At 32.3% G+C, this 123496-nt stretch overlaps 2 protein-coding genes across 2 annotated transcripts; one reads left to right on the plus strand and one right to left on the minus strand.

Moving 5' to 3' along the window:
- Positions 1-10916: 10916 nt before the first annotated feature.
- On the plus strand, positions 10917-74322 carry LOC129220490 (DIS3-like exonuclease 1). The gene is made up of 22 exons (XM_054854909.1): positions 10917-11140; positions 12796-12942; positions 13930-14081; positions 17481-17562; positions 18330-18471; positions 31253-31388; positions 34242-34396; positions 35456-35568; positions 36742-36854; positions 39875-40028; positions 41449-41594; positions 43258-43449; positions 46063-46165; positions 50480-50574; positions 52209-52371; positions 53995-54090; positions 55361-55513; positions 55602-55751; positions 56487-56591; positions 64725-65039; positions 71231-71338; positions 74162-74322. The coding sequence occupies exons 1-22, from the start codon at positions 11024-11026 to the stop codon at positions 74300-74302; spliced, it is 3078 nt and encodes a 1025-aa protein (XP_054710884.1). The 5' UTR covers positions 10917-11023; the 3' UTR covers positions 74303-74322.
- A 6294-nt stretch (positions 74323-80616) lies between these two features.
- On the minus strand, positions 80617-93135 carry LOC129219883 (cysteine/serine-rich nuclear protein 3-like). The gene is made up of 4 exons (XM_054854194.1): positions 93122-93135; positions 91450-91520; positions 85705-86045; positions 80617-82605 (listed from the first exon to the last, which is right to left on the minus strand). Exons 3-4 carry the CDS (start codon positions 86021-86023, stop codon positions 81068-81070), a joined length of 1857 nt encoding a protein of 618 aa, XP_054710169.1. The 5' UTR covers positions 86024-86045; positions 91450-91520; positions 93122-93135; the 3' UTR covers positions 80617-81067.
- Between the last annotated feature and the right edge of the window lie 30361 nt (positions 93136-123496).

The following is a 123496-nucleotide window of genomic DNA, read 5'->3' on the forward strand; positions in this document are numbered from 1 at the left end:
GGGTATTCTTCTAAAAGTGGAACTTTTCTGTCACACGCCTTTACAGAAAAAACTTTAAGAAACAATTCATTTAACAATGCTTTTTAATTTTTTCAAAAATATATCTATTTAAACCTGCCAACAATTTTTTAATAATAATTTTTATTATAGTATATTTTTGGTTCATAACATGTGAATTCTCACCTCCGTGGCATGTCACACCTTGTGTGGCTGTTTATGTTGCTTAATAACTTGTTTAATTAAATGTATATACTTATTTTTTTATTATTCCTTTCACAAGTGTCTCAATACTAATTGTTAAAGTATATTTAATTTTTCAATATTGTGTTTTAGTTTGTTTTAGTAGAATAAGGAGTCATGTCACACAATAAATTCTCACCTTCATTACCTAAACACAAAATGCCATTCCTCATTAACACGCGACAGTAATGACATCAAATTTTATTTTCCATGATACAAGGGAGCCAGCCCCTTTGTTTATTTTCAGCCATAAAGAAGTTGGGAGATTTTTGTCGGAAAACAAAAAGATGGATTTTGCTTTAAAAACTAAGTGTGGGTATTGTGACTTCTCACCTCCGAAAACTTGAATTTCAGGGATGTAAATTAATGTAAAAAAAGAAGTGAGCATGTTTTCATATGCTTAACAAGCGCAGATTGTAGCAACGAAGAAAAAAAAAATTCTCTGAAAAATTATCCGTTAGGCCTCTATTAATGGAAAATTCCTCACGTCCGTGACAGACCTTATCAATGTCATTATTCTGAGGTGAAAATAACTGATGAAGGGGAAATATATCAATCTTAAGCATTCTACCAAAAGTATAAATTGCTAGTATATTCTCAAATTTACTAAATACCGGGGCATGATTACTGAATAGGCCAACTAGGCCATGGCCTAGGGCCCCCGGTATTCGGGGCCTCCAAATGGCTGAAACTACTTCAGTTTATGACGAAAATTGCTTTATCTGATGGCTAAAGGGATAGATTTTTAATACAGGGAGCCCCAAAAAAGTATTTGGTCTAGGGCCCTTCGGTACCTTAATCGGGCCCTGCTAAATACTATTTTTTAAAACACTTGAACTAAAAGGATAACTACTAATTAAGCCGTACTTTATTTAAGAGAGCTTAATATTAGATTCCCACTCAATCATTAAAATGACTCACTGCGCAACTAACAAAATTACTACTTTGATATTAAATTGGCCTCGATTTTTAAACATTGAATTTTTTTTCTTTTTTTCTCCCCCGTGAACAAGACATTTTTTTGCTGAGTAAAATAATTGGAACTTAGCTGGGCCATTGTTTATGGTTATTTCTAGTGGGTAACACTTTCATGTAAGAATAAAAAAATAAAAAGAAAACAAAAGGTTTGGAAATTGAAAAATATTTGCGATAAAAAGTTACATTTCCTGGAAAATGACTCATAAACGTAGTTTCTAAAAAGTTCCCGTCCCAAACCCATAGTCTGGATCTGCCACTGATAACATCCACTTTCAGGTAATGATAATTATTTTTTTCCTCCTCATAAGTATTAAATACAAAGCCTATGGAACCAAAGTAAAAAAATTATTTTCAGTCAAAAGCTGATTTATTTATTGTACCGATCGGGCACATTGAATAATAACTTAAATGCACCGCTGTAAATTATCTCCGACTTTTTTTTAGCATGATGAAGTGTACTTTCATTCAGATTGATCAGAAAATAAAAGAAATTTAGTGCGAACATTAGCGGAACCAGGAAAAACGTGACAAATACCGCACGACAGGAGAGTTCTCACTATTTTTTGAGCCAGAATCCAATATCTGGAAATTCCGAAATTCGGAGAGGTCGCGGTGTTGATCATTCCGGATTGGGTCCTATACTGTGCAGACTGGAATAGGGAATAACCGAGAGGCAAGTGTCATCAGTGCGGTCATCTGGACATCTCTGCATTAGCCCTAGCTTAGAAGCGGTAACACTGCTTCATTTGAGTATGTCCAAACTCATTGCAGTAAAGCGGTGGCGTACCTAGCATGGCTGACACCTGGGGTGGTAATTTGTGGTCTCACACCTTCCCCCCTTTATAAACGCAAAAAAAAAAAAAAAAAAAAAGATGGTTTTAAAACAGGGGCGGACTGGCCCGCCGGCCCGCTGGTGGATGCACCCTTCCGCCTATGCGCCCTCAAGCCTAACCACTTTTTTATATATTTTTTATTTTTTAAACGACTTCAAAAAAGGAGGTTATGATTTCGTCATGCGGCTTTTTACGTGTGTTTTCGGATTATTCCAAAACTACTGGACCAATTTGAAAAATTCTTTTTTTGTTTGGAAGGGTATACTTCCCAGATGGTTCCATTGTAATTTGGTCTGAATCTGATAAGGGGTCTCGGAGAAACCCAAGAAACTTTGAATTTCACACGCTGTGGATACATCCAGCTTACGTCAGCGGGTGGATTACGTCACAAGTCACGTGGTATTTCCGTGACTAGTGTATTATCTCAGCAAAGGTTTTGCCTTGTCTTGAACGGGAATTCTCGCGGTATATGGATGATTAATTTTCGCCGCCCTGTTACTTTTTACTTATAGGTGTTACCAATGTTTTACTATGTAGCAAAGCAGTAAATTAAACATATTTTGCTACTTTAATAGCTTACCTTAATACTATTTTTAACTATAATAACTTAATTTATTCACTTTTTTTTTTTTGATAATTCAGTTTTTAAACATATTTAGTGTTCAATCCAAGGGGAATTGAATACAGAACACTCCCTCCCCCGATGATTTATCTTAAATTCTTTAATAATATTTTGTAACTGGTGTCTGATTTCTCAAGTTTGACCAGTATTCTAGATTTACTATTTCAATGCTGCCAGTTTAACTTGAAATTAGGGTTTTTCTAATCAGCAGGCTTCAAAAAAAGGAGGAGGTTCTGAACTCGTCAGATTAGTTAGACAATGTTCTGTAAATACTCGAAGACGCCTGTACCCAGGGGCGTGCACATTGGAGGGGTGAGACAGAACACCTGTTGACCTGGGCCTGAGAATGAAGGGGGCCCAATATTTTAAAAAATTGGGGTGAACTATAGGGGTAAAAACAATATGGAGAGGGGCCCGGAAATGTCATTTGTGACTGGCCCCAAAATTTCTGCGCACGCCCCTGCCTGTATCGATTAGGATTTTTTTTTAATGTTTGAAACGGAAGAAAGTATTAAACTTAAGAAAGCTTTTAATTACTTAAAGTATTAAAAAACATTATTATTAAGAGTAATCATAATGAACATTTTGAATCAAGGATTCTCTGCAGCAAACGTAAAATTCATTCCAATGGAATTTTTTACCTTCATCTATAATGGGGGCATTTGAAGAACCATGCGACTTTTATCACGAGTTACATGACACGTAAACTTGAACATTCTTGTGAAACATAAATTACAATTTTACAAATTACCATGTTACAATTTATAATTTACAATTTTACGACTTGCAATTTACAGTTTATTTGTAGCTTTGGACACCGTAAACATTTAAATGGTTCTAACTAAATACTGAATCCAGTCTATATTTTTCATTAGAAATGAGATCTATCAATTGTTGCATTTCTGCTAATGCTCGTTCACCGTGAGGTTTAGTTAAAAGTTTAAAGGGTTCTAAATCAGATCGAGCTATTACTTCAAGTCTTGACTATGCTGAGAGCTACATATACTCGTCCTTTTGCAAAGTTCTATTTTCCTAAATCTATGACAGCTTTATCGAGGGTTGTGTGATACGCATTATTGTGAAATATAATTTACAACTTTACAATTTTTAACTTAAGGCAATTTCTGCTGTTTTTTTAGTGACTCGTGCATTTGCTTTCGGAAAGCAAACTTTGATAAAGTCGAACTAATTATGAAGACAACATTTTTTGTGCATTAGTTGCGCGTTTGAAAAAGCCTTTCTTCACAGTCGTCGGAAGTCTCTGAGACGCTGTGGTCTATTTCTTTCTCTATTGTGCTCATCTTAGTTGTTTTCAGACTCATGTGTTCGACGTTTTCGTACTCGACTTGCGCGTAAGAAAGGCCTCAGCGTCATGCACCACATACTCTATCCTACGAACTTATTTTATATTTGCACCACTGAAAAGCAAAAAATAAATTACTTTTAAATTAAAAAAAAAACGCCTTCAAAAAACACAAAGGAACTAAAGAAACAAAAAATAACCGATTACACTTACATACTATTTCCTACTCACACCCAGAAATGAAATTTATTTTACAATTCCAGTACAAAAATCAATTAAACTAATCACCCAATTATAAAATAAATACTGATTTTAATTACTATACGATGAATTATTTTAAATACCTAACTAATTATATACGATCTCTTAATTTTTAATAACCTTTTGAAGTAAGGGCCTCCTATTAACAACTACCTAACGTATCTGAGTAGGTTTATTTTTAAAAACTTATTTCGTGTTCAGTTAAATTAAGTGTTTAATTCAGGATCAGTGGGTTGTCAGTTACGTTAGGTAGTAGTTTATAGGAGGCCCCGACTTCAAAAGGTTATTAAAAATTACGAGATCGTATGTAATTAGTTAGGTATTTAAAATAATTCATCGTATAGTAATTGAAATCAGTATTTATTTTATAATTGGATGATTAGTTTAATTGATTTTTGTACTGGAATTGCAAAATAAATTTCATTTCTGGGTGTGAGTAGGAAATAGTATGTGTAAGTGTAATCGGTTATTTTTTGTTTTTTAGTTCCTTTGTGTTTTTTGAAGGCGGTTTTTTTTTCATTTAAAAGTAATTTATTATTTATCTTTTTTTTTTTTTTTTTTTTTTTTTTTTTTGCGCCCTCTCTTGCGGGACTCAGTTCACCCCTGTGCCTCTGTTTTAATCTTCTAGTAAGCATGCATTCTAGTTAAGCTAATTATTCATTCAGTTTTCAGAAACAACTAACATTTGTGTTGTAGCGAAATTTTAAGTGCGCTAATGTGCAGAAGGCAAATCAAAACTATAGCTTACCCTAGACACATACATGCTGGCCGTCGAGGAATCAAAAAAGGGAGGAAGTGCATGAAATCGATGGTCCCTTAATTATTGTAAACGTATCTCAAACAGAGGGAAACATAATAGGGTTCAGTTTTTTGATACAAGAGAGGAAGTCACTATTCTAGGTCTAAGAATTGAAAATATGAATTTTCAAATTTGTAATGTCTTAAAAATGAATTTTTGCTTCATATTTTTCAAAAACTTGCACTTCCACTTTGGGTGTCCCTCCTCAGACGGGTGAAACCGGCGGCGGACCGCCCCCCCCCCCCCTCCGTAGCGACGTCATGCAATGATAAGGATGCTATACACGTCTTGAAACAGAATGTCCTTTAACTTTATAGTTCTAGGTATCATACAGTCCACTCTTGATAACTCGTAGTCTTATAATTCAAATATTTCTTTATCTCGGAAGTTTTCATTCAGTCCCAAAATAATTTAGTGTTTTCAATACAAAGTTGTCTCTATATCTCAAATGTGCTCTTTTTAAATCGAAGTTTTTACAAAAGTTTCGTTTTCATTTCATGCGTGAAAATGCAGTCAAAATAACAAAAAAATATGCTTATCAGTTTGTATGAATGAGATAATTTATTTACAATAGTGCTTCTTAATGCGCAGTGTTGAAATATTGCATGAAAAATAACCGATAGGGCTATTTTTTGCAGTGGTTGACGACCTAAAATTTCATCGCTGGCTAATCTTCGAGAAACTTATCATGTTTGATGTAGATTGCACGGGAATAAAGAACAGATCACTTGAATATTAAGGAAAATGTAACTGCGAGTGAATCTTTGCTCTACGGAGTGATTATGAAAGCTGTTCGTGGAGAGTTAGCCTGTGCAGATTCTGATGAAGATAATGATGAGGAATCTATACCGCCTAAAACTAATCAGCAAATATCAGATTTGTAATTATTCTATTGCAGTACCTGGAAAGCATAGGCGGCTCGTACGAGGGAAGGGGCGAATGCCCCATCACTTTCAAAACAAAAGGGGCATTGCCCCCTAGTCGGCACTCTGTTTAACGACGCTCTATTTAACGACTTTCTCTATTTAAAGACGGCTTTTCACGGTCCCAGATGGTCCACTGTAGTGTTAAAAGCATTCTATTTAAGGACGCTTTTTACTTATGGACGATTTTTTGTGGTCCCTTGAAAGTCGTTAAACAGAGAGCCAACTGTATATTTCACAAAAGAAAAAAAAAACTAAAAATTCCAAATTCAAAGGACACTTCTCATCTTATTTCATAAAAATAAAACTTTGAATTGTAAGAAAAAAAGTCTACGTTGGCCATCCGTTCCGATTTTTGAGGCCATATTCCACATTTTTTGGAGGTAGAATCTGTAATACAAATACAAATACAAATACAAATGTGACGACCAGCAACAGGAACTGGGCCCAGCTAGGCTGGTCCTAGTCAATTAATTAGTCCCCAATGAAGATCAATGGCCCTCTTAAAGCTATCCACTCCCTTGCTCATTACCGCCTCTTCCGGTAAGCTATTCCAAGTGCCCACGACCCTGCTAAAGTAGTAGTTTTTCCTGATTTCCAAGTTAGCCTGAGATTTAAATAGCTTAAAACAATGACCCCTTGTCCTGCTTTCCCCGCAAAAATTTAATCCATTTACATCTTTCATTTTGATAAATTTAAATAACTGAATCATGTCCCCTCTGACTCTCCTTTGCTCCAGGCTATACATGTTAAGCCTATTAAGTCTGGTATCATAATCTAAATCTGAGAGTCCCCTTACTAATTTAGTTACCCTTCTTTGAACCCTTTCCAATACAAAAATATCTTTCTTCAGATAAGGCGACCAAAACTGAACAGCATACTCCAAATGAGGTCTTACTAAACTCCTATATAAAGGCAGAAGAACTTTCTTAGATTTGTTTGAAATAGATCTATTGATGAACCCAAGCATTTTGTTGGCTTTGTTACTAGCAATACTGCACTGTTGACTAAACTTGAAGTCCTGATTTATAAAGACACCCAGATCCATAACATTTTCTGCCTGATTTATGACTGAACCCTGTAAACGATATCTCATACGCTTATTTCCATGACCTAAGTGTAGCACTTGACATTTCCCTACATTAACTGCCATACCCCATTTATCTGCCCACTTAGTAATATGATCTAAATTCTCTTGCAGCTGTTTTACTTGTTCTTCATTTTCGACAATCCCCATAACTTTTACATCGTCAGCAAAACAATTCATGCTTCCAGAAATATTTTCATTGATGTCATTCATAAATATAATAAACAAAAGAGGCCCTAAAACTGATCCCTGAGGAACCCCACTTAAAACATCACTCCAATTAGAATGATTTCCTCTCACAACTACTCTTTGCTTCCTACCAGTAAGCCAATTTCTAACCCAAAGTAAAGTTTTTCCTCCTATTCCAATGTCAGCTAACTTGCTGAGAAGAGCAACATGCGGTACCTTGTCAAAAGCTTTTTGAAAATCAATATAAACAACATCCACACATTTTTTGTTATCTAAAGCTGAGGTAACCTAGTCGTAGAAATGCAATAAATTAGTAGTACAGGATTTACCTTTCCTGAAACCATACTGCAAACTAGTCAACAGACTATTAGTCTCTAAGAACATCATGATCTTAATTTTGATCAAAGTTTCGAAAATCTTACAAATCACCGAAGTCAAACTTACAGGTCTATAATTCCCAGCAATACCTTTAGACCCCTTCTTGAAGAGTGGCGTTATGTTAGCCAGCTTCCAGTCCTCTGGCACCGTCCCCGAGATATAAGAAGCATTGAAAATATTCAAAATAACATCCACTAATTCCTCTGCACATTCAACTAAAATTTTTGGATAAATATTATCTGGTCCCGGAGCTTTAGTTGCTTTAATCTTTCTCAAATGAAATAAAACCTCCTCCCTGGAAAATACAAAATCCTCAAGCTGTATAATAGCTTGTGTCTTGTTAGTGTCAACTGTTGAGATACAGTTATCGTTAAACACACTGGAAAAAAAGTTATTTAGAACATTTGCAATATCCCTATCGTTTTGGATTAAATTTCCATGCTCATCAACCAAAGGCCCAATTTGACTGTTTCGAGCTTTCCCAGAATTAGCGTAAGCAAAAAACCTCTTAGGGTTCCCATCAATGTCATCTGCCAGCCTTTGCTCCAATTCCCTTTTCTGAATCCGTACCAAATACTTAAAATTTCGCCTTGCCTTACCATACTGGAGCCTCTCCGCACTCTGACCAGTTTCTTTAAACTTACGAAAAGTGGCTTGCTTATAATTAAGAGCTTCTTTAGTCTCCCTGGAGAACCACATGGGCCAAATTTTGGTACTAACACCTTTTCTCCTAAATGGAACATAGTCCCCAACGGTTTTAGCAAGTTTATCCTTAAATTCCGTCCACTGCTGATCTACGTCGCTATTTTCCAACCCTGACGAAAAAACCTCTTTCAAGCTCTGCCTAAGTGCAACAAAATCGGTGTTTCTGAAATTGGGCACAAACCTAAAATTATCATCTTTGCACACTTCAAATTTAACCCGGAACCTAATGCTGTTATGATCACTAACTCCAATATGCTCCCCTACACTCAACCCCTGAACAAAACTACCTATGTCACAAAAAACTAGATCCAAAATGGCCTCCTCTCGAGTTCCCTGAGTTAGAACTTGATCTAAGAAACAGTCACCAATAACTTTTAAAAATTCCTCTTCTTTGCCATTACCAGGATAAAAATTATTCCAATCAATACCCGGAAAATTGAAATCCCCCATTATGATAACGGATCCCTTACTGGACATGTCACTAATAATACGGTACATCTGTTCATCTTGTCCCTGGTTTGAATTAGGTGGCCTATAAATGTTTCCAAAGCGTAGCTTTATGCCCTTACTGCTCATCAACTCCAGCCAAACCATATCAATATCAGTAGGCTTATCATTTATGACCAATTCGTTGCAAATAAAATTGTCTCTAACATAAAATAAAACCCCACCACCTCTTTTACCTACTCTATCCTGTCTGAATAAATTATACCCAGCAATATGTAATAACTCTGCATCAGATTCGGTAGCCCATGTCTCTGTAATTCCGATAACATCCAACTTCTCATCCATAACTATGCTTTTCAATTCATCCATCTTGTTCCTAATACTGCGAGCATTGGTATAGAAAACTTTAAGCATGCCTAAGTTGCTTTTATTTAACACCCTGAAATTTCCTAAATTACAATTGTTAACATTACTACTCTTGTTTGTCACTTTATTTCCATTTCTAGCAATACCCAAAAACATTTCGTTCTCTCGATACCTGGTGCTTGAACCATGCCCCCCATTCCAACTTAGTTTTTTGACTCCGAAGCCCTTAAAATTAATCCACTAACCATTTTGACCCCTGTAGAGCTCAGATGCAGGCCATCCCTAGCAATCCAATCCCGTTTACAATGACTCCATACATCAATGAACCTGATACTGCGCTTTTCGCAAATTGACTTCAGTAGCAAGTTCATACACCTCGCACGTTGATTTAGCCAGCTCCTATGCACTCCATACCTGGGAAGCAAACCAACCACTTGGACATTCGTCGAAAAGCTGGTTGCTTTATCCAACAGGGATTCCCATTCCCTAGAAAACTCCTCATTTTTACTGTGGCCTACATCATTTGTTCCCACCCACAAAGTAACCATGTCCTCCTTATTCAATACTCCCTTCTTTTCAGCAACCATATTAACGTCTTTTACCCGAGCCCCTGGTAAACAACACCTAGCCACCTTACGCTTTACTCTCCCAACTGTGTTACCCACCTCCCTTACCATAGAGTCCCCCAAAATTACACCCTTAGTTTCCCAATCTAACTCCTCATTTGAAACTTCCCCCTGAATCTCTGAAACATTTATACCCTCTACAACTGGCTTACACCCTAATGCTAACTGGGCTTCCAAAACTAGCAGCTTAAGTCTTAAGTCTGAGAGTTCAGCACATTTAGTGCAAATATAATCCTCTTCAAAAACTGACTCAGACAGTAATGTTAACAGCCTTTAATCTAGCCCAATTTTGCAAAAAAAAAAAGAAAAAAACACTTTCAGGAACCACGCCCCCAACCTCACATACTTCTTTTGCCCCCCCCCCCCCTCCCCCTCCCACACACACACTTTTTTGGTGCACCAGCCGCCTATGAATTCCAGCCGCCCTCAGAAAATTCTGAAAACGTAGATAATTCATACGAACTTAATGACGTTTTCAGATACGATGAAAGAGGTGTAAGCAATCATAAATCTTCCTTTTTAAAGTACCTTAATGTACTCTCCGTGAAGATATTTTTCTCTAATACAAATATTTAATCTTATCCAAACAATAGGTGTAATAGTCTATCTAATATGCACTATTCCTGAAGGAAAAAAAATTATAAAAATTATTCTTGAGATGATGGGGCTTTCGTAGTCGAGTGGCTGAAAGCGCTTGCTCTCACAACTGTCAAAGTGCATTAAAGGAGGTAGTGGGTTCAATTCCCATCGTTGGTTGTTATTTTCTCCTTTTGTTCATGCTGTTTTGTATTTACTGTGTTTTTTTCCTGATGAGGCATGTCGGTTTGTTCGCAGTCCCTCTGTTGTATGCATAGAGTAAAGAAATTTAAATTTATGTACTCTATTGTTGCATACAAATATCCGTTTATAGTGCGTCCGAATATAGTGCGTCCGATTGGTATTGCAAATTTATGTTTCTTATTTTCGTGTTTTCGTGTCACATGTTGGTTTTCGATGTCTTGTGTAATTTTTGACACATCATTTCTCCCCTTTTATGAGTAACGAGGAAGAGAAGCCCAGTGCTTATACCTCTGATCCTTTTTCTTCGTCGGCTCTGTAACGCTGAGTATAGTGTAACGTAATGTTTTCAAATTTTAACAAAGTTCGTGGTTGTAAAAGTTCAATGTCTATATTGTGCATACATTTTATAACATGACAGATTTATTTGAGCTGAAATTGCTGTTCGTAAAATACTTTTCCACCCATTTTTAGTCCATTCTTTTAATTATGTTAACTAAAGTACTAAAGCGTGTGAAAATAAAAGGCAGAACTGAGACTATTATTCGTGAACAATATCTTCGAGATGATGTTTTCTGCCATAGCCCTTTGTGTGAATTATGTTTGGTGAATGAAGGTATGAAACTTTTATTACATTTCAATTTAAAAGCTAAAGCATAACGACACTATAAAACATTTCTTTTATTAGTTCGCAAAAATTTTGCAGCTAAAACATTATGCGAGTCTTTAAACTGCAACGAGATTATGTGTTGCAGTGAATAGCATCTAGTTTATTAAAAAAACTGTATGTGTTTTGGAATTAATGTTATTTAATGGCTTTTTTAATTTCCTTTGACTGATTTTTTTTTTTTTTTTTTCAAATTTTAATGAAGCTTTTGTTTTTTTGTGGTCTTTCTTTTTCTTTGGCTGCATTTTCACATTTCAAGGAACTTTTAGAATAGTTGCGAGACCAAGATTTTTAAAAACTGACTTCAAACCTTGTTGCCATAAACTCTGCCGAAACAGGTCAATAAAAAATTTAAAAATTCCTAGATTCTTGCACTGTATTCCATAAGATATATTAAAAATTAAAGGAAATCTAAGTAATTTTTAGAGGAGCATTAAAGAGTTAAATTCAGATCTAAGATGTAATATATAAACATGTTTTCAAACAAATTAGCACCATAGGCTATTGCTATTCCAAAAGCTCCATTTAAAATGTAAAAAACAGCGGGAATTGTCATAATGTAGAACACTTTGCACATATTCAAAAAATTTTGCCAATGTACTAACCCAAGTAAATCACTTCTGCTTGTCAATTGTTGCCAAAATTTAAAATTAAATATTGAATTTTCTAGCAAAACAAACAATTAAGTAGGACTAAAAGGTAACTTTAAAATGAAAAAAAATCGACCAACTGTTTAAAACATAAAATTGTCTGCTATTGGAAGAAATAATGTCATTAACTCTCTCTCTGAATCAATGAGTTTGAAATCTAGTCGTCTGTTTTAAAATTAATTTTACAGGAACAGGAAAAAATTTAATCATTCAATTTTTGTGATGAGTTCATTTCAGCTTTTATTTTTTCCTATTTTTTTGCCAATGATAATTAATAATGAAGGGGGAGAGAAACTTCTGTATTTTTGCCTATAAAAAGGAATTCCTGAATGAACAGGGTAAATGGTTATACAGTGACCGCCGCTTATTTCAATTAAGTTTGTTAACAGTTTTGATTCCATAAAGCGACTGATTCAATAAAGCAACTAATTCAATAAAGCTGGCTTTTGTTCTGTTTTTAACACTTTGATTAAATTAACCAGCACCCACTGTATGCAGAAAGTAATTGAGAAAGGCCCAAAATCTATGGTACCTATCACCATCGCTATAAGACAAGTCAAAAATTATTTTCCTGTCTTAAATACATGTTAATTTTATTTCTACGCTTAAAAAGTTAAAGTTTTTTTCTTTTTTTTTTTGAGTAATTATTTCTTAAGCAAGTTAAATATTCAACTTATTCTAAGCTGGTAAACAAATAAAATTAAAATAATAATTTTATCAAAGCTTGTTTAATATTTTTTTATTAATTTGCTGAAGAAAAATTGTAAAAAAGAAACCTGTGCATAAGTTGCCCTTACAAATTCTATTTTTGCCACTTTGACTAAAACCTATTTTTACCTAGCAGAAAAAAAAAACATGGTTCTTTCTATGGTTGTTTCATTCTGTAGCAAAAACTTACCAACCCTGTGCAGTGCATACGTATGTTGAGCTAATGGTTTATATAGTTATTTTTATCTTCCAAAGGTATTCAACTTGAAAAAGATGCATCCTATTATGTTATTCCTTGTGTTGATATTATTGAAAAATATTTGGAAATTTTGGAGCTACAAGAAATCAAAGGGATGATTTTTTTACAAAGCATAGTATCGAAAGTAAGTGGTTTTTTTTTTGTTTTTTTGGTTTCCTTTTGTGTATAATGTTAATTTTTATTTCCTTTCTTTTCAAACTTTTTTCTAGAAGTGAAAACTGGTTAGTAAAGTCAATATTTTCCAGTTTAATTTGTAGTAATGGATTTTTTTGAAGTTTAGTCAGTGTTTCTCATAGTAAGATGAAAATATAAAGCATCTGCGTACACAACTAACTCAAAACTATCTGCAAGTATTTAAAAAAATATACAGTGGGTATGCAAAATTTTCAGTAATACAATGCTAATTGTGCTTTCAATCATTTATCCATGAAAGCAAGAGGTTAGTTTCATTCATTTATCTAAAGATTTTCAAGATAACCATTGTTCAATATTGATATTAATTTAAAAGATATCGGTGATTTTGCGTGATGAAATTTTTGGAAAATTGAACAGAAGCGAAAATTGAAAAATCAGGAAATTAAAACTATTTACCGAGGCTTACATTTTCACAATTAATTGGGCTCAAGAAAATGAGTGCTTTTACAGTATATTCTATTTACCAGTAAAAGAGAGGGCTGCCAGAACAGGATTAATTTGTATGTCAGATTTTCCTGTTGATTTAAAGAAATACCATTTGTCTATTGTTTGGAAATTTTCTCCTAGTAAAAAAAAATAAGACTTATTACATGAAACAATTCATATGTCATCTATAGAAGTAGTAAAGTTGGAGACAAGAATAATTTTATGTTAGAATAAATCTGATTCTAAGCGGTAGCAGATCCTACTCAGTGTAGAATGAAAAGAACTGTTGTGAAATCAGTTCTAGTCTTGGTAGTATATTTGGTATATACTACCAAGGTATATTTGGTCTTGGTAGTATATTTTAGTGAAATATGCAAATCTTTCAACATTTTCCCGGGGATGTATTTTTAATCTTATGTTTTAGCTATAACCATCGTTATTATTTTTATTGTCTGTTCTTAATGTTCTATTGTTATTCAAATAATTTTAGGTTATGCAGAACTTTGGAAATAAGTTCTTTAATCGTATATTGAATATCTCCAAAGATGTACGTCGTGGCAGTGTTGTCTTTTTGAATGAGATATGCAGAACTACCGCAGTTCCAAGAACATCTTCAGACTCATCAGATGAATGGCTTATTAAGTATTCAGCTTTATTATTTTTTATGCATAGTTGAAAATCTGCAATCTTTCTTTGTTTTTATACATATGAATTCAGATGTTGATGTAAGTACAGTAAGCACTTGTTATATCACGCTTTGTTGTCATGCCCAGGCATTCAGATATGCAATACCAGCTGTGTTTCCGGACTTCGCACAGTCTATTTGGAAAATAAACATGTTAAGTGACATGCGTTCAACAATTAGTGTTAAATGAAAAAAAAAAAAAAAACACGGTAATATTTCCCAGTGAAAAAATAGCAAGGGTTCCTAAAAGTTTGGACCTTAGTCCTTAAAAATTATCATTTGAATGAGAAAACGTAAATTATGTTAACACTCCCCGAAAAATTAAAATACCTGAATGAATAATGTGAAATATAGATAAAAACCGGTAGCAACAGTCCCACAATAGCATATAGAGGAGAATTTTCGCCCCTTCTTCTTTGTCACATTTTCCATGAATCAAATTTTGGAGAGGAAGAGAATTGAAGAGACCATGTTCACAACACACACAAACTAATTTATTTTTCTGCTCACAATATACATGATGGGCAGCCAAGTTGCCCTTTTACCCGAATAGCGGTCAAGAGATATGCCATAAAGTTATCCCGCTATTTGGTCAGGAGGTTTTTTTTTGCAGTCATGCCTTCATGACTGTCTATAGCCATATAACCCAGGCGCTCTCATGCAGCTGCGCAGTAGGCAATTGCGGAAAGCCCCATTGCGCAATTATGGAGATCCCAAGTTGTGTTACGGGGGTTGTGTGTAATCTTGGGACCCCTGTCAAGTGTTACACAATGTAACCGCGTGGAGCATATAATTTCTTACATAGCATCAACAGACCCTTTGAACCTTCATTGGAGTTAAGGCAACAGCCCTTCAAAATCCCCAGTATAATCTCAACATTAATCCCTAAAAAAATTTTATTGAGTGAGGACAATCGGGTAAAGTTCATCTTGTTCACTTTTTTAAGGGCTATTACATGCTGCAAAATCAAACAAATATGACCTTTTTTTGAAGAGATACTTGCAAATTTATGATTTTTTTAAAAATTTGATTAAAAATCATGGAATACTTTTTTACCCGACTGCGCGTGAGCAACGCAAAGGAGGGCAATGTGTTTATGAGTCTATGTCTGTATGTCTGTTCCTGTGTGGCGTTGTACAGGCTAAACCCCTTGGCTGATTTTGATAAATCTTACATCAATCTATTTGTGTAAATATATTGTGCTAACCTTGGGAGTGTCACTAAACACATGACAATAATCAAAATTCATCATATCAACAAAGGCAGCAAAAATTACATCACCCCCCCATAATAAATGTTTTATTTGTTTTGCACTATAAAATTTTTCTAAACATTTTTTATTCTGGTGTAACGTTGAAAATTAAATTTTTATTGCTGGCTCTGTTTTAACAAGGTTTATGAATTCAGTGGAAAACTAACGCTCTCCTATGGAGTGAGAATACTATCTGTAGTGACATCTAGGAAAGACCACTCAGATGTCACTCCATGTTAGTAGGGAGCTAGCTCACTATTATTGCTTATGGCATTTATTTTGTTTGTTGATTTATAGTATTTACAGTTGTTTGAATGTTATTCATGTAAGTTTCGAATTATTACAAATTATAAGTGCATTACTGTGACATTATCAAAACATATAAAAATATTTACACCCTCAGTTTACTGCAGCCTATTGCCATGCAAATGTCAATAGGGTCAACCTAAAAAATAATCAATGATGCAGATTGCATCACTACTGTTTTTTTTTTTTTTTTTTTTTTTTTTTTGAGGGGAAGGTATCTTTTTTTTTTTTTTTTTTTTTTTTTAGATGGTATGCCATTTTTTGGGGGGATGAAAACTTCCCCCAAAAGATGTGTGATTGAGCACATTCTTTGGTTCTGCAAGTCAAGGGGGGCCCCACAGGTTTGTTGTGCTTACAGTCCCAAAATTTCTAAATCAGGCTCTGAATATTGTAAGGCCATTGTAAGGCTCTGAGAAGTTGAGCTCCGACTCTGACAATGTTTACCTCTGTATCGGTAAATAGGGAGGGGTAATTGGTGCTAAGTTGAGTTGAGAAACTTTCTTAGTAGTTTTTCAAATATATTTCAACTCAATTCTGAGCCAATACACGTCTATTTTTCACTAAACTCCTCTAAAACAGGTAAACATAGTCAAGGTCACAGCTCAACTAACCAGAGCTGCACTATATGAACATTAGTGTGTCTCTACCAGTTCAAAAGCATTTAAGGGTTGTCGGCAACTAATGTTTTGTGATACAGTTTTTCTTAAGGGGAGTGGAGTTTGAAAGTGGCAGTTAGTGACAAGAGACAGAGAGAGAGAGATTGACATCACACATGTGTGTGGCATAACATATTTTTATAACTGTATGTTAATGAAAAATAGTGTGTCATGTGATAAGAGGAGGGGTAAGGTGAAGTGTGACACTTTGAAAATTAGAGGGTCAAATATGTTTTTAAAAAAAAAAGTAGCATTTATGGACAGCCACTTTTCAGAAACAGCAATTTCTTTTGTGCATCATACTTCACCTGTAATTGATGTGCTTTTTACTTCCTTTTACAACAAAGGAAGTATTGTATTCGCGAATTTTCACTCAAAATTCGGCCTTAATTTCCATTTTGCTCACCCCCGAATTAATGTTGAGTTTTTTTTTTCAACCCGACCACATGCCGATAAGTGCCTAAGAACGTATAAAAACTCGAAGTATCCATTTTGACATTCCCCCAGTTAATTACAACAACTTTTCTTGTGAGGTCCGTATGTATGTATGTGCATATGTATGTTGCATAACTCAAGAACAGTATGTCCTAGAAAGTTGAAATTTGGTACGTAGACCCCTAGTGGGGTCTACTTGTACACCTTCCCTTTTGGTTGCTTTCCGGTGTTTCTAAAGGGGTCTTTTGCCCCTTTTTTTGGGGAAATCATTGTTAATTTCAATGTAAACTGAAGTGGTGATATAATTGGCAATATAGCGCCAGTCTTTTGGTTGCCAAGTTGGCATCAAATTTGGCAATTTTTTTTATTTATTTTATTTTTTTTAAATCTGGTTTCAATTTGGCTAGTGGTGGTAATATTTAGAGAGTTAACTATTGAATCACATTAAAATTGCCAATAACGGGAAAATGACATTAAAATTGAAGTGAAAGGAAGTCATGTGATGGACATCGTTCGTCAATAATTTCATTTTGAGTTTACATGATGCAGAGTTGTTAGTAAAACTACAAATAATCCATAAAATTTTTAAAAATCAGAATAACGATTTTCACAACTAAATTAGGAACTGAATGAAAACTGAGGAAGTTTAAACATGTTTTGTCACCAACAAAATATTTTTTCCAAAATATGCATTTAATTTATTGCAGATGTTGCATACAGACTGCCAAATATTACAGCAGCCACCTAAATGAAAGGATTCCAGTGGTGATCCTAACTGATGAAGTACAGGTAATTTTTGATTCTAATACTATTTTAAAATCTTTCTTACAGTTTTTGCAATTTTAATCTGATGTACGACCCAGTGGTACCCTGATAGGAGATCACAGGAGGGCACTGAAACCTCCCAAAAAGTTCCTTGTTTGGCATATTTTATTTGAATATTCGACAAATTAAAAAATGGTAGTGCAGAAAAGTGTTTTTCCCCCTCATGCCACTAATATATCTTCTAATTAACTGTAGGTATGTGTGCATGACCTTATTTTATTGTTCGGTAAAATTTCAGGTTTCATTCGGTAAATTGATTATTTTTCCCCTCCCAAAAATTTTCGTTTGGGTGCCCTTGTGCAACACGTAATTACCTGAATTACAGGATGATCGAAAAGTTATGTAACTTGCTATAAAATATTTTATTTTGAAAATACTTTTAATTCTAATTTTAAAATATTTGTTTATTCATCAACACTATATATTTTTTAATGACGTATCTATCTTATTTGCGCATCATTTTCATGTTCAGACACTTTCAGCAGCTGTCAGTTTGTAGTGTAGTCAAGACAGTTTTCTCCTAGAATCAGGAGTGATTGCCAAATGCAAAGGGAGGAAACTGGTGGCAAAAGGATGATAATCCTGTAGATTTTTGGTGGATAAAATTCTCATGTTTTGTATATTGAGCCATCCTCTGAGATAAACTAGAAATACTTCTAAAAGCATTCAACGTGACAAATTAGTTCATTAAAACTGTTTTACTTTTTACTGATTTTGCTTATCATTTTCAGCTTTATGAGTCACAGATTACAAGCAAATACATTCATATTTACTCCATGAAAGAATGTCTTCAACTGGTGTGGAAAGATTTGGATCCTGCTATTCAGCTCTATGAGTCTCTGAATCTTGCTCTCGGTGTTGGAAGTGTAAATGGTATGATAGCTCTTTTGATCAGTTTTCTCCGTGGTGTTATCACTCAGTCACACATATTTCATCATCAAACACATTACACTGTTTTCTAGATTAGTGACATTGTCTAAGAACTGTGTGTGTACGCCTAGTTCAACAGGGGTGCCCACCCCCCTAAGAGCAAATGCGCACCTGCCACAAAATATTGCGACTCCCCGCCAAAAAAAACTAGAGCCCCCCCCCCCCCCCCAAATGAGAAAAATAGTCCTCCAAACACACACCAGGCACCTAGCTAGAACTTTGTTAAGGGGGGGGGGGGTCTAAGGTTGCACGAACTTCAAAAGAGGAGGCGTGCTAAAGCAGAATTAGTAGCCGATAGTTACACAAGATAAGATAAATCCAATTAAAACTGATTATTAAAATATGATAATTAACTAAAATTAATTAAATAATTGAAATTAATGGAGCCATTAGTTAAAATTAGTTAATAAAAATTTTATATTAAGTGGTAAATTAATTATTGAAAGTTTGTAAATTAACATTAAACTGAAAGTTATCACATACAAAGTTTCCAAATATGGGAGATCCTCTGTCCTCCTGAAAATGAGTGATACATTTTCTATTAATAAAAAGGGCACAATAAAAGAAAAACCGAAAACAAAAAGTGTTCTAGAAATTACTCGGAAAATGCATGCGGTAATTTAATAAAATATTAAAGCTTTGTAATATATTTCAACAAAATATGTACATTTGTACTTATGCCATTTTATTTGAAAACTAGAAAGTCGCCCGTCAAGGTATGACGGGTGTAAATTGCTTCAACACCTCTACATTTGAACGAAGTAATTGCCTGTTTGGTGATATTTTGATAGTTGAAATTTTAACTCTAACACCAGTGGATTAAACCTAAACTCCAGTAGACAGCGTTCATTGTTTTAGTTTCTTCATTCCTCTGAGATGACACAGTCTTACCAATAAAACCGTTAAGTTACCGGATCGAGTTCAGCCTTGTCACAATAAAGCCTTTCCCTGCATGTTAAACATTACCAAAACATATTATCAAATTACATATTATGCCGTGGCGCGAATTAATTGTGGAAACACGCGGGTTACTCGATCATCGGCATTGTTTATATGAGGATAAATAAATCTATATCTATGGAGTCGAATGTATAACTATATGAATGTTATATAACGTAACCCTGTCCGATTTGAACAACATTTCAGGCAAAATCCCACAACTCTCTCAACGAAAATATTAACAAGGTTTCATTTAAAAAGCTTGAATTAGTTTCTATTTATTTACATTTATAATATTCTTTTGATAATACAAAATAGAATATTTCCAATCTTATCTGTTTTCTAATTATCATTCCTAATCATCAATTAAAAGCTTGAACAAACTATTAACTATATTCAGTAAATTACCGCCCATTAGCCAGGGCTAAAGCATAGGAAAGCCTATGCCGGGCTGATGAGTGCTAATAAGCACGAAACTGCAGTCCTCGACTGGTAATGACTGAGCTGGCGGTGTATTTCACAAACTATTAACTCTTTGAGGGACGGAGGCTTCCTTTGATGCAACCACTTTTTTATGTATATATTTTTTTTTCTTCAGCCAACTGACACAGTGATTTCAGTTAGCTGACAAAAAAAGAGAAGCAAGAAATAAATGGGGTTCTCAAGTGAAGTCACTATTCCTCAAAGGGTGAAAGCTGTTCGAAAAAAATTTAAATATTGGAAAAGGCGTTTTGCCGTTCTTTATCATTATTTTTTCTTTCTAATGGAGCTGTGTTAGAGGCTTTAGCCTTTAGCGGAACAAGTGCGAACCAACGATATGGCATCCAGTCATTCATGTGCCACCATTAAGGCACGGATGTAAATGTTAGAGGAAAATTTGGTGCTCAGTTTCCACCAGATGAAGACACTAGCTCTTTTCAATGCGGAACTGTAAAAGGAATTTAATTTTGTCAAGAGCATTCCCAGTCAAACGTCCTAAAGGATCTTTTACATGCCGATTAATGGAATGTATACCTAATGAATTAAATTTAGCATCTGTGTAATTTTATTTTAACAACATGTTGTTAATTTTAAAAATACATATCATATTTTACAACCCAGGCAATGATTTTTTTTTCTATAATACGATGTTAGCAAAACACTTTATTGCAAGAAATAGCAAATATCTTTAGCTTGAAAAAAATAAGAGTTAAAAAAAAAGCAATGTAGAAACGAAAAACTCAAAAATATTTACCTCGCATTCACCTTTTTTGTTTCTTTGCTTGTAACGCAGTAAATAGAGGTAATTTTCACCTAGTAATTTATAGTTAAATGCAGATGTCTGTTTTTTGTTATGTTTACTGCTACCTTCACAATTTACTGCTACCTTCACAATTTACTAAAGATGGATGCATAGATGCTTATTAAATAACTCCTCAGTACAAAGCCAGTGAATAACAATCAGAAAATGTATTCCAATGATGCAAATACAAATATGTTTTATGGAACAACATCGAATAAGATTTTTTTTTCGTCAATTAAAAACTAACTGTTGGGATCATAGAATCACAATTCAGTAAGATTTAAAAGTAATAATTTCTAATAAATTACTTATTACATACGTTAATATGGCCGAACTTGTAATTTCATAAACTGATCACAGTAAAATATTCAAGTAATTTTCAATTTTATTTTTCTATAAAATTTTGATACCGCAAAAAGTTTGTTACATCAACTTCAAGTTTTATTTATTCATTTATTTTACCTTCAAACACGAATTCTTTTTGGGCATTTAATATGGTCTATGATCATGCTTAAATATTGGGGGGAAAACATCAGTAAAAAATCTATGTAATTTGTTACTCAGAAAGGAGAGAGATGTTAAAAATAATCTAAAAGTTCAAATAAAATCTTTATCAAAATATAAAATAAATGAACCATGCCAAAAATATAAAGAGTTAGAATGAAAAAAAAAAAAAAAACAATTATTTTTTCTCATCCTCAAGCACATGAAATGTGTAGAATTTCTTTTTTCGCTGCTGGCTTAGAATCTAAAATTAGTTTTTAAATGGAAAAACACATTAACACGTAAAATTGCTCGCATTTTTAAGAAAACTTTAAAAGGGAGCACTGCAATTACCTAGTTTGGATAAACTTAATTTTCTTTTGCATATAATTTTGTTCAAGATATGTTTCCTATAAGTATGACATAGATAATAACTGCATGTTAAAACAGAAAAGAATCGGAATTCAATGGTTATCTTGAACAATGGTTATCTTGAAAATCTTTAGATAAATGAATGAAACTAACCTCTGGCTGTTTTTCGTGCTGCGTCTACGAAATCCACGAAAATCCAAAAAGAAAAGAGAAAGAAATAAAGAAAACTTCGCCAATGAGACTGGGGGACAATAAATGCTTGTTTTCACTTTGCCGATGGCAATCTAATGGACCAAAGGAGAGGGGCTGAATTTCAAGGTCACAGGACCCAGCTGGTTTGAAAGACAAAACGGACACTTCCCGGTTTTGGATCGAGTATGCGACACAGCAAAAGACAGATGAAAGTTGGGAACCTGCAGTTGCTGTACGAGGTTCTCGTGTTCTGAATTGACTCAAGGTCTGAGAAAATTGCCGATTAATGGGAATATTTAAGGGGAAAATGCTGGGCTTTATAAAAACATTCTCTTTCGGAAAACTTTTGTTGATGCGAGATGCAACAACTGAGAAAAAAGGACAGGAGTCTTTCAGGAGGGGGGGGGGGGTCCGGACCCCATGGGCCCCCCCCCTTGGCTACGTTCTTTCACACACACCCCTAAAAATTTCAATGGCACAGTCTGTACCAGATTACCTATTAGACCTATTAGGTGACTTATTTGATGTTATTTATAATAATATCTAATCGGGTCATGTTTTTTTTAATTTTGTGCAATATATTGAGTAATGTGAGTGTAACAGTGACTGAAAAATGTTAATTCTTGTCTAATATTTTTAAAAGCTCATTTTAAAAGATCAAAAATAAATTTTCTACACTTTAACTGGGAAAACATTTGTTTGATAAACAATAGATCCTATTTCACAAAAATTCACTTATTATGGTAGAGTCTGGAACAGGTTAAACGGATAAACGAGGGTTGACTGTTGTTTAAGAAATATTTTTTGTGAGTTTATGCATATAATCTATTATTTTAGTAAATTGAAAAAAAAAGAATATTTCAAAACAACTTGACGGAACAAACTTTTTTCTGAAACAGTTCATATAAACTGTATTATCAAAAGTAAACTGATGTATGATTTGGGATTACAGTGGAGTCTCAAAAATCCAAGGTAATTGGGGTTTACCTCACATCGGATTACTGAAAACTTGAATTGTCCAGTAAAATCTTCCAGATTTAAAATTTACACTACTTGGAGGACATGAGGAGCATCTTTTACTTCCTTGTGTAAAGAAAAGGATTTATTGTCTTCGCAAAAAATTTATGACTCAAATTTCAACGTAAATTTTCTTTTAATTGCAACTAAATGAATTTTGAATTATTTTTTTCTCAATATTTCTACGTATTTAAGTGTGCAATGCAACCAAAACACGCATTTTGACTGCGCACGAATTCATTTTGACGAGTTTTGTCGTGACGTCTGACAAAACTCTTCGAAATGAATATGTATCCTTTCGTATGTATGTATTTTGGATTACACAAAAATGGTTAGTTGTTGGAAGGTTTGTGCATTTCCCTACATCTGCACTTGAGTGGCATCAAGTTGTGCTCCCCTTTTTTTATAACAATTGGATGCTCCAAAAGGGATGTTAACATGTTCTTTGTGACAAATTAATCATCTTTACGTATCAAGTTAATATCTCCAAGGCATCTCTTAATCTAATTTCTTGTAGTCAATGAATATTTAGCATCACTTAGGGAGTGTTGTTGAAACAAACCTCTCAATGTATTTTAATTATTTACTATACATATTTAATACGTTTTACAATGGTAAAAAATTTATATCTTTAAATTTTGATGAATATAAAATTTTTAGCTACTAAAAATTATAATTTAAAACATAAATGAGGCACTTGGATTAAGCGGAACCTTTAACATTCAAGACTCGGATTTTTGAGACTCTACTGTAGTTCAAAAATTATTGGATTTTTGAACTACCTGTACCGTTCTTGGATAAGGGCTGATCAAGTTGCTCTTAAACACAATTTCTGCTCATGTTATAAAATGGTGGTAACCACCCTATGGCCCATGCGCCACATGAGACCCACAAAGCTCATCCATGTGACCTGTTATGTTCAATATTACTAATTGAAAACTATAACTTGATAAAACAAGCCTACAGTAATGATGACAATAACTCTTGGTATGCAATTTTCCGTCCTTTTTAATGCTTTCCCTTGTTATCTGGGTGAAAAATTCAAATATATTTAAATTTTATATGCATTTTGGCCTGCAAGATTCACCTTAATATGAGGTGTGGCCCTTGGGGGGAGGTTGGGCACCTCTGTTTAAAATATACAATAATGCATTACTCAACTTAAAAGATATTTTTTGTTTTAACTGCTTCATTGCTGTACTGCTTCAAATTAAGATATTTTGTTTAGACATTCATATTCTTAAAATATCATGAAAAAGTCCCCAAAAGGTCACAAAATTACGCTTCTGAAATTCTGTAAACCACTTATATATGAACGCAGAATTTGGAAAATTCTTTTTAAATGGTTTATTTACTGCTTGTACTTCAGTAGTACAAAAATATTTTTAAATATTATGATTTTAACCATTTGAGGCAGTGAAAAGCAAAAAGATGAAAGTGACCTTTTTAAAGTTTCAAAACGCGCTTCGAGTTCTGATCCTAGGTAAGCTTTCATTGATTTTTTTTTTCTAAATCATGCTGTATAGTAGCACCCACCAGAGCTACTACTACCATCTCTTCAGACAAAACAGAGGAGAGGTTCTCCTACCATTTTTACATTCTTCTATATCTATTATATGGAAAAAAGTATTGGTTTCATGCAAATTTTCAAATTTTGAACGTTTTGAGGTGTGCTGAGTCCATTTCGACCATTTTTGGAGAAAGTCTATATACCTGTCTGTGTGTCTGTATACGTGTGGTTGGGTTTTCGTGACCTGCTCTACAGCAAAAACTATTGCATGAAATAGAACGAAATTTGATTCACATATGTGTCCCCATGTGAACTTGCGCCCATTAGCTTTTGGCACAAATTCCTCCAAGAGGGTGGAGCAATGGAACTTTTTTCGAGTTATGAGTGCCTGCTTATTCCCCAGGAAGTAACTGGCAGAATCAAACAAAGTTTGGTCAATATGTTGCCCTTAACATGTACAGGTGCTTATTCAATAACTCAAACAGGGGCTGAGTTATAGAACAGATAGCTCAGAGATATAGATAGAAGATTTTTTGTCGTCACTTGTTTCTGCTATAACTGGAAGAAATAATGAACAGAATCAAGCAAAAATTTATCGGCAAGTAGCCCTTAGAGGGTACAAGAGCTGATTTTATTTTCTCCTCAAGAGCTGAAAAGAGGTTGGTGCAATCAAACATTCTTTCTTTTTCATTGCAAATGCCATATCTCAAAAAGTAATGCTACGTTCTGGATGAAATTTGGAATAAATATGAACCTATATGTAAACAAGCGTTGGTTCAACTTTGGGGCCAATCGCTCCAAGAGATGCTGAATTTTTTTTGCAAATAAAAATAGTTTTATTAATCCAATAATAAGAAAGGTGAATCATAATAGACTGTCGTCTGCATATTTCTCATGATTTTAACCCTCATGGGCAGCGCACTGAAATAAGCATGCATGTATGAAAAAAATATTACAAAATCAATTGAAATATTTTACAAAACTGAAAAATGCGTTGTTGCTTTCTAAACAAATATCGTTTATGAAAAAACATTAATAAAGTTCAAAACATTTTCTGTGGGTGTAATAAAGATCTAAGATCTAAAAGATACACAATAAAAAAGTTAAACATTTTAAGAAAGTGTTTAATTTAAAGTTTAAAGTTTTACAATCACGTGAAAATTATTTTTGCAAATTTTATAAAGATGTGTAAAACTTTTACTTATACAAAAATGGAAAAATTTGCTCAAAAATGAATGCAACAGGAAAGTTCTAACATGGATAAAATAATGAATGTAAATAATGAATATAAAAGAAAAAGTCATGAAAAATCCCAAAATGGCTTACTGTAATAATAGACCTTCCAACTGGCTTAAAATTCATCCCTCTGATGGATAGCACATGATTCACATGTATATTTTACTTCTTTCATATAGCTTTTACCAGGGCCGGATTTGGAAGTGTGGAGGCCTCGGAGCAACGAAGGAGTGGAGGCCCCTAATCAAGGTTTGAAAAGATCATCATATTTTCGAAAATATCCGAAACTTTGATATATATCCGAATATTTTGATATATATGTATATATCCGATATTTTCGACTTGTGAAAATTAGGATATTTTGTAAAAAGTTTATTGTGGGGGGCCCCTTTGTTGTGTAGGCCCCGGGGCAGTAGCCCCACCTGCCCTCCTTTAAATCCGGCCCTGGCTTTTACATGTAAAGTGGGAACACTCGGAACATTTTAGTGTTGTATTATTGTTTTTCTGTCTTTCGCACAAAACACAGCATCTTCGAGTCTTCTTGGCACAGGGAGGACCAAAATTGTCTCCTCTCTCTGCTCCTTCATTCTCTAACAATCTTCGAATAATTGCCTTTGCATGAGTAGGTAATTGTGAGATAAGGATACGTTGCTGAAGGTGGCCTTTCATCAATGACATTGATAAATTTTTCAAAAAAAATCGTCGTGGCTGAGATGGTGATTCTGGTTTCATTTGACTTAGGATTACGAAGGCATTTATTCCCCCAATGTTCAGTAGTGAAAAAAAAAACAGCTAAAGGCCATCGTCTAGTTTTTATGGCTACACTGTAAGTGTAAGTATATCTGGCTTTTGGGTTTCAGGATCGATTTTATCATCATCGTGAGAGGTACTAATTAGGATCACACATTTATTTTTACGACTTACATATGAAACTAGGGTAAGATCTTTCTGAAATACAAAGGGCGATGTACCGATGTCTCAAGTTTTTGAAGGAAAAAATTCGGAGGAGATTTCTTTCTTGTTTGATTTCATTGTTCCCACAATTGTAATCCCATTAGCTAAAAGTGATTTAGCGAGTGGCACACTTGTGTACCAGTTATCAGTTGTGAGACTACAGTTGGAATTTTTGCATTTCTCAATAAGCCGATCCACTACGTCAACAGCTGCATTAGATACTTCATAGGGACTTTGCGGCTGCTTTCCGCAATAAATTTCCGAATTCAACGTGTAATAAGTTCTTGAATCAAAAAGGGCGAAGATTTTTACACCATATATTGCTGGTTTATTCGGAATGTATTGAACAAATGAGCATCTTCCCCCGTATGCTTCTAATTTCTCATCAATCCTAAGCTGCTCCCCAGCAGAATAAAAATGATTGCAATTCGCAATAAAAGAATCGAAAAATTCACGAATTGGGGCTAATTTATCAGTTTTTTTTCTCGCTTCTCGAGTGCTTTTTTCATCAAATCTGATACAAGATAGCAGAAATCGAAACCTGTTTACGCCCATCACACCTAGTAAAATTTCAATTCCTGTGCCATCACGAGCCCACGCTTCTGCTAAATTTACTTTAGACATTTTTTTGCTATCTAGCAAGTAAAGAATACCAATGACCACCAACAGTTCTGCTCGGTTTGTTTCTTTCGCATCTTTTTTGCTACTACGTCGAAACTTCCAATTTTCCGCTCTTTTCTTGATATGCAAATTCTTATAGTGGACAATCAAGTCAACCATGTTCGTGTTAATAATTTTGTTCCAAGACGACATTTCATCACAAATATCATCACAATTTTTTGGAAAAGACAAAACATTTAGATTTTTTTTTTGCAGTCCCCGCAAATTAGCTTCTTATAAGTTTTTTTGATCATTTATAGACTTCGGTTACTTCTTTCAATTTTTTTCCACGAACAGTTTTTGTTTTATAGGTACTTTTTATGAAAAATTCATTCTCATCTTGCTCTGTAGCACTTTGTTCTTTCGAAGTAATTTCTTCCTCCATATCAGGCCTAAAATCACATTCTGAATTTGAATCATGGTCACTAAACTGGATGTTTTCTTCGTTGTCACAATCAGAAGCGATCTCATCATCAGTATCATCGTCTTCGTCCGACAATTCTTGCAAAACCCGCCAATATTGATCAGGAGACACTATATCACGGCGGCGCGACATAACTGCACGGGTGGCGCATAAAGTGCTCATGGGCGGATTTATGGGGGGGCAGAGGGGGGCAATGCCCCCCCCCCAGTTTTGGGAGGACTTTATGTAGTAACAACACATTTTCCAAAAATTAAAATAAAAAAAATCATTATTTTTTTGTTTTTGAATAGTTTAGAAGAGCATGGGTGGATTTATAGGGGGGACAAAGGGTGCAATGCCCCCCAGTTTTGAGAGAAGTTAATATAGTAGCAACTTATCTTCCAAAATCTTATAACAAAAAAAAAAAAACATGATTTTTTCGTTTTTGAATAGTTCAATGAAAATGAAGAGAATAGCAAATGTTCTTTTCTGAAGGGAGAAAAAAAAGGAAAAAGAACCGAACATTAAATGTTAAATACAAACAGTACAGCTGTGACTGGGGTACTGAAAATTGGTCTAAATTCACTATTTTGGACTGAAAACCATTTGGGCAAGTATATGAATGAAAATAGAGGCTAAACGAGCTATGCATTCAGCTGCAACACTTATAATAATTAACGTTTGGGACCCTCCCTCCCCCTCCCCAATTTGCGCTAATATAATGATCTACTCGTTACAATTTGTTTTCTCTTTTCAGAATGCTTGTTTTCAATTTGCGTGATTTCAAAAACTAGATGTTTTGGGTTGTTACAAACGAAAGATTTTGAAGAACCTTCTGGCATCATACGTTCAAATGAAAGTGGCTGATTTGAAATGTATGCTATTGCAAAAGAAGTACATAGCTAAAAGGTTTTTGTATAGCAAAATACTATCAAATGTAACAGTTAACACCATACTCAACGAATGTATATAACAATGAAACAAAACTCTGGGAAAATTGTCCAACCATTGAACAAACAGAACGTAAAATCACTGTAAACAATGCGTTAATTTTTTAGGGGGAAAAAATAGGAATCTCAATCTCTAGCAGTTCAAAATTAAATTTCTGATTTTCCAGAATCATACATTGTAAGGAAAACGTCTGAATAAAAGAAAAAGTGAGGGAGATATATTTCCGGCACGAAAGCTTTGCACAATTCTTGTAAGATCGCATTATTACCTGATGAAATGTTTTTCTAATGGTGTTTTCTTTATTTTTTAAAGGAAGAAATTTGTATATATGAAACTAATAGTTAGAACTGTACTTCATGCGCTTGGAAAATTTTCGGCTTGTCTTTTTTTTTCTTTTTTTGAGAAAGAAAAGTAAATACTATCACAAACTGAATAAATTTCAGTTATCTGAACGTTCTGATTAATTGAATCTTTTTACTTAGGAAAATACCATTATCCTTACTTTCTAAATACTCTTTAAAAATTAAGGTAAGTCATAATCATCTAAGTCTAAATGAGGCAGTTATTGTCATTATTGAAATCTGAGTAAATCAATCATCAAAAATTTTGGAAAAATTTGCTGAAATTTGATAAAAACCGATAAAAACCTTACACAGATTGGTAAAATCGCAAAAATCCTTTAACTGTAAAAACTGACGAATTTTCGTTAAAATTACAAAAAATCAAACAACAATCTGCGGGTAAAAGTGAATTACATGCAGGGCCGGATTTGCCTATAAGATAAACAAACTATAGCTTAGCGCCCCTGCTTTGAAATGGACCCCTAACTCACAAAAAATTGCCAATTCGTTCCTTAAAAAAATGGAAAATGCTTGAAAAACTAATTCATTTTCAAGTACTTGAAAACCTTGAATATTTGAAAACGTGTGCCTACAAACCTTAAATTTTAAAATTTCTAACAAATTGTAGGGGGAGGAATGCCAAAATGTGTCAAATTCAGCTCCTTGCTACATTTTGCATCAAAAATGTAAAAATCATAGTTCTCGCGTTTGTAACATATCATATTACTTGAAATAATTTTTTTTGTGACTGACATGCTTCATATCTTGCTATTTGTTTAATCCCGAATGCAGAATTTTGGAAATTCTTTTGTATTGATTGCTTTTATCTTACTTATACTGCATATTGTTAATCTGTTTAGCCCGGAAAAAAATGATACACTACCCCTATTCCCTTTCGTTTTCTGCACTACTTATAATTAAAAAAAAAGTTGTAATGAGAAATTAAAGTTTATTTTTTCTTTTAAACTTAAAATAGGTGTTTCTTACAAAGTTTGCACAATACCGTACATACAACTGTATAATCTACTACTCAATCTTAGAGACTGGAAAGTGCAAATTATTGGTTCTAAAATCCCTGAAAGAATTGGCGTAGTATAGCCTACTAGGGCTCTTGAGCCAAAAACCCAATCTAACTAAACAAACCTTGAAAATAATTAGACAAGTCTTTGAAACTCCTAAGCAAAATGTGCTTCAATTTTATTTCTTATCAAGTGTATAAATTAAGAATTGTTCAAATGGGTAGTATGTTACTCTCTTTATACCTATTCTCTAAACCTGTGCACCATTTCTTTTAAAGTATTAACTTGCATCACAAAGCACTTTTAAAGCGTAAAACTTTTTTTAAAAAATGATTTGCCTATTATTTCCAATTAACCCTTATAAGACTTTAAAATGCAGAATTTTATATCCATTTTATATAATTTCCTCCAGAGACCCCCAGGCCCCCTAAAGTTGGAGATATTCCCTATTGCGTCTTCTATTGCGTCACTCTCTTAATACCAGCTCCCTCTCTTTTAAGGTCAATTCAAAAAGGACAGCATGATTACACACAGTAATGAAAACGGCACATAAAGAAGTAAAGAATGGCCTTATGCATCACAGAAAACAGATAAAAACATGGGAGGGGGGAGGGCAATTAAAAATGTTGCTCCAAAAAAAAAAAAAAAAATCCTGCCCCCCAAGAACTCAGTCCTAAATCCGCCTATGAAAGTGCTACAGTAAGACACGCTTCACTAAACAGAAGGAAATCTCACACACAGCTCACTTCTGACCAAGGTCAATGGACATATCTCACTCGGAAGAAGAGGGTAGGAGGGTAGGTTAATCCCCTAACTAAAGGAGCCTAATCCCCTCCTTTGTTGATAAATGCTTTTTCTTTTATTTTATTGTTGCATGGCATGCAACAATAACCAATGCATGGCATGGCGCACTCAGTGCGCCATGCCATGCATTTGAGGGTTAATTGTATGGAAATGATCATAAATATTATCTCAATAATTTAAAATTTTTAACTGTTGCCATCTTTTGTTTATTAACAAATAAAATTTGTAATTATTTTAAGCAAGGCTTTTAAAATAACTTTCAATTTTCACTCTTTGCTTTGCCTTTGCGATAATTCAAAAATTGGGATGGTCCTCAAGTTTTTTGTGTGTGTAATTTTATTTTTCTGAGAACATTGCTTTCTCCACAAGCATGGGGGGGGGGGGGGTGAGAATTCATAAGAAATATATAGAAGGTTTCGTAATGATCACAACATACTAGTTATTGATGATCTCCAAATTTTTTATTTTGGCCCTTTCATTCCTTTGCTTCTTTCTGCCTCATTAGTCAAAATCTATGCCTATTATAAAATGATTATCTTTTTTTGCTTTTTTAAAATCTAGATTTGTCAAAATCATACGACAATTATTTACCTTTGGATGTCCTACAAGCTGGTATCAAGTCTGGGCGTTTTTTCAAAGGTCATCTCCAAGTGAATAAGCATAATGCATCCCAAGAGGCTTTTGTGAGATCATCAAAGTAATTTTCTATATGTCTTGAAACAAGATATCATTTGCTCATTTCGAATCTTAATTTTTTTCGTCAGATTGCGGAGTTTATATTTTTGTAAAGTACATCTATCTTAATGATTATTATTGAAATTCATATTTATTTGACCTGCTGATGCATTACATTTCAAATCATAAAAGATGTAAGTTGAACTTTTCGGGAGTAAAACCTCAATTACGTCATATTGATGTTAATAATATGACTCATAATTTACATTATATTGTATATTATTAACATATAATGTCTGCTTTAATGGACAATTAAAGCAGCATTAATTTATACAGAAATTTTTAATATCCCACAATGGGAAAACAGAAAAAACTATTAATTGCCTGTTAACTGTAATTAGCTATAAGCTGTAGTATAAGCTAACTATATAACTATAATATAATACTATATAACTATAACTATATAACTATAAACAACAGTAAATTTTTTGGTGCTTAAATCATACTTGAGTCTCACTGGTAACTGCATTTGAAGCTTTGCTTGCTTCATATTGCAGTTACCAGACATCCTGGTTTGGTCCTGATCGTTCGGGTTTCAAACCACCTTCGAGGTTAATGTTGTAATTTAAAGATGATTATCCAAAAAAAATTTGCCACTTTAGTTCTGCTTCAGTTTCCAGTTCTAACTCATTTAGTCAAAAAGCTTTATATCATGTATGAAGCATATAGTGACTGATTGCCGCACAGGCCAACTAGGCCTGGACTTGGGGCCCCACCTTCCTAAGATTCGCCAAATTACTTAAAGAATTGTGCAGCACAACTGTTATATGAAAAATACATGTATTTTTTAAATGATAATAAAGAATTATGACTTTTTAATTCGAAAAAATCTTCCTTAAAGATGAATTTTTATTCATTCTGCCAGCAAAGAATTAACCGTGTCACAATTATGTGGGACCCCGAAAGGGATTCATAAATGCCCATGATAAATGATTTGTACATAGTTCTGTGGTAGACAAAGAGTCTCTCAAATATGCATTCCGACAGGCCCTAGACTTGTAAATCAACCAATGCATTCTGCTGTAGAATCTTCAGAGAGCCTCCAAATTTTTGTGGGCACTCTCATTTGGTTAATCAGGCCCTGGTTTTGAGGCTATAAAGAACACATTTTAGAGAGGGAAAATGTTTCTTGTGTGCAATATGTTTCAGTACACAAGTATAATAGTTTACATCTTAAAGAGTTCTTTAAGCACACATAACTGTTGATAAATTTTTGTTTTAACATTGCAATATTAAAATTTATATTTAATTTAAAAAAAAAAAAACTAACATTATTTTGAGAAAAGCACAAATGAGTTGTTGAAAATGTTGTATAAAGCTGTATAAAATGTAAAAAAAGAAAAAGCTTCCTTGCAAAATGTGATCAAAAGTCGATTGGTTGTACATTATGCTGGCTCCCCCTGCCTTTTATTATGATAAGGATCTCCAAAATCTTTCTATCCAAATATGGTAGCCTAGTCAAATGTATACTACTGATATTTCTGATGCAGAAAGTTTTCAACGACTTCATTAATTAAAGAAAAATGTTTTATGTGGTAGTAAAGTACGTTCTATTGGGAATTGCTCAATATCTAGCTCTATCTTACATGCATAAAATTCACTGTGCCGTGCCCACGATCTTGTTACCCTGTGCTTGATATATCACTCATTCAGGTATATTTCACTTGTCCTTTGTCTCCCAAAAGAATTATATATTTTTTTTAATGTTGCTTTACATTGAACATCATAGGGGAAAAAATTGCATTTCTTAACAAAGTATATTTTCTTTTATTAATAAATGAACAAAACTGACCTTGAAACAATTAGAAAGATTGTAAATTATTATTTTTTTGAATTGGATAATTGGTAGACTAATTTTCTTTGTATTGTATTAACCCCTTCAGACCTGGTGTCCGGTATACCAAACATACACTTTAAACACCTGCTAATCATTTAATAATTGATTTAATTAGTTGATTTTTTTTATAGTTGACTGTTTACATTCTACTTATTATAATCTGTGAAATAATATTTTGTTTTGGGATTGACAACACTGACATATAAGGATTGAGAGGTAGAGAGTGGCTCATTTTTCCAACCATGAATTTTCATCTGAAAAGCGAGGTTTTTTTCCTGATTTTTTAAAAAATATATAATCTTTAAGTAATCGTTTCAAACGCTTATATTATGTTTTATAATTGTTTTTAAAACATTTTATAATGAAGTTTGTTCGTTATTTTATTGTTTTTGTATATGAAATATTGATTTCAAAAATATAAGTCCGGAATATTGGACGTGCCATAACTCTTTAAATTTTTCTCCTACAAGCTCAATATTTTGTCTATAAAATACCCTTTACCATAGTACACTGTGTACCAAATATCAACATTTTTGGTCCAATATTTCATAATTCCGACTGACAAAATTGTTTTAATATAATAATAAACTTTTTTTTTTGTTAGTGTATCTGTCATTAATTTGTACGTTAATTAAATCATTGCTTTTTTTACCTCAGTTATATCCCATTTTCAAATGCATCATGCTTTTTTGTTGTCCCACGACAAGTAGGATGTAGCAAAGGGTAAATAAAACATACTTAGAATTTTGAACAAGACACTGTCTATTTCCTAGTATAATTTGTTTCTTAAAAGAAAATAAATTATTAAACGCTTATCATTTCCTATATTTCACATGCTGCAAATGCTTTTATTTTTTGTTTTTTAACTGGAAGTGATCAACCTCTGAAGCTTCTTTTTTTTTAAATGTGTTTTTAATTGTTTGATTTGTTTTTAACAATTTTATTCTTAAAACATTTAAATATTGTATCGGTTTTCAGAGTATTTGCTAAAGATTCTGAAGACATATATGTTTGTGGTATGAGAGACAGAAACAGAGCTGTTCATGAAGATGAAGTTGTTGTTGAATTATTTCCAAAAAATCAATGGAAGTCACGTTGTATGAATTTGGTTGACAATCCGTATGATTCCAAAGGTAACTTTTTACTCTAATATCCATTGATTAATGTTGTATTTGTGAAAATTTCAGATTTGATTGTAGTTTTAATGTTTTTAAAGTATGGTCCTGTAATCACTTCCTTTTTCTTTGTAAAGGAAGTATTGCATTCACAAAAAAATTTTCATTCAAATATCGGCCTAAATTTTTTTTTTTGCTCACCCCAACTGTATATTGAGTTGTTTTTTTGGTCTGACCGCACATGCATACGTATCTACGAACTTATGGACATCCGAAACTTCCATTTTACGGTCCCCGAGTTTTCTCGTGACCTCTATGCATATGTGTGTATGTATCTCGCATAACACAAAAACGGTTTGACGTAGAATGTTAAAATTTGGTATGTGGACTCTTAGTGGGGTTTAGTTGAACACCTCCTTTTATGTTGCATTGGGATGTTTCAAAAGGGATTTTTTTCCATTTTATTGGTGGAAATTCGGTGCTAATTTCAATGCACACTCAAGTTATAATTTTTCTTCTACTTAACGATAATTGTTTGGCATTGTATAGCCTATTATGGCTCTTGCGCTAGTAAACTCTATAGAACCAACCAATCAAGCTATTATTTGGCAAACACTTGATGTATTGCCAAGTTGGCAACAAATTAGGTGGAAAAAAATTATTTTTGAATCTAGTTCCAATTTGACGCTATTGGCAATATTTAAAGACAAGAGTTAACCATTGAATCATGTTAAAATTGCCGATATTGGGGAAAATGTATGTCTTTAAAATGCATTTTTGCTTAAGTTTGCTACTAACTAGGGGTGAAAACATTTAAAGTGTTTATTGACTTACTCCAAGGCACTGTTGTCATTAAATTGGCATAAAAGGAAGTCATATGATGCACACATCGGCTTCTTTTATTTATGGCTTAAACTGCAAACTGATACAATAAAGTTAATTTTAAAAAATAAAGAATAAATTCATGGGCTTTTAGTGTTTTATTTTGTTTTAAAAGTTTGATCAGGGTTTTTTTTTCCTGTAATTAAATTTTAAATCTCGAAATATTGTGCTTTATTGTATTTTAAATTTTATTAGATAATACTGATACTGAATCTACAAAAGTTGATGTGATTCCTACTGGAAGAGTTGTTGGTGTCATTGAGAGATGTTGGAGAAATTATGTTGCTACTTTACCTGAAGAAAACGAAGTAGGTTCTTTGGGTTAGTTTTTTCCTTGCACTGTTTACTATTTAATTCATAGACCAACTATGTTTGAATTATTTGTTCTATATGCTCTAAACTATCCTATATTTAGAGGTTACTAGCACATTTATCAGTATAGCACTGGACTCGAACTGTCTTAGTGGAAGTGCTTTCCTTTCTGTTTCTTGGCCACATACCCAAGTTCTGTTCCGGGGTTGAGCATGGTTGACTCAGCCTTTCATCCCTTCAGTGGGTTGAGAAAATGCATACCAAGCATGATTGGGAACTAAACGCTGGGAGTTATGCGTTCGACTAACCATCTAAGCAGAACGTCTGTCTTTGCACCCTAGTGCCCTCAGTCACGAAAGCAGATGGGCATAGTAGGCCTTGCCCCCCCCCCCCCAATGGGCTGTTGGGCCACTGAGTTTAATTGTAAAACAAAAGTGCAGTATGGGGGACAATAGTTTAGGGGTTTTTTAATCACCGTAAAATCAGTAGTTCTTTATTAATAAAACTGTTGGTCACTATTTCTCTGAAATCACAGGACTTTATGATGTCGTTGTTGTGTCCACATTTAACAAACACCAGGGGAAGATTGGGTGCCTCTGCCTCGAAAAAGTTTGGACTTCTTTATTTAATTACAGACAAGACGAAACACGAAAGATTTATGCCAAGATATACATACAATGAGAGAAAATAACACCTATGACACCGGTGGGAATTGAACCCGCATCCTCGAGTATCGGAAGCAAAGCTTCAACCATGGAGCCATTGGGGCCCAAGCATTTTATGATAATCACTAACAAGACTTGAACACTAATCAGGTTACTCAAGTGAGCAGTAAGGTAGTACCAAATAAGGTAGTTTAAAAATAACATCAGAGCTGAAGAACTGTCATTCAAGGTCTGACAATCCATGACCAATGCATTTTTGATCCCAAAAATGTAATAATTTATCCAAATATGTGTGTTGATTATTCTGAAGTTCATAGTCATTTTACTAAATTACAAGTCATTCACCTAATACTCACAGCATTTATTATCTCCGAGAGTTAAACTTTGTTTACGCTGTTTAAATTTGAAGAAAAGCATGAAACGTGTAGTAATTTAGTATCTTGTTTTTGTTTTATTGAGTTTTGGTGATTTGAGTTGTTAAACTTTTTCAAGTTACTTTCCTAGGAAAAAAATTCCTCATCACGGGTGACAGAACGTATCCTTGTGGTGCCCTATGACTATTGTATTCCAAAGATACGTATTGCAACCAAACAGGCTGAAAGTCTTCGCAATAAAAGGTAACTTTCTTTGACAAAAGAAAATATGTTTATTTTACTAAATGTTTTTTCAGGAAAGTAAAAAAAAAAGTTTTAGGGATTTTCTATAAAAGTAGTATTTTTGTAAAAGAAGTATAAATTAATAAAACATGTGAAAAAAGAATTTCCACCTACCACCCTATCGTACACTACTTCTTACCCAAAAAAATGTAAAAATAGTAGTATTCACAAATTACATCAAGTTTTTTTTTTTTTTTTCGATGTTTACTAAATTTGTTTTTTGAATCAAAAACTGTTGACCCCACTTAAAAGAATACCATTGGTTCCAGCAAATAATATTCGATTAAGTGGGGAAATGTTCTTTACCTTATCAAACTGACCATACTTGTTTAAAAGCATAGTAATAACTCAGTAGCTATTTAAAAGATGGAATGAATGTTAATGGTAAAAAGTTTTTTAAATAAGCTTAGTAAACAACAAACTAATATAATAGTTAAATGCATGAATTATAAGTACTACTTACAAAAAAATCTAAACATTTAAGTTACTCAGAACTTAAATTGCAAAATGTATATTTTGGCACCCTTTTCCTTACATAAATTTTTGAAAGATCCATTGTAGGAAATTGCTTGCTGAAAGTGTTTCGGGAACACTTATGTATTTCCTTTTCATTATCTATAAAGAGCATTATAATTTGCTCTTATATATTTCAAAGTGTGAATTATTTCTTGGTCAAAGGGCTGCATTTTGACTGTCATGTTTGCTGGAAGGAGTATCACCTTCATTTTTAAAAGCCTTATCCTCAACTTTATTTCTGGCATTGTGTATAAAAAAAAGCAATCTTTTAAAAAAACTAAATTATTTTGATTATTTGATTTTTAAAAAAAACTCATTCAAAGTTTTTCTTAGTAAAAAATGTTTAAAGAAAAGACCAGGCTTATTAAATTATCCAGAGAAATTATTTGATTAAATAGGGATTTTTAACATTGCATCTTTGGGTAAATATCTGGTTCCTGTAGATTTTATTCCTAGCTGCCAATTTATACGACTTAGCCGTACATAGTTATATTTTTGGACATTTTGTACGGTCTTATGGCAGATTTGTATGATTTGTACGAGAACTGTGCACTTTTTTATCGGAAAACAGCATGGAGAACATTTTAATTTATAAGAACTTACAGAAAAACTATTGTTTTGAACAAGTTTTTGGTACACAATTTTTGAAAGCTGTAAAGTCAGCAACTTTTCAAAGTTTGAGTTCAAAGAAATAAAATTTTATTTATTTACTTATTTTTAAATTTATTTACTTATTTTTTGCTTATTACAGCACAGATTAAGTAAAGGTAAGGATTCGAAAATATTGTAATACTTTAAATTTTAATACTTTGCTTTATAATGGTCAAAAAAGCGTAGAAATATAGCCACCTCATACATTGTAAGATTTTTTAAGTTGGCATGTTGGCGGCAGCTATGTTTTATTCTTATGACAAGGTATTTGTTCATCTGTTACCTGATTAAGTGAGGCTAACAATGCAAGTAAAAAATTTTAATTCAGGGAAATTTATGTCATGCTTATTCCTCTAATCTGTCATCTCTACATTTGTATGTTTAGTAATTGGGAGAAAAAAAATTTGAATTTCAAGTGTTCCTGTTAAGAAACAAACATTAATAATTTTAATTCACTTAAACACTGGAGTACCTAGGATGTGAATTCAGGGTGCAGACTGCATCATTAAAACTTTTAAGGTAGTTGTTTTAAGTGAAATTTTCCCCTTTTTGAGGACTCATTTTGGAGGGTACATTGCAACATCTGAGGGTGGTGCAGTTGCTCTTGGAGGGAGACACCCCTGCTAAAACACAATGTCTAAATTTTGTGAGAATGAATTCAATATCAATTTTCTATTAATTAGTAACTTTCTTTTATATGAAAGAGTATTTGGGCTTTAGAAAATTGTTTTATCTCAAAAAAATGTTCTTAAAATGTTTGGTGATTAAGTCAGTTGAAGGAAAAGTTGTTTAATTTTTAAAAATTAGTCCGTTTTTTTTTCAGGGGGGGGGGGGGAACAATCTTCTCTTGCTCTCACTAGGTTTTTATGGCATCCAAGCTGCAAACTATTATATAGCATACTTTTAATATCTTCTCATGTTCCTATTATACTGTTATTCAATGTGTCCCTGTTTAACCTGCAAGACCTCTATTTTTGCAACTGTCGGTCCTAGCTGCAAACTTCCAATTGCAAAAAGGGTCAAAATAAGATGCAGAGTTAAGACATTAAAAGTTTGAAACAAAAAGATAATTTAGTGAAAAAAGTATTAAATCTGTCTTTTTATATGATTCCCAAATTCCCTGCATTGTATTTAGAGAAATCAAAACCATGCAGTAACAATTCGAGCTCAAAAAGTTTGACATTAGTGAGACCAATATTCACTGAGGAATGAACGTAGTGTTTCATGACTTAGACCACTTTACACTGCAGTCAATAACTCCTTTTGAAGAAAAAGATAGGTGCTAAAAAGGTTTTTAAATTATTTGTGTGCATATAGATTTTTCAAATTGTATAAGCTTTTGTTGTATGTTTTTATGCTCCTTAGTGTATTATTTGCTTTTATTTTTCAATAGCAATGAAAATTATAAATATTTGTTTTTTTACTTCGACAACCTGTAATTATTCTGAGAGGGAAATATATTCCTATTTCATTTTTTGCATCGTCCCTTAAAACTTTGAACTCAAATATCTCCTTGGGTTTTCTTCTCAAATGTTTCCTTTTGCGTTGGTATTATTTTTCATTGAAGATTATTTCCCTAAATGTAAGTTAGGAGAACTGGTCCGTATAAAAAGTTAGATTTCATATTTTTGCACTCATTTTCTTTTTTGCTTCAAACTTTTATTATCTAAATGCTACAGCTTGTTTTGACCATTTTTGCAGTTGAAAGCATGCATTTAGGAATAACGGCTGCAAAAATAGGGTCTTGTGGATTAGATGGGGAAATGTCTTTCCTGTCTATTATATTGATTAGTTATATAAAAGTTTTACTTTAGAATTGTTGTGAGAATAGATAGTTGGGACACTGATTCACAATACCCAAATGGACATCTAGTGCAAGCATTAGGAGAGATCAATGATCTGGAGACTGAAGTTCAGTGCTTGTTGATTGAGCATCAGTTGTTTTTTGGCGAATTCACAAAAAATTTGGTAAAATATTTTCTGCATTCTTTTTAAGTTTTTTGTTTTATAAAATGACTTTATTCAAAAAAGTAATACCATGTTTACTCGCATGTAAGTCATCCCTCTTACTGTTCGGAGGAAAATCAGGAAAAAAATTAAAAACCTGCGTATAAGTCGAGTCCTACTTTCTGGAAAAATCAGGAAGGTTTTGCTGCTAATTTTAAATATAAACATTATAAAACACAGGAATTCAATCAACCAATCAAATAGCTTAACTTGCAGTCGACCGATAGACCAACCGGTGAGGCTCAGAGAATGACATCGATAGCAACCAATTAACTAGTAAATCTCATAGAATGCTGTGGTTAGTCACCGGTCGACTGGTTGAGGCCGTCGATAGCAACCTCAGTGAACTGACTTCTTTTGAACAAACTTTTAGTTGAAAGAGTCTTAGATAATCAAGGTTCTACTGTATTTAACTTTATTTGCCCTGCTATAGAACTTCATTGAATGCCTCAAACTTCATGAGTGTATAGCAAAGGGAAGGAAATGACTTTTCAATGAATAAGATAACTTTTACATAAAAAGGTGATTCGGTTTTGTTGTCTCATTAATCATTTGTAGATGCAAGGTTTTGTAATTAAAGTAAATGTGTGTTTTTGAAAATATGTTTTCTATGGCGGATAAACTTTTCATGATGCTTTAACGATGAAAAGTAGCCACATTTGGCGATATGCCCCCTCCCCCCCCCCCCCCACCAGAACTCTGAAATTTTTTTTATTTGACCATAGAAAAGGACTAAAACTAAAAATCTCCCCCCCCCCCTCTTCCTCCTTTAAATTTAACCATGAAATCTTTTTCTGGCTATGCCACTATATTCAGTTGCTACCTTTCATGCCAAAGGAGAAATAAGCTGAGACCAAGTAAAGGAACAGTACAGTGTCTAAATTTTGTTTCAAATTCGGCACTTTGCTTTAGAATTTGGTTTTATTTTGTTAAACTCACACATATGTAAACTTTTTTTGTCATAATTTCTGTAAGTTGTTAAATATTTTTATTTCGACGAGCTGTGCATCGCGGGGTGTCACATCCGTTTGAATCGAACGTCCAACCAATTACAGCTCACAGACAGTTGGCGATTTCCTCTAATTCGCTATCAGGTAGCTAGAAAGTGTGACGTTATATCTGTTAACTCGGTTCTTTTTCATGCATCGTGACATCATTGCCAAGAAACTTTGCAAACAAGTATAATTATATTTTCTTGAACCTTTGTCTTAATGTGTGAAATTATTCATTACTATATATATATATAGTGGTTGTACTTGATGAGTTTCAGTTCTATATTTTTTGTTTGCATGGAGAAAGTCTTTTTTTTTCCTTATTTATGCTTTTGGGTGCATAAAAAGGTGTAGTTGAATGTTCTTGCTAAAAATTTTTGAAATTTCAGATATCAGAATTGCCTTATAGCGCAGATAAACCTTGGCAAGTAGACGAAACAGAAATTTCCAAACGAAAAGATTTGCGTCACTCTCATCTTATTTTTAGCATTGATCCAAAAAATTGTGAGGATGTAGATGATGCTTTATCAGTGAAGTAAGAAATATGTTTCACTTATGGTCTATGCTATGTTTTTCATTAAACTTTCTTCATACTTCTTAGTATTTTTTTTCCATGTTAGTGCTATAACATTGCTATTACTTTTCAGCAACTTTCAAGTATTAGTTCAGTTAGTAATCTATTTGTAAAATTTAAGCTTTCATATGTTTTTTCATTACTATTTGCAGGCGTCCCTTGTGTAAAACGGTACTTCTACAACACGGTTTCGATACTACACTACCAAATTTGCGATTATTATAGCATGGTTTCGATATTACATGGTACAAAACTGAAATTTAATACTTCATGGTTTTGATATAACTCGAATGTTACATTTAAAAAAGATAGAATTTCATTTTTGTTTAATACATTCTGTTAATGCTTGATGACTCTAATAAGTTTTTACTTTGTTTTTATGAAACTTGGTTTCGATATAACACGATACACATCCCTTGACTTACATTATTTCTAAGTCTCATATAACACGGAACGCGGTTTCAATATAACACGATACATCTTATAACCTGATTTTTCTCATGCACATACATAATTAGTATTAAAAATAAGTAAGAATGTTATTTAAAAAAAAGTCTCGTATAACATGGTTTCGATACTACACGAAACAAATTAACCGTGTTATACAAGGGACACCTGTATTCTATTAATATTTGAGTGAGAATTTAATTTAAAGCATTTTGAGTTTTTATGTATGAACCTTTAAAATTTTTGGAAAAGTGGGAAATTTTTCTAAAAGTCTTGATTTTGTGTTTGAAAAATCACTGTTAGACCTAATTGAAGGAATGCATTCACAAGGTGAAACATTTGATAGTTTAAGTGAGCATGAACTTTACCTTTCAAACCTTCAAATTAAACTGAAATATATTTGCATGAGATTCTTAAAACTAATGTTGTGGTTCACTTTTTAAGAGTGCAAAACTTTAGCAAAATATTTTATCTACTTTTTCTATTAAAAACAAATAGTTAAATGGTTAACTGGTACAATTTTTTAATACAGTAGATTAAATGGTCAGCAGGAGTGCAGGAACCGGGGGAGCTCTGGCTCCCCCTAAAATATTTCAAATGAGCTCAGCGCATCATTCTAACTACAAAAAAAGATAAAATTTATCTGGATTTCAACTACAGTTGGTTCCCTATTTAACAACTTTCAAGGGACCACAAAAAATCATCCTTAAATAGAATGCTTTTAAAACTACAGTGGAGCATCCGGGACCATGAAAAGTTGCCTTTAAATAGAGAGAGTCATTAAATAGAGCATCCTTAAACCAAAAACCAACTGTATTTTAAATTGAGTTATTTTTTAAGCCAGGGTGTGCACTCTTCCGCCCCCCTCCCCACCCCTGCGAGTGCTCACTTCACTCCCCTCTTCTTATAATTGTACTCAAAAAGAGAGGATCAGCTTTTGATGCTCACGTATTAATGAAACAATATGTATATATATACAGTATGAAAATGTGTAAAATTGTTTTTGTTTTAATGTATGAAAATGCTATTTTTTAAGAAGGATAAATGAGTTTTATAATCTATGTTCTATTTTTTCTTTTGTGCATTTTTTTTACCTAAAAAATTTGATCAAAGTCAATGTGGCACTGAGTTGTACCTTGCAGCATGATTAATTACTGTTTTATTTTTTAAATCTAAGGAAGCTTCCAGATGATATGCTTGAGTTAGGTGTTCATATTGCAGATGTAACTTATTTTGTAAAGCCACTTACTCTAGTGGATCTCGAAGCACGAAGTCGTTCCACATCTGTTTATTTGCCAGATCGTCGCTATGATATGCTTCCTCATATTCTTAGTGGAAATTTGTGTTCCTTACTGGGCAGTGTTGATAGGTAAGCCAGTTACATAAATAGTTTCTTTTTCTATTATATATATATTTTTACTTTCTTCTATATCTAATATATAGAAGAAAGTATTGGATTCGTGCAAGTTTTCGAATTTCGAATTTTGACGGATTCGAACGTTTTGAGGTGTGCCGAGTCCATTTCGACTATTTTTGGAAAATGTCTGTCTGTCTGTGTGTATGTGTGTTTTTATGTGTGTGTGTATGTGTGTGTGTGTGTGTGTATGTGTGTCACGTCTGTGTGTGACCAGTTTTTTGTGGCTGCTCTACAGCAATAACTATCGCATGAAATTGAACGAAATTTGGTACACATATGTGCCCCTATATGAACTTGTGCCCATTGGTTTTTGGCGCGAATTCCTCCAAGGGGGGTGGAGCAATGGGACATTTTTTGAGTTACGCGTGCTTGCTATTCCTCAGGAAGTAACTGGCGGAATCAAACAAAATTTGGTCCACATGTTGCCCTTAACAGGAGCAGGTGCTGATTCAATTTTGGTGTCAATAGCTCAAACGGGGGTTGAGTTATAGAACGTTTTTTGTCATCAATTGTGACTGCAGTATCTCAAGAAATAACAAACGGAATCAAACAAAAATTTTTTGACAAGTACACTTTAGTGGGTATAAGAGCTGATTTTATTTTGGTGTCAACAGCTAAAAAGGGGGGGTAGCGCAATCGCCCGTACTTTTTTTCCATTGTGAGTGCCTTATCTCAAGAAGTAATGCTACGTTCTGTTTGAAATTTGGAACATATGTGAATCCATACATAAACAGGCTTTGGTTCAATTTTGACTCCAATCGCTCCAAGAGGTGTTGATTTTTTTTTTTTTTTTTTGCGAATAAAAATAGCTTTATTAATGCAACAATAAGAAAGATACATCGTAGTAGATTGTCGTCTGCGTATTTCTCGTGATTTAATTGTATGGAAATGATCGGAAATATTATCTCAATGATTTAAAATTTTTAACTGTTGCCATCTTATGTTTGTTAACAAATAAAATATTTGTAATTAATTCAAGCAAGGCTTTTAAAATAACTTTCAATTTTCGCTCTTTGCTTTGCTTTTGCAATAATTCAGACATTGGGATGGTCGTCAAGTTTTTGCATGTGTAATTTTGTTTTTGTTGGGAATATTGCTTCCTCGTCAAGCATGGGGAGGGATCAGAAAAAAAAAAGAAAAATATAGAAGAAAGTTTCGTGATGGCCACAACATACTAGTTTATATATACAATACTGAAACTTCAATAAGTCAAAGTTGCACGGAAAGCAAAAAGATAGAGTTATCAAAAATTTGGCTTATTGAACATAAAAACAAAACTATAATGTACTGCCGCTGTAACTCATTAAATTGTAATGAGCTAAAAGTTATAGAATAATGTATCTAAGATAATAATATACTTGACATAATTAATTTATAATATAATTACCTAAATTCAAGAGAGGGCTGGGAAACAAATTTATATTTTTATGCAGAAAGTAACAATTTTACATACCCCCAAAAAAAGGGGGAAGGGGTTGAAAAATCTTATCTTCTGAGCAGAAATTTGTTTGTTCATTAAATAGTCCCCAGATACCTTTAAGGCATAGGAGAGGGAGTCAGGAACATTCGAACGGGATTCTATAAAAACGTGCAATGCATCGACTGCTTTTCTTGCACTGTCAATCAAAACGTTTCAATTTTTTAAAAAATGTTTGAGATGTACTTGAAAGCACACTAAACTTCAATGAAATTTCCTTCTTTGCTACGCCACAATTAACTTCTAATTTAACTCTTTCTTGCAAGCATAAGACTGTAAGTTTTCATTTAGTCCTTTTCTAAGTTCTGCCCCAAACGTTCAAAAATCAATGTCACCACAAGCACTCGATTTCTACAACAATGAAAGAAAAAAGTCAGTCATGAAAGGACCAGAACAGAGTCATAGAACAGGGTAAATTCCCGAATGTAACTGTTCTGTCGAGTAATCTCTGTCCCTTCCAGCATTCCAAAATATCATGATATTTTTTTTTAAATCAAAAATATCCGATATTTTGATATATATTGTTGCCTCAGAGCAAGTGTAAAATATTTTAGTGTTATTCCTGGAATTAGATGTGTAGTGTAGCTCTGAGGCGACGATATATCAGATATTTTGATATATATCTGATATTTTCATTTAATGCAAACTGAAATCTTTAAAGGCTGGAGCCTTCTAATTAGTGTTTTTTAATTTATTTCAAGAATTTATTAGATCCACTTTGTCTAGACTTGTTTTGATGTGGCGCAGTGTTTTTTTTTTTTTTTTTTTGTACTATTTGTTAGGTCAAGAAAAAACACGATTTTAACTTATGGAGTTATATTAGCAAGGAAACTTTGATGACGGTCCTGAAGTAAAATTTAACCTGTCAAATATTTTGTTGTTGAAATTTCGCCTATTGAAAATAAATAACATAAATTCCTCATTCAGTTTGATGGGAATAAATGTTCACTTTGGTTTGTTGAAATTTTCAGCTAATCAAAGTTCGACTTATGGAAATTTCACTGTATATATATTTTTTATTGTTTATTTATATATTTTTTAAGAAGCTAGCGGTTTAAGACCATGTATAAACTATTTTGCAATTTTAGGTATGCTGTTAGCGTGCTGTGGACCCTGGACTCTAAATTTAGCGTAAAAAGCATTTGGTATGGTCGAACTATTATACGGTCTCAATATAAGCTATGTTATGAGGTTAGTTATCAATTTCTTGACCTATTTGATACTTCTGTACTACAAAGAACTTTACCATCTTTATATTCTTTTCTAAGTTCAGGATACAAAACTAAACAAAATATTAGCAAAAGTTTATTAATTTCCTTTAAATAACAGTTCTATTATTGAGCATTTACTTTTCTTTTTACATACATTCAATAAAATTTGTACTAGTCAACAGCAGTTAACAAAAATTCTTGTTTCAAAAATGTAATAAATATTTTAATATAATTTTGACAGTGCATCTATATAAGTAAAAAAGAGAGCATATATGTATGTATATATATATACACAGTAAAACCTCAATAAGAAGTCAACCAGTTAAGTAGTCACTCCGTTAAAGTCATCATTTTCCTTTGGTGCCATCAAGGTCTCGTTCACAATAATGTAAAATGATCCTCCTTTATTGGTCACCAAATTTAATTTTATCCTGGTTAACAAGTCACTTAAAAGTTGTTTTCTAAAATTCCCTTTTCTTATTGGATCTTAGAAAATAACGTTGGACTTAGTTGAAATGCTGTGTGATAATCATTTTTCCTTGAAATCTCACTCCTCACTTCTGGTCATTCAAAGCATACTTCTTGCTGCCTAGTGCCAAGAATATGAATCAAATTCCACCCAGCAAGACATCCAGAACCCAGGGTTGGCAGGTTTCTGCTGAGGCGGTAAAAACCACTGGTAGAAACCAGTTAAAACCGGCATGGCAAAAACCCCTTTCTGCCACATTTATGGCAGAAACTCAAAAAATGACATAAATGCAACTCCTGATATACAATAGAAAATGTATAAGAAAAATAATTAAATATTAACCCAAATACAATTTATTTACAACACTACCACCATTCAAAATCAAATTTTACATTGTTTCCCCACTGCAGCAGCCTCTAACAAAATAAAAGTTTTGACGCTGTTTCTAAACCTAACCAATTTCCCAATTTGTTGTGCACAAAGGAGAAATTTGAGAAGATTCTTTCAATCCCAGCAGAACTAGCTGGCATTATCCTCAAAGAACAAGCAAGATTCACATAACTTTCATCTATAGCACATTTTTTCAAACTGCACCACCATGCGGTATTTGGAGTAGTTGTTACCACGTGATTGGAAAAATAGGTTTTGGGAAAAGGGGCCGATTTGTTTTGTAAAGCAATGGTATAAGGTACATAATCAGGGTTAATATTTGTGAGTAAAGTGCGGGCACTTTCTTCTTGATTACATGATAAATTTACTCCCAAATACTTTGGATGGAGCATATAGGCGAGTAAATGATTATCAGTAACTGCTTGATTAAGCTCTTTTAGAATAGCTTTGTTCAGTTATATTAAGTGTAAAATGAGAAGTTCTTGAATTTTAGAGTTTAATGAAATAAAACAAATCTGTATTTATTTAAATATTTGATATATATATATTACACTTTATATTAAATGCAAACAAAATAATTATAAACAACAAACTGAAAAATTTGTTACTTACAACATTACAAGGCTAAAATTTCTAACGCATAGCAATTTCAACTATGATAAATTTTACTTTGCTTTGGAAATGTCAGTTTTGTTATTTAACATATTTTTACACTAATTATTAAATAACTATTATATTAAGTTTTTGCAATGACGAAATGGAGTTATGTTTTTAATTTTACTTAATTGCCTGTCATTAAGTAATTACTAGAGCTATTAAAAACGTTTTCTAGTTTTTGCCAGTTTCTACCAGTTTCTGCCGGTTTTTACCGGTTATAACCAGTTTCTGCCGGCAAAAAGCCAACCCTGCCAGAACCTGATACCTGGAGAAAGTTTGCCAGTATTTAACATCTTTCTCAAAGTAGAGACGTACCGAGTAGCACTTTGGCCGAGTACCGAGTACTCGGCCTTTCACTACTCGGCCGAGTACCAAGTTACCGAGTACTCGGCCTTTCACTACTCGGCCGAGTACCAAGTTACCGAGTACTCGGCCTTTCACTACTCGGCCGAGTTACCAAGTATCAATTATGTTTTAAGAAGAACCACCGACACACATGTGATGAATTTTGAACTTATTGGAATAGTAGTATAGACCTCCTGGTCCATATAATAGTTTTTAAAACTAAATTCCTGCTGAAATTAAATTACGCATTACATAAACAATTTTGTTTGTGTCAAAAATTTTACAAAAAAATTATTTTTAAAATTAAAAATAAATAAATAAAAGGTATGATTAAACAAGTTGGAATTAAAACAAATAACAGTAAATTCCCTCTAATGCGGACATTAACAGGACAATTTTTTTTGTCCGCAATAGAGAGGTGTCCGCAGGGCGGGGGTTTAATAATGCTATTTGCATTGGAACTGGGGAATTAAAAATTGTCCGCATAAGAGGGGTGTCTGTTAGGAGGGGTTTCACTGTATACCAATCATAGTTTTAGTCCGTCAAACATAAATAATTTTTAAAAGCAGATAAAACAAATGTGCAGGAACACTGCAGACACGTGTTTCTGCCCCCCTCCCCTCCTGTTACAAGGAACATCTTTTTCAGTGCATAACATGTGAGTTAAAGAATATAAAGACATTTGCCAAAAAAATCCGACTTTTGTCGGATGCCTTTAAATCCACGAGCTCCCATTTTGTGCATTGAAAAAGGAATTCCCTGTAACGCCAAAACACGTGTCTGCAGTGTTCCTGCATTGTGCTTTTAATGTTGTTTTGTTTCCTTTTATTTTTTAAGCAAAGGTATTTTTACATTTTTATAACTAATTTTGTTTGTAGCAAAAATCCATTTTTAATATAAAAATTCCATATTTCCTATGCTTTCCTTTTTTGCATAATTTCTAATAATAAGTTTTATTTACTTTGGAGACATTAAAATAAAGATTTATTCTATTGAAGCATTACAAACTGCATTACTCTCAAAATTTAAATTTGAATTATAAATTTTAATTGTAAATGATTGCAGAATATAATGCTTGCTCTTTTTTTAGACATTTTAGTATCTGTCTTGGACAATATTCAATTTTTTGCAACTACTCGGTATTGGCCGAGTATCTGATCAGAATTTGGCCGAGTACCGAGTCCCCGGAAATTGGCCGAGAGGGCCGAGTAGTTACCGAGTACTCGGTAGGTCTCTAGTCCAAAGTACAACAGACGCAGAATTAAAAGCTTTAAGTATGTTATAAGAGAGAGTTGTTTTCAGTAAGCAACAACTTCATCAATCAACATTGATGTTTTAATGTACCGTAAATACATTTGAAATAGTTATTATTATTAAGTAATGTATAAGTAAGGGAAAATAAAAGAAGGTAACTATAACAAATGTTTTTTCCCCCTTTTTTAAGTTTCCACTACTTTATAGACATTGATTACATAAGCTATTGTTTTTCTCACTGAATCCTACAGCTGTTCATGAAAATATTTTTAAGGCTTTTATTTCTCCCTTAATTTCCCACTCTACACAAATAGTCACTCCGCATAAGTGGTCAAAAATGTTTGGTCCCTTGAGCGACGACTTAACTAGATTTTACTGTATATATGTATTTATTATATAGGGAACATATACAATGTATATGTTCCCTATACAAGTCTGCAGTTTACGTCGGATCTCGACCAAATTTAGCAGGAGGTACTTGGGCACCCGAGAAAAAAGGTAGGGGGTTTTCAAATGCCAAAAAAGTACCGAGCCGTTCAAATTTTCATTTTAGGACCCGAAAATGGCGTTTTTCTATAATATGAGGGCGAAAAAATGCTCTCAAAAATTAAAATAAAATATCCGTAGAAACCCCTGATTTTTCTGCAGCAGGTAAAATTTGTTCCAATGTTCCATGGTAATTAGAACTTGAATTATAACTGTTTTAAGTAAATTCATGCTAAAATGTAGGTGAACCTTCAATTGAAAGTTTATTGTTGATGACAGTATAGTTTAACAATGCATTTATTAAAATTTGTAGCTTGAAGAAAGTCATTGAGAGGAAAGATCTGTTGCCATTTTTTTCTCAAATGTATAAATAAAATTCTAGCTTTTGTTTTGACGCTTTTCCTGTAAATGGGAGAGAAAAAATTTTCCTTTTTGGTTATTTTTCTGCAATCTGGCAGAAAATTTTAGATTTTTTTTTTTTTAAATTCAGAGCTGATTGTTAAATACGCGTCACAACTTTTATTTTCAAGGTAGGCCCTGCAAAGCTGGGCGATGCATGTAGTTATTAATAAAAAGTGAAAGTTTCCTTCTCTCAAAACTGGATTTGTTCAAAGTGTAAACTTTATTGATCATTGATAACTTCTTTGATTAAAGCATGTTTATGTTGTTGTAAAATAAAGTTCTGTTTAATAGACTGCTCAAGATATTCTCTGCAACAAAACAATTGACGAAGTAATTTGTGATATACCTGAACTTCAAAACATTAATACAACAGAATTACATTCGAAGTATGCAATTTTTTCCTATTTTTGTTTTGTTTTATAGGTGGTGGATATGTTTGAGTTGAGCAATTATTTCACTGTATTTACAAATAAATGAGAATGGTAATATTATAAAAATCTAGATTCCCAAACCTATTATTGTCCAAATTACATGTAGAAAAAATTTCCTGTAAAGCAAGATTAGTCTAGCAAAAAATGAGATTATTAAACGCTTGCAGCCAAATATATTTATTTCACTTTGGATTTGTTGTTTTTCTCTATTATCCAAAATTCTGTTCAATACTTGTATATCTTTCTGTATGTATCTCCTATTTATTATTATTATTTTGTGTTTCTTATCATAATCCAACAATTTTTCCGTGTAGAATGAGGTTAAAATTTCCAATTTTTTCATCCCTATTTGTTAAGTTGGGTTTTACACACCAGTTAAGTCATTCTTAGTGTTGCTTTCCCTTATTTTAACCTGTGGCTCTTTTATTGTTCCAAGAAACATTTTGATCTCGTAGGGCAGGATTTTTTTTTTTTTTTTTTTTTTGATAACCCTTGAAACAAGTTTTTGTGTAGAAATTGTACAATTTAAGTTTCCTTAAAAATTTACGTAGTTTCAAGTGATAGCTTAAAGACCAAGAATTATCTGACATAGTATTTCTGACCATTTTCTGAAGAAAAAAAAAACAATTCTGTTCCAAATGCTAAATGATCCCATAATTAAATTAAATTTACATTATACCTTCGTTTGAATTAATGAATATATCATCATGAGCCCATCACAGCTGAGAAAATATCTCTGAAAAACATCATCATTGGTGCTGGAATTCTCATTTTTAACAATATCTGCCCTAACAAATGTGTGTTCAGCAAAGGCGTTTGTGATCCAAAAATTCCAAAACTTTCGGGTTGCCATTTCTGAAAATTTTAAGCTGACAACATATTCTAAAACTGAAAAATTATTATAAAAAAAAAAAAATTAAAACTTTTTTTTCCAATGATTTTTATTTGCACATTTGAAGAGTTTTTACAGGGAGGGGGGGAGCTTCCTCATAGTTTCCAAAACTTTCACGCCGTCCGTCTTCAGAAAATTTTACTTGAGTTCACTATCAACTCTCATGTTCAGGAATGTAATTGGTGCAAATTTCCCATTTTTCAATTACAAGATCCATCAATAAATGCATAGAGTAATATATCCCATTAATACTGGCTGTATTTCTTCCCTAATATGCCTACATGGTTCTCTGATTAGAGGATCCAACATCTGCCGCCATGACTTGACTAATGTTTCCATGTTAACGGAGATTATGTTGAAAAATAATAAAATGTTCATATTTTAGTTTGTGATACAATTTTTATTCATCAACAGAAAAGTTATGTTTTCTTCTTTCTTTCTTTTTTTTTTTTTTTTGCATTGAAAAGTGTTTTATGATTTTTTTTCAAGAAGCATGGCCCTTTAATTTTATTCAATGTTATGATACATGGCACAACATATTTTTTTCCCGTACCTTTTTTATGATGACTTATATTTATGCCAATGTTGTGCTTTTATTGTTTTATTAATACAAAGTCACTTTTCTTAATTTATGAGTATAAAAGTGTATATGCTAATGTTATAAATGTATTATACTGAGTGTTGCAATACTTTATAGATTTGATGAACTTAGAGACACTCTGTTCCTCTTACATCACATAGCAAATCGTTTGCGCAATGAGAGATTACATGCTGGGGGACTTGAACTTAGTAGTATAAATATGAAATTTGAAATTGACAAAATGCTGCCATCTATTGTTTCTGGAGTGAAAGCATCAAAAGTAACTCTTGTATTTTATGAACTTCTGCAACTTATCTGCATCACTATTTTATTCATTGTTTAAAAGATATTTTATCATTTATGTTCATAGTATTTAACTATTTGCTAAATGCACTGCCTTCTGATAATGTTAAAATAATTATTTGCAGTTGGTTTGCCCAGTTTTATAATTGAAAACATTTTATGAAAAAATGCTTTTATAATGTGAGCTATCGCTAAAAGACGACAATGGAAAACTTTTGATCGATAAGAATGTCATTAAGTGTAGAATCGCCAAGTCAAATTCCATTAGACAACATATTGTATAAGCGTTCAGATGACAAATAGCAGTTACAGACTATCAAGTAGTTATAGAATTGTTTAAAGATACTTAGGAGAGGGAAGAAGATAATGTAAGTTTTTTCAGTAAGTTACTGACCTATAGCCAGGGCTAAGGCAGAAATATATAAAGTATACTGCCAGCTCAGTCATTCCATCCGAAGACTGCAGTTTCATGCTTATTAGCACTCATCAGTCCGGCTTAGGCAGTGCCTGAGCTGGAGGTGGAAAGGGAGCTCTTAAGGGAGCCAAGATGGCCGAACAAACTGGTAGCTAACATAAAATTAGCACTGACCAGACGAGTGACCCAAACAATGGTTCGGTAACCATGAAAGTTTGCTTTATCAAAGTTATTTTAAATATCCATAGTAGTCAGCAGTGTTCATCATCCTCCTAATGGTGATGGTGCAGCCCATTCAAATGCCATGGAGACCCTCCAGCCCCTCAAACAAGAGCTTCCCAAATGAGATGAAAACTCTCTCGAAATACACCCTCCCTAAAAATTTCACTGCCACAGTTTGAGCTCCTCAACAATGCTCTTCAAAGTCTTGGATATAATCAAATCCAAGAAACAACTTTGATTCATCTGTGAAAATTGAAGATGCAAGTACATCACTGACATAATGATTTGTGAAAAAGGAGCCCTTCTGAGTGTTATTCATAAATGTGCTCATAAGTATTTTATTTTTTGTGTAATTAAGCACATTTGTGCATTTCCTATTGTTGTTTAAAATCCTAATGAATCAAATGAAAAATGATCTCACTGAAACAAGGCTAACATTTATAATAGTTTGGTAGTTCATAAACTACCAAACTTGTAATAGAAAAAAATTTAACATTTATTTCTAAACATTGATTTTTTAATTAATTTTTACTGCTGCATCTCAAAATAACAATGTCAAGTAATGAATGCTAGACAGTAAAAAACGTGTAGTAATGCTATATATGTAAATTACTAGATACGAAAAAATATGTAGAAAAAGGAATAACAGTATCCAAAAAAAAATGTAGATATATTTTTTGAAATTAAGATTTAAATGTATTGTATGAAGTTGTTTATTTAGAGGGGGGTGGTCTGTAAAGTTGGTTCATTTTCAGATAGGGGTTTGCAATAACCTGGACTTTAAGAACCTATGCACTATACCATGGTATTTGAAGGAATAAAAAATTGATAATTATTAATCTTTATTTTTTAACTATGTTCAAGCATAAATGAATTATATATATATTTTTTTAGTATATATTTAATACTTAAAATATTTTTTATAATCATGTGCATGTAATTTTATTTCTTTTTTTCTTCTAGGAGTTAGCTATTCACAAAACTGTTGCCGAGTGCATGATATTTGCTAATCACTGGGTAGCAAAAAAAATTCATGAAGATTTCCCTCATCAAGCTGTGGTAAAGCATTTTGATATTTCAACTGTGTTTGACACAGAACTAGCCTGAATCAAATGTAAAAACTGTAATAGCTATTTTATTACTTTACTCATTGTTCATTTAAAACAACAATTTATAAAAGGTTTTTAGAAACTTTATTGCATATTGTTTTTTTTTTAACCAAGAGAGGATTTTTTTGTTTTCATGCTTTTTATCACTCCTCAACTCATAAACATAGAAAGTAGAAAGTTCCATTTTGCTTTGAGGCATATGCCTCTTATAATGTTGCCTTTCTTTTTCTAAAAGCTTCCTAAAGCTATGTTGCCTCTAATGGCACCTCTAATCAATGGTCATCAGAATATAACCTCTATGTTAAACAGTTAAGGTCTGAAAACTCACAGAACTGGTCTGTGTTACGATTGAATTTAAGCAAGGGACAGGGAAGATAGATGAAGAAAATACTGTAGCTAAGCCTCTGTGAGAATCATTAGTATTCCTTCATCACAGAAACAAAGTTGTCCTTATCTTGGGATGGTTCATGGTTTTATGATGTGTCCTTGAATGAGACTTTAAAAGGTTGTTGACTATTTTGTAGTTTTCATTTCTTTCTGTAACAAGAGAATGTGCTTGACGAATAACTGAAACACATAACTCCTGAAATTATGAGTTTGTGAATGTCAATCCAAAACTTAGGTTTGTGACTAGGTACTTTCAGTTTTAATCAGCCTCTAAATGAAGGAGATTATCCATTCATATTAACAAGTGTTTATTTTCCTTCCATTTTTAGCTTCTCACTAGCTGGACTGATTTGACTGTTTCGTTTTACTGTTCATTTTTGTTGCTTCGATTTGACCACTTCTGAAAAAACATCCTGTTAAAGCTTTTGCTGGATATCTTTTCACCAATAGGTTTTTTTTTTTCTTTGCATTGAAAAATTTGCATTGATTTTTTTTTCTTTGCATTAATTGGGCTCCTTATTATCTCGGAATATTGTCTTTAATTTTTTATTCCAATTTTTTTTTTTTTTTTTTTTTTGTTTTGTTTTTTAAATTTGAATGTTAAGAAACTGTTTAGTTTCATACAACAGTTAAATTTCTCGATTTTCGATGAAATGTAGACCTTGTAACTAAAGTTTTCCTATTAATAGCATGTCTCAAAGCTCTGAAAGTATATTACAAAACAGAAAATGCTTTAAAATGAGAAAAGAAAGGCGAATGAATATGACATCAATGCATGAACAGTTCTTTCTTTATGTTTCTGTTAAGTTTTATTTTATGAATTATTTCCTTAGCTACGCTGTCATCCAAATCCAAGAGAGGCCGACTTGGCTGCTCTGCAACAAATAGCTTCTTCCAAAGGATATGAATTAAATATACATTCCAATAAAGATCTGGCCTCTTCTTTAGAGAAAGCCGTTGATAACCAAGATCCTGGTTTTAATCAGGTAATTAAATTAAGTGCTGTCTCGCTGCCTTATCTTATGAATTGGACTTTATTTGGTCTGTAGTAAAAGTTTTATTATTTCTTTTTAGATATTGCGTATCTTAGCTACTCAAGCTATGAACCAAGCAACATATTTTTGCACAGGAGGGCTCAGCGTTTCACAGTTTTACCACTATGGATTAGGTCTTGATAAATATACGCATTTCACGTCACCTATTCGAAGATATGCAGATATTTTGGTAAGTATGTTTAATTGTCTGCTCACATATATATATATATATATATATATATATGTGTGTGTGTGTGTGTAACAAAAAAATTTGAATGTATTTAAAATACATTAAAATACACCCTAAAAAACTTTAAATAAAGAAATCTATAAATAAGGTAAGAATATTAAGATTGAGTCTCATCTGCCACTAATATGTCTCAAAAACAAAAAAACAAAAAAAAACTTTGACTCATTTTTTATCCGATTCAATCTTTTTTTCCATTCTAAAATTTTTTTTTGTCACTTTAATTATGATTATTTTCAATTCTTTGCAGCCTTTTTGACAGTTTTAATAACTTTATAACTAAATTTTGACTTGTAATATTCAGTCAATAGTGTTAATTTTAATTACTGTAAGTACTTTCACTTGACTGTAGAAAACTATCAAGAGGTCTTGGTATTGAGCTCTCGATTTCACGTTATGGCGTTATTATTATTTCTATTTAACTCGTTTTTAATATCATTGTGTTGGTAGATAACAGACATCATATACATTATTTAATTAAAATTCTCAAAAAGCAGTTTTGTGCAAAACTTGTTTCCACCTCATACTGAGGATGTTTTTGACATGTTCATGACAAGTGTAAAAAACCAAAGCACAAGTTTTTTTTTTTTTAATTCTTTTTACTTTTTCTTTGAATTTAAAGTCAGTTATACTTACAATATTTTCCTGTTATTGCTCATCTTATTTTCTTCATGAAAGGTTCACAGATTACTTCTGACTGCTGTTGAAGGAACAAAAACGGAGACAAAATTCTCCACTTTAGAAATGGAAGAATTCTGCTCTCATTTGAACATGAAGCATAAAGTAAGATTCATAGTTTAAGACTTTTTTCCCTTTCATTTTTGTTAAAATAAGATATTATAAAAATAAAGAAGTGTCATATTGAAAAAATGGAAGCAACAAAGTTTGCATTTGCTAGATAACTTTTACATATGCTTGTAAAGTATGCCTACATATTGTTGCCTTAGGGTGGTAACTTGATGCCATAAAGGAATAGAACTCTTGTCGATTTTATTAGGCATTGAACAACTGAGGACACACATTAGCCATCATTTATAGATTCTAAAATATTAAACCATCTACAAGGTGGGGAAAAAAAATTTTGAACGGCCAGCACTCGACCTGTGGTGGTGGTGGGAAAAGGGAAGTGGCCTATTTGTGGTAGTGGGAGAATCTATTTTCATTTGCAACCATGGTTTGGACAGGAAAGCAACGTGGGGTTTGCTTTTAGAACTTTTTTCTAAGATTGGCCGTTCTGTTATCACCACACAGAGAGCCTTCCGACAGACTTCCTAAGAATCCATCGGGGCTGATGGCCGCCATCTTACTGATTTCATCTTTAAACTTTAATGTAAAGAACTAGAACAATATAAACACAATTTCTGTAAGTTGAATTGTTTTGATTTGCATCCCTTTGCAACCGATTCATATCTTTTGAAAGAATTTCCAATAATAAAAAAAAATCCTGCATGACTGAAGCAACTTTGAACTGTGATGCTTGTGACGGATTTCTTGTGCATAAACAAGCATTTTAATTAAATGCAAAACATATTCTTACATTAATTTCATTTTCGAAGCATTCAGTGAATTTCTAGATCAACCATCTTATTTTATTTTTTATTTCCAGTAGCAGGGAAAAGTACAAAAAAAAAAAAAAAAGAAAACATAAAAATGAGCAAAAATCAGGAGGAACAGAATATGGTACAGAAGAATCTGTATGTCATTTTACTTAAAATTCTCAGACTTGCCTGTACATTGAAATCTGAGAGCTGCCATGCGTGCAGTGGTGGAGGTGAACTGGTTCATTGACTTTGCAATGTTGAAGATAGGGCAGAGACTATGTCAAGGTACCATGGAGGTTTTCCCCCAAGCAGTCATGACCTATTAGAAGATGGAATTGGGCCTCACTTTGCGATGTAGGATGTTGGTAATACTTAAAAAGCCTTAAGCCACTCAGGCTCCGGCAACTCTAAACTGATGGTTTCCAAAGCACTACCTTAAGTCTTAAAGCAATGGTAGGCAACCCAACAATCTTGAGACCACTTTAAGTCGATTGCAACATTATTTTGAATCTTGCTGTTGTCTGAGAAGAATCAATAAGAACATTATTTTCTTGAACAAAACTAGGTTTAGCATCTAAATAAAGATGTATTTATTTGGAAATTTTCCTGTCTTTTTTATATTCATTGGGACATTTTTAGATACTGCTTTTATCAGTTTTAAAACAAACAAATATACTTGTGTATGAAAATATTCTGGTGTTGTATATCATAACATTACTTTTGCTATTTAAAAAACTATTTAACAAGTATCTTAGTAATTTTTTCATAAGAGTTGACCTACAATTTGAAGTCAGCATAATCTCATCTTAGCCTTTCATGCAAAACACCCATTTTAAGTCTGTAGTGTAAGCATCAAGTTCCCCCCCCCCCCCCAAAAAAAAGGTGATCTTGTGTTCACACTAAACTTGAAAAGTAAATCTTCAGTCTGTGGCAACGGCCTAAACTCAGAGAAACAGCGCATGCAAATCTGGCAAAGTTTATTTAAAAGTCTCCAGCTGAGTTGGCTAGCTCGCGGTATCTGGTTTAATGTGTTGTGTAAATGTTAGATTATTCCGAGATGGAACTGATTAATTTATTTTTATTTCTTTTAATGGTAATGTGTTTTGTTGCAATTTACAATAAATGTTCGCTTTTAACAACTGGATTACCCGTCTCTACATTGGTGACCTGAACACGTAGTTATCAGTTGGTAGTGAAATGATTTCAAGAAAGAATGTGTCGCAGCAATTCGCCGGAAGGTAATTTATTTCGACGAAAAACTTCAATTTTTTTCAAATGTCTTGCTTTTCTGTGCATGTGTCCTTTGAGGTTCTTGAGTGTAGCATTGTACCTAAGCTATGAGTTGTTCGTGTTACAAATTCAGTAAATATTTGTTTCATGTTAGTATGGAAACAAAAGAGAATTTAAATTTGACTCAAAAGGAAGTAAGTGCTGAAAACTTAAGTTGCAATAGGGTTTCTGTAAAAGTACCTAATTTTTGGCCTAATAATGCGAAGTTATTTTTTGTACAACTTGAAGCTAGTTTTAGGTTAGCTGGCGTTACGGTTGAACAAACGCAATTCGATCATTTGGTTGCGTCGCTAGATGCAGAAACTTTGTCTCATGCTACCGATATTTTATGTCAGCCGCCAGAAAAACCATACACCGCACTTAAACAAAGATTGTTAGCGGAGTTCGAATTTTCTCAGAGTCGTAAAGTAAAGACATTAATTGAAGACTTAGAATTAGGTGACATCTCCATCTATGTTATTACGAAAAATGAAAGAATTAAGTGAGAGTCATGTAGATGATGATTTTTTAAAAAATATTTGGCTTCGTAGGTTACCGGTACCAGTGCAAACAATTTTAGCGGTCAGTTCTGAAAATTTAGAAAAGTTAGCGGAAATGGCAGACAAGATTTGCGAATATACTGGGTTGGTTGTAAACTCAATTGATAAGCAAACTTTTAAATACCAAACTGCTATTACTGAAATTCAGTTGGAACAATTGCAACTGAAAGTAGACGAACTTACTAAAATTGTAAAAACGCGCAGTCGCTCAAGGTCTCCAAATCGATCTCAGGGCCGTAAACAATTTAATTTGAGAGCTGAAAAGCGGAATAATTGGTTATGTTGGTATCATTTTAAATTTAAAGACAAAGCTACCAAATGTGTAAAACCATGCGCTTTTAAAGCGAAATTTTCAAATTTTTCAAAATCGTCGGAAGTTTCTATGACTTTTACTAAAAAAGGATTTAGTCGCAGACTGTATATCACTGATATTTTAACTCAAACGAGCTATCTAATTGACACAGGTAGTGATGTTTCTTGTTACCCAAAATCCTTTTTGAATTTAGACAGCGGAAAAAAAGAATTCACTTTGTACGCTGCAAATGGATCTGGGATTGATACTTACGGTACTAAGTTATTAAATTTAGATTTCGGGTTAGGACGCAGATTGAGATGGCCGTTTATCATAGCTGACGTTACAAAGCCTATAATAGGGGCGGACTTTTTGCAGCATTTTGAATTGCTAGTCGATTTAAAGAAAAGGCGTATTTTCGATCCGGTGACTAAATTTAGTGCAAGCGGTCGATCGATATTTTGCGAGGTTCCGAATGTGAAAACAATGTATGGGAATTCTGAATATCAAGAATTGTTAAAGAAATATATTGAGATTACACAACTTAATGTTCTTTCACAAAAGGTAATGAAACATAATACAGTTCATTTCATTCCGACTGAGGGACCCCTGTTTCAGCTAAAGCGCGTCGGTTACACCCAACGCAACTTCAAATAGCTAAACAGGAATTTGAATATATGCTTGACAAAGGGATTTGTAGACCGTCAAAAAGTAATTGGGCTAGTCCTTTGCATATGGTCCCAAAAGGCGAGTATGACTGGAGACCAACTGGCGATTACAGAGCACTAAATCGTATAACAGTTCAGGACAAATATCCAATTCCTCACATTCAAGATTGTGTTAGCATTTTACACGGGAAGAAAATATTCTCGAAAGTTGACTTAATAAGGGCGTATCACCAGATTCCTGTGAACCCCCCTGATATTCCGAAAACGGCTATAATAACACCTTTTGGGTTATATGAATTTCCGTTTCTAAACTTCGGGTTATGTTCAGCAGCACAAACATTTCAACGCTTTTTGGATGAGGTTTTGAGAGGGTTGAATTTCTGTTTTCCATACCTGGATGACATTTTAATCGCGAGTGAAAATCACCAGCAGCATAAAAAGCATTTAGAAGAAATTTTTAAACGTTTCCTTAACTACGGGATCGTTATAAACGAATCAAAATGTGAATTTGGGAAAGAAACTATAATTTTTTTAGGACATATGATAAACAGTAAGGGGTGTATGCCAGATCCAAAAAAGGTGAAGGCAGCAGTGGTAGAGTTCCCTAGACCCAAAACTATTTCTGAACTTAGACGTTTTTTGGGTATGGTAAACTATTATCATCGCTTTATTCCAGATATCGCCGTGATTTTAGCGCCACTTCATAAGTTTTTAATTAAAGCAAAAAAACGAGATAAGAGGGAAATTCCGTGGGATACTGCTTCAGAAACAAGCTTTGAAAAAATTAAAAGTGCTTTAGTGGAAGCGACTTTGCTTTATCACCCTTCTACTAATGCAGAACTTGCTTTAACAACTGATTGCAATGATTTTGCGATGGGTGGTGTATTGCATGAATTATCCCCTGAAGGTCCCAAGCCTTTAGGTTTTTTTTCAAAGAAACTATCGGCTACTCAATGTAAATATTCAACTTATGATAGAGAATTGTTGGCAGCATATAGTGCAATTCAGTATTTTCGATACATGTTAGAGGCAAGGAAATTTATTTTGTATGTACACCACAAACCTCTAACTTTCGCATTTCGGCGGAAACATGAAAAATCCTCCCCCCGAGCTATCTGTCAGTTGGATTTCATATCTCAATTTACTACGGATATCAGATATTTACCTGGTAAGGGAAATTTGGTTGCGGACAGCCTATCGCAAATATCGGAGATCACATTTTCATCTCTAGATGATATAGAAATGTGGGAAAAATCACAATCTGAGGATGAAGAACTTCAGGAAGTTTTAGAGGGACGAATTAAGTACAGTGGTAAATTAGCTAATGTTCCTATGCCTGGTACCGATAAATCTCTATATTGTGATACATCAGGAAATTATAATAGATTCTTTGTTCCGCAAATTCTAAGGCGTAAAATTTTTGATACAATGCACGGTTTGTCTCACCCCGGCATACGTGCTACAAAACGTCTTATCGATTGCAAATATGTCTGGCCAAATATAAACAAAGATATAACTGCTTGGTGCAGAGCTTGTGTTCCGTGTCAGCAGACTAAAGTACATTTGCATACTAAATCCCCGTTAGTTCAATTTTTAGTTCCGGATGAGAGATTTTCTCATATTCATTTAGACATAATAGGTCCACTAACACAAGTTCAAAATTTTAAGTATTGCTTGACTATAGTGGATAGATTTACGCGGTGGCCTGAAGTTGCGCCAATTACTGATATAACAGCAGAAACGGTAGCTCGTGCTTCATACAGTCATGGGTTTCTCGATTTGGTACTCCGCAAAGGATAACATGTGACAGGGGCAGACAGTTTGAATCTGAACTTTTTACGAGTCTATCAAAGATGCTTGGCATAAAATTAGCAAGGACATCGCCGTACAGACCCCAAAGTAACGGTCTGGTGGAAAGACTGCACCGACCATTGAAGCAAGCTTTGATGTGTTACAAATCTGATTGGGTTGAAGCACTTCCATTAGTGCTGTTGGGACTCAGATCTATGTTACGTGAAGACCTTGGCGCGTCCGCTGCACAGCTGACTTATGGGTCAACTCTACGGTTACCTGGACAGTTGTATGAAAAAAAAACTTTATCTAATATGCCTGACTACGTTGCACGTCTTCAAAAACTGATTAGCTCGCTAAGTCCATCTACCCCTATTCGGCATGGTCAACAACGGATTTATATCCCTAAAGATCTGCAAAACTGTACACATGTTTTTGTGCGCTTAGATGCTGTAAAAAAATCATTGCAGCCGCCATACGAAGGGCCTTATGAGGTCCTAAAGAGAATGGACAAGAACTTTTTGATTTCGGTGAACGGCAAGGAAAAGATCGTTCACATCGATCGCTTAAAACCAGCATTTTTAATTGCTGGAGATTCCAATCCAAGGACTCCTGGAGTTACAACAAGTTTGGCCGCAAAGTACGTTTTCGTCTCCCAATGGTCTTGTGAGACTGGTGAGGGAGTCTGTGGCAACGGCCTAAACTCAGAGAAACAGCGCATGCAAATCTGGCAAAGTTTATTTAAAAGTCTCCAGCTGAGTTGGCTAGCTCGCGGTATCTGGATTGATGTGTTGTGTAAATGTTAGATTATTCCGAGATGGAACTGATTAGTTTATATTTATTTCTTTTAATGGTAATGTGTTTTGTTGCAATTTACAATAAATGTTCGCTTTTAACAACTGGATTACCCGTCTCTACATTTAGGTTGCCGACTGCTGACTAAGAAATATCAGCTTTGAATAGCTTGTCATAAAGGCATGGATTCGTTTCAATTTCTGATGTACAGTAAACCCTCGTTTTATGCGGGTTTATTTTACGCGGTTTGAGACTTGACACTTTTATTTTATTTTATTTTGCGTGGATGAGTTTTGATTTTACGCAGATGCAACTTTGTAAACAGATAAAAAAAAATTTCTTTCAAAATCCTAGCTCCTCAGATTGCAGACAAAAAATAATGAACTGCATTTTGGTGTTTTAACAAGCAAGTTTGGGCCACTGGAGACATTTTTTGCGATTGGTTCCAGAGCTCTTTCCAGAAGTAAAGTCATTCAACTCACACAATGCAGAGCTCACTGGAAGAAGAACTTTTAGAAGTGGCAAAGGAGAACAAAACCAACAAGGGTAGCGACATTGATGACCCACAGCCCCTCCCCCCATGTTAGTGCCTAAAATTTGCACTTTTCCCCTCCTCCTTTTTGATAATAACACCTTCTGAAATCAGAACTTGGATCAACCCTTGCTGTTATATGCAAGAGTTTTGTTTGCTATAACAGAAAAATAAATAGTTCAATCTCATCATGAGAATGCACAGGGTTCGAAAATATCGTGTATTTTCGAAAATATCCGATCTTCTGATATTGGATGTTTTGATACCTATCCGATATTTTCAACCAGAACAAACTAAAGTATTCAAAATAGTAAATGCATCCTCAAATTACTCTTTATTTTCTTATATTATTATTACAATATGTAGACTTAAAATTAAGGTTCCTTCCATTATTTATGTCTAATATTTCATTTTACATTTTTATCAATTTTAATGGAGTTGACTTATCATTAGTGGTTTTACTCATTTTTCTTCTGTAAGCTACTTTTAGTTATATGATTCAGAAATTAAAAAATATGCATTTGTTGATGCAAAGTAGTAAAAGACATTTTCTTTTTTTCTGACCAACCTTTAATACTTAATTAGGCATTTTTAATATGAACTAAAATTCTTACTTTACTAATAATTTTATGAATATAAAATAAAAAAGGTATATTATATTTGTTGCATTATTGATGTATTCATACATCAAAAAACTATAGTTCATAACTTTTTGGTTATTTTTAATAATAAATAAACAATATTACTATGATTACTATAATTTTTATATTGAAAACACCGTAGTTGAAAAAAATAAATATTGAAAATATCAAAATATCATGATATTTTCAAAATAAATATCGGAAATATATTGTGATATATATATATATATAATGATAAATATCGACTGATATATATATTGGCAAACCCTGTAAAAGACACTTTTGGACAACAATGAAATAGCACCCCTTGAGACCACCACGAATAGAACCACTTGATGTGAAATCATCCTTGGAGCAAAATAGTCGCTTTAGGCGGTTCCAAAATGTCTGCTTAAGATGTATAAAAGAATATTTAATTATGGGCTGAAAAATAAGTTATAAGTTCATAGGTCGTCGGTAATTGAAAGCAGCTTCCAAATTAATACCTTGAAAATCTGTTTTGGTGCTTAGACCATTTCCGCTTTGACAGAAAATGTTACCTCAATGAACCTAAATTTGTCTTTTAACATTCAAATTGTTTAATAACTTATCCAAATTAATTATTTTATGTAATGTTTGTAGAAATTTTTATAATTTTATGCATAAAATATGCAGCATTTTTAGCTTTATAAATACATGATGCATTTGAAATCTTTTCATCTTCTATTTTACCTAAAAAAAAGTGTCTTTCAGTGAATATTTATCTGTAAATATGATCCACACGTGTTAAGTATTGAAATTGAAAATTTAATTTATTAGTTCTGAAACTTTTTTTTTTTAATTTGCAGGCTGCACAAGATATTGAAAAAGATGCCCACCAGTTGTATTTAGCATTCTATTTTGAAGATGCAAGCTCTAAAGAAAATTCTACTCCATGTGTTGTAGACAGTATAATTTATTCTTTTCGAGCCAATGGAATGCTGGTATTTGTTCCAAAGTATGGTATCAAAGCCGCAGTTTGCCTAAGGAATAAAGATAATAAAGTTGCCATAGTAAATAAAGATGTGCAGTGGGTTGATGGTCATCTAGAATTACAAGAAACTTGCTTGCTGGTACATTCAACTCTTGAAGTTCAAAAATATCACATCTTTGATCATATTACTGTAAGTTTAAACTTATTTTTTCATCAGTTTGTTTTTAGCCTATTTATATTGTTGTTAAATTTTACTGTAGTGCCTCTGTCTCATGTTCTATGTGAAGAGCAAATCACTATGAATACTGCCATTTTGTTGGCTAATTTAAAGTTAACTACTTGAAGTTCAAAGAACTAAAAAGAGGTTACTAACGCCAAGTAAAATTAGAGGATGCGCAATCTACCAGAGAGAAAATAATGCATACTCATTTTAACAACATTTGCTTTAAAAACAAAATTTGTTTCAAAACATTTCAACGTTTGTGGAAAAAAGATTTGATAGTCCAAAAAAATATTAACAATACTCTCCCCAATCAAAAGTTCATTTAAGAATCACAGAAATAATTTTTGTATAACACACAACTCCTACGAACTGGAATTTATCTATTTGTAAAAAAAACCACCCAATGTCCTACATTAGTGGAAATACCCCCCCTCCCTCCATCCCCTTACCATCGCCACAGGTTGATGTAAAGGACTAAACTAGCTCTCCTCCAGAAGTAGGCTCAACAAGAACCTATAGAAGTATCCAGGTTTCAGGTAAGTACCCACATCAGGTAACAAACGGCAGGCATCTACACCTTCAGGGCACATTAGGAGCAGGCTGGGAATACATTATCGGGATAGATCATCAATTAGCTTAGCAGCAAACACATGGTCCCAATGTGTGATGAGTAAAAACAAACAGCTCCAAATTCATTCACACTCAAGTCATTGACAGCCGGTAATGGACAACCATCGAGGAAAACCTTTCTCTATAGTAGGCCTAACTTTTGATGCAAGCAACTATTTATACAACCCTTTCATAATGCTCACAGGTCCACAAAGTATAACACAAATAAAAATAATCAGAAGTGAATCGACGCTTCAAAAACAAAGTCACCTCACAGCGTAAGTAAAAGAGAGCACTGCTCCCAAAATAAAAACAGCCGAGACGACTTCCGAATCGAAACATCCCTCTTCATATTGAGCTTGTACATTTCAACACTGTGAGTTAAACAAGCATAGAATTACTTTAAATTAGTTTTTGCTATACTTCAGGCAAGATGCCATGGTGATCATATTGTATATTAATTGTACTTTGGTTAGCATTTTGATGGTTTTTCCTATGCGTATTCTATTGTACGTCAGTTATTACTTTCAAGTCATTTTGTTAGTTTCTGCCACAAATGTGGCAGAAAGGGGTTTTCGTTATGCCAGTTTTAACCGGTTTCTACCAGTGGTTTTAACTGCTTTAGCATAAACTTGCAAATCCTGGCTGAAGCAAGAATGGAAACAGCAGAGAAAAATGATACTATGAAAGAAAGCCTTTGTGTGTCTTTTGCAAAGTCAAAAGAAGAAACAGGAGTAGTGATAGAAAACCAGGTTTCTCATTCTGCGCAGTCGCGGAAAGAGTTAACTAGCTACAGCACAGTTGATAAAGATGCAGAGCAAGAAATTTTATCTACCAGAGAATAGTAACAGAATAGAGATAGGAGCAATTATTGGTTTTACTTAGTAGGAAAAGGAAATGGGGATAAATTAAGAGGTAAATAAAGAATTTGGGGAAGTGCAACATAGCCTGATCAAAAGGGAAACAGAATTCAAATACAATCAATTTAAGAAAGTTTAAGGGATCAAAAGTTTTCATCGAAATTAAAGAACAAATTGCTGAAGAGTATTGGAAAAGAGGTCACACGCCTGAAAAACATGGAAAATCTGGAATTGTCAGGGAAAATGAAAATCACTTAAAATGCATGAAATACACCGCCAGCCCAGTCATTTCCAGCCGAGGACTGCAGTTTCGTGCTTATTAGCACTCATCAGCCCGGCATAGGAAAGTGACTGACCTGGAGATGGAAAACCTCTTAAGGAAGCCAAGAGTGCCAAACAAACTGGTACCTAACGTAGAATTAGTACAGACCAGAAACTGTATTTCTGCTGTTTCATGTATTTCTGCTTTAGCCCTGGCTATTGGGCCGGTAATTTACTGAATATACCATGCCTTGCCTTCAATCCTCGAGCCTAACCGAACCATTGCTTCGGTCACTCGTCTGGTCTGCGCTAATTCTACGTTAACTACCGGTTTGTTTGGCACTCTTGGCTTCCTTAAGAGGTTTTCCATCTTCAGGTCAGTCACTTTCCTATGCCGGCCTGATGAGTGTTAATAAGCACGAACCTGAAGTCCTGAGCTGGAAATGACTGAGCTGGTGGTGTATTTCATGTATTTCTACTTTACCCTGGCTATTGGACGGTAATTTACTGAATACACCTAAAATGGTCAGGGAATATCACAAACTGTTGAAATTTCTGGAAATGTCAGGGAATTCTTTTCCAATTTTTCCATTTGATGGGTGAAACTGCTGTGTCATTCAGGCAAAGATGCTGCAGTACAGTGAAGTTGAGTTTGGGATATGTGAATTTTCCTTATAGTTGAGAGAAAGAAAATTCAAGCTCATTTTTGGAGGCTAAATCTGATGTCTATAAAAATAAAAAAAAAATGAATAAATTAAAAAAAAAAAAAAACAGAAATGCCCATACGAAAACCATACAGTTCTGATTTAATATTATTACATTTTATTTTCCCTCTTCTGATAAAATTAAAAAAAAAAAACAAGCTTTGCTTAGCTAGAAATTACTAGCATTTTTGGCGATGAATCTGTGATCTTATTAATATCTTAACAGCCTTCATTCTTTCTTTTTCATGTAATGAATGATGGTTTTTAAAGTCTCAAAATTTTTGCTTTTATTAAAACTAGTTTTTGAAACATGCCAACATTGAAACTGGCTTTGCTGAAAATTGCTTAGTGCATTAGAGATTTCAGTCCTTTTTCGAAAAAAAAAAGTACCAATTGGAAGTTGCTGATCTTTTAAAGCATTTGTAATCATTGTAACTTAATTTTAGTTTATCTTAACTTAACCTAAATATTGATATTTTTTAAAGGATTATTTGATTCTTAAAGGAGGTTTATTTACATTAAAAATATGTTGTATTGGTGTTTAATGATGGAAGTCGACACTCATTAACCTGGAATTTTTTCTAAAAGCAGCTGGAAAACCTGGAATTGTCAGGTAATTTCATTCTCGAACTTCTGTGGCAAATCTGTTAAGAGCAGTTGAATAAACAAAGTAATGTAAGGCGAAAATATACATTTCAACGGGCCCTGAGTCAAACGCTTAAGGTAGTTAGGGAAGCAAGGTTTGGAAAATCTTATGGATAGTATTGTTAATGTCTGGGATAATTGAGAGACAGTAACATACATATAACAGTTTATAATGTGCTAAAAGAGGTGAAGTTTTCGGTGAAAATCGAAAAAGAGACTGATGGAACATCCAAAGTAAAAATTAAATTAAAAAAAAAAGTGTTTTGATTTTAATTGAGTTTTGGTTTTAGGTATTGTTTATCTTAAAATTTAGGGGAAATTTGGATTATGGTTGGAAAAAAAAGTTATGATTTCTGTTGAGTTTTGTTATGTTGATAGTCTAAAAAATTAAGAGAATTTAGATTATGCAAAAGAGAGAGATAAAGTGGTGTGTTATGATTTGAATTAAATTTTGTTTTTGACGCCAATAATCTGAAAATTTAGGGTAACTTGAATCATGGTTTCAACAGAAAATTTTCGTATCATTTCAACTGTGTTTTGTTGTGTTGACAAGTGGAAAAATCAAGACAATTTGAGTAATGTTGGACAAAATGTATATTAATGAGTAACCAGATATACGTTTATTCGTGTGAATACAAGCCTAAACACATATCAAAATTTAATTTCCATTCTCAGAGTTCTCGGTAATTGTTATTAAGTATGTGCTGGGAATGGAAAGTCTACTGTTATTGTGTCAAAAGGTGTCTCATAAGTTTACAGCTTTAAAGAGTAATATGAGATCATAAAATATTATAGACTATAATTCATGGAAAAAGTTTTAAAGGTTCATATTTTTTGTGTTATAGTATATTTTAAAATCATAAAGTGCAGAAATCTTATTTTATGACTTTGCCAGCAAGAATGCATTACTGGAAGTAATGTATTACTCCAGTAATACATTACTTCCAGTAATGCATTACTGGAGTAATGTATTACTCTTCTAGTATTTTTGTTTCTAAGTGAAACAAACTAAAAAATATGAGGTGGCACAAAGCATGCCCCACTAGATGGCGCTGACGCTTTACGGGCCTTGACAATTTATGACTTTTCTGTGTTAAACTGATGCAACAATGATCTGCTCTTGAAATTCTCGAAAAATAGAACTTCATATGTCGTCCATTTTGACCGCAAGAAACGCTGAACCCAATCCTTTGTATCCAGCAATCAATTACAACGTTTCAGTTAGTTTATTTTTGATTGGACTTCGCCCATTTTGACCGCAAGAGGAGCTGAGCCCAATCCTGTGTGTCCACCAATCAATGGCAACATTAATGGAAAATATTGATTGCCTATAGCACCCTCTTTGTTGTCATGAGTTTCAGCAATTGTCACGCTATATAAGAATTTAGTGCAGCCATACACAAAGTTATCCAAACTGACTCAAAGATACCCTGAATGACCATTTAGAGGGATTTTCATCTTATTTTAAATTCCACTTTTGAGGGAAATGCACTGGCAACACTAATCAAAGGACATGAAACTATAGACAGAGATTGAGTGATATATCTTGGAGAAAGTATCATATAAAAAAATGTTAAATTTATCAATTAATAATTATTATCAATTAAATATTAAAATTTCTGTATTTATCAGAAACGGTTGTAGTTTTTTCCTTTATCACCACACCATTGATTAAAAATAGAATTTTGATGAGGACATGTTGATTTGTTGAATTTTGATTTCCTCCTAAATGTGTTTTGATGTGTCTAACAGAAAAGCAACATTTACCGATGCTTTCTAAAATATTTTTTCCCAAAAAAGAAGATACAAAATGTGACAGAAATTGAGCAACTTCAAGCAAGCTTTTTGTAAAATCTTATACATATAAAATCTGAGTATCTATCTATCTATCTATCTATGTCCAAGCTTCTTCTCCCGAACGACAGTGAACTGACCATCGAACTAGGTATCGATGGATTCGTCATCTTCCCGTCTTCATGTTTGGCTATTTAACATAATCCTCCGATAATAATTAGCGGAGATAGCAATTAAAAACTATTAATTATGACTCTTAGATTTCAAAATCAAATCCCTATTTTTCGAAGGCTTTCCTCCATTCAAATTATTATTCAGTGCTTCATCTCAACTTTCCATAACAATGCTTTTATTAAAATGTATAGCGGGTGAAGAAAATCATTGAGATGAAAGATCTGTTGCCATTTTTTTTCTCGAATATGAACAGGTAAAATTCTTGTTTTTATTTTGAGGCTTTTCCTGTAATCAGGGGATTTAAAATGTTTACTTTTTGGGGTTTTCCGCAATCTGCCGCAAAATTTCAGTGACTTTTTTTTTTGGTTCAAGCCTGATTGTTAAATACGCGTCATATGACATAACTTTCATTTTCGAGGAGGACCGTGCACGTCGTAAAGTAAATGAGTGATTTACAAGTTATTTGATTTCTTTGAGGGTTTGTACCTGGAAAACGGATTGATGTAATTCTTGTACGACCATGTGGATAGAATCCATCCAAATATTTATCTGAGTGGTATGTTGCATTAATAAACACCCGGGCAACGCCGGGTAGTAGACTATTTTATGTAAAAAGCGGATTGTTATTGTGCATAAATATTTCCGATATAGTCTATCAGATGTAATTCAGTTTAACGTGAGTAAAGATTATAGTTGATAATGCATATATTTTCCCCTTTTGTGCTGACTGAAAATGTACTCACAACTTGTATCATTGATAACGATTATTAACGTTGATGAGGTGTTTTGGCAAAAATATGTTTTACTGGTGTTTTGCAAACCTTGCTTTACGCGCATTTATTTATTCCTTAACGCGTTAGAAACTAGTGTCAGTGTACTACAAAAGCATCAACTGAACTGCTCTTACATTTTTTAGGTAGCCCGTGCAACGCCGGGCACGCAGCTAGTATGTTCATAAAAACTAGAAACAGTAGCTAAACATGATATGCAGACATGTACATGGAGGACACCTCATTAAATTCTCATCTTTCAATAACAAAATTTTGGCTTAGCAGTCAGTGATATTTAACACTTTCACACAAAATATTAATGAAATATTATTTTCTCTTAGGTTTGCATCAAAGTACACAAATCAAGGTCACATCCATCAAAAATTGTATTGGAATTAGTTGAAAATGCCCCATACAAAGAGGATTTCAAAGAATTGAACTACCTTTCAGTATGTATAAATTTTATTAATTTTACTAGATGCATATAACTTTCTTATGTCCCATCTAGTTTCTTCACTTACAGTAGAGCATTAAAAATCTGAATAGATTCTGAAATCTGATTTTTGAAAATAACCATGAAAATACTGTTTAGGAAAATAGTATGTCACCTTTTTGCAAATACAACTCCAAATGATTGCGTTGAAATTTTCAGTTTTTATTCGTTAGTGCTGAGAAGGTTTATAGACTGTTAAAAAAATTCAATGAATAGTTTTTTTATTCAAAATTTTAATAATTAAGATCTCGAAAATGGACTTTTTACTTGAAATAATTATTGTATCGTCTTGATTTTAGTTTCATTGGAAAATGCGGAAAAATACCCTCTTTGAAAAATTTTTACACACAGTCCAAAGAAACAGAGGGTTAGGGGAAAAGTTATAAGCATTTTTAAGTAAGGAAAATTCAATTTTGAATTCGACATTTGAATCATTACAATTTTTGCTAAAATGTGGACAAATAAAATTCTTCAACTGTGTTTAGGTTTCTTTGATAATAGGGGACTTGAAAATTCCCCTCTTTTAATTATTTATTTTTGTCACTATACATTTTTATTTGTTTGTGCAGAATCAAGACGTTTGCTAAAAATTTTATCCTAAACTAACCAGGAAAAAAGTTTTAATTTTTAGGAAGAAAAAATCAATTTTTAATATGACATTTGAAATTGTCTGCACCAGATTTTTTTTTCTGGAGTGAACTTAGCTGAATAAATGCTATATTTCCATTTTTTGCTCAAGTGTGGACAAATAAAATTCTTCAACTGTTTTTAGGGGATTGAAATTTTTCCCTTATGATTATTTTTTGTTATTTAACGTCAATTTTTTTGTGCAGCGTAGAGACAATCGCTAAAAATTTAGTCTCTAGTTTATACCTGAAATTTTCATTACTATTGTATTTAATATATAATCAAGATCTAAAACTTACTGTTTCAACTTGATTTAAGAATAGTCCAGAAGTAATAGTGGATTCCAGTAAAATCTTCTGAAGTCAGTGAAATTGTTAGAAACTGGGGAAGCTGAACCCCTCAGCATTTTTTTCACCCGTTTTACTCCTTTTGCAAACACTAAGATGCAGTTTATGTGCTAATTTCACCAAAATGTATTAATTGTGCCAAAAGACTATTCTGTCATAATTTTACAATGTTTGCATCAGTTTTTGACCCATTTCTAATCTTTTTTCCTCTAAAATAGAGGTTTGGTACAAATCTACTTTTCCTGTGTGATGGTTTGTATTCCCCCCCCCCCCCAAAAAAAAAACTTTTTACTAGTTTACTCCCTCATCCCTTTTTTTACTTCCCTTTACAAAAAAGGAAGTATTGTATTCGCGAAAAAATTTTCACCCAAAAATCGGCCTTAATTTCCATTTTGCTCACCCCCAAGTGACTGTTGAGTTTTTTTCACTTGGATATGAGCCTAGGAACATACAGACACCCGAAATATCCATTTTGACAATCCCAGAGTTAATTACAACGAGTTTTCTCGTGACGTCTGTATGTGTGTATGTATGTCGCATAACTCAAGAACGGAATGTCCTAGAAAGTTGAAATTTGGTACGTAGAGTCCTAGTGGGGTCTAGTTGTGCACCTTCCTATTTGGTTGCATTCGTATGTTCCAAAAGGGGGTCTTTTGCCCCTTTTTGGGGGAAATCATTGTTAATTTCGATGTAAAACTCAAGTGGTGTTATAATTTGGCGGACACTTGGCGATATATCGCCAGTCTTTTGGTCGCCAACTTGGCGACAAATTTGGCGATTTTTTTTAAAATCTGGTTTTAATTTGGCCACTTTTGGTGATATTTAGAGAGTGAACTATTGAATCACATTAAAATTGTCAGTAATGGGGAAATGATTAAACTGGAGTAAAAGGAAGTCATGTGATACATACATCAGCTCGTTTTCATTTCACCTTAGATTCCTACTGTACTTTTCAAGGTCAGGCTGAAGTATCTGAAAACAAAACTATTTCCGATTTCGCACTTTTATTAAAACATTCACACAGGCGTTAATTCTAATTCAACACTTCTACGTACCCTTGCATCTTGTTCTGTCGTGCACAGTTCATGTTTTTATACAAATGAATGTTCTTTGCACTGACCTAAAGGAAGACTTCATGGCTTTCTAATTGAAAACTATTGCTGCTAAAATTCTTAACACTAGTGTAGTTTGTAGATTTAGCCTTTAAATAAGTTGATATTCTTTTCAATGGGGTTGTTTCCTTCAGTGAAAAGTAGTACTTGTAGTCACTGAAATTGATTGAATAAGCAAAAAAAATAACATGGACCCAGAAAAATTTTTCATTTTCCCAACAGTTATTTTTTAATTAATTTTTAAACTGTCCGATTTTTCAAGCAAGGTGTGGTCTTAATGACATCACAAATGATGCTCTTTGGCGCATCTTTCTATCAAGTTTCCACGTTATGATAATCAAGAAGCGAATTAAAATTGTGCTCTACGCTTGCTATCAACCACATTGTTGCCAATGCACATGAGTAAAGATACGAGTTAAATATTTTGCTCTGTGAATGGCAACACTAAATGACATTTCATCATTTGTGATGTCATCGGCAAGAAATGTAAACAATGAAAGCGCACCCATTTAAATAATTTTTTTTAAATATTAAACTTAAACAAATTATTTAAAAAATAGTTAGATCCTATGTTTTTAAGCATGTTCTTTCAGAAAAAAATACTTTTAAAATTTTGGAAACGACCCCATTGATGTTAATGATTTTTTTTTTTTCTAATTTAACTTTGTTTTAATAAATGTCTTTGTTTTTCAGTTTGAAACTCTTAAACTGACTACAGAAAATGATGAAGACACTGATGATAAAAGTAATAGGGAAACTGAATCATCTGAAGGATTTAACATGTACTTATTTTTAGAAAAAGTAAGAATGTGCAGTATTCATCATCAGATTTAAAAAGTGCCTGAAAAATAACAATGAGCTAAGGTACAAATGTATTTAATATTTGTAATAAAACTTATTATCTTAAATACTGAATTTACATTGATTTCATTCTATAATTATTGTGGGTATTGAAAATTGAACTAGAATGTTTAAACCAATCGAATCAATTTTACTTTTATGATCCTTATAGTCATAATTTAAATGACACATTTTATTTCATAGTCATGCTGAGTTATTTGTTTTGCTCTTATTTTACACATTTAACTCCAGAGTCCCCCGTACCTACTACTATTTGTGGCTTAACCAGTTGGATGGGACCCTGAAGGACGGCTCTGATTTTTTGAACCAGACCAGAAACTGAGCAATCCCTGGTCCAGCACCCCCAGAGGTATTGTTTCACTTGGAGGACTTTGTGATCACAAGCATACTTAACGTCCCCCCAGTCACCATTAATGAAGATGGTGGATCTTCGATCCGGCAAGGATCGAACGGAACCCTCGGGTCACAAAATCCCGACGCCTTACATATCAGGCCATCACGTCCCTTCTCATTTTACACTCAGAAAATTTTATTAAGTAGTTCAAAACACAAGATATTATCTCGTCGTCCATTGAAAATATTTTAAAGGAATTTTGAACAGGCTGAGATATTACTGGGGAAGAAACAGTACAATTGAAGTAAATATGTTTAACCTTTTCCTTGCTATGGCTGCTCCGAGGCGCCAAAAGCAAAGTGCAATACATTCTTCAAATTAAACGTCATAGGAATTGGGTCGTTTTATTTTGTCTCATAACAATTTAAATTTGTTAAATTTAACTGCACAAGACTTATTTACCAAGAAATTATAGCAACATTCAATAACAAATATATCAGTAGTGAAAGAGTTAATATTTTATGGGGTAAATCAAAAAATCAATTCCCAAGTTTAAATCACCTAAATTTCCATATTGGCAAACATTTGAAAGTACAAGGCTGAATAGCATGCCTTAATAGCCAGGTCCTGCCTTATGCTGTTCAGTTTATTTTGTAATGTATAATATAAATAAATAAAGATAAAATTATCAGATGACAATTTTATTCTGAGACATATGTACAGTTTAAAATTTCTAATACACATTGAAAAGGTACACATAGTAAAAGTGATAACAGTAATCATAACAATTTATGTCTCATTTATCTTGTATCCAACACAAATTTGGCATTTAGTTACTCATAATTGATACTTGCTATCTGAGGGATAAAAACGGTAAAAAATGTGTATTTTTAAATTAAAATTACATTAAAAAAATTAAATTATGTAATTGCTAAACATTCAATGTATTAAGCCCCAGATCTTCAAAGCATTAAAAAGTTTCATAACATTTAAAAGGTTAAAATTGTTTACATGGTTTGACTTAGAAAATGTGTATAAGATTAAATTTGTTGTAAAAAACTTCTCAAAGAACAAAATTATACCAAATTACTGTCAATTTATCTACTTGTAACTATTTGTACATATTCGTTATTCTTTTAAGCTGTAAAATGACTCGACGCAGAATGAATAAGCGAAATGTTAACAGATCAACTTGTGATGGCACATGTGTTTTAAATTAAACCTTTTGAGAAGCATCAAGTTTTCCTCATTTATATACTCATTTTGCAAACTTTATTAAATTCAATAGGACCTGAGAGCACATTCTTTTTACAATCATTAAATACCTATTGCAGAGCAAATAAATATTCTTCACTTTTAATGCAATATTCAGTGAATGAGAAGGAATGATCACTTGATCACTTAGATGAAGATTCATCGTATGACCAAATTGATTTCTGCAATTTAGTTCGAAATCCGACTCATTGTTGACTGGTAAAATACCTGCTCTTCTTGAAAGAAACACAAACAGTAGATTGTACTTTTAAAAACTGGAGAAAAAAAGTAGATTAAAAACGAGAAAAAGGGAAAAGATTTTACACTGAAAATATTTTGAGGTAGACCTTTTAATTTAATTTTACTTGGTTCAGCATTTAACTTCCCAGCAATTGAGAACCTGCACTCAAAATGATTACAAAATTTTGTTTAAACATTTTATTTCAAGGTTTCAATGAAATAAATTTTAATCACAAGCCTTTTAACAAAGCTTGATACTGACTGAAAATGAAAAAGGAAAAAAAAAAGAAAAAGAAAAAATCACACAGAATGCCAAAACAGTCCATTCTTTTAATGAGAAGAATAGAAGAGGATAGTAAAAACCTTTTTATGAAAAAATAATTTTAGAATGTCTTTTAATCTGGACATCCTGAAGAATATTAATATGAGTCATTACTAACACCATAGTTAAAACTTTCAGATTATTAAATAATGAAAAGAAAATTCTGATTTGGGAGAAAAAAAAATATCACTTTGTGTTGAGCTCGATTTCTGGAGTGTTTGAAGCCGTCGTTCAAAAATAAAAATAAATAAAAGCTAAATTTTATAGGTGGAAAAAAAATTATGCTTAAGAGGGAAAGCATGAAGCTCCCACATAAAACAGTAGAATCGTCAGGTACAAGAATGGACATCCCAGGATAAGACATGCAAATTTTAATGGCATTAATATTAAACCAAACAGAGGATTAGGCTTTAGGAGAGAATAGATCTGTCTAAATCCCAATGGAATCACCAATTATGCAAAATAAATTTATTGGAGGGAAAAAAATCCCCCCCCCCCCGAAAAAAAAAGAAAAAAGAACAGAAAGGAAAGAGCTTATGAATCATGTTCAGAATTCTTACCATTTTAACTTACATGTATTTTTAATTCATCGTTTCCTTTTACTATTATTTTTAATATGGAACTGGATCATACATTTATCATGTTTAATTTAATCAATATGAAAGGGTTATATATTAGGTGTGATTGTGAGTTTACAAAAAAAAAAAAAAAAATACCTGAGAGTTTTTAAGAGAAAATCAAGGGAGGGAGCATTTTTTAAACAAATTAAGATCCCTAGTACTTAAATATACATAATTTTATACATATATACATTAATTGCTTTTGTTAAACCATACAAGACAAATTTATTATATTTAAACAACTCCCGCAGTCAAAATATTGTGTATATGTCTAATTAAATTCTTAACTAGTTATAGAGTAACCTACGTGAGCTGGTATACTTATGACCTAAAAAAAATATTTTAAGATGAAACCAAAAGTTTCACAATAGATTTTCAGTTGCTTCTCAAAAATATGTTGAAAGTAATGAAAATTGTGATTGGTACTGAATATATGGATAAGAATTTAACTAGAAACAATATATAATCAATACAATATGAGCAAATCTAATCAAGGACCTCATACATAACTAACATCATTAATACGGAAGTGAAATATTAACGAGATGTGAACATAATAATATAAGCAAAATTATTTCCACCAGAGATTCGACGTTTAACTTTTTAAAATTTAACTATTTAAAGAGCATCGACTTCCATTTGGAGCTGTTCAATTTTTTTATTTTAATCAAAATAAAAGAGAAATTTTATTTGTTTGCCCCTTAACAAAGCATAACGAACAACAATTCAAAATGAAGACATCAAGAGTAGAAAAATGGCATATAAATGAATGTATTTGAGTAAAGTTATTTCGGAACTGTGTTTTTAAATATCTACAATATACATAATATTAATAAAAGTCAACATAATTGAAGCAAAAATAAAATTAAACCAGTGATTCAGCATTTTAACTTTTTGATACCACACAATTTTGCCTGAATTTTTTTAATGACTTTCATAAAAAAGAAAAAATAATTAATTTACTTGCCTCCTAACTAAGTGTAGAAAAAATGAGAAAATTAGATTCTCATATTGGACAAATAAAACTGGAAAAATGACTTCTTTCTGAAAACTTTTCAAAATGAAAGTTTAAAAAGACGAAAGAATTTAATTTAAATAATTTTAGAATTGCATTTTAACGGGTTTACACAAAAGGAACATTACCAATAATTAAAGACATAATCACCGAAAATTCTGAGTAAAGAAAGAAAAAAAAATCTGAGGTTTGGAGATAAAAACATCACAGAAAATACTGGACTTCGGGCATTAACATACTAAAAAAATGCTGGGACTCCAGTGTATAACCAGAACACAATCCCCCCAGATATATATATATTATTGTGAAAATCCAAAATCTGGTTAATGTCAACATAAAATGGCGAATGTTTAGCTTTACATACCAAAGACAACGGCAAAAGACCGAATATTTTAGGTGAATCACTGGCGAGAGTTAACGTTTTCCAATTTTGGTCTTACACAAAAAGACTAAAGTGAAAGACAGAAACCTAAACTTTAGGGAAAATTCAATTTCTTGCACCATTTCATCTTGGATAAGAAAAATCATATTAATTCATATAATTTCACACTTATTCAAACTAATAAATCAGTGGCAGCTGCTTTTAAGCAATTTTTTATCGTTAAAAGTTTTTTTTTACACCAATAACAATTTCTATATTCTATGTAATTTTAATCTAAATGTTTTGTTTGTGAAAAAGTAACTAGTCTATATAAATTATAATATTGAAAAGATTTAATTTAGGGAACTGTACACACAATACATGAACCACATTTAGTAGTAAAATTCCTTTTGACATATTTAACAAGGAAGCCAAGTAAATAAGCGATATTAATAAAACAATAAATTATGTTTCACAATATACTTTTACAAATGTAAGTCTAAAAATAATTAGAATAAACCTATAATAATGTTTTTTTGTGTATTAAAAAATGCATAGTAGAAAAACATCATGTGATTTTCAAAGTACATAAATCACATTCAGAAAAAAATAGATTTAAAAAAAAAGTAATTTATTACAAGAAGCTTTGCATAACATAAAATAAATTGTGCATAAAAAAAAATAATTAAACTTGTGCAAATGTAGTTTTTAGATGCAAAAACAATTCATAACATAAAGGAGTACACAATTTAATTCAAGATAAACAAAAACAAAAATATGAGGCTAATATATTTTTTAAAGGTTTGGTACATCATGTAGAGTAAAATAAGCACTCTCTTTTGTAATCGTTACACTGTTAGAAAATTCTTGTATTTATACAACAGATTCATCAATAATCATAGTACGTCATACTTCATATTCTGTTAAACAAAAACATTTTACTTAATTGAACAAATTTAGTTTCAATTAAATGCATAGCATTTGAACTATGGTAATAAGATTTCTAATAAAATATTTTCATCAGAATATACTCTCAGAAGGAAGTTTTTAATAAACTAGAAAATATTAATGAGTAAAAAAATATATCAAAAGATTTTGATTTAAATCTGCAGATGATTAATTTTTTTTATCTAAATATATAATAATTCTAAAAATATAAATACATAATAAAATGAAAAACTTTTTAGCATATGAAATTATTTAAAAATAAATGTAAATTAACTATTTAATTATTATAATGATATTTTGTGGAAACTATGGTCCACAGCTGAATCCTCAACCTCTATGTAGAACCAGATTAGACTTGTTAATTGATCAACTTAGGTTTCAAAACTTTAGTAGAAAAAAATATTTTTCATTCTATTTTTCAGGGTTGGCAAGTTTTTGCCGGAGGCGGAAAAACCATGGAAAAAAACCATGGTTTTTACCGCCCGGCAAAAATAGGTTATTGCCAGTTTTTGCCAAAGTGGCAAAAATAGATTTTGTGTTAACAACTTACAGGCAGTTTTTTTCCTTTTATATAAAAGTAAAAGCATGAAAAGATTTTGATAAAAGGCTTTGCCATTTTCTGTAGAGTGAGCTAGTATCACTAAAAAGTAGAGAGAATGGGGAATGCACATATTGATCAGCTTTTTTTTCTTCTTTTTAAATTCTTCTCTTGGCTATCCATTTTCCCAGTAAGTGAGAAAAAATGCATTATTTCTTTAGTGAGGAAAAGTTAATATTTTTCTATATTCACGTAAATATTCTGTTATAATTAAATAACTTAAAAATCTTAGTGGGATAAAAAAAAAAGTGATTAATTAAATATATATAATTAGAATTCAATTTTTTAATTAATTTACTAAGCTTAAGTAAACATTCTTTGTTTTAGCATTGAAGGAATTGGCTCATTCTGAAAAAATTGTTTTAGCTAACATTTAAAATCTTAAGTTTTGCAATCCCAACATTTGTTTTTTATTTATTTTTCACCTTATAAATTAGAAGTAACATGGAGAGACATAACTAAAATATTAAAGTGCATTATTTATATTATATTGTCACTATTTCTTTATTAACATTATAATGCTACTTTATTTGTAATTAGGTTTTTGCCGGTGTTTTCCATTTTTGCCATGGTTTTTTCCACTGTCCCGGCAAAAATACCTTTTTGCCGGCGAAAAACCCAACCCTGCTATTTTTATAGTAGTATGATGTAGGCATACATCTCTCTGAATTTAGAATTTAACTTGAAGCAGAATGATTTCTAATTGTTCTCATTATTTATTTAATTTTTTTACTTCAGTTTAACAGCTCAAAATGTTAAGCTATAATTCACTAAACAGGGGCCCTTGTAAACCCCCAACCCATTTTGCTAACATTTGTAAGAGGTAACTAACAGTATGCATAGTTTTTTTTTTTTTTTTATTTATCTTTTAAAATAACTTATGTTTTGAACCATAAATGTTTTGCTATTGGTGTTAAATCTTAAATATGTATATGTATAAATTGTGTGCTCCTTTAATTTAAATAAAAAAAATAAAAATAACAAGTCAAAAAATAAATTAATACATTTTGTTTTATAAGAGTTCAAGGAGCTAATACGATTTACCATCATGCAGAAACAGTCTCAACAATTGTTTTCTTTATAATTTCTCCTAGATTTTCACCTGGTTCATCACTTCTTTCATTTTCAATGCGATTAGAAATACAGCATTTTTGAGCGTCTCTTCCTAAAGTAAGCGGACATGTTTCTAAACCATTAAGGTTATTAAAAACCTTTTCAGATTCCAAGTTGACAGGCTTTATGGCAGTAACATCCTGAACTTTAGAACTGAGAAGTCCATTGAAAAGCTCCATTTTGGTCCCAGGTATAACGGAACTTAAGTCAGTATAAGAATGTTCTTCTTCGTTAACAACGTCTACAGGTTTATTTTCAACTGATTGGCGGTCATAATCATGTGCCTGTTCTTTCAAATTAGAATGCACATGCTGCTCTGCAAAACCATCTTGCCTAGGAAGGGAATCACGAAAATCAGTCTGATCTAAAGAATTCAATGAATGTCCGTTAGAAAATTGTGCTCCAGAACTACGATTACAAAAATGATTATCTTGTTGTACCAATGGTGAAAAATTACTATCCCCGGAATAATAACACCGCATAGTCAAGTCACTGTTAGTCGTACCAGGTTTGTTAAAATGGCTTAAAAATTTAGATGCGTCATCATTAGTTTGAGTAACACTATCAGTTAAAGATGGCTGAAGTGATCGCTGAAGAGGCGAATTACTGGATGAAGTTTCGACATCCGAATCAACGTCATCGCTCGAATAGTCGGAATTTTCAGAGTAAGAACTTTCTTGGGGGCTAAAAGGTGATGAGTATATTTCAGGAGTCTTTTTCTCAGACTCGCTGATAGCCATAAATGCAGAAACTTGTTCCTTGAGAGGATTACTAACAATACAACTATTAGTTTCAACGGCAGAGGTAGAATTCATTGTTAAATACGACGGAGATGGAACACATGAGGTAAATGCTGTAGATGTTGGCGAAAGTGAACTACATGTATCGCATGATGAAAGAGATGAAATGGAAAAATTGCTAGACTCGGATTTAACAGCCAACTGCTGTTCCTGTTTCTTCTCCAACTCGAGTCTCATTAAAGTATGAATGAAATGAGTACGTACTCTAAGTGGGTTAAACTCGATGCGTCCTGCATTGTTCCCACAACCATCCCGACTACAGCCGCAAGGAAAAGAGAAACGATCAACCTGACATTTAATGTCAGCCTGACTACAAGTACAAGAATCTGGATCACAGTATATCTTGCATTCACAACCACAGAACTCACGTGACGACCTTATGTCTCGACATTCCTCTTTTTCCAGAGAATCTATTTTCTGCACACCCGATGCGCGTAACAGAGCTCTTCTTTGCCGTATAGGAACTGGCTGAAGGAAATAGCAACTATCTGCTTCTAGTTCTGAATCCGAAACGTCACTTATATCTTCGCTGTCATCCGAATCAGATGTTGATGACTGATACTTTGCTAAACGACGTTGATGATTTATTAACTCCTTGTGAACTCTCTTTTGCTCTTCTGCATGTTCAAGAATGGAAAACATTTTCATTTGGCTGTGCTTCTGATCCATTCCTATGAAATATACGGAAATTTAAAATCAAACATAATGATAATAAATGGTAAAGTGTAATAACCATAATAATCAACAAAATATGACAAATAGTATACTGGAAGCAGGACACTTTTTTTTTATTCATTTATTTATTTTTTTTTTTTTAAATTTAAACCAGACAAAAATGATTCACTCTCAGACATATTTAAAACTAAGTTTAGCTACATTCTTTAGTTATGTAATAACATATAAGCACAAATTAAATATCAATTAATGATTCATTTATAAATAGTAACAACTGTCATAAATTCAGCCCACAATGTGGGGTGACTTTGTGACAGATTAGTTTTTCTATTAAAACTGATTGGGAAAGAACGCAGTAACAATGTAGCACCACTAAACATGATTTTAACACCAAGAACAAATAGGAAAAAACTACATGTGAGAGTAAAACCAATAAAAATTCACTTTCAATTAAAAGATTTTTTAAATATATAAAGTCTGATTTTAAAACAATAAGAACCTATTCTTTCAGACTTGGCAGTTTAGTAACTTAGCAATTAACCTAACCTTTTTAATCTGTTTTAATCACTTTTATAGATTTTGCACTGACTAGTCTGATTTTAAAATAATAATAACAACAATTTTAAAAAAAACTAACAATGCTAACCCAAAATGTTTTGAAAAGGCTGAAGAACTAAATTTAAAATTAAAAGCTGATGCTAAAGTTTTAATGTGAAGTTGTTCTTATTATTATTTAATTAAAATAAAAGGAAAATTGATTCTGTGCTATATAAAAACCATGCTTTAATAAAATGTTGGCCATCCAGGCAGCCCACCTCATATTAAAACGAATCTTGCGATCCTGAACACATATAAATTTTTTTAAACTTTTTCCTAGATAACATAGAAGGACATGCAAAACAGAAAATTTCAAATCAAGAATTATCGATACTTTTTGATGATTTTTATTAATGAGAAGTTTATTTTTTTCCAGAAACCAATATGCAAAATTTTCCCAAATCGTCTGTGCCTAGGAAACCAACGTGCAGGAAAAAAATAATAACTTCAGTGAAAAAATGATTTGATTGACTGCTACTTGGCGGGGGTTACTGCCAGATTGTCGACGGTTTGCAGCAGTTTCGGAAAGTTACAGAGCATTGTTTTCAATTTGTAACATTAAAAAAAACAATGGGCCACACAAATCTGCTTTGTGGGCCATATATGGCCCGCAGACTAAAAGTTAGGCACCACTGCTTTAACCTGTTCAGTAGGACGTTCAAAAAAAGGGAGAAGTGTTTTCCCTGGCTCTCCTTTTGCATACATACATACATACAAGACCGTGTGATTTTCTTAGTTTAGTGTTTTTATTTAAAAATTCATACAAAACCAATTATTACAATGAAATATGCTGAAATTTTGTTTACTATCATTAAACTAATGGTCTGAATACATTACAATAAGATTTTTTTAAGTTACCTTTAGAGTTTACCTTATCTAAGTTAACCTTTAAGTTTAGTTAAGTTTTCTTAAGTTAATACCTTTGTGCTAAAAAGTAAAATAAGAAATAACGTCAAAAAGCAAACTGCAATTTTCCTTTTTGACGTTGTTTTTCTTATTTTGAGATTTTCTTAACTTTTAAAAAAGTAATTGTGACTTTTGGGGTAGGGTAATATAGCTAAAGAATTCTTTCTTAGGAGAAAAATTAACTCCCTTCCACTTTAGTTTTGATTTTCAGGAACTTTGGGGAAAACATCCTCAGGGGAAGTAGCGAATACACTTGGGACATGTTATGTTCCAAAAATTGGGTCCTTTTCACGCATCCCATGTCTTTGATGGGCTATAGCGTGTCAGGGACACCACGGCTAATGATCATAGACTTGAGGGGGATGAGCGAAGAGTCATCAGAAAAGTATAAATGCATGTGTTTGTCGAAACCAGGTGAGCGATTTCGATTGTTTCTATTGCGGCGTATGCTGAAGCTGAGTTCATCAGAACTTAAGGGGTCTAAGGACCCTTAACCTTTAAAATGTTCGACTTTCTGGAAAAAATATATGTTATGCCTAATTTAATTCTGAACAATTTGATACCTTATTTATTACCATAAGCAAAAAACTTTTCAAGTTATCGAAAAAATGCGTATACTTTACTGAAAGAGATTTATGTTAACAGCAGCTGTTTAATACTCTTTTTTACAGGTTGCGTTTTCTCGGGTTTCTCGTTTTGCGTGCATAGTATCTCGGAAAGTTTCTTATTTATTTCGGTAAAAATTTTTGTGCATGTTTGTCTGGTTTATTTTTACCTAAACCAAAATTTATTTATTTCTTTTAATTATTATTATTTTTTTTTTTTTTTTTTTTTTTTTTGAAATTTTATAAGTTAATGTCAAAATTTTCCAAAATTTTGGGTGAAAATATTTTTTTTTAATATTAACTTTCATTTTTAGTTAAAATTTAGGTTCAGATCATAAAAATAAATCAGACAAACATGATAAAAAGTTTTATGGAAATATGTAAGAAACTTTTTACGATATCATGCAAAAACGAGAAACGGGCACCTGAGAAAAAGAGGCTTAAGCAGCTGCTGTAAACATAAATCTCTATGGGGAAGTTTACGCATTTTCACGATAACTTGAAAAGTTTTTTGCGTATGGTAATAAATAAGGTATCAAATTGTTCAGAATTTAATTATGCATAACATATATTTTTTCGAGAAAAACCGAAAATATTGAAGGTTAAGGTTCTTTATACCCCTTAACAGCTTTTGATCTGTTTTTGGAAGAGCACTTGCCCCGGGACAAATTAATCCTAAAAAAAGTTATGGGTTTTTTCCAGTAAGTTCTTGGAAATATGCCCCCGAACAGCAAGAAAAAGGTCAATAACAAGAAATATCATTTTGATTGAACATTAAAAACATCAATTTGCTAATTAAATATCAAACTTTTAAAATGATGATTCAATTTTTCAAGAAAATATATAAATTGCCAATAAATGTATTAGAATTTTCAACTCATTAAAAAAGATTGTATAAGAAGCTTAGATACATATACAAAATCAGCAAAAAAGAAAAAAAGCAATTTCCCTTTCAATAATGGAAAGTACTTTTTTGGTCGAGCTTACCAAGAGTGGAGCCGCCTTGACTAGGCACACATGTAAATCCTTGAGTTCGAGGAAAGTAATAAACTGTAACATTAGCAAAACAAACAGATTTCTTCTTTGGTTTCTTTTTGGGAGGCTCATCTCCATCAGATGTTTCTTCAGCAGCCTGACTTGTGCTGGTTGTAGGAACTTCAGAACTGACTTCCGATTTAATGCTACTGTTACTTGTATCATCTCTGTCAACATCACTGCTGCTAGGAAAGCTGTCTAGGCCACATTCCTCCGCATATGCATCACTTGTATCAGTGGCAGAACATTCTTCTAACTTGTGCTTTGGCATGGCGTCAGAAATTCATTCAATGCTAAAATACGATAAAATTACAATTAACAAATGTTCAAAGGTTAAAATAAGAAACTGCAGGGCACAAAAGCAAAATCAATACTTAAGGTTAAAATAAGTAGCCATTATCAAGAGGCATGTTTGAGCCCTGACCCTTCAATGTGCATTCTAAAAACAAAAAAAAGTTCACAAAATTGAGAAAATGTAAATGGTAAAAGACCAGGGTCCAAAAATATCATGATATTTTCGAAAATATCCGGTATTTTAATACACATTGGATATTTTGATATATATCAGATATTTTGATATATATCAGATATTTTGATATATATCCGATATTTTCAATTAGCACAAACTTTTTTTTTTCTTTCAAATGGGGCTGTATAAGAGACCCACCTCAAGAGGCGTCTGGGCCATAATCAGACCTAGTGCGCTCCCCAACAATGCATCAGTCTTTCGTGTGTCACCATTAAGGCTCTGATGCATGACACAGTAATGTTTTTGATGCCCAGTTTCCACCAGATGGAGGCACCTGGGCTCTCATTTGATGTGAAATTGCACTAGGAATTTAATTTAGCCAAGGGATATCCTAAGCCAAACAAATACCCAAGGAATCTTTTACATGCCGCATAATCATATGATATAGAGTTGAAGATTTTCTGCATCTCGATAATCCACCGACTGGCCTCCCAGGTCAGAACCTGGGTTCCCAGGCGTAGAAGGCCAGCGCCTAACCCCACCAGCCGGCATATTAGCACAAACTAGTCTTCCAAATAGTAAATGCATCCTCAAATCACCCTTTATTTTCTTATATTATAATTACAATATGTATACTTAAAATTAAGGCTTCTTTCATTATTTATATCTAATATTTCATTTTGAATTTCTATCAATTTTAATGTAGTTATTTAGCATTAGCTGTTTTATTCATTTTTCTTCTGTTAGCTACTTTTTCAGTTATATGATTCGGAAATAAAATATATACATTAGCCAGTGCGCAGTCATAAGACATTTTCTTTTTTCTGAGCAATGTTAAATATTTAATTAGGCACTTTTAATATGAATTAAAATTGTTGCATTACATTATAATTTTATGAATATAAAATACAAGTAAAATAGGAGTATTATATTACTTTATTATATTAATAATGTATTAATACATCATAAAAATATAGTACATAATTTTTTGGTCATTTTTAATAATAAATGAACAATTTTACTATGATTAATATACTTTTTATGTTGAAAATACCGTAGTTGAAAAAATAAATATCGAAAATATTGTGATATTTTCAAAATAAATATTGGAAATATATCGTGATGTATATGTCGGCGAACCGTGTAAAAGACACTTTTTGACAACAATGAAATAGCACCCCCTAACTCCTCTCACCACACAAAAACTAATGTATTATTACTTTAAAACTTTTTGATACCGAAACTATGCACATAGCTTAATACAAATATTTCTTGAATTTTATTATGTCTTACATTTCATGATAATCTACATTAAGTATAGTAACATATTTACACTCTGATGACATGGTAGGGGAAGTTGGGGCATGTTGGTCTGCTTTTCTACTACTCATTTTTTACCTCATCGAAAAATTCAATGAGCAGTTTGATCACTGCGAAGTACCACGAGTTTCATTAAATATTTCTCTTAATCCCAGATTCCCCATTTTTTTTTTTTAATCAATTCATTAACTTTTCTATATATATATATTTTTTAACTCTACTTTGTGAAGTGCCCTGAGCCTGGTGTACTTTAGTCTGCGTAACAAACACAACTTCTGTTATAATATTGATTAATATTCTCGAACATTGTAACAAACTCATGTTGTTTCGTGTTTAGAAAAAACAAACTTTAAACATTATTAAATTAAACCAAAAATTAAATTGTCCAACTTCTATTTTTGCGGTATTTATGCCTGAACAATCAACATTTTCTAAAAAATCAGCACAACTTGTGTCTTCATCAATTTCACTTCTTTCTATTGCTAACATTTTGCATTTTCTACTTCTTCTAAAAATCTTTTTTTTTTTTTCGTTTCGTGGGTTTTCTAAAAGTGAGCCAGCGTACCACTGGTTTTAATCTGAAAAAATGCTGTCATATTTTTTTTTAAGGTCAAACAAAAGAAAAAAAAACTACAAATTTACTTTGGGAGAAAAATTTAATTTATTGTTCCATTTTTCATAAAAACTATTTAACTTTTGACTTACTAAGCACTGCCAAAATAACAATAAATTTTGTTTCTGAAATTAAAATTTGTTTAATATAACTGTGCTATGTGATTTCAGTTTAGGATTTGCAGGACTATAGGTGCTATTTGTTGGTCATAAATTAAAATTTTAAAAAATAATAGTATTAAATTTATTGAGACCAGTCTAACATGCGCTATGGTTCAAAAAGCCTAGACTTCCCCTACTATTATAGTCTGTTCAAAACCTTTAAATCTAGCACTTATGCTCAGGGCAAAAAATTACTAATGACAACAATAAAAAACTATGGGAAAAAATAAAAATAGTGTTTCAAACTGGTAATGTAATGGTGGACAGGAATTGCAGAAGACACTGATAATGATGAGTATCTCCTTTTATTCCTCATCAAGCCACTCAAGAATCAAGAAGAATAAATTAACTTGCCCAGCCTTTTCAGAAAAATATAAAAATTTTGAAAAAAAAAAAAATATACTGATAAACTCAAAAAAGCATATTCCCACACACTTAAACTAAATTTACCTCCATTCAGCATACATCCACAATTACTTTCCATTCCTGAATGTCCATTTTTGGAGACAGAAGACAGGAAAATTTCATCAATCTTTTAAATTTCCAACTCTTATAGATTCCATTTTCCCCTCCAAATTCTGCAAAATGTACCAAACTCTTCTAAAAATCGAGTACTTTTGAACCTTTTTAAGTAAAATATATCAAATCAGTTTACTGAAAAGGAGTAAAAATAATGTGCTATAACCCACTACTTTTTCCTTTCACCTATCACTTTCTTTTTCTGCAACATTTTACAACAAAAAACAAAAGTTTCTTTAAAAACTGATGCTAATACATTTGAATCCGAGAAAAATTATTTTTCAGAAAAATAATTTCCACTCTATATCTTCTTTTAAAAACCGAAATCTTTGTGAATACTGTAATCACGCAACAGAAATATTTAAAATTTCAGAAAAAGTAATTAAGGAAAGAAAAAACAATCCATAGAACTACAAGTATTTATACTAAACTATTTTCAAGCAGTCCCAAAGACTTATAGTTGTAATAAAGTATCTATAAACTGTTGAACCATAGAACAAAGTTCTCTTAAATATAGAATTAAAAAAGAATCTAATGTATATATTAAGTAATAATTTTGAAATTATCAACTGCATTGCTAAAATGAACCAAGTTAACATTGTTTTGTTTTGTGTTTTTTATAGGTATAATAAACTTATGTGATAGGGTTTCCAATCCCAAATCCTGCAAGGTGTTTAGTGGGATTTGTCCCGCGGGATTTTGCTCGCAATCCCGCAGAATTACGAATCCCGCAAATTTTTCTTCATTCAAATGTTTTCCAGCTTTTGCAGCTCATAAAACGATTATTAATATTTTCACAAGCATCATCTGAGAAAGTAAGAGCAAGTAAAACTGTGTGTCTCATATAGCCAACAATGGATTTACCATTTCCGAACACAATAGAGTATATTTTTCTGAGAATAAATTGGTATTCTCATTCAAAGTTGCAATTTTCATACCTTCATCAAGTGAGAAAATGTGTAAAACTTATGAGCAATTTAAAAACCATCACTAAAATTTAAAATCCAGTAAATTATATTTAAAAAAAATAGAAAGAACATTACATATTCTAAAACCCCTTGAGTAGCCTGAATGCAATGTTGGAGCACTTCTGTAAGCTTTAGTAATGCACTCAAAACCAAAAAGTGCACTCCAAAGAAGAAAGAGAAGAAAGCAATGATGGGCTTTCTCCCAACAACTATAATGTATGAAAGCAACTTAAACATTTTATATTTGAGCAACATTATTTGGAAAAAATGAAAATTGGCATTATTTAATGAATTCATTTACTAGGCACTAGGGCTGGGCAATGTAGAAATTTCTAACTTGTGATGCATCTCCAACCTTACATCGCGATGTAGCAATGCATCACAATGTGGAAGGTTTTTTTTTAAACTAAACTTGTTTGTTTAAGTTTAAAATTATAGATCACACCATACGAATTAACAGATTTCAGCACCAGAAAGAAATTTATCATGTTATAAAGCAATGCTAAAAGCGCAAGTTAATGAAAAATATGGAAAACAAGTTTTGAGATTATAATGAGCCTGTTTTTTCAATGCAAAAAGATGTAAGTAATTGCATTCCATTCAAAAGCTCACATATTCTTACATTGAAAAAAGTTTCCTTGTAATCAGTAGCGGGAGAGAGGGGTTACACTGGGTGACACTCACAGAGGATTTCATAGTTTATAAAAAATATTAATACTTTAATACTGAAAATCTCCACCAATATTATCTGAAATTATATTTGATCTAACAAATTTAACAAAAATAAAGTGCCCAATATTACAGGGAGAGAAGGATGTTACATATATCATCTAGGACAAATTTTGCATGAAATGGATTTGCCGCTGATATGTCTTCCAAACTTTTGTTATGCCACAAAAAGAGAACCAAGTTGTTTCTGAAATTTATATAAATTTCATATTTACATAAAACATTTATAATTTTTTTTTTGAGGGGGGGGGGGTAGGAGTATGTGACAAGACGATTTACCAACCCATGTGACACCTGTGCTAGGAACTCCACTTCTTGTAACACCAAAATACATGTTGTATTTTATGTTGCTATTTTCTCTTTAAATTTTGCCTTTTTTCTGGCAAGCGATTATATGATAAACTTACTAGTTCATCAACATATATTTTGTCTATAACTAAGAAGACCTGCAATTCTTACATGTTTTGCGAGAAATGAAGGTCTAACTCTTCACACCTTCATTGTAAAACCAGATTGGATTGGCACACTGCGAATTAACATTAGTGTGAAAACTTTAGAGCTTAAAACGGCAGCAACACTGGACCGGTGTGTGTACATCGGAGCCGTATCGATGCATCAGTTTAGAGAAAGATTCTAAAATGGTTTAACGATGTAGGATGTACACCAGTTTTTGGAGATGCATCGATGCATCTCTCAGCCCTACTAGGCACTCCTAAAAATTACCGGCCCTGGATAACAGTAGCAGAGAACCTTACAGCACTCAGACTCTGAGCATAAGTATAAATAAAATGTCTGCACAGCTTGTAAGACCTAATACTAATGATACTGCAAATCTACCACTCTCCTCATAGTATGTTTATGTTCATATAATTCAAAATTGGAAGATTATAACAATAATATAAGTAAAATTATAATTACCTCAATAGCAACTACAGATGGATTTGATTAGCCGTTCTTAAGAAACCAAGTCAGAACATAATTACTGGAACCTAATAAGAATGAAAAGGTCTGAGTTTTTTTTTATCATATACTGAGAAAAAAAAATTCAAAAAGTGGTTAATCATTTAAGTATAAAATTTACTAATTAAATGGGCGATTCTTGAAAAAATGTCCTGTGCGTAATGTTTAATTTTTTATTTTATTCAAGTAACTATTAATTAAATATGGGATTAACTGTTATGCTTTGATAGTATATTAAAGAATGTATTATTCCCCAAAAGCATTATTTTTTGAAAGCTTTGGTTAGCTGGAAAATTTTTTAAAAAATTAGTGTTAAGCACGGGCATTTTTTTGAGAGTCGCCCAAATATTTATTTTTAAAGTGAAAATAAAAAACTTTTACGAAACAATACAGATAGCAGATATCCAATGAAAATTATGCAAAATAGAACATACAAGCTTTTTACTTGAACACTAATCAAAAATTGTTTGGAAGAGTTGGGAGTTGATAAATCTAGAAGCACATTGGACCAACCTCAATTACTATTATTCATATTTTTTACCTCATTTTTTGACTTTACGAATTTGAGACTGCAATAGAAGAAATGCTTTTTATAGCTTAAATATAGAACTCTTATCTCCACAAACTGTTTCAAAAAGGCTTATTTTTAGTAATTTTCTGGTCGAATAGTTTTAAAGTTTGAACTGTTAGGATTTTTTTGAAAAAAAAATCTCCAAATCATTTTTTCAATCATTTGTAATGTATATTGAATTACTAACCATGCAAAATTATGCTTTAAATGCAACTCGTGCATTGTTTTTAGACAAAAACAAGTTAACTATTCAGCAATTGAATAGCCGAATGTTCAGTATTCAGCCAAATCACCATTCCTTGCATCACAAAGCTTACAAAGTTCTATAAATTCGGCCAAAATTACAATAATTACATAAAATAGAACAGTTAAAATGTTCTCTAAGAGGCCCTGTCCTACTATTAGTACATAATTTAACTCCCAATCAAAATGTCTGAATTTATTAAAATAAGAAGTGAGCTTTTTAAAGAAATATAACACATATGCTTGATTAAGAAGAATTTTTTAAACAAAAAATATAAAATTTGAACCTGAAAGGATTAAATTAGTAAAATATATAATCGTTATTAAATTCTGAAAAGAAAAAAAAAAGAGCCCTACATCCCATTTAACAGAATAAGTGAAAGTTAAGATTCCAAACTATTGGATTATATGCTAAATTCTTATAACAAAACCATCAAAAAGCTATTTACTCTTCATTCATTAAGTACAGAAAATTAAATACAAGCAAATAAAGTGTTCAAGAAGTGCAATCAAAATCATAATTTATGACGGAAAAAACAAGCTAATTTTATTTTAAAAGACCATTACTTATTCAAAAATATCTCAAATAAATAAATAAATAACAATAATAATAAAACCTTTTTAGAATGAAAACATATAAAAATCTTAACTTCAGAAAAAAAAACACTAATAATAAAGGAAGTAAAACTCAACATTCCATCACTGCAATTTTACAATTCTTGATTTCAATGTAAAAATTTTATCATGTAAAATTTTCTGTCAAACATAAAACTTAAAAAAAAAAAATATATCTTCAAAAAATTTTTAAAAACTTACCATGTTTGTTATACATAATGGAGAGTACCAAATAGCAAATGAAAATAAATGGAAAGACCCACTGAAAATGAATATAAAATCCAGGTACAAGAGCTGAATGCTAAAGGGGAGTTCAGCTAGCAACAACTATTGATCAGGCTTCTCTGCTACTATGCTTTTCCTTCAGTACCTGCTAAATCAATGGATTCTTCCACTGCAGCAGGGTAAGTGGGTAGTGAGGGCAAGAGGGACACTGCAGTCTAATGCATCTAGAACACATGGCTCAGTCAAATCTGTGTTTAAAATGTCTGTGGGTTTTTTTTTTTATGTTTTTCTTTTAATTATTTTCTGAAGAGCTGAAGCTCACAGAAGTTAATGCTCACCAATTGCACATTGATTGGAACTAATAAGTTTATATGAATGATAAAAAATACTTAAAATAAGCAATAATTAATTTTCAAATATTAATTAAAAATGTTTAATTTTTATAAATTAACTAATTGGTTATCACATTATTAGCCAATTATTTTTAAAAACATTTCTTTTTTTCTTTTTAATTTTGAAATTAATTAGAATTAAAAGAAAATTTTAAATTATGAATGAAAAATGTATTTGGTTTTTCCAGTTTAAAATATGATTTTTTCTTACTGAATTAATATCAACTGCTGTTTGAACTATCCTAATTGTATAATATATCTTTTCTCAATAAAATTGCTACAGAATCATGAAAATAGCGAAATATAGACCATGGTTTGTTGATATAAATCAGCTTGGTTAAAATCAAGTGATATTTCAACCATTTCACAGCATTTTGTCCAAATGTCGAGTTCACAACATGACTTTTTTTTGCCATAACTATTTAATTTGTAGTTTGATTAGCATAAAAAATTTTATTTTGAGATTCCTACCAGCACATAAACTCAAAATAAAAAAATTTGCTAATCAAACAGTAAATTAGTTATGGCAAAAATATCATCATGTTGTGAACTCTACATTTGGACAAAATACTGTAAAATGGCCCATTTTGCTTCAAGAAATCTTTTTTTTTTTTTTTTTGTAGTATTAATGTTACTCTTGAGAAGTGAAATAAAGAACAAAGTAAAAATTGCAGTTTTTCATATATAGTCAACCCTTGTTTATCGCGGTTAATTCGTTCCAGGCTTTACCGTGATAACTGAAATTCTGCAAAGTAGGATTCTGTAATTATAAACCGAATATTTTCCTAACTAAAGTGCATAAACTTACTTAGGACAATTTAAATAGGTTTTTAACATAGTTTGAGCCCTCTAGACATGAAATAGCACCCTTAGCCACCATTACATTTGCATTATTTAATATATTACACAAAATATGAGAAAATGAGATATATTAGATGTAATAAATATCACATAGTTATTATTGCGAAATAAAACTACACACACACATGCATTTCTTACACACTAACTATTAATCTATGAAATTAGCTTAACTTGTTCAATGAAGAATTAATTGCCAGTTAGTGACCGTATGTGCCCCCCTTCTTCTGCATTTATCTTCATTAAAGATATTGCGCATACAACTTAAAAAACTAGTACCCTGTTGATACAGATTTATTTATCCTCTAGTGATATATACTTTCCAGTTCTAGTGTTTAAGGGTTAAAATGAAATAGTGATTCGCTACACTTTCTTCGGCGATTTTTTACCTCCACTCCCTCAACTAGTACAACTATAGCCCCTCAGAAGAGCTTGCCTTACTTGAAAGACACACTTTGTTATTCTTTTGTAGGAGAAATTTTATACAAGCGCATAGAAAAGGCTAATTACTATATTTGAAAAAGAAAAAAGAAAAGAAAAACGAAAAAAAAAAAAACGCGAGGTAGTGAAGCCGCGAAAGTCGAAGCGCGAAGTAGCGAGGGACGACTACTAATATGGCATCTATGAAAAATATTTGCTCAACCATGAAAAAACTATAAGGTTTAATTTCAAAACAGAGTGTTCAAAGGAACTACTTCTAACAATTGAGGATGTAACAAAGAGTAAAGTAACCTAATCACTAAATGAATAGTTAAAAAATCAACATACACGCCTGTTTTCTAATACTTCAAATTCGATAAATAAAAGATTGCTTGAAAGCAAACATGATCAAGTTCTTCAAAAAAGATTATTTTTCTTTCATTTTTTTTAATTGTTGGGGGAAAAAACATATTATTTCTCCCCACCTACTATATTGAAAGACTATTTTCAGAACCAAAAAATATGAACAAAACTACACAGAATAGAATTCTTCCAGAAAATGCAATGCTCTAGCATTTTTTTTTTTTGAAATAATTTAGTAGATATTTTTGAATATAAATTATATTTCTATAGTTAATTTATATGTGAATTTTATACAAACAGTTGTTTATTATTAAAATTAAATTCATTTTTTATGGCTGAGTGTTTTCTTTCACATTAAAATTATTTTGAATGTGATAATATTAGTATGTAGCAATTTAAATTGATTTTACTGTGGCACTAACTACAAGTTTCATTCATTGTATAAAAATTATGTGCTTTGTTTAAAAATTTTCAAATATTTTAATTTGTTTACGTTTTGGTTGCTGAATATTAAAGTATTTGGCTAAACTGAATATTCAGTTTGTCAGCCTAGAATGCTCAGTGCATCTCAAATTGAGCAAGGATTAAAAATTATAAAGAGAATTGATAGTGGAAACAAGTAAAAGATAGCAACAATTGCAGAGCAAATTGTGATACTATTACAAAAATCCTTAAAATTCTTGAAGAGCCAACAATGAATGTTATCAAATAAATTCGAAAATATCATTTGAAAAAAAAATTAAAACTATTTGCATATCTTAACTTAAAATGTTTATCTTTCTAAATGTAACAAATAAAACAGTTAGTTTTTGCTCACTTTAAAAGAACTGGCATAAAATACTAAGCTTTCATTTTCTTTCAACTCATTGGAAAATAATTGAAAAATAAACTTTGAAAAGGGAAAGGCAAAAACTCCTGAAAATCTAAGTCAGATTCAGATATTTCAGTCAGAAAATTTAAATGGTACTAATAATCCATTTTCAAATCATTTCCCTTGTAAAGAGTGTATTCATTTTCTTATTAAGAATTTATCATTTATTTTATCATAATTTTGCTTTAACATGTCTTGTAGACTTATTAAATAGTTTTATTAAGTAGCTTGCAACATTTGCATATTTTCTTTAATAAAATACAACTTTCTATACAGAAACGATAATAAGAAATCCATTGACAAGATACCTGAATTTATTACATTCGACTCCCGCTACAACGAGATTCGACTTACGCAAAAGGGCTATAACGCTATTTTTTTGTGAATAACAAATTTTAGAGTTAACATGAATTCCTTGTCGACAACACGAATTTCTTTGGAAGGAAGTATAGTTTTAACTTTGAGGATAAGAAAAGCACAGATAATCGGTACATCAATAATTTTGCACTTTCGTAACATAATCTGCTGATAAGGTGCAAGAAATTACAGTCTCGGTAAAAAAAAAGCGGAAGCAGGGTTTGAAATAGGGTTCAATTTCCAGGGGGGAATGTTCCCCTTTACTTCAGATTCCAGGGGGGATTTTTTGGGAAAGGATTTTTATAAGTACTGAAAATTTGTTTAGTTAGAAATTTTTAATAATTCATTTTTATTTTATTTTTCTATTCATTCATTTTTAAATTATAATTTTTTTAGATTAATATCAACCCCATTAGATTAATATCAACCCCCATAATTATTCAGTAATTTTGCGATTTTATTTTATTATTTCATTTTTAATAAAATATTTTATAACTAACACATACACATACACTCAATTATTTTTTTGAATAGACCATTTTCTGGATCTAATCATCTGAATGGGGTTCAGTCCCCATTGATTAGAATAATATTTCTACTGCACAAAGACTTTTTTTCTGATGATCAAAAAGTTAAAGTAAAAAATTAAAGTATCAATTGAAAATGGACAGGCATTTCCCACAGCTTTCGGATTGCATTTCGACCGGCGGTCGGCGGATTGGAATCAGTTGATGTCGGCGGATCGGAATCAGTTGATGTCGGCGGATCGGAATCAGTTGATGAGGCGGATCAGAAGTCGTTGATGCCGGCGAATCGGAATTTGTCGATGTAACTTGAATTGCTTCGAATTGATGGACGCTTTATTCAAAATTTATCCATCTCTCCAAAATGAAAAAGGAGCTATGGAGTTTGAAATTTTTAAAATACAACGTTTAAACTTGCAAAGACAAAATGGCGAAAAGGATTTGTTGCATTTCAAAACGAGCCGAGCGCTTACAGAAACACGTTGTAACCTATGACCTCTTATTTATTTGTATGAAAGAATGGATGACATGGCGTTTCCAGTAGGGTTGCTCTCTAAAAGTTTGATGAGACAGGGAAATTGTGCTGGTAGAGGCGGGAGGCTCTTCCCCAATACTACCGCATGGAGGAAATTTTTTTTTCTCTCCTCCGATTTCCCCGATGTTCGTTATCGAGTTTAAGAATTGGGGGGGGGGGGGAATCCCACATGGACCTTTGGATTGTGCGGGATGTACCAATTTTGTGCTCTTTTTGCGCAATCCCACTGTATTTCAAACCCTGGGCGGAAGCATGATTATGCATTGAAAAAAATAGGAATAAATAGGAAAAAACAGAAAAATTTTCAAAATTCGGAAAAAAAAATAGGAAACTAGAAAAAAATAGGAGGTCTGCGGACCCTGAAGAAGATAAATCACCAAATAATAATCAAAAGGAGAAATTTTTACCTCAAAACAAAAACAAAATTTTATTTCGTCGCAGTCAAGAAAAAAAAAAGTTGTAACTTTCTGAAACTTTCCTCATGCTAATTTAAAATGAGATACAGCAAAGGATAAATTTTCGACATGAAAATAAAGTTCCATCAGGCTTAAAAGTGCTTTAAATTTTTCCCCCAATGATTTTACAGCCTTTTTGTTTTGAAATTCGAAGGATGTGGATGATTGCTATTGGGATTTTTCGAGGCCTTTCGAATGGGACCCGAGTTAAAGAAATTGGATAATTATTTCGGGTAGAAAGAGCCATTTTCGGGTCTTAAAATTCGAACCATTCAGTTATTTTTTTCGGCGTCTGACCCCCCCCCCCCCCTCCCCCCGTTTCTTCTAAGGTGCACAAGTATCTACCTGCCAAATTTGGTCGAGATCCAATAAAAACTGGATTCATATAGGAACATACATACACACACACACACATTATATATATTCTCTGTTTTATTTATATGGATAACAAGTTTTTTTTCTAATGTAAAATATTGAGTGACTAAAATATGAGGGCCAATGAAATTCAGGGCTCAAAAACCATTGTGGTCCGCTGGTCTGGGGCCACAAACACATCCATTAGACCTTTATTTACAATCTAGTTTGAACTTTGTTTACAATGTTAAGGTTTTCTTTGAAATAAAACAAGTTAAGAAATTTCAACAGGATTATCAATTGCATTTCTATGACAAAATTACTATGGCTTTAGAACAAAAAGTGCATAGATGTTATTTATATTGGTTTTCAAAAAGATTTCGATAAGGTACCGCATGTTGTTCTTCTCAATGAACTAGATAATATACGAAGAGTGAAACTTTTAATTGGTTAGGAATTGGCTTCCGAGAAGGAAACAGAGAGTAGTAACGGGATAGATCATTCTGAATGAAATGATGCTTTAAGTGGGGTCTCTCAGGGATCAGTTTTAAGACATCTTTTGTTTATTACTTTTATGAATGATACTCATGAAAATATTGCTGGAAACATTAATTGTTTTGCTGATGACGTCAAAGTTATGTGCATAGCTAGATAATGTAGGCGCACACACCGTGCTCGGATACATTGGCTGCAAATATGTACTTCGCTCAAAATTTTTAAATTAATATCAATATTAAACAATGGTTATCTTGAAAATCTGTAGATAAATTAATGAAATTAATCTCTTGATTTCATGGATGCATGATTGAAAACGCAATAAGCATTGCATTACTGAAAATCTTACATGCCCACTGTATATTTTTAAAAATACTTGCAGATAGTTTTGAGTTGTGTGAGCAGATACCTTAAATCTTTATCTTTCTATGATTATGAGGATTGTAGAAAATGAAAAAGAATATAACAGCTTCAAGAGGATTTAGATCATACCTTCTGCTAAGTGGGCATATAAATGGGGTATGGCAGTTAATGTTGAGAAATGCCAAGTGCTGCATTTAAGTCATGAAAGTGTTCAAGTTAATACTTAAAGGGTTCAGTCATTAGTCACTAGACAGGCAAAAACTATTATTGATCTGGGTGTCTTAATGAATCAGGCCTTCAAGATTTCAAGGTTTTCGGCTTTCATACAGTTTGGCAAGACCTCATTTGGAGTGTGCTGTTCAGTATTGATCTCCTTATTTTAAGAAAGATATTTCTTTGTTAGAAAAGGTTCAAGGAAATTTGGTGAGGGGACTTTCAGATTTAGATTATGATGCCAGGCTTAAAAGTATTAATATGTATAGATTGGAATAGTGATGTAAAATACCCGGGTATTTATTTTTAGGGGTAAATACCCAGGGTATATACCCGGTAAATACCCAAAATGGGTATTTACCTGGGTATTTATTTCAAAAATTTATATTAAACTAAAATTCTTTTCTGTATGTATTCCACTATGTACATAACCAACCATATACAAAACAATAAATTTTTGCCCAAAAATCGTATTTTGATCACAGTAAATTTAAAGAATTATTGTGTGAAACAACTTAGCAATCTAATACATATTCACATTAAATGTGAATATCATATAATAACTGAGCTGGTGGTGTATTTTAAGTATTTCTGCCTCAGCCCTGGCTTAGGACGGTAACTTACTACAAAACATTAAATGTGTTGGATATGCCTAATCAATGTTGATAGCCAAATTTTAGATATAAAAAGCCATTCTACAAAAAGTAAACAGCTTAAGTGGTTAAAAAAAAGCAAACATCCAATTTCTTAAGGTCCTAGTCTTTTTTAACCCAGTAATATGTCCCTACTCTGCATGACATCAAAATGAAACGAAATGTCGCTCAATTTATTATTCCTATTTATTTACCTATACCTTTTGCAGAAATTTCCTCCAAACCTAGTTCAAGTGTTCAGGCGTATTCTCATCTTATTTTTTCGTTAAGCTTTAGATTTCATTAAACCTTTAATTGAAAAAATTATAATACATAAATTTTTATATTTTTAATCTTTCATTTTATGGTTTATGTTTAAAAAAAAATCATCACCTTTTGGTACCACCTAAATTTTGTTTGCAAAATGCGCAATTACGAGGGGATTTAACCTGCCTTCCGATAACTACCCCAAAAAATATTTACCTTCTAACCCAACATCCCTAATTGCGTGTATTAAAAATAGTTTGAATAAATTTTGATCATGAAGTATCGGGGACCAAATGCAAATGAGCAAGGCAACAGAAAATAATATTTCGATTTTTTTTTTTTCCTTATTAATGTGAAAACTGTTTCTATATTTGCCAGGTTATCACTAAAACAGCAATAAAATAAGTAAATAACATCAAAGTCTTAATAACCTCTCAGTTTATTCTTCCAAACATCCCTCATGCTTATTTTTTTTTTTTTTTTTTCATTTTGGATATGACTAACCTTGATTGTGATTTTGAAATCCTGAAGTTCATCAATGAATTGCTTATACTTCTTAAATTATGACATTGAAAAGAAAGATTCTTTGGTTCACGATATGTTTCTTTCATAGTTTCATCAAGTCTTTCAATAAAAATATTAGAAATTGTGTTATACATATGTATGTATCAGTTTTACCAATTATTTCATACTTAGATTTTTTTTTTTTTAATTCCAATAACTTTTTGCATTTTTTGTAAAATGCCCAATTTTTGGGTACCCAGGAATTGGGCAAATACCCAAAAAATATTTACCTACCCGCTGGGTATTTACCCGATCTACATCACTAGATTGGAACAAAGGAGAGTCAGAGGGGACATGATTCAGTTGTTTAAGGGGCATTTCACAGTATTTGGCTGTTACGGACTCTACACTTCATAAGGATGTTTTAGCCTCCTACTCATGATTAGTGCAAATACACAAATAGTAAAGTTAAACTTGTTGTAAATGATTAGTCCTATGAATACTTATGTCAGAGTATTGAAAAAAGTTTAGATTTGTGTTGAGTTTCTAAAGATATAGGAAGATATAGGGGGAGAGTGGTAATAAATGGGCCAATTTTTGGTTTTTAATTTCTGTAATTTTTTCTAACATTTTTTTAAGCTCAGAATTGGCTCTTTTGTTACTTTACTTATTTGGTTACATAAAAAAGTCAGAAAAGTTGGATTAGAAAATGCCTATAATAAATGATAATAGAAAATAAAAATATTGAATTTTGGCCCATTCATTTGAATATTGAATCTCAAAAATATTGAATTTTGGCCCATTTATCCCCACTCATAAAGCTGAATGGGCCATTGAAGGTAATGAATGGGCCACTAAATGAATTCAATGAAAACACGTGGAATTAATCTTTTAAAAAATTTACATAAATAAATGAAAATACGTACAAAAATGTTTATCAATTTCATTACAATTACTTTTAAATTTTATATACAGGGTTCATACTCAATTCGGATAAAAAAAAACTTCCATGACTTTTTCATGACTTCTTAAAAATTTTCATGATCTTGTTATACAAAGAGACTAGTACTATTTAATGTCAAATTTACCAATTTTCGGAAATTAGCATTAGCGAAATTTTTATATGAATGCTCCTACCTCATCGAAGCACTTACTTGTGAAAGAAAAAATATCAATGCACTGCAGAAATCTATAAACTATTCTTTTATTGATCTTAATCATATAAATTCAAGTAAATTAAAAATATAGTGAATGCAGTATCCTACTGATTTTTAAATGTCTAATAAATATTTAATAAATGGGGCAGAAAAGTAATGGGAGAAAGGTTGAATAAATCATTACTAAGTTTCCAATAATAAATTTATTTCATAAAAATATTGCTTTTTGGTGTCCACAGTGCATCTAATCATCCATGTAACTTGACAATAGTACTTTCGTTCATTTTAAAGTAAGGTCATGTTTCTAAATCAGATATTTTAGCTGGCCACATGGATCAGTTTTACGAGCTGTATGATGGGCATCATTGTTTTAAGTATTAGAATTACCCTATTTTTAAGTTCTATCCCCTGATTAAAGTATTTATTTTCTAAAGCCTTCAAAGATGAAGAGTAACTCTGATAAATTTAATAATGTTCATTTTTTATGAGCAGTTGAAACAAACTCTGAAGCAATTAAATAACACTTTTTGAGTGAGCGTGGTAAAATCAAGAACACGCAAATCCACCACTATAGAATATAAAAAGATCTAAAAATAATGGTGGATTAAAAATTAGTGATGTCCCAGCAGAAGAATCAAATTACAAAAAAAAAAAAAAAGACGGACGGCTGTTACAGAAGTGGATGCAAAAGGATTCCAAAACTGCAGATTTGATTTTGAGATCATCCAATTCTTCAGAATTAACAGCTTTTACATGCAGAAATTTCTAATGCTCTTTCAACTACGGTTATTTTTTTTACTGCCCAAGTCATTTTTCCATGACTTTAAATAAATTTCCATGACTTTTAATGAAGATATTAATTTTCCATGGCTTTTCCAGGTCTGATTCCCCCCCCCCCTATCCTCCATGACTTTCCAGGATTTCCATGACCCGTATGAACACTGTATATATTTTTTTAATAATTACAATTTTAATTGATTTTGGTAAAATTCAATATTATTATTGACAAAGTTAATAACAGATAAGAAATTATTATTTAGATTTTCAAATAGACAAGTTTTTTTTTTTTTAAAAAGTATTATTTGAATATACACCAGCCTACAAAAGCAAACAATAGGACATTTTCCAAAAATTATATAAAGACAATAAAGCAAAAGCACACAATTCTACTCCAAACTATTTATTAAATACTGGACGGAACCACTCATATCAAATCCAAATGGTGGGGTATATAATACTGGTAGGTTTGGCCAATAAATGGAAAGTTCATTAATCATTTATAGAATTTCATTTATGTTTCTAATAAATAACTAATATTTCATAGGGTTAAAATGAACAAATTTTAGAAATTACAATAAAACTATTCTAACAAGACAGTAATCTAAATCTAAGACAGCCAGTTATATTTCATATTAAAGAGAAAATCAGAAAACAGATGTGAAAAGACTAGCTAACACACATATATGCAGGGAAATAATAGACACTTTTTAGCTAGTATTTATTTTACTGAAAAGGGAAAAAATACTTTTCCAATTAGATTCTTGACCTTCCTACTCTAGTGGAAAAATGGCTTCTCTCAAACAATTGAAAATTGGATGAGCTTAGTAGAACAAATAGCTCTATCTATTAGTGGCATCTAAAATAATTTTATGCAAATACTTTTTCATGTTTTGTTAGTAGTTCATTCATTACCACTCTCCCGTATAGCATATTACGGACTATACACTCAAAAGACATGGAAATTTTTGCTTCAACTATCTTCAAATTTTTTGTGAAAGCAATAACTATTCTTACCTAATGAAGGTTTTCTACTCTGTCTCAGTTTATCTATAATACAGTTAAGCACCCAAATAATTTTTAAAAAGGTGAAAAGTATTTTTTACGGAATTATCTACTAAAAAACTGCATGTTTATGAACATGTTACGGACTGTACATATTTGTCACGTTTGAGTATAGTTTGAATTATTGTTTATAGAGTCTAAACAACAACAATACTACCTCATTGTTTAATAGTTTCAATGATAGAATCAACTGTTATGGCTATTTCTTCATTATGTATGTGAGGGGTGCCTACCTGGGGGGGGGGTCATGCCGTAGACTGTGGCATTGAAGTTTTTTAGGGGGGTGTTTTGAGGGATATTTTTCTCTTTTTTGAGGGGGAGGGGGAGGTTTTTGATATTGCAGTGGGGGGGGGGGGGGAGTCTGTGTGATATTTAGGGTAAGTGCACCAAAGCTCTTAGGAGGGGTACCAGATTGAAGGTGGCTTCCTGTAGGAGAACAGACCAAGTGATATGTTGGATTTCTTCAGGCTTGAATATGTTATTTGAAATGATAGTTTTTAATTCAAATTTTACTAGCAATTTAACTTTTATAGTAGAACCTTAATTATCTGAAGTGATCAATACCGGTTACCAGACCATCTTCGGTAAATCGAAATTTCAGGATAAATTTTAAGGGGGCGGGACATGTTAGGGAGAAGATGTTTTTAAGCCAAAACTTTTTAAATTGCATATTTAAAGTTAAGTTAAATTTTTTATTAATTCAAATAAAAAAGGCAACATTTTTTGCTTTAGGAATCATACATATTTTTAAGCAACAAAACTTTGTTCATTTCCAGTTTAAAAATAATTGCATTTAATTAATTAAATGCATGATTGTTTGATGGTCTTAATATTAATGTACTAAATGACATCTGACATGCCTTATTTTGTTCCTTTATTTTATCGTGAAAGTGCTTTTTTTTTTTTTTTTAATTTACAACCAACAAAAAGTAGCGCCTATAGTTCTACAATTCCTGTTATGAAATCATATGGAAAAGTTATTTTGAACAAATTTCAGAAACTTATTTTGCCAGAGCTATTTTTAATTGATTAACTTTCATAACTAAGCAACTTTTTTTTTTTTTTGGTTTTCATGAAGAATGAAGCAATAAATTGAATTCCTCTCCTAATATAAGTTCTTTTAGTTCTAAAGTATTAGCAGTTTATTTTTTGTTGTAAAGAAAAAAAATCAGGACAACTTTTTTAGACCAAGAACTCAGGGTATGTTCACTTTTAGAAAAGCCACAAAAACTTTTATAACAATTAAAAAAGCAATACTCTAGTATTAGTAATAGTGAAGTTGCTAAAAACACAAATTGTGCTGATTCTTGAAAAAATGTAACAGTAGATGTTGGTCAATTTTAATTATGTTGATTTTTAAACTTTGGTTTTTAATTCTAATCACAAAACAGTATTTGTTTGGTACAAATGTTGGATAATATTTTATCATTAAAACTGTAACCGAAGTTGTTTTTGTAATATGGGGATCCCGGGACTGTGGCAGGTTGGTTCACTTCACAAAGTTCTGTTAAAATATTAATGTGAAAAAAATTAATGAACTGAAAATTATCTGGGATGATGAGAAATATTTAATGTAATTCATGGTAGAAAATAAAACTAATAATTGAATTTTATGATCAGATTAAAAGAGCTAGATTAATGTGTCCTGACTCACCCTATACACTTGTGCACTCATAATTCTTTTGGAAGTCTAATTTTTTTAAAGTATAAGTTGTAATTCCTTTTAAAGGGCTACTTGTATTCTTTTTTTTCTGTGCAGTCTGTTGAAGCATTTGGTAAAGAAAGAGCTGGGTTGAAATAGTTGCCAAATGTCTGTAACCAAATTTAGAAAATTATTAAAAAATACCGAATTTAAATAATCATAAAACTTGTTTTAGAATATTGCAACACCATACATGAAATTAGAAAATATTTAATTTAGTGATATAACATGCATAAATGAAAATTTTAACAAAATTTTTCTAATTATTGTTACGCTCTACAATCCCCATTTTCACAACTTATAATTTTTTAACAAATGCACTTTTAATTAAAATTAGTATATGTATTAGAGATAATCCTTTACTTTATTAGTCCCAAGTACCAGTTTTAGCTTGAAATTCAGTTCAAGTCACTATTGATGAAAAATTCAATTTAGAGTCCTCAATGATGAAAGTTGTATTTTTGATGCTTTGATTGCGATTTCATGCATAATATGAAGTAAATAAAGAAAAAAATATGACATTTATGTCCTTTGGAATGCGCTTTTCAATATATATATAAAAATTTTAACCTTTCAACAAGTTTTGTTATGGACACCCCTATGTCACAAATACTGTGAAATGCCCCTTAAATTTGTCAAAAGGCAAGATGTTGATGAGTTGGATAATTGTGCAGAAAGCAGGATGAGGGGTCATTGTTTTAAGCTGTTCAAGTCTTGCACTAATCTGGAAACTAGGAAAAATTATCATTTTAGTAGGGTTGTGGGCACTTGGAACTGCATACCAGAAGGGGCTGTAATGAGTATGAGGGTAGATAGCTTTAAGAAAGCCATTGATCTTCATTGGGGGCTAATAAACTGACCAGGACCAGCCAAGCTGAGCCCAGAGCCCATTACTGGTCCTCACATTTGTATTTGTATTAAATCTGAAATTAGCGGTCGCTACTCGCCAAGTGGCGATTAAAAAAATGTGTCATTGATCGCCACCCCTGGTCGCCACTATTTGCATTCCCAATTGAACCACATCCTCCTCCCTCTGTTCCAAGCTACCCCGATGTATTTCCAGGGTTCGTACTCAATTTCAGAAATAAAATGAAGGAGTTTTGAAGGAGTAAAATGATTTGAAGGAGTACATACTAATAAGCTGTCCTTAAATGTTGTCGCATTTTTTTTTCAACACCTTTAACCCCCTACCCCCTTTGTCACAAAGTGTCACACCTCATCTTACTCCTCTTGTCACATGTCATTTTTATAAATATATTGTTATAATTACTGTATGATGTCACTCCTTGTCACCCTCTCTCTTCCCCTTGTCACAATTTCGTGAACCAGTCTCCCCCTCAAGGCATGACATCACTTGTGGATGCCCCATTTTACAATATTATAACTGCCATTTGCTAAACAATTATGTTTTTAACATAATCACTTAATATCTACTTATGTATCTTATTAGAGAAACCGACTTTTGCAGCTGAGAGTGTGGTGGAAGGAAATGCAATAATCATAAAACTTGAAAAATAGTCAAGCCCCCATTTAAGCATGGTTTACTTCAATTTTTATATTCTTTCAAATGTCTTAGTCACCTAAATAATATTTTCACCCCTTCATCACCCTTATACCTTCGCTCTTGTGACAAAGTTAAATTGTCGATCAAAGTGTATTTTAAGTTGAGTCATAGAGGAAGACTATGTAGTCTTCAACTAAAAAGAAGGAGTTTTGAAGGAGTTCAAACCAAAATGAAGGAGAAAAATTTCCCAAATGAAGGAGTATTGGAGGAGTTATGAAGGAGCGTACAAACCCTGATTTCTTTTCCCCATCGATGTATTTCTTTTCCATATCACTAGAGGGAGAAATTCAGCTGCAGCAGTGTACGTCATTTGCACTTTGAGCCCTGCACGTGCCACCTGCCTTGCAATGGCTGCTCAGCAATCACCATAAAATTGAAGAAGAGGAGTCACTTAAAATTATATCATCATTTTTCGCCAAAAGGTAAGTGGAAGGGGGGAAAAAACGAGAATGAACTAATGAAATTTTTAAATCATCAATTCAACAAATACCAGTTAATGATACTCTAGTGGTCTAGTGCAATGCAACAAATATGAACCATTTCATTTTATATATTTTATTTACAATTTCATTCTCAATATCATAGATTCAATGTTATCAAGTTTATGAAGTGTGAACGTTTCATACAAATTCATTTCTCTTAAGATTTGAAATAAACAGAAACATGTCGTGCAAGATTTTTAATGTCTTTTACCAGTCATATCTAAAAACTAAAAGCATTTTGCATAGATCTTCTAGGTCACGCTCATGAATAGTTAGCAGGTTACAGAAAACAATGTTTAATATATATTGCTCATGCACGAAAAAAGTAACACAACTCAAAACACATATTTTGCAATTCATTTAAAAATTTATAACAGTTTGAGATGTTGCTTACAACAGGAAAAACATCATAAAGGTCCCTATGATTTGCAAAATGATTTACTACTGCTCTAAAACCGAACTCTTTCCTCGTTTTGCACTGTACTAAAAGGGTTTTTTTTTTTCTCTTCTGTAAAATTTTATGCTTTTTGGTTGTGTCAGCTTTCTAGCATGTAAGCGATATTTTGATGATACTTTTTTTCATTATTAATAAAAATTTGAAACATAGTTGCAGTTTTAAAAAGTGGCTACTAACTTGAAAAAGTGGCCACTAATAAAACCGAGTCTACCGGCCACTGGCTACTAACAAATTTCCCAGTTTTCAGTTTTAATTTGTATTATAACAGGTGTACCCACCTTTTCAGCTGACAGGAAAAAAAATTGGGGGAGGAGGAGTGTTAGAGGAATGTTTTTTACTTTTTGGAGGGCTCTAATTATGTAGCCTTCTTCCCATAGCTGCTAGTTGCTTCCTTTTTTACCTGGTCGATCAGACATGTTGATTGAAAGAGGCTAATTAACCTACTCCATTTGTTTTGCTAATTTATTTTATTTTAAATGTTCTTTTACCTTTGCTTCATCAATTTAAACCAGGACCCGTTTTTGGACCACCAAATGCATGCTCAAAATAACGAAATTTTGTAGCTACTGCAGGGGTCCCCACCTAAAGGGGTCATGGCGCAAACTGCAACATTGAAATTTTTAGGGGTATTTTTCCTTTTGTTTGGGGGGGGGGGCTCTTGCTTTGAGGAAGTGGGGTTTGCAATTTATGGGGGCACCTCTGGCTACTGGTCTATTGGCAGGCCTGGGCGATCGGGGGGGGGGGGGGGCAATTGATGCCCCTGATTTTAGAAACAAAATGTAATTATGCATTTTTGGATGCATTTTGTATTTTTTTTTCTTTTTAAATGCATTGGATACATACCCTTTGCCTCCTCCTCCCCCCGCTAAAATTTTGAAATGATGGGCCCGTCCATTGGACCAGTAATTTATTTTCCTAAATTTCTACCCCTGCATGAAATGATCTGTAAATTCATATCACTTATATTTCGAATATTACTGAAATTAAATGTTATGAAATTCAACATAGGAAAAAAATCACAATGTTAGGTTGCTCCGATTCTAGACAGATCATTAAAACTTACAAGGGAGAAAAACCAAACTAAAATAATTTCGACCTAATGTAAAAAGAAAATGATAATTCCAAATTATTTTAAGAAAATACCTCGATGATCAAGACTAGAAAAGCACGAAAATTTTCAACAAAAAAAAATGCTTTTCAACTCAGCCGCTAACATGGAAAAAGTAAATCGATATTTTCAACAAAACATCACAAAAAAGAATCAACCATAAAATCACAATAATAATTTAAACTAACCTATTTGAAATCACACAGAGAATAAGCATCACATCATGTGACGATGTTCCTGCACATTTAGATGTAAAAATCCGTCCCCATTTAGTAATAATTAAATTAATTACATCGCTTTTCTTTACGAGAAACAATTGACAACAGAACACGACTATAAAAAACGCTGCCAGATGCGTCAGCAGAACTTGTGACGTCATACCATTAAATTATGATTTGTTGTTGTTGTGATGACAGTATCGTTCTGTTATTTGCTTTTTAAGCTTTTTAAGTAAAACTATTCGCAACTCCAACGAACTATAGGGGGCACTGCAGTCACTGTCTAATGGCGGAATTGAAAACTAAAACAAACGCATGTGGTAACGAAGAAAATGCTAAAAGTGTTGTGATTTTTGTTCGTATGTATGATTTTTTCGCTTTATTCATTTGAAAAGATTTTTCAAAGTCTTTTGGTTATTCTGACCCATATAGAAAGAGATTAGAAACCAAAAAGTATTACGAAAGTAAACAATTAATGCAGAACACACAGTAAGTTGTTCTGAAGCAGCCATTTTCACGATGTTGAATTCGGAATTCATAAATTTTTGGTTCGCTTCGAACGGCATTTTCATTTTGTACCGTTTTTTCTATACATTAGTACATATTAAGTTCAGTTTCGTGACATTTCCAGCATTTGTTGACATTTTTGTCACATAGTGCACATACGTGGCAGACTGTCAAGAGTAACGTTTAACACTAGATAATTTATTTCTATGACTATATGATTGGATATCCAAAGAAATCATGCATTTAATTCATTCGTCATGGAAATGATTTACCTGATATGCGAAATCTTGTCAAGATACATTATTCTTTCACATAATTTTGAAACCATAAGCCTATAAACAGATTTTTGGTGAACTTTTATTTTTTATTGTTCAAATTCTTAACGTTCTTTCTGGATTTTTCAATCTGTTCTGCGATAAATATTTTCAAGAAAATTTATTTGCATACTGTCTATTTCAGTAGGATACTGTAGTAACAAAGGTTATTTAAATCATTTATGTGGAATTAGGTTAAGGAAAAGTGTCCAGTCAATGTTGTTAAGTTCGTTTTTTTTTCCATCGAATTGAAAAACTGATTCAAATTCACTCAGAACAAAATAAATAAAATGTGTACTCACAGTTTATATATGGTGGTAGTTTTCTTTTCAGTTGATTGACCATTATTTCTTTTTGCTTATCGAATTCTGTAATCTTACTATCATTTTATTCCACTCATGATAAAAATTAAAAATGGTTTAACTAAAAATGCGAAAACTCGCCAAGGCTACTTTGCTTGCACAATACTAAAACTACTATAACCCTAAACAAATTTGGCGAAACCTTTCAGCTGAGAATAAAAGGAATAAAGTAAATTCTTTCTCGGTTAAACATTTTTCATTTTGTTCTACGATAATAAATTCAAGAAAATATTTTGCATACTGTCCATTCCAACTAAATGCTGCTGTAAAATATGATTAGTTAAATTAATTTAAGATTAAAAAAAACTCATATTCTTACAAATTCATACAAAACAATAAAAAATTTTACCTGGTATTACGTTATCCAATTTTGTTAATCCAGACTTTTCTTGTTTACGCTTCCACCATTTAATACTTTTTTGAAAGAAATAAGAAAAACTAACATTATTTTTAGAAGCTCGAGAATACTAGTAAGGGACGAATTAATTTCTGTAGCTGAAAGCAAACTAAGACACATCGATTGCGTTAATAAATACTCAGAACAAACTGCCTGTGTTTACGTCAACAGACACACGTGATGCGCAACGTGGCAATGTTTTAGGTGCAGACTAGAGTCCCTATATGAAAACGTAGTTTTCAGAGTTGCGACAACGCGGCATCATTTTCCTATTGGTCGAAGACCGCCTGAGGCAGTGTTTCTTCTTCTCCCGTAGGATTAACATGGAGCGTATGACAGTGCTGTGGAAAAACCCAGAATCTGGAAAATTAAAGGTGAGTCCAAGATTTTAATGCTTATATTACTGTTCTACAATGTTCAAATTATACGTGTGTAGCTTTACTTGAGTGAGTCCATTCCTATTTCTTCAACTAATGAGTAATTATATCAAGAACATGTGTTCCGGTGTGCTAAAATTCCCTTCTGACACTTTATTTGGATGTTTTATAGTTAGTTTACCTGTTAAATCAATTATTCCAATCACAACGTTATTGAAAAACAACACTTTAAGACAAGGCAAAAGTTTAAATTGTGTAAATTAAATTTTTTTAACGATAGATCTCTGTATTTGGTTTGGCGCGATCAATTTCGTGCTTGGCGACGAGAGAAAGTAAACAAAACATACACTTGTGATGTACGCGAGGATGTCTTAACATGTGATTTGTATTATAAATGCTGTATGTTGCAGAATTTTTTTTTTTAAATAAATGTGACTTGATATTAAAACCCATTTTAACTTATGTTTTAATGTTAGGGTTTTTATTTTTCCCGATCATTGACAAAAATTGACTTATGTATCGTTTTTAATATTCCTTCAAGCCATAAAACTCCAAGTTAAATCTTCTCTTTATGCAACGTCAAGTATTTACAGTGTCAAATTTTTATTTTTTGAAAGGAGATGCAGAGGAAATAAAATGCTTATAAATTATAGAACTTTTAATGCTTGCTGGCAGTATCTTTTAATAACATTTAGATTAAAGGAAAAACGATTTGTTATGATTTTCTGCCAAATATTTATTAGTTAAAAATTGTAAAAAAAAATGTCAATTTGATTATGAAATTAATGTCACCACATGAATTTGCCAAAGCGTTTGAGGTGGATATGAAGTAGAACACTTGCTTGACACACGGCAGTTTTTATCAATTTTTTAGGTTGAGCGAGCCAATATAAAATGTACTATTTTATTAAAAATTTAATGCATTGTAGGCAGTTTTAGTTATTTTGGTAATTTACTCTTTTTTATTCAACAAGCATGTCACTCGCTGTGTGTTCCATCATGAACAGAAAACTGAGATGTTCTAAGTTCGTTTCAAGTAGTGTGTTGGTACTTTTTATTATGCTCTAATTAGGGTTTCTAATTTTTAGGTTGCCTTGTTATTTCCTTTACATGCTACTCTTTCTTTATTACCTGAAGAATAAAGTGCATGCTATCACCCCGCTTCAGGTTAGTAAAAATTTCTATTTTTATTGAGAAAATGATTTTTAAATAATTATGGCCATGATTGATACATAATTAAGTTTTAACCCGGGAGAACTCGCGGTACTTTTTGTCACACGAATGCTCACGGGGGGCTCTGTTGGCCCGGAGTGGTTATTTCAGTAAATTAAGTTTGCAAAATAGAAAAAAAAAATGTTTTCAACTCTGAATTATAAATATATAAAGAGCCTACAAAATATGTTTTAAAAAGTAAGGTTTAAGAAAGTTTTATGATACATGAATCTAAATCTTCTAAGCATTACTGATGATCGCTTTATTGTTCTGTGTCAACTTCTTCTTCATCATCTTCATTAAGGGAGTTCTCATCAGTTGAAACCTCAACCAACAAGGTCTGCAACCTCTTCATTTCATCTTTGTAGCTTAAATAGCGATGCATTTCACAACCTCTTCCTTTACATTCACAATCTGAAATGAAAAACCTGAGCGCTCGCTCCGGGCCTCTGAGGCCCGAACCGGAATTTTCTGGGAAAAAGGGGGAATGTACATTCCTGAAAAGCATGTGGTCAGTATGTAGGTCACCTCGAACGCAGCTACTGTGGACCTTTTTCATTTCCGTTGAAGGGGTGATTTTTGGCAGCGTAGTTTTGTAAGTTAGTTTGCGTGTTCTCCCGCGTTAACAAGTGTTGAATTACCTTTGAGATCAGGACCGTTATCATGGGTTTTTGAAATTGTAAAAGTCCTCCCAGCCACAGCCTTTGTCAGAAATTCGGTACATTTAAAGTTTTGCGTGTTGAAATATCAATACTTTTATGATAAAATGCTGAATCAAAGATTTTTTAAGTGAAACTTTTTATGCGAGGGCTTTGAAGTTATGATCCAATCTTTTTGTGTGACGAAAAGTGGTGGGGATAAGCAATGTCGGTTAGAAGGAAAGCAGTGGCTTGCTTGCCTTCAGGTATTGGAGAAAAGTGAGACATTACACTCTTCTCACTTTCTTTCTCATTTTGTATGGTTGCATGTACTGCGTTCAGGCAGCGCGGAGATCAATATGTACATTTGTAATTACTTACTTTAGTTATTATAAACAGATCCATTCTCTTCTTAAGAAGGAAGAAGATGATCATTATCAGTGGACACATGTATATAATTTTATGTAAAAATATGAATGAGAAAAACACAATTGGTTCAAAAGTTTTTGATGAATAGTTAAAATGTTTCACGTCTATTGTGTGTCATTATGACACAACCTGTTTCTTGGAATCAAACTTTAGAAGAATTCTACTCTTCTAGATCAGCAGAAAAATAAAGTACATGAAGCTCTCACCCCACATCAAGTTCGTAAAAATTTCGATATTTGGTGGGAAAATGATTTTTAAATAATCCTATCTCGATTAATGTGGAGTTAAATTTTAACTAGTGTATAATTGCATTTTAAAATAAAGGCTGTCATCGTGGGGTTATGAGATTATCTGTAAAGATCAGGGTTCGAAAATATCTGATATTTTGATATACAGTCGAGTCCCGACTTACGCGAGGGATGCGTTCCAAGACCCCTCGTGTAAGTCGAAATTTCACCTTGTGGAAAAAGGTATGTGTAAAAACTTTTATAAACATAACCAATCATTTTAGACATGTGTAAATACAACCTTAAACAGTTAAAAACCTTTTCTTAACCATACCTTACTGTTTCTTACATAAAGAACTGAATTTTTATTTGTATTTTAAAAAAAAGCCGTTTTATTCAACATAAAATACTGCTGTGATGCACAGAAACAATGATCAATGGGAAAGAATGACATAAAATAAACCAGTACTGTACGTACGGCATGTAGTAAGGAGAACAAATGCCCTATAGTTGTACTGTACAGTTGATTCAATAATGATATTTGTAACTTAAAAAAAGTGAAAATGATGATTTATGCTGTTGTTATTCTAATATATTTTTAAATACAGTTGCTTCATTGGTTCTTTTATAAAGTTTCCATCTATGGCATTACCCCTCTTCCTGGTTTCTTTAATTTACAATAAAAAACAGCTTCCAGTTTCATAATTTTTGCATTTTGCTTGGATACTATTACTCGGTGAACTTTTATGGATTTCCTTTTCTTGACCTTTAATTGTACGTATGGAAGATTCACTCATACCGTCATACCTAATTGTTGTGCTACCCTTCGAAGCATTTTTTGGTTCAGCTTCAGCTTTTCAAGAAGCTTTACCTTTTCTTTAATTGTCAGAAACGTTCTCTTTTCTTTCTATTTTCACCAACTTTAGATAAAGCAGTGCTCCTAGGTGTCATTATATTTCGTTAAATTTCGCATTTAGAATGAAAAAAAAATAATGGAAAATGAGAAGTAGTTGTTTATATAAGCGATAAAAGACTAGTACAGTGTGGGTACTTCTGCTCTCAGTGATTCTAAAGGGATGAAGGTCCGTTCACGAAAAGAACTTACTCACCATGGTTCCTTTCCGAAAATTTTCATGTTGCGGGCGAGGAATTCGCGCTAGCTCAAAAATTCTTTACTGTTGAAAAAATCGCGTTATAGCCATTTCGCGTAAGTCGGATCGCTTTGTAGCGGGAGTCGACTGTATATTGGATATTTTGATATTCATCTGATGTTTTCAACCAATGCAAAGTAAAGTGTTTAGTAACTGCTTCCTTAAATCAGAGTTATTTATTTTCTTATATTATTATTATAATGCATCAACTTTAAAAGTAATTTTTCTTTCATTATTTATATTCATTTATTACATGTTCATTATTTTGCCTCACCCACTCAAAAAGTAATTCAATTGCATCCGAGTTCATTTCAACCACTCATAAAAATAAATATATAAATAAATAAATATTCAATTTATCAGAGCTTATCTTAATTTGTTGAAGTCTTTAGAAAATCAATACTTTTGTCAGGAAATAGAGCATTGAAATAAAGGGGAATTCAAATGCTCTAAAACAGTGGTGGCTTTTAAAACTGATTCATGTGGCCAGCTGAAATATCAGGTATAGATAAATGAATTTACTAAAAAATGTGGCTTTATTTTAAAGAATTTAAATTCAAGCATCAGTATATTGCATTCTCTATATTTTTACTTCACTTAAATTTATATATTAAAAACAAACAAAAACAGTTTATAATTAATTTCTTTAGTATGCACTCACATTTTTTCAATCACAATCACAAGTAAGCGCTTTGATGAGGTAGTGGCATTCACGTAAAAGTTTAAGACAGGAGTTCAATTTTTTCCCCCGCAATCTTGACTAAAACCATTAAAAAAATTAATTCATAGTTTTCTGAAAAGTACTCAGGACTGCTAAAATAACACTTTCTGGAATAAAATTTGTTCAATATAACTGTACCATGTGATTTCATTATAGGATTTGTAGGACCATAGGAGCTATTTGTTAATCAAAAAATAAAATAAAAATATTAATATTATTCAAATAATTGGAACCCGTACAACATGTCCCTTTGTCCAATGTGCCCCACCTCCCTCTACAATTTTGTTGTGAATATTCCTAAGTGAGGTGCAGAAAAAACAAGCAAGTTTTCTCACGTTTCCTAAAAAATTTAGAATCACGAACGTTCATTACTTATTTTAGTCATCATAAACTGATTTCTCTTCTTAAAGGCAAAGATGATTCACAGTAACAAATATGTACATAATTTTATATACATAATTAAATGAAAAACAATCTATGCTAGTCAAAAGAGATTGATGAATTATGTAAAATATTCCCCTGTAATATGTGTTTTACTTTTTCAAGTGTTTTTAAAACACACCCTGTTATTTGAAATTACATTTTACAACACACTTAATGCAAAGTAGTTGAAATACAGCTCTATTTCAATTAAAGTGTGTTTATTTATTTTACAGTTATAATTTTATGAACTAGTTTAAAAAAACATTCCTGCCAATTTGTGTTCAGCCGTATTGATGATTTAGCACATTTGAAGAGTTTTACTTCTGCTTTTAAATTTATTTGCCCTTAATGTTTTTTAAGTTTCTTCCAGATATTCTGCAACTTGAAGAAAGCTCAACTACTGGCTGAACTATAGCCCTGATGCAGATGTTCTAGAAAACTCATGATAGTATTGTACTGTTCCCTTAAAGAATTGTATAATAGAATGATCTCCAATATTTAGTTTACAAGGATGTCCAGAAATCATTTTCCAAGTTTTCTTAGCTTGACAGCTTTATCAAAACTAATGAAGTTGTTTAAAAAAAATAATGAACTTCCATACATAATATGCCATTCATGTTTGTTATGCTTCTTATTATGCTGATGACTTCAGGAAATTTGTTGCTAAAATGGTCTTAGGACTTTCAGCAATGACATGCAAACCAACAAAAATTCTGTGTTTAAATGCTGAATAGTGTAATTAAATGAAATTTTGATCTTCTTCATACAAACAGTGCTGTATTTCTGATTTGTCACGCCTATTATCATATTTATTATCATTCATTTGTATAATAATATTGAAATGTAAAGAGGTAAAACAAACAATGATTTTGCAACAGAAATTGAGAAATAGCTGGAATTCTGTTTTGAGTCTCTAAATTTAGAGTTTTGAATTTGTTTTGTAAAACAAATGCATTAAGGTTTATGCTTGTTTGTCATGTAAAAATATTGTTTTCAATTTAGATTTTTAATAAATTTTTCGGCATTCAATGCAAGGCTTAAAAATTCAGGTATACATAAAATTATGAAAGATATATTTAGGTTTGTTTATTTCAGCATTAAATGAACAGTTCATTGATGCTTATTCTCTTTGTGTAGTTATCCAGAAATCCCCCCCCCCTCTCAAGAAGAGATTTTTCTCCCCACTTAAACTACAGGACAGGATTTGAATAACTGCAAATAACTCCAATTTTGGAAAGGATAGGTAGCAACTGTTATCTTAGTCCACTTCCGACTGTCAATGCACCTTCTCTGTTTCTGACTAAATTCTGGAAGCATTTTTCAGCATGTTGGAATGTAGGTCATGTTCATCCATCCATGATACAGGGTAATGAATGGAATTGCAATCTATATGAAAAAATCTGAACAAAAATTCAATTTATTTCAATCAAGGGTTTTTTTTTTTCACAAACATTCACTTCACAAATAGTATAAAAGAAAATAAATTACAAGCATCAGTATATTTTGCCCTGTCTAATCGAAACTCCCTAATTGAGTAGATGGGAGTAAAGCCTATAACAAAATTTATTTTCTTTATTTTTCTATGCTTATAAACGACTGAAATTTTTGATTAAACTTGTGTTTTGTCCATAGTTATTAGTTTTAGGAAATGATACTTTGGAGTAAAGAATTTTTAAAAATTCGATAATAATAACCACATTTTGAACATGTAAATATTTTAAAGTTACGTTGCATTTCAGAAAACACAAAGATTAATCTTTGCTTATTTTGTTACTTAAGCAGTTATTGACAATAACAGTTTGCCCCAAAATCTATAAAAGCTACAAATTCTGTTTTGGTACCCTGAATTTGATTTTAATTGCCTCATTGAGAAAAATGTCTCTGTTTTCTCTCTTTTTTTTTTTTCGTGTGTGTGTGTGTAAAAATGTTAGAAATTCTATGTTTGTATTAAAGTTTACAGATGTAACCACATCAAAAAATAAATTGAGCATTAGAGACTTTTGTTGTAATCTTTATGTGGTAATGACCTGAACTGTTAGTATGGAATGAATGAGTTTTCTTCATGCTAAGTTGTATTTAAAATCTCTGTCAAAATTAAATGTAAACATTGCTTTTCCACGAACATTGAAAATAAGTACAAGTCCACTACTGGTGCTAGGAATGATTTTTTTCTTTGTTTCATTAAGAAAGTGTCTACTTTCTTTTCTTTATAATATTGTTTTGATTTGAAAATATTGTTCAAAATGTAAGTAATAGATGCATGATGTGATGCAGAGAAATAAATAAATAACAATAGATACATTTGTTTCTTATTCATATGAGTTGAAAATAAGTAATGTTTCAAATTACACCCCCTCAACTCCTCAATATATTTCTGAATATTTCTATCTACATCAAATTAAAGTAATAATTTTCAACTTTATTCAAAATAATATTTTAACCAAGCGTGCCTACTGAACCACTAAAATATTTAGAGGTTCTTGTTATTCTTTCTTTCTTTTTTTTTTTGGGGGGGGGGAGCTGTTACCTCGTTTTGACCATCTACCTATTTCTAGTATTGAGCTTTCAAATTTTCCTTTGCTATTTTTCTTTCAAATTTTTAATTTAATGTTTAACTTAATGACATTTAAATCAGAAAATTGTACAGCGTAAACTTAAACATGCAATTTTAATTAGCATTTTTTTTTAATAGCAAACCATTTTAATTCGTGATATTGCATTTTAGATGGTTACAGGAAATATTTTTAGATTTAAAACTCTTTACAACGTTTGCCTTTCCGAAACAAAAACAAGCAATTTCTAATGTGCATTATCTGTCGTTCATTTATTTATTTTCATTTTCTTACCTTTTTTTATCTCTTTATTTATTTTGAATCAATTAAATTCTAACACATGGAGGTGAGAATTCACATGCTGCGAACCAAAAAAAAAATAAATAAATAAAAATTATTACAAAAAAAAAAAAAAACTGTCGGCAGATTTAAATGGATATATTTTTGCTGAAATTAAAAAATAATAAATTATTCCTTTGTTTTAACTGTAAAAGGCATGTGACAGCAAAGTTGCACTTTTTGAAGATTAGCCCATTAGTGACTGAAGTTTTTAATTAAACTAATGTTTTCTTTTTCGAATGAAAATGCTGAAAATTTTGTGTTTTAAATAAAGTTTATAGATACAGTAACACCAAAAATTAAATTGAACCACAGAGATCTATGTTGTTTACAACAACAACAAGATTACAACAATAAGATCATGCTATTGATCTGAAAACTTGCATGAAATAAATGAGTTTTCCTCATGCTAAATTGTTTTTAATTTTTAGTTTTTGCTTTGTCGTAAAATTCAAAATAAGTACAAGTCCTTTTTTGGTGCTCTGAATTGTTTTAATTTTGTTTCATTAAAAAAATGTCTACTATCTAACTACCTTTCATTCTAGTATTGTTTTGGTATAAAAATATTGTTGAAAATTTTAAATAATAGATAGTGTACTTTCAAGAAATAAATATAAAATAATGGAGACATCTGTTTCTTATGCATATAAGAATGTTGAAAAAATATGTCAAAATACACCCCCCCCCCTCCTTAACTTCCCAATTTATTTCTGAATATTTCTATCTGCATCTAGTTTCAAATAAAAATGACCTCTGATTAATATAATTTCAGTTTTCAACTTTATACAAATTAATCTATTAACTAGGTGTGCCCACTAAACCATTAAAATATTCAGAGGTTCTTCATCTCTTTTTTTTTTTTGGAGTGGGTTGGGGCAAGATAGGATCCCCGCAGTGTGGGGTGCCCCACGTCTTAAGGGGTCCAACGACCTCTGAAATTAAAGAAAAAAATTGAAAAAACCTAGCACTAAGACTTATTTAACGTTACAAATATACAAGATTTTGTTGCAGGGAGGCCTAAAATGTATAGATCCTGGCCTGGGTAGGATACCTTGTTTTAAGCTTCTACATATTTCTTTTATTACTCTTTCAAACTTTCCCTTGCATATACATGGGTGCCACACCCCTAACAGCACCCATCCCCCCCCCCCCCCGTAGGTGGGCATCCTAGGCATATATTTCCTTTCGGAATTTTTAAGCTAATGCTAAACTTTGTTCCATTTAAATCAGAAAAGTGTATATTTTTCCTTTTATAGAAAAAAAATAAGTAATGCTTTTGATATCAATACAAGAAATATTTCTATGTTCAAAAATCTTTATAAAGCTTAATTTAATGTAGCAAAAACAAGCAATTTTTTATGTTCATTATTTGTTGCTTATTTATTTATTTTAATTTTCTTAATCAGTCTTTATTCTTTCATTCATTTTGAATCAATTAAAATTATAATATAATTTTCGTTGTCTCGGAATCTTTTGATTAATTTAAAATTGATCGTATTAAGAGAATAAGGTTTAAGAAAAAAAATCTGCTCTTAATTTTGCTAACATAGGGCCATTTTGTCTTTTTTTAATGTTTGAATCAAAATCGAGCGTTTCATTTATTGACTGCATGCATTTTCGAATCCGCGTGCTTTTACATCCTTCAGAACCCGTTTCAGCCACTCTTCCCGCTCCCGCTTGTGACTATTTTTTGTAACGAAACTCGAAAGCGAACAAGGAGCCAATCTTGCAGCTCGGCGGCAACCCTATCTTCCCCCTGTAACCGGTTGTGTTTTCCGAGCGTAGCTGTTGTCGCAACTCTGAAAACTACGTTTTCATATAGGGACTCTAGTGCAGACGCAGTTTTATAAATCACCGCAAGGTAGCGTATTCGAGCGCTGGAGTTCCGAATCAAATAAAAAGAAATTTTTTGATTCTTTTTTTCCATAACCATTTAAAATCACTATTATGAAAACACAAATTATGAAAAACTATTCATAATGCGAGAAGTAGTAAAATCATTCGGAACTCCAGCGCTCGAATACGCTACCTTGCGGTGATTTACAAAACTGCCGATGGAACTAAAACATTGCCACGTTTTAGTTCCATGTGTGTCTGTTGACGTAAACACAGGCAGTTTGTTCTGAGTATTTATTAACGCAATCGATGTGTCTTAGTTTGCTTTCAGCTACAGAAATTAATTCGTCCCCTAAGAGTATTCTCGAGCTTCTCAAAATAATGTTAGTTTTCCTTATTTCTTTCAAAAAAGTATTAAATGGTGGACGCGTAAACAAGAAAACTCTGGATTAACAAAATTGGATAACGTTATACCAGGTAAAATTTTTTATTGTTTTGTATGAATTTGTAAGAATATGAGTTTTTTTTAATCTTAAATTAATTTAACTAATCATATTTTACAGCAGCATTTAGTTGGAATGGACAGTATGCAAAATATTTTCTTGGATTTATTATCGTAGAACAAAATGAAAAATGTTTAACCTAGAAAGAATTTACTTTATTCCTTTTATTCTCAGCTGAAAGGTTTCGCCAAATTTGTTTAGGGTTATAATTTTGGTATTGTGCGAGCTAAGTAGCCTTGGCGAGATTTCGCGTTTTTAGTTTAGCCATTTTTAATTTTTATCATGAGTGGAATAAAATGGTAGTAAGATTACAGAATTCGATAAGTGAAAAGAAATAATGGTCAATCAACTGAAAAGAAAACTACCACCATATATCCGTGAGAATTTTGTTGATGATTTGCATAACAAGACACAATTAAATCGTAACTCAGAAATTAGAAAAATCGAAACAGAAAATTTTTAAATGAACCGATTCGGGAATTCGAGAGAAATAACTCAGCTACAAATGGAAAAAAAATAAGCGCTAGCCAAGCAAGGCAAAGAAGTATCATCTTCTTTCGATAATAATTTGTAATGTCATATTGAATTTTCTAGCATTAATTGTTGTTCTTGTCAGGCCACAATTATTATTTAGTTTTATCAAGAATTGATAAATATCGAATTCAACATCATGGAAATAGCTGCTTAGAACTACGAACTACGTAGTTTGCATTAATGTTTGATACGTTTAGTAATGCTTCTTGTATTCTCATTTCTTTCTACGTGGGCCAGAATATCCACAAGACTTTGAAAATTAATTTAAAAAGAATAAAGTGAAAAAATCATACGTACGAACAAAAATCACAACACTTTTAGCATTTTCTTCGTTACCATGTGCGTTTGTTTTAGTTTTCAATTCCGCCATTAGACAGTGACTTCAGTGCCCCCTACAGTTCGTTGGAGTTGCGAATTAGTCTTCAATTGTTTTTGCTTAATAATAAGTTAAATTTATCATTTAAACCGATGACTAGAGAGGTTAAACCCTGATTGCAGTAGTCCTTAATCCGTCGAAACAGGGGGAGGCGGATATCTCGCCAGTGGCGGATCACCGAATAGGCGCATGAGGCGCTAGCTGGGGCCTCCAGCAAAGCAAGGGGCCTCGGAGCCGCGTCACTTCCTAAAAGATGGAAAGTCAAAATTTTGAGTGGAAAATGCTCAAAACTGCTGGAAATTGACAGTTAGTCATGGATTTTAGGCGCGGGTTGATTGCTCTCAATAGGGCTCCCCTGCGTCTGAAGGAGCCCCAGGATTCAGCTGCTTTCGTTTGAATTTTTTTTTGGGGGAGAAAAAACTCTTTTGAGAATTTGCCATGGAAAGTCATAATTTTGAGTGAAAAATGCTCAAAACTGCTGGAAATTGACAGTTAAGTCATGGATTTTAGGCGCGGGTTGATTGCTCCCTATAGGCCCCTGCGCCTAAAGGGGCCCCTGGCTTCAACTGTCTTCGTTTGAATTTTTCCGGGAAAAAAACTTTCTTTTGAGAATTTGCCATGGAAAGTCATAATTTTGAGTGGAAAATGCTCAAAACTCATGGAAATTGACAGTTAGTCATGGATTTCAGGCGCGGGTTGATTGCTCTCAATAGGGCCCCCCTGCGTCTGAAGGAGCCACTGGATTCAGCTGCCATCGTTTGAATTTTTTTTGGAGAAAAAACTCTTTTGAGAATTTGCCATGGAAAGTCATAATTTTGAGTGAAAAATGCTCAAAACCCATGGAATTGACAGTTAGTCATGGATTTTAGACGCGGGCTGATTGCTCCCAATAATAGGGCCCCCTTCGTCTAAAGGGGCCCCAGACTTCAGCTGCCTTCGTTTGAATTTTTCTGGGACAAAAACTTTCTTTTGAGAATTTGCCATGGAAAGTCAAAATTTTGAGTGGAAAATGCTCAAAAGTCCTGTAAATTGACAGTTTGTCATGGATTTTAGGCACGGGCTGGTTGCTCCCAATAGGGCCTCCTGCGTCTAAAGGGCCCCCCAGACTTCAGTTGTCTTCGTTTGGATTTTTCTAAAGAAAAAACTTTTTTTTTTTTTTTTTTTGTGGATATGCCTTGGAAAATCATAATTTTGAGTGGAAAATGCTCAAAACTACTGGAAATTGACAATTAGTCATGGATTTTAGATGCTGGCTGATTGCTCCCAATAATTACCCCTGCATCTAAAGGGGCCCCAGGCTTCTGGTGGCTTTGTTTAAAT

This window comes from Uloborus diversus, chromosome 4, assembly GCF_026930045.1.
Source record: "Uloborus diversus isolate 005 chromosome 4, Udiv.v.3.1, whole genome shotgun sequence".
Taxonomy (NCBI): domain Eukaryota; kingdom Metazoa; phylum Arthropoda; class Arachnida; order Araneae; family Uloboridae; genus Uloborus; species Uloborus diversus.

What these genes read in the sequence shown, in the direction of transcription:
- LOC129220490 (XM_054854909.1), top strand. Translation starts at nt 11,024, where the DNA reads ATGTTAACTAAAGTACTAAAGCGTGTGAAAATAAAAGGCAGAACTGAG. An exon ending in CAATCCGTATGATTCCAAAG is followed by an intron (nt 34,397 to 35,455) that starts GTAACTTTTTAC and finishes AAATTTTATTAG; the next exon opens with ATAATACTGATACTGAATCT. An exon ending in CTTTACCTGAAGAAAACGAA is followed by an intron (nt 35,569 to 36,741) that starts GTAGGTTCTTTG and finishes TTACTTTCCTAG; the next exon opens with GAAAAAAATTCCTCATCACG.
- LOC129219883 (XM_054854194.1), bottom strand. Translation starts at nt 86,023, where the DNA reads ATGCCAAAGCACAAGTTAGAAGAATGTTCTGCCACTGATACAAGTGAT. An exon ending in TCAAGGCGGCTCCACTCTTG is followed by an intron (nt 82,606 to 85,704) that starts GTAAGCTCGACC and finishes TATATTTCATAG; the next exon opens with GAATGGATCAGAAGCACAGC.